Here is a 130,930-nt window from a genome sequence, read left to right on the forward strand (position 1 = left end):
CTCGAGAGCTTGCATATTTCTCTGTACATCTGGTTATTTGACCACTCCTTCACATTCCTGCCACATGAAACCTTCCTGTGCTGGACATGCAGGCTGAGTCTGTGAAAAGTTCATACAGTCAGGGTGACAGGTATACTCTAGAGAGGATTTCTCATGTTAGTCTTTAGAACCCTTCTCATCACTGCACTAGTATGAGGGAAGGGAAGAAACAGCTATAAACATAAATGAGACCATACAGATTATTTTCTAAATATTACTAAACCCGTAAAATTTATACATTTTAAGAAATCTTCACAAAAAAAAAAAAAATTAAGCATGAACAGTTCTACAACATAAACAGGTACAAGTCCCATTGCCTAGTATGCTAGGAAAAAGATCATATCTAATCAGAAGTGGAAGTTCACAGCCACTTGTTTTAAGGACAGCCTTGTGTTTTTAATACAGTCTTGGTATTAGTGTCTTTATTAAACTCTTAATACTAAAATAGTAATAATAGCAATAACAATTACATTTAGATAGCACAGACAAAGCACAAGATGATATATAAGCAAAAAAGTGCAAGTTATAGTCTAAGTCAAAGTGCCTACTGGTCAAACAGGTTCAAACTATGTTCAGAGAACAAGCATAAACTGGACTGAGAACAATCCACGCCTCTTTCTTTCCCTCTCATTTCCATCAGAAGTCATTGCAGGTAACACTGATAACAGTCTGAAGTGACATCAGTTCCAAATGGGAGTACATGAGAGGAGAGTCAGGCCCATGTCTTGATGGAAAACTGATCTTCATTTCCTCTGTGTAATGCCAATTAATCCACAGGCTTTGCTCTGAATATCCGAGCACAGAGAGAAAGAATAATAACTTGGATGCCACACTCAAGGCAGGCAGAAGCAGCACTTAAGAGCAGGGGGTACAGCAAGCCCTTGTCTGTTCCTCTGAAGTCACATCCCCCAGCTGATTTATTGACTCCAGCCATAAAAAAATGACTAGGAGGAAGTTAAGTAACACTGCTCTTCATTTGAAAAATAAAAAGACTACCCTCAGAAGTATGATTTTTCCCTTCCTGTTTGTCTTATTTTTCTACTTCAGAGATGAAATATCTTTTACAATATCAGCTCATTATTGCGTTCATTCCCTTTAAAGGCAAATAGCTTAAAAGGTCCTGTCACCAGAAAGGGGTGGGATGAGGGCAGAGGCAAACCTTTTATTAAACCTTTAAAAAGATTTCTAACTCATTTTGAAAGTGAGAACAACAAAAACCATAAAACTCCAGCAAAGGAAAGCTGTCACTGAGATTAAGCAGATCCAAACTCCGCCATCCATTTTTCATACTTCTCCAGGTCTGCAGCAGAAACAGATTTGGAGATTTTCTTCAGAGCCAGCTCAAAGTCCCCCTTGGTAACCGGCATCTGAAGCTCCTCTTTAGAAAGTGCACGAATCTCTTCTGGAGTTAGGCCATTAATACGTCTTCTCATTGCCATTAGAGATGCATCCCTGGAAATACAGGACAATGCATGGGAGCTAATTGCTAGCAGAGTGTGCTGTAAGCCTATGAATTTTGATTGCATACTCTTGCTAGAAACCACTGGCAGGAACACTTAGGAGGGCATTTATTTACCATAGAAGATGCAGTTCACATCTTCTGTAGCTTCCATGTTCCCAGATCACTACATTAATTCAACATAAAGAATGCATTGGCACCAAAACTCATTTAAGCATATGGTAAATGTGCTGAGATAATTAAAACTATAAAACTGAAAACCTTTTACAATGATTCATGGAGATGAAATTTTACAACTTTAGAGCAGAAAAGGGCAGAGTGGGAGACGAACTCAAAGACTCTTTTTTTAAGTAGTCTGCATTTTTACACTGCATTTCTTTTAGACTTCAACTTTCTTTCTGCAGCATAGCCCCAAAGGACAGTCAGCAAGGGTTAAGAGTGCAGCCCAGCTTGGCTGCCTGCTTGTCCATAGCACCTGGATGTGTGAAGGGCAGAGCAGGAGGCACCAGACACAGCAACACGTGGTCCTGCAGTGGCTCTGCCTGCTCTGTGACTCCTCCCCAGCTCAGATCCTGCCAGCCTGGCCCATCAGCTTGAACAACACTTCATTTTCTCACACTGTGGCCCACAGGCAGTCTGAAATTACATTTTCTCTCTCCCCAGGTTTTTCCCAGCAAGGGATAACACAAGCCTTAGGGAGAACAGGTAATTTCACTACTACGTGACACACACTGTGTTTCCAAATCCATGAAGTGATTTCACATTTTCAGAAAGGCAGCAGAGGGAGAAGAAAAAGATTCCCAAGCCATGCTCTTACAGGATCAGTTTCTCTTTACAGGATTCTTAAGAGATACAGACTTCTTTAAATAAGTTTCTTCAAATACCTACCCTTCACCAGAAAAAAGATTGATTTGTCAAAAATGAAACAAATCATAGGAACAGGATGGAAATAAATTAAATGCTAATATTATCATCTGTATCCTCCTTGCACCTAGAAGATCCAGGTAGACACCAAGACTCTGCTTCACTGGGGGCTGTCCAAACATATAGAAGCATTAAAAAGTCCCAAAGAAGTATACTGTGAAAGGAATTTTTTTGGATTATGGAATTCTAGCTCCTAATGAATGGGATTTAAAAAACCCAAAACAATCTGCTTTGCTCTACATTAACCAATGCAGACAACTACAGTAAATGCAGTCATTTGTACCATGAGATTTGCTCAGATTTTTTTCACTTCATAGCCAAGAAAACCACATCTCACAGAAAGACTCCATGGTATTTGGACCACTCCACATGACAACAACACACGAATACAGTAAATAGATTTGGGTTTCAAACATAGACACTGTGACTTCAGCTGTAGTGGATACTGCAATAATGCAAAAAACTTTCCATGCAGTTCTATTTGCAAATTAAGAGCAATGAGATACCTGCAAACATTAGTGATGTCAGCACCAGAATAGCCTTCAATCTTCTCAGCAATTTCTTCAAGGCTGATATCAGGATCTAGTTCTACTTCCCGAAGATTAATCTTAAGTAGTTCTGCTCTGCCTTTTGCTAGAATGTAAAAATATTTGTTTGAAGACTGGCAAGAGTTACATTAAAAAAAGGTATAAACACAAATTTTTCAGTGAAAAGTATGAACAAAATAGTTCAATATAAGAAAAGAGAGAGAACAAATCACAGTGAAGTGTGCAATCAAATACAGTAAAGTATTTTGTTAAATGCAGTATATTAAAACAACATGGTCGAGAGATATTTGTCAAAGTGATCTGTCATTAAAAATATCTGTTATGTCTCAGGTGATAAAGCATTTGGTCACAAAGTACCCAAGGGCACAAAAGCACAGTCCTAGAAATTTCTGTTTCTTCTCTCATCCCTTTGGATCCACTCCCTATTCATGGGTTTGACTGCATATTATTCATAGAGTTTCATTAGAACTACAATAAGGATTCTATTAAAAGAGCTTCAGACAGCACAAACCCCTTAACAACAGGCTGAACTTTAAGCATATGTTTAAGCAGTTCATTCAGTTGGGACCCAAGAAATCAGCTCAAGCCTGATAGAAAACAGACACATTAATACAATAAACATATATTAATATATTTTCAGTACAAATGTCTTGATATCCCACTTTCCTGCCCAGATGCAGTGTGTGCACACAGTAATAACCAGCTGTGTAAATGAGCACTTATGCAGTCAATTAACCATTTCTCTTGCAGAGGGCACGTGCATTGTGCATTTGAGTACATATGTTAAGCAGCCTAAGCTTGTAAGAGGGAATTCACATTTGGCAGCTTAGGCCTCCCTGTTACTCTGCACAAGGGTAGGAAAGAAGAGGATGACTGGTTTCCTGGCTTCCACTATACAGGAAAAATATGCCAGCTCAGCATTTTCATTCCCCAAGTGATCAATTTTTATAACCTATAAAAAAGGACAACCACAACAGAAGAAGTAGCACTAGGAAAGGCTTAAAGTCTTAAAGAAATGTCCAATAAAACACATTATGTTTTATTCATTGATGTGCCTAATTCTTATTTTTTTAACTTTTGGGGAAGGAGAAATACAAAAGAAAATAGAAAGCTTGTCTAGAGCTGCTGGTTTTGTGTGCTTTGCAGAACTGTCAAGAGCAGAGTTATCCATCACACACAACTGGCACTAGCTATAAAATGGGGATTTATTATTTAGAGAGCACAATGTACACACAGCATATCTGCAGAGAGTATCCTGCATCAGAGAACATTCTTCTAATTATTGCTGTGGGGCTAAGAAAGTCTGTGCAGCATTTTGAAAATTAAACACTACAGAATATATGCTTGCATCAAATTCCACAATATACAGGTGCATAAATGCTACCATACCGCTTTTTCAGTTAAAATGCCTGACTACATCAAATCACACAGCACAGTTATAAATGCATCAGAGCAGCACAACATTCTTACTTGCAGAATAGATACAACAGAAACTAAGACTGGAAATAAAACCAGATCACATCTCCTATGTTGTCCAGGGTGTAATACACTGTGTTCAAAAACAATCTGGTTTAATTAGAAACAAGAGGAAGAGCTGATAGGATTTTAAACTAATTGGTCATAAAGACAGGCATCCTGTTAGGAGCTGTTACTGCCTGTAAGCTGCAAAGACAAGCTGTAGAACTATAAAATATCCTTAGACCTGCTAAACTCAATCACAACCACTGTCACCTCGGACATGCATCTTGTTATCTTGAGTGCTCATGCAGGGAGATGAGGCATCCACTGTACCAAGAAGAAACAGAGCTATGCAAACTTCAAGTGATAGGAATCTCAAAATTAATAGGACAGGTGAATGACAGCTAGGAAAGACAATACAAGCTGAGATGTCTTAGGGCAGGAAAGCAATCAGCCTGCTGCATTCTGAGTGACTGGAAGCACAGTAATAAAGGCAAGCAAGCAGTGATTTGCAATGAACTAAGCCTGTAAGTGAGAATTCATGGATCCACTTCTTTCCATTTGTCTGCAAGGGCATGGAGTGCATTTGCAATATTTGCGAACATGTCCAAAGGCTGCCTTTGATGATCACTCAAGGACTGACTATTAAACATTTAAAATAATTCCAGGCTCATTAAAACTAACTCTCTTTCAAAATATAAGAACCCATCAATGGCTTGCAATGAAATGCCAGAGCTCTTTGTTTTTCAGCCCCCAAGCAAGCAGTATTACTCTTTTTCTCACTCTCTTTAAAATAAAGCCATCCAGACAAATTATTAACCCCTGAATTACACTGCTCATCACAAAACCATCAGGATTCTTCACAAACACAACAGTCCTGCAGTAATCCTAAGCTCATCTTGTAAAGAGAGGAAAGGAAAATGGTCTTATCAAACCATACCTGTGGGCAAAGGTATATAAATCCTCTTCTCCAGTCTCCGTCGGAGAGCTTCGTCAATATCCCAGGGAAAATTTGTAGCAGATAATACCATAACCATCTTGGAAGGGTCATCGTTTTCCAGAGCACCACCTACCCCTGCAAGTACAACAGTTCAGGGCCATTTTACTCCAGAGCTCTTCTTGATTGAGATGCTTGCTGAGAACCACTGCACAGACAAACATAGCCTGGACAAAGCTAAGCAACAGCTCTCTATAGTCCTATGTCCCTTTCCAAACTTCCCATAGCTTGGTGTCACAAGACCATCATTATCACAGAGAGAGGGACAGATCATAATTTTCCTTAGTCAGGGAAGGGCAATCTTTGACAGTGCTAATAACACAGCCATATGGGAGTGTAGTCTTACTAGTCCCACTGACAGTGCTATCTCTGTCAAGAAGAAATGGGAGTCACTCAGCTTACCAAATAGGACTGCAAAGAGATCAAAAGCTTTCCTATCCTGAGCTTACCACAATGAACCTGCAAATTTGAGAACATTTTGAATAGTAGTTTATATACAGCAGTTTATGATAGCTGCAATATAAAGGTGGCTATCAAACCTCTACACCATACAATATTCCTCAGATGGTCATGCTTGTTGTGTGCACCTGCACAAAACAGGTACTACATCTGACTTAAAAGGGTAATATTAGCTGCCATCATAGAACACAGCAAAAGCAGATGTCACAATGGGGTTCCACAGCTGGAGACTCTAGCAAAGGGCAGAATTTTGTTTAAACTGAATACAAATTAAATACCTGCATTAAACTGCACAAATCTCCATTATCTGCTGCTCCTGGAGTGTGTGTCTCTTTAATATGAGCTTTCAAGTCTCCCTAAAAATAGTCATTTTAGAAAAAAATAAAGCAGAACACCCTTTTCAGTTATCTGTTGTTGAACACTCCAAAAATACACTCATCTCAAGTTCTGCCTCATTTTTCTCTTATCCATAAAGCCAGGTTTTTCCAGATGGCTCAAGTTCTTACGTTCCCACCTGTAAAGAAACAGCATCCCAGCCTCAAAGCCAGATCTAAGCCCTTGTTACCATCCATTTGCACCAGCAGCTCTGACTTGACTCTGCGGCTGGCCTCGTGCTCGTCAGACGTGCCTCGGCGGCTGCAGATGGAATCTATCTCGTCAATGAAGATCGTGGTTGGCGCGTAAAACCGAGCCTTCATTCAAATGGAAACATCGCTATTAGGGCTGCTCAGCAAGCACAGGCCCTCAGCACACCACAGCCCAGCCTGCAGGACATGCTGCAGACACGTCTTCCCTGACTGTCACAAGGGAGGAGTTCAGGACCTTGATTTACAAACTGTCATATGCTGAGGTTTACACACTTTAAATTGTACTCCTTGGGTCAGTGTTGGTTGGTTTTCCCCAGAAAATGACATTGAAAAGGGGAAAAGAAACACTACCACAATGGGATAGTGTTCTCGACACAATACAGGCTATTTTCATGTCCAGGTTTTGGGCTGGTGAGGGTTAAGCACAAGGGACAGAAGGGAGATCAGCAATCTCGAGAAACTCAGGTTTTAGCTGTGAATGTTACAGGAGTGCAGTGGGGGTCCCAGAGGTATAGTCCACATGGACTTGTCCTTCACACACCCTGCAAGATGGACTATACCCACAGCTTCACTGAGAGGCTTGTGACCATCATTCAGAACAAAGACAGAACTAGAACACGTAGAATAACTGTTCCAAACCCCTTCCAATTTCAAATCTACTTCATATGCCATTGTTACCCCATAACCAATTTCTGTTGAGGTCACAACTCTATTTACTCTGGAAAACACTATCCTAAACATGGGTGATGAACAATTTCCTTCTTAATCCTCAGAAACATACCGTATGTAGAAACCCAGAAATGATGTTTTTCTAATTGGTTGAGGGGGTGTCAGTTCAGTGAACTCCATGCTTCCAACATGCTCCTGGAAGGGCAGGACTCCAAGAGTGCTGTCCTTTCTCACCTTAGTGAGCCCCAGACCACACCATCAAGGACATACCATTTCAAACAGGAGGCGGACCAGCTTCTCTGACTCGCCTCTGTACTTAGACGTCAGTGTAGAGGAAGACACGTTGAAGAATGTTGTCCCACATTCTGTAGCAACAGCTTTTGCTAGCATTGTTTTGCCAGTGCCAGGAGGACCAACCATCAGCACACCCTGAAAGGTGAGAGCAAAGGTAATGAACAACAAATTAAGAAAACTTTGCCATTGGTACTCTACACAATACCTCAGTATGAGCCGAGATCTGGATTTAAATTAATAACATAATCCTCATCAGTGGAAAACAGAAGACATGTATCCTGTTTTTGAGGATAGTGTGGAAGTGTTCTGCCATTTCTTCTTACCACTCCACTGGAGTCAGAACCACAAAAGCCAGTAACTATTGCTTCCACTTATCACCTAGGAAATGGACAAGATTTACAGTCTAGCTCAGAATCAAACAGAGTCTAGACTTGAACTTAGGCCTTTCTCAGGTCACAAGGGGCTGCACAGGCAGACGAAGATAGTAAATTCTTTTTTTGGAACAAAGGCCCTTTCATGAGAAAGTTTCACAGAAACCAAAATGCTTTCACAGTAAGTTGTGCTCCCTCAGCAGAGAAATTTTCTACAGGAAAATATTTTCCCAAAATATCCTGACAATATGTATGAATCTGGCTGATGTTTACGTTTGCATGAGAGCATTCACTGAATACATCTGTTTGTTTTTCGCTTAATCTCCCGATCTCAATGTTCCTGTGACCACACCACTGCATCACAGCAATTCCTGGCTGAAACACCATCCTCATCATGCTGTTGGATGACTGGACTGCACTGCTATTCCTGTTTTACAGATAAGCAACTGTGGCTCATGTGCACTACTGCTTAGTCCCACAAAAGCCTAATCTGAACTTCAGTGATTATTCAGAAAGCTTTAAACCAGAAACAATTGTTAAGTCCCAGGTTGGTATCTTTCCATCTGGGTCTCTGAAAGAAAGCAGCACACGTCTGCAGCTCAGCACATTTACCCATCATTACACAAACAGGTTTTTGGCTTTATACACAGTGCTCTCAGAACTCATGTTAAGATCATATCACTGAGATGGGTTAATACTACTAAATACAGCCATCTTTATGGGTAGTCTTTCCAACCCTTTCAGCATAAGGACAAAACACTCTTTCATGTTCTGCATAGTACTAGTATAGGGCCCTGTGATTTCAAGTAAATCAGTGAAAATGTAGTGCCCAAGCAGCTTGGCTTTTTTTTCCCCTCCCAATTGCAAGATCTTATTACATGCTAACAAGAGTTTCCTAAAATTGTACTGTATTGCAAGGGTAATCAAATTAGCTAGAGTTAGAATTGCACATCATAATGTGCTTTGCAATTAATAACTTACATAAAATGCCACAGCAATAAAATATCTTTTAAATGCAAGCCACACAGCAAATTAGATTTCATCTGTTCCTCAAAAAAATTTACTTCAAAAAGCACAAAGGATGACATGGAAGAGATCTATAAAAACAAATCAACCGGGAATGCAATTATTCAAAAATGTGCCATTCTAAAGCAATAGCCTCTCTGTACTCCATTTTCCATTAACTCTTAATACCTTTATTGCCATTTAATACTTAGCTAATGCAAGCTCAACATACATTCATCGGTAAATTAAGTCAGAAATGTTCACACACCATCTCTACAGCTAACAGTCCAAAGTCACTCCTCAGGCTGCTCAAGGTTTCCTAAGCCCCAGAGCAGCAAGCATAAAAACTAAATGGACTCTCTTTTCTCCCCCTGAACACTCAGACATTCCGATTTGAGATGCTGCACAGTTATACTGATATTACAACAATATTGCAAATACAACCCTGGAGTGACTGGGTGAAAATTTCCCAGGCTGTAATATGCAGGTCAGAGATGACTTACTGCTCTCTCTGAGCTTCAAATGTGTTCATTTAGTATTTTTGAAAAAGTTTCACCTCAATTCAAATCACATTCAGAGCATGTGCTTGATAAACTGTGTTTAGTGCAGGATCTGGTGACACAGGGAAGTAATGACATTTTTGGGATACTGGTTCAATTCTCCATTATTCTGGAAGGTCAAATCCTGGCTTCAGGGACACATTCTGTACACTGCCAAAACTGAAGCCCTTCACTTTGCACCTCCTGCTAAGTGTTACAGGAAGGGTTACCTTGCACGTGATACTGGTGGAATAATACATGTGCACCACACAGGTGCAAAGCAGACACACCAGGTGTAAAGCCAGGGGAAAATCAAGCTCTTTGGGGATAGAGACAATAGAAATATCAGTTAAAAAAAAAACAAAAAAAGAACTTGAGTTTGCAGCAAAACAAGACATGCATGGCTGCAAACAGAAACGCACAGGATCAAGTTGCTCTTTCTGCAAACTTACTGCCACTTACTATTTAAAATCCTTGACAAACACAAAGACTTCTTTATTCTTCCTCTAAGGCTCTGTTAATCCAAAGTATTCCAATAAGAAGCTGAAATGCACCGCAGGGAGTAAGTGTTTTGATGAAATCACTGCAGGGTTACTTCTTGTTGTTGTAACAATCACTAGCAGAGCAGTGGGAAGCACAGTGAGCAACCAGGCTTTCTTGGCACAAAACGGTTCAGAGGAACAGAAAGAGCAAAGCCATGGACACTCAGAAACCCGTGGCTGCAACTACACAGCACCTGTGTTGAATCAGGGAAGACAGCTGGCTCCTTCAGACAAGGCACAGTCCTCTGAATACAGGCACAAACTGTGAGGGCTGTCTTGGGAATTGTTCTCAGGGGAGTCTGAACATCCAAAACCAGCTTCGGCTGCCTTTTTCCCTGAATTATTGTCCTGAATTCCTAAGCTCAACAAATGCCTGCTGCTACACTGATTACTGCAAGAAACAGCCTTCCCTTCAATAGTTCTCATCCTTATAGCACAGTCAGAGGTCAACAGAAGGGAAAATACATGCTGTTCTGTGTGAAAAATAAATTCATGAGAGTTACAGCTTCACAAGTCACCAGGGAAAAGGCTAACAATGAAGACTCTTCATAACCTTGTCAGAAATCAATTTGCATTTCACACTGAATAGAGGAAATAATCTTAGAATCTTTCCCATGTCTACAACCACCTGGTTTTCAGAGGTGACACTGCTCAGTAGGAAAAGGTAGTTCCATGCAAGGAGATGGAGACTGTAACTCTTCAAAGGACCAAGCTGTTGCTCCTTTATCCACTGCTGCAACACTTGGAGACAAGGCCAGTGGCATTTTTCACATTTCCTGCAGTCTGCTGAGATACCTGCCTTAAAGACAGATGGCCACTACATCCTCTATGCATGCTAACAGGTGAAAAAAAAAAGCAGAGCAGATCTTTACTCCATTAGATTTTGAACACTAGACAGATGGGGCCCCCATAGTCTATAATAAGAGCATGGATCAACTTCCTCTAAGCCAAGAAGAAAAGAGACTCAGCTGTTCAAAATACACTAAAATCTCACCCTGCACATGTAACCCACAACATCTAGGCTCTGTCCAAGATGATAGCTCAGTTAACCCTAAGGCCACTGGTACTGACCACAAGCACTCCAAAGGCCCTATAGCCTGGGGCTAGGTTTGCATGGACTGTATGTTTGGGCTCTCTCCCTGCAATCCACTAAAACCCCTGTGAACAGCTCTCAATCAGCCATCTCCCAGCTCCTGCTGGGTCTGACCTAAGTATAAGCCAGGGAAGCACAAGGACCAATCAGGAGAAGACAGAATAAGTGTTAGTAAAGCAAGATCTGATCCATGCTGCTGAACCAGCATACTAAACAGGAAACTACTCATGTACACAGCATTCCCTACACGTGCCATTGCCTTCCACACTCAGAATAACACACCATTTGCAACAGTCTCTTTTCCCCAGTAATGCTTCTCAGTAACCAAAAAGGCCTTGTGTTGTGACTAGTTATACCCCAAGCAAGCATCAACCCCTTCCACATCAGAAGCAAGAACATTTTGTTTGCTGTTTACAAAAATACTTGCCAAACTCCTCCCTCCTCTTCCTTCTTAGCTCTTAGCAAGACCTAGATTGGACTCACTTCTGGTCAATCAGCCTAGTTCAACCCTATATCCTTCCTGTTGCCCTGCTTGCAACTCCTTCTCCTAGTCCAAATTTTCTTACTCCAGCTGCAACTATGCCCAGCTGTAAATGTAACTGCAAAGCTAAGTCACCTGACTGGTCCCCTCCTTCCTTGCTTCCATCCAGGCTGCAGTTTGCAGCCTGAGTGAGGGATAGGTGAAACATTTTGGGAAGTGCTTTCTTTTGGGAACTGGACACCATAAGCCTATGTAGAGCTATCTATTATGCATTTCTGCTTCAGTCAATATAATCTGTGTGCTCATATCTACAGGCTGGCATATAGAAAGTATTATAATATCAACAAGCTATAAGAGGGTAAATAAACAGAAATTACTGCTCACTCTGTTTCTTTCAGTGCCTTTTACATGAATCATTGTGAAAGGATTTAATAAACAAATTCAGGATCGTTCCCATTTACCTTTTTAGCCTTTGCTACAGCCATCCATACATTACATCAGGACACACACATAGCTACAGCTTACCATTTACTAAAACACCACATAAATTCTCACCTTCCAAGGTCTTCTGATCCCTTTGAAAAAATCAGGCATCCACATTGGAAGCACAACAGCTTCTCTTAATAATTTCTTGGCTTCTTCCAAATCTGCTATGTCATCCCTGTGCAAGATGAAGAAAGCTGTATAAGACTCTCATACAACTATATTTCTTCTATATTTATACAACAGAAATAGAAAAGATTTTCACTTAGTACCATTTCCTTAGCATGCAAGCATATGTCTCATGAGAGCATTCCTATCATACTGTGACCTAAAATTGAATCCACTTTTGGAAGGCAGGGAAAAAATTATTTTCAACTCAAGTTATCCAGAGCTGCTTAATTAAAAATTGTTTTGGTCAATGTGAACACCAAAGCAGTGTTTTTAAAGATCTCTGGGGTGTACACTCATTTCAGCAGTACCTGTAATGGGTGTACTGCCCATAATATCAATTAGCAACAAAAGCTTAACTTTAATCAAATTAATAAACTGTTAAAGCAGAAGATCTCATTTTTGCCTATCAGTAGAAGATTATGTTGTCTCCCTGTTTTAGGAGTTTGAAGATGGGTAATTTCTCTCCTTTCCCAGACTAGCAAAAACATTTGAATTGAGAAAATCCTCATACCAATGAATGCTTGGATTCCTTGATACAATGTCTCTTTCAAGAGCTTCGATCAGGTCTTTGTCGTAACCTGCTCCATCAAATTTTGGAATATCCCCATCACCAAATTCCTGGGGCATTTTCTTTCCCTAGAAGTGAAAATCATACAGGCTCATAAGAATATTACACAACTGACACACCTCCTAGCCACCCAAAGGCATGAATGCAGGAACAGCTCACAAAGACACAGCCATTACTAGCTGAAGACCAGAGCATTCAAAGCATATTTTGAAGATGCTACACTTGCCACCCTACCTGTCAGAAGTAAACATCTGACACTATCATCACCAAAAAGGGACAAGGAAGGTGTCACACGCACTGTCTTTGATGGAGTAAAACCAAGATTCTCTCCCCACATTTCATCAAAGCCATCCTGCCCAGCAATATCTCCTTTCCTCAAACTATCTATGTCTTGCCTCTCATTGAAGGCCAGCTTCATAAACAATTAAAATGCTTTGAAAAGGTCATATTTATTTAAGGGCTGCACCAAAAGCCTAAAGAAGCTCCAAAGACACCCAGGCTTCTTAGACTACAATAATTTCTGCAGCACACTAATGCTACATCAGCGACCAAGCCACCCTCTGCCTCTGCCCCAGATGGCCCAGAGTTTCTGTTTAATACTTCCCCAGGGCTGTTCAGCTTATGGAGTTGAAGTGACATTTTTCCTTTGAAGCATCAGGGCTCAGGCTCCTCCTCTCAGCCCTCCCAGCATTCAGGGTGTCTGAAAAGCAGCTGCTCTGCTTTAACAGAGGGGGCTGAGCAGGGAGCTACTTTAGGACTCTTAACCCAGCTTCCAAACACTATCAGCAGCGAGTTAAAGAATCCCAGCTGGCTGGACAAAAGCATCCTAGAGGAAGGCGGGTTGAGAGGCAGCTGGAAACACACAAATAACCTGGCAGTGAAAAAACAAAAAGGTAACGATTACACCCTCCCAGTTGCTGTTTGCCCACGACGACTTGAGAGGGAGTAGTTTATCTTCCCACTACTTTTATTCCTTGCTTCCAAGAGAACTCTTGTGTTGTTTAGCATTCCTAACTCAGTGTAAAAAATGTAGTGGTCTAGTATAAAAAGGAAATGGCGAAAACACTGTAGAGTTTTCAAGATTTCAGGAGAGATAAAATGGAATCCAAATGTAACCATAAAAAAAAAAGAAAAAAAAAAGAAAACAGGACAATGAAATGAAAGGTATTTGCTAATAATACTATTATTGCTGGTCTCAAATTAGTCCAACCTGCAATTCTCAGTGAGCACAGACTAGAAATAATGGTTTTTTTTTTTTAAATGCCACCTGAAACTAAGCAGAAGAGGTAAGCATAATTTTTCTAGTCATCTCTTCGGGTACTACTTTCACAAAACAGTTTTAAATAAAGTTGCTGTGATGGCTTCCCTCTAAGAAGATATGTCAACAGATAGGTATACAGGGCTGCAGAAGACTACTCCCATCCTTGGCAAACCCCTCTCATCATTTCAGGCAACCAATATCTGTCTTAAACATTTAGAAATCAGCTGTCCTTTCCATCAGGAAGAGCTATTGGACCTGCACTAACACACTGGAACAAAAAAACATTTTTTTCCAAAATTGATGTTATTTCTACTCTTGTACTAAGTTTCTGCACTAGTTTCAGCAGTTCACGCTGATATACTTGCATCAGGCTTGTGCTCTCCCTTCATTTACCAAACCAAGTAAGTCTCCTTTTGGAACATAAGCTGAACATAATTATCCACTCACTTTGTAATGCTTTTTTTTTCTTTCCCTCCTAATGTTAACATACCTTTCTTGTGCGTGGTTCTACATAAAATACTCCAGCTGTTTTCTCACCAGATCCTCCCATAATGGCACAGATATATCTTCTCTTTACTGGTAACACCTCAACAATCTGGAATTTTTTTTATTGGGATTTTGTTTACATTCACATCCATAGCATTATCATACTGCCCCCTTTAAGGCAACCTCAGCAGATTAATCATATAGAATTACCCTGAGGGCTGTAAGGGACTCTGAGGACACTTTGCTTTCCTGCAGGTTCTTCCCACTGCATACAAATGCCAAATAACAACTGCCACATGCACTCTCCAGCCCTCACCACCAAAGCCAAAGGTGGCACCTGACTGTGCCTCACCCCAGAAGCCAGCCCTTCCCATCACCACCAAGAAAAGGTAGTGTGCCAAATGGAAATTCAGCCTGATCCAGTTTCTGCTGATACATCCAAATCCATCTTCTCCTCTACCACTGAGCTCCCAGCTTCTAGCAGAAATTCTTGTTATATTTTCCAAGAACACAGCCTGCTGCTCTGCACCACTGAACATTATCCCATTTCCAACACAGTCATCCAATTCTTCCTGTCTGTGCAACAACCTCACTTGCCTCTCCTGATGATGGTGCTTCCCAACTTGCTGTCATGAGCAAATCCATTTAGTGCCTCTATTTTGTGCCAAGTTAAACTGGCACAAAAATATTATTTTAAATACAAAACAAGAGTCAAAAATGATTTGCCAGTTGCCTGCTACTTCTCCTTTCAGTAGTGCTTGTTTACTTTTCCCTTGCTGCCTAACACCACTTTGAAATTCCACTACACCACACACTAGAATAACAAATTGCTTCCCATGTGGTATCTGGGTAGATTAATTTCTTTCTATAAGAGATTAACTAGAACTCTACAGAAAATCCTGGCAGAGACAACACCTTTGCTTAAAAATCTATATTTCACTCTATTCCACTCTTCAGTTAGCTCCAAGTCTTTAAATTTGTTGTAAAACATATAAAAATTAACGACTCCAGTTGCCTGGATCACATTTCCTTTACTTTCTCAATACAAGCACTGTCAACACAACTTAGTCTGATGCTGTCACCATTCACATAAGACAGCATCAGACTACTTAAATTTTACTGTAAAAATGTGCTCCCAGGCCTGCAATTTCACCTACTAGTTCTTTCAGCATTTTCAGATGGAGATTATGCAGCCTTCCAGTCCCAATTCATGGAGGTCTGTGGTTTCACCTCAATGCTACTATCTCAACACATGTCACAGTTGGTGATGCACAGGAAGATAATCAAAAATAATTTAATTTATTAAATCATACCTTCATTGATGTTAATATTCACTTGCACAGCCATGGCTGTTTCACATCCTTCATAATATTTATTGTCCTTATCCACTGATGGTCTAAAATAATCTAAAGAGTACTCCTAAGAAAGTGTTCCAGTGCTTTGATATGGTATTATGCAATTTCTAGAAGACATACTGGTAGGATTTATGCTGCCTCTTTAAACTGAACTATTAAACAGAAGCTAAAACTCTTAGTAATGCTCCAACAGAAGGTACCCTGAGAACAAGCTTAATAATTTCCAGTGGAACTAAGAAGGAAAGCAGTATTTTAAGGATAAGCAGTATTTTAGGGGAAAAAATAAAAAACAAACAAAAAGGACACACAAGGATTTAGTGGATAGACACAATCTGGTGGGTTTAGTTCAAAATTGTTTTATATACCACTAAAAAAGGTAATTTTATTGGCATAGTCAGGTTAAAATTACTTATCCCAAGATGGTTACTGTCAGAATGACAAGATGTTATGGTCTAGAGAGGAGAAACAGTGAAAGAAGGCATTTGTTTCAAGTGAGGCAGTGCAGTTCTAAAATATATGTATTACACTTATATTTACCTTGGAAAAAAATATGTGTTACATTGTGGTATTATAGCCAGGACAGCATGCAACCTATTACACTGCAATCAACATCTTAGAAAATGGATAATTCATACATGTTCTAAGCAGTCCTATCCTAGCACCCAAACCCAAAAACTACAGAGGCTGAAACATTTAGTAGGAGAAAAGACACCTCGTTACTTAATTTAAAGCTTCAGGTTTGCCCTATTATTTTTAACTGAACATGATGAGTTACCAAATCTCTTTGATTTGACACACCAGGCTACAGAGGAAAGCTGCTTGATGGTTCAAACTCAGAAACTGAAGAACAAACACTTGTAAACTAAGAAAGGATAAAACTGAAAGGTAAGCCTATTTTCATGCCTGTGTGCAAAATATAGGAAGTTGCATTAACTTCTTCCACTTCCCAGAAACACCTGGCTGTTTCTTCTTTCATTCAAAATCCTTCTCTAAGGCAAATCATGGATCCCTTACAAGAGTCATTATACAGCACGTGAGGATTTGTATCCTGGGGTGATTTTCAGTCACATAGCCCAAACAAAGGAACTAGAATAACCACCAAGGAGCTAGACAAAGGGGAATACAAGAGCACATGTACTGGAATTTTTTGAGGAGTAGACATATTTTCCTTCTGCCACCTAGTGACCAATTTATTCAGATAAGAGCAGTGTTTAAAATGTACCATATTAAATGGAACACCTTCATGACTTTTCCTGCACCTCACAGCAGTAATATTGCTAATCACATTATTCCCAGAGACAAGTATTATACAAGTCATGTTGTTGCAGGCTCCTTATAGTAAAGCCCTATAATGCTCATCACCAGAAAGCTTGGAGAGCAGAGTTCACCCTCATTAGAGCTAAGACTTTGAAGGCTGCCTTAGACAAGCACATCTGGTGAACCTGTCACACACCATGACTCCAATTCCCCATATAGCTGGAAAAGCTTTCAATAATTTCACAGATCTTCACGAGATTTTTATAGCTTGAAGGAGGTACATTTGTTATTTTAAATCTTACTGATCCAGGGGACAGAGATTTCTAAAATGCTTGATCTGTACAGTCACTCAGTGGCACTGCTGAAAGTGTGCCTGACCCTACCTCTGATGATAATAAGGGCTAGGATTACTTAATACTTTTCCTGTGTATCAGAAAACAATTTATGATGGAAAAAGCATATTTTGAGTTTTTCCTAAGCTGTCAAGAAGTGCAATAGAAAGGTCACAAAGGAGTTAATCAGTTTTTGGAAGAAAACTGGCCTCAATATTTTCTTATTCATCTCTCAAGATCTGTACAATACTGTGTGCCCCCATAGGAAGGCATGTCTTGTATCTTGTGTCTTTGTCTGTCAGGAAAGTAATGCCACTTCAGTACAGTCTCAACTTGTATAATTAATATCACTGAGTCCTTGGGTTCCTGGCACTAACTCCACAATTAAATTTAAAAACTAAGTGTCTCAGAAACAGTGATTTGCACACTGACATTTTTTCCAGCCATGAAACAGTCCATTTTTTTTGACATCACCCCTTTATAGTGGATCAGTTTCTCCTTTTCTTTCACTTCAGTACTGCTTCTTTTTCATGGATCTTCAGAAGAAAGTATCTCCAAATTAGTCTAGTTTAATTCATTGCTTTTACATTTAAAACAAAACAGTTCCAAGAAGCTTCTTTGTAAACACTATAATAAACACAAAACCCCTTCCATAAACCAGAGAAAATTAAAGTTGTTTAGAATTTGCTTTTAATACTTCTCCCTCACATCATTTTCAAGTAGGTAACTTCAAATAATTTGGCACAGATTTACCCATCATCAATGCATTTATGGAACTGTTCTGAACTCTAACTTATACTATGGTATAGTAGAGGCAATGGTTCTGTGGAACTCTATTCACAATGCTTAAAGACTAGGGAAGGACACTGGTCTCACTTTTGCACTTTTTTGTCCTAAAAAGGAATGCAGTACAAGGCTTTTGTAAATATATTAATGTAAAAACCCCACCAAACATGGGGGAAAAGAAGAAGAAGGGACTTTATGCCTGAATGACACTCAGAGATTAGAGTCAAGCCCATGGTCTTCACTCAAATAATAAGAAACCCTCAGCAATAGGATACTATGCTTCCCTCCCTCAAAGAAACCCTACAGCAAGATAGAGCAAACATGACAGAACTTGTCTTAACTTGGTGTAATTATTAATAAATATCACCAAAATACATGTTTTGATCATGGGGAAAAAGAAAGGACTACATTTTGTGACTTTTTATTACCTGTATTAAATGACTAAGAGTGCTTCCCTTGGCCACCTGCTGCATCACAAGAGATCCCTGCCAAGCTCTTTCCCACTTACCTTGTCATCTCTTCCCCTAACCCTGGACTCCCTTTCGCGGCTGCCTGAGGATTTTTCCCCCTTGGACACCAGGTGTGCTCTGCCCACGGGCCCGCGCGGCTGAAGTCCTGGGGAGTCTTTCTTCAACGATTTTCCATCTCTGTTGGCACGTTTTATCTGAGGTGGAGCCCTAACAACAGCAAACACAACAAAAACATGCTAAAAACAGCAAAAAGAAGAGCAGCATTAAGAAGGAAGGATTCTAATTTACCTCCATACATTATTACTAAAGCTGCCAAGACCCCAAGCCTTATTTCCCTGTATCTGCAAATCCAAAACCACATTTTAGGTTCTGTCTGATAGCCAAAGAAAGAAAAAAACACACAAAAAGAAAAAATTAACAACATTATCAGATCAGTTCCTTATCAGTCTTACAACAAAACATCACCCATGTAACAAATGAGGAAACAATTTATTAAAATTCTTCAAATTGAATATTCCTCTGACTCCAAACCAGGACATTATATTAGGCTACGTTCACATGCACAAATTCTACACTAACATATGACATCTCTGGTAAAATAAAAATTTTAAAAATAGAGAAAAAAAAAAAAAGGTGGCTAAAAGCTTTGACAGGCCCCAAAACAAAGAGGAAGGATTTCAAACAATCCGCCTACCTCTGACTTCATTCTCCTGTGTAAAAATGTCAAAACATAAAAATTGCCTTGAAAGCAAAAGCAAATAGAGCTGAACTGCAACCACCTATATTTGTGTACATCACTCACAATGTCAAAGAGTACTTAGCATTAGAATGAGGAAAAAACATTTGGTTTTAAGACAAGGTGTCATTGTCATTTTTCTCTAGGGGTTGAATTTGAAATACAGAGCTAAAATAAACAGCCAGGAATGCCACCCAAATTTAATAATTGTCTACTATTGAATCTTGTACTGATTCTTGTTTTGAGTAACTCAGAATTTGTTAATCCCAAAAACATTTTCCTGCAATATGATTTAAATTGAGTACATTCTTAAACACACTACTGAACACAACAGCAACATTTTGCTTTTCATGCATTTTCTTCAAACTTAACAGCATAGAATAGTGCCCAGGTTTCCTTACTTATTTACACAAGATTTAAATTTCAGCTTAAAAGAAGCAGATGAACTATTGGGGTTTTACCACTAAGGAATATACAAGAATAAATACATCTTGAACTTAACAGAACATTACCACAGAAAATCTGAGTTATTTCTACCACTCACAAAAATAATCAGTGTTAATATAATTTTACACTTATATTCTTAGGGTTTATTTGAAAAGCAAAGATCTTTTTGACAATCATAAAGCACAGAAAGTTATAAATAAACTTGGCATTTCTTTCCATTAACCAAGATCTCTCACTTTAGTTTGCTCCTTTGCTTATGTGAGCATATACATGTTCAAATTCTCTGCTCTTATGTTAGAAAAATATTGACATGATAAATGTTATTTTTGTCTGTAAACTGAATCTGTTTCCAGCCAGCTCTGTTAGATTGCAAATACAGATTTCAGAAAATGCACAAGCATCTATTTTAAGAAAACTATTAGTTAACTGAAGTTACCTTAAATATGGTTACAGAAGAGATATACCATGTGTAACAGAACATGTTTAGCAATTAAACTAACCAACAGATTAAACACAGGTTTAATTATCTGTAGCTAGGAGTGATTTCTAACCACCAGGTTCTTCAAGACCCTGGAGTTCCAGTTCCTTACAGATTCCTCAGTCATCAATTAATTCTTTTGCTTAAATAAATGAAATGGAAAAGTTTTTTTCCTTGGACATGAGAACATCAGCTGTCACCAAAAGCCCACTTACCTCTGCAGCAAACTCTAGTTCCAGGCACTTATTTACTCCTACCAGAATAAAGAAGTGACTCTCTTTAGAATGTCAGAAATAAATCTGACTGTAGTTTACTTCTTTCTTTATCAATGAATTAGATTTACTCTTTATTACAAGTAACTGTTATTAAATGCAATAAATATGTCAATTAAATGTGATTTTCATGTTACAAAAGCATTCAAAAACAAAAATATAAAATTATGGTGACCCACCTTTATTGTACCCTTTCTGCTTGAGCCTCTCCTTACCTGTGTTCAGCTGGAACAGGAGGAGGCCAAACAGCTGGATCTCTGAAAGGCTCATCTTGACAGGATACAGAGATATCTGGAGGTCTGTCCATTTTAAAACTCTCTAAAGTGTTGACAATGCTCTTAACTTGTTCATATTCTTCAACTAATTCTTGTCTGACCTTGAGAAATACGTATGTTATTTTTAAAATGTTACAATCCAAACTTTAAAAAGACCCAAACAAACACAGAAAGTACCTCAAGAACATACACTAACCTCAAAGGCAGACACTCCCAAGTCTTCCTATTCACAAACCCCAGACCTATCAGGCTGATAACATACCTTTAACAGCAGCATAAAGAATTGAATCTCTGTTGAGTTCATTTTCCTGCTTTCCAACCAGACATGATTGCTAATGCAGTGATCACTCTTCTGTAACATGTGCTGATGGATTTATATGTGCATGTTGACATGTATGCACACATGCTATCATACTAGTAAAGGTGTTGGCAGATCTATAGTAATTTGCTACTATTCTGGCATAAAAGATCTCTGATTACAGACTCTGATGTCCTAGTTATAAAACCAGCCAAATCATTAAAATAGAATATTACAAAATGAACTCTGTGAGGAGCACAGCATTAGAGTGTGTCCAAGGGAGAGCAATGAAGATGGTGAGAGGGCAAGGGCAAGAATTAGAAGGAGCAGCTGAGCTCACTTGGCTTGTTCAGCTTGGAGAAGGCTGAGGAGTGACCTCATAGTGGCCTACAACTTCCTCAAGGTGGGCAGTGGAGAGGGAGCTGCTGATCTCCTCTCCCTGGGGACCAGGGATAGGACACAAGAGATGGAATAAAGCTGCATCAGGGCAAGTTCAGATTGGACAATAGGTTCTTCACTGGGAAGGTGAGGTTTTAGGTTTTAGGTAGGAACAAGGAACTCAATGATCCTTATGAGTTCCTTCCAGCTTGAGAGCTTCCATCATGATTTTATTAATATATGTGACTGTCATCAGCAAGATACTGGTATAGACAGAGGGAAAGAGAAGGGTAAATCCTCAAGGCCCTGTGCACATCTTGAAACACTGCATTTACTTTGCCAGAAGCTTTATGAACACCTATACAAAAAGAGCCTTAAGTACAGGAAGATCTTGAACATTTCACAGGGCAAAGCAGCCTTCTTGCTCATCCCAGATGAGGTAACTATCTTTCCAAAGACACAAGACATCCAGCTCAGGCAGGATTATTCCTGCCCTGCTTTGCTCTCTTTGCTTTCTCATCACACAATCAGTGGACACATTCCCCAGTGTGAGAGCTTCCAGCTGAGTTACAAATGTGATTGATTACTAGCTTGGTTCCTTCAAACTATCTTCACACACATCTCTCCTGTCCAAAAATAAATCCAGCCAAACAGCCGCTGTGAGGTACAAAGGAATGATACAGCAAAAATCCTCCAGGGCACCACTCCACATGAGACAGTCACTTCCTATTCCAGTGCTCCACGAGTACTGACAGGATTCCTTCTACCAGCCTTCCAAAACATGCAGAGAAATTGGTGGAAAACAACTTTCTAGCACTAACAGCCAGAGTGCTGTCATTCACCTCCCTGGATCAGCAACAGGATGGAGTCTATCTGAAAACTGAGGGAAAGTGACCATTTGATGCTTTGGAAGATGAAAACAGACTAACATCTGCCAGCCTTCTCTCAGCCAGACCTAAGTACACCAAACTCTGAAATACATATCCTATTTCTTAGTCAATACCTGGCAAATCAATCAACAAGGAATCCTCAATGTGTGGACCACAAAGGAAAACCAGCCATAAACTCCTGCAAGCCTTAAAGAAAATGACTCACGTGCAGAAACATTCCTTGCATTAAGAAACAACTCAGACATGGGCCCAAAAAGGCTGTGCCACAATTATAAGGTTGAATGAGCAGTGTCTTTCAATGATCACTGCCACTCTGAAGCAACCTAGGAAGGCTGCACATGGAAAAATCACTGGTTTAGACTCACCAGTCTCTTTGTTCCCCCATCATACACACCCTCAGAAGGCTCCAGCTCAGGTTTTAGACAGCCTGAAGAAAGCTATTAAGCTATTTATGTTTAAGCAGTTTCAAAAGATAATGTGCCAAGTTAGCAGCTCACCACTGCCGAACAGTAAAAAACTCCCTTTGCTTCTTCTCCCTAACCACACTCTGTCCCTGCTCTTGTGGATTCAATTCTGGCATTGCAATACACTAAGACAGATTAGTAAAATGGCAAAAAATGGCCTAGAAGGGTAAGAAGAAAATAAAGGACACTTCTGCTGGGTTAGCAAGCTGCATATGCACACCATCCAGTGCTTAGGTAAACCCCAGGAAAAAAAAAATTGCAGGGGGCAGAGGAGGGAGAGAAGCTGATGGAGGGAAGACAAGGTAGGGAAGAACTTGGCCTCTCTAGGCATGGCAGGATGTTAGCTGGATTCAGCTACCATGTGAAATTGCCTGGTCCCCAGAGCCAGGCTCTACCAGCCACATCACCTCCTCCACAGAAGCAGCATTGTGGGCACTGGGTGATGTTGGAAGGCCCAATAAAAACCTTTCAGCCCACAGGAGGGCCCCACAGCTTTGTTTTGACATGCCAATCCCAAAAATGTCCAGCAATCAAGCAGAAAATGCATCCTATCATATGAATATAGAGCACAGTGAACAAGAATTGAGTTCACTCGTTCTTAGTGGTAGTTACAAAACCCACTTCAGGGAGTACCTCCATATTTCATAATTTGGCAACTGTTATACTTTTTCCATCACCAGCTCTTATTTGCTATGTTAGAGCTTGTACTTCTATACCCATTGTAATAAGTGTGGGAATTTGTACCTTGGTAAATACAAATAATGGGACTTTTTTTTCTGAAGAAAAACTGATCAAACTTATCTCTAAGTGCTTTCTAAACCTGAAGTTACTACCTGCAATTACTGTTAGTTATTCAACAAGCTTGAGCTTTTAAAAAGTGAAGATAAAAAGTCCCTAAACCATATCCAAAACAGATACCTGCAACTCTGTCTGATCCTATGGAGTGTCCTATAATGACATCTATTCATGAGTTACCCACAGAATGTTTCTCAATTAATCACGATGTAATCTACTAAATGTTAAAGAAACAGGCATGAAGCAAAAAACAACAAAAGCATAGATTGACCAAATGTGTTTGAAATAATAAAAAGACGAATTCACCCTTTATTCTTTAAGCAGGATTGCAGTGCACCTAATCACCTGCACCAGTGACCACAGTCGGTCAGGGTGCCTTGCTGGCTGCTCCAGGTGCATGGGGAATCACTGAGCTCCAGCAGAGGCCCTTGTGCAACACAGAGCACAAGGCTCTAACGCAGCAGGTTGTGCCTGACAGCCGCTGGCCTTGTCGGAAGCCAGCGCTATCTCCTGGGGGCACGCTCTGCTGTCATTCCGCAGCTGCTGAACTGTCACTGAAGCAGCTCGCTCCTGCAAGCCAGCTGTCTAGTAAAAACACTGCAACAGCCAAAAAACTCTCTCAGAATAAACACAGAGAATGTCAATACAAGTAAAGTTCACAGTAGTGGTCATGAGACTAAGCCTACATTTTAGTTTTGGTAAGGATGAGTTGCTTCTGGTTTTGAATCTTTCCAGTCCCAGCCTCCATTTACATGAATTAATACGCCTACCTGTCAGCCAAACCTCGAAGCACAACAAAGTAACTTTTTATTTTATAAAAGAGCTCAAGAGGCCTAGGAGTGAAGATGCAAATGGAGCTACACTCAGCCAACCCAAGTGCAAGCTGGGAACTCCCTGGATGCAAAACAAGGATGGATCTCCAGAGCAGGTCACTCTGATATCCCAAATACAAACCAGTCAAGGGATGATCAGTGGCTGTGAATTTTCCATGAAGTCAGAGGATTTCTTCTGTTGTCATATCTCTGCTTTGGTGGATCCTCAGCATGCATCTTTTGCCCTATTTAAGTTCTCCAGAGTGTGCCAGACTAGCAACAAAATCCCTTTTCTCTGGTTAGCACTGATTTTGAATTCCCAGAATCAGGACGGCATCAACTGTAACTGAGCCAGACAGTTGTTCCCAGGAAGAAGATATTAACATGTTCATATTCCTCCTCATCCTAACCATCAGCTCCAAGCAAGAGGAATCCTTGTAATCAAGATGTTCAGTTGCAAAGCTGAAGCTGTCTCTCTGTGTGACATGAAATACAGCCCATCAAACATTTGCACAGAATATCATTCTGATCAGAAATTTGAAAACAATGACACCTTTGCAAAGAGAGGTAGATCAAGAGTATTTGGGAATCTGACCCAAAATCCCAATTGATTCTGGTTCACCTGGGCTTTGACATTGCTCAATAAACTACTGAGAAAATCCTCTTTTGTACATAATGCAACAAAACAGATCCACCAGGCACGAGGTACCTATTCAGGATGGAGCACTCACTGTTGAGAAGAGACCAAACAGGAAGAACAATGGTGCATGCAAGAGATGTAAGCTGCTCAGCTGCACAGTCACAGCTGGAACCATTCTTTGAGATGCTCCTCAAATTAACATTTTTGTTTTACAAGGGAACATGTTCACAAACACATGAAACTTAGTTCGCTGCCTCAGAAGTACCAGTAGAACAAACATCCTGTTAGTGAGCTGCACACAAACATGCAGAACGGAAGGGGATGCTTCATACTGACACAGCATCCCAGGAATCCTTCAGAAGGTTCGAGATTTTGAATGTGCCTACAGACAGTACATCCAAGAGAATAACTGGTTTAAGTAATAATCTTCTCCTTTGAGCACTTACCTACATGGACATTCAAGAGTAAAAGCTCTACCCACACAGTGCTAGTGATTGCTAAGCTCCACTTCCAAAAGGTACCAGTGGTATTATCCTCTCCAGATTCCTCAGATGATGGAGAAGCTTAAGAACCTAAAGAACAGCCTAGTTCCATATGTTTGAGGAGACAGAATTACAGGTAAAAATCAACTGCATTAATCCCCTTAACTATGACCTAAGGGTCACTTTGCTTCTCAAGCCACTTGCAAGGACTACACTGGTAGGAAAACCTTTTCCTTCTCTGCTGGTACCAAGTGGGTTGAACCTGAAATTTACTAAACTTACATAACATGTACAGCATAATTCTTTAATGAGAAAGATCTAAAATTAATATCTAGATATTGCTTTAATGCTGTGAATGAATGCTACTTGTGATCCAACTTCTCAGTTAAATTTCTTTTAGAACAGGTTGCTGGTCAAGCTCCTTGACTGTGGTTTGGATGTAGAGACTGTTGGAGCTGGAAAGTAGTGCTAACATCCACATCATCAGACTACCTCTTAGTCTGTCTCAAGGAGTGAGAAAACACAGCAATTATTTATAGAGAGTGGGTAAAGAAAGCAGGTCTATCTCTATAGGTCTCCCCAAAACCTGCAAGTTCTGGTATGGAATAGCTGGCAGTTCCAGGGGTGCATCGTTTGCTCTTGGGCTGTATCATTGTGTTCCCATAAAAGAATGAGAGGGCAAATAACCTAGTGATGAACATCCACATGTCTTTTTTCAGTCACACTTCTTACTTTTTCTTGTTTGTCTCTGAGCCTGGCAGCAGTAACAGCAAAGCAATATTCTGACAAAGCTCATCTGCCACCACTACTGTGTTGGGAAGTTTCAGAATTAACATGAGTGTACAGCATGACAGACGCTACCCCACCTGCTGCAGATCTTTATTGGGACAGATTTCTAAAGCATTTATGTGACATGCTCAGGGGCCATTCTTCTTTTGCCTAAAGGGGATAATTTCTGAGAAGGTGCCAACTTCAGATCCTCTCCTAGAGAGCCAGCTGCCTTCACCAGTAATAAATCCTGGAAACTGTGTTAATGGTCCTTTTGTATTTGAGGTTTGTCTCCAATGTGCAGCACACATTCCATAGTGCACAGGCTTCTCTGAAGCAGTTCAAACAACACACAGTAATACGAGTCTTCAGTGACCTTCACAACACATGAGTTGTTGAAAGTTTATTGGAAGAATCAGTGTCATCAGAGGAAACACTAAATACTAGATGTGAAGACAATGCAGTGGTTCAGCTGCAGAACGAGGAAATCCTCATGCTCTTCCTTCAGATCAGCTGCAAGTTTGGCAGGAACTAAGGACATGTACTGGACATGAACACCTTGTATTAGCATGTCCTGGGGTGGGAAAAAGCTTGAACACAAGTACTTGAATATGAATATCTCTTATACAACATCCAGCTTACTACATTACCAGGAAAACTATCTCTGCTGGATATACATGCACATGCTTTGCAAACAAGCAGACTTCTACACTTCTATGATAAACACCTATGAATAGTACTGTTACTGCAAAGTGATTGTTAACAGTGTTGTACTTATCAGGACACAAAATACTCTATGTTAGTGTCAGAAGTTTCAAACACAAACCCATGACTAAATCATCTGCTGCAATAAAATTTGCTTCTGCTTTTGAGGTATCATTTAAACATATGATATTTAGAAAAATTCTTCTTGAAATCATCTCTTTAGCTACCTACTGCAAAATTGTATCTTCTAGGAACTACGTTATTCTTTCAAAACATAGTCTTTATGTAACATGAATTCTTTATTCTAGTAAACATCTTTATATGATTTTTCTCCTCTTTTATGTTTATAGAATATAGTTTGTGTACCATGAAAAATTGGCCAAAAAATATAAGGAAGATTTAAATACTGAAAGTAATAAATAGATGTCCTTGGGGGTTCTTATATTTCACCCGCAAATTACTTCCATGGCTTCAACAGTACTCTGTCTAGCAGGGTGTGCAAGATTTGGGCTAAGGGTATGACTTGCAGTTTTAGAAACCTCATCCAAATTTGTACACTATTGTCATTTAGATAGCTGCTACTCAGACAACAATTCTGAGTGCTGCTCATATAGTGATGCTAACCCACCCACTCACATTTTAGTTACTGTACATTAAATGGCCAAAAGATATAAGGGGAAAAAGAAGTCCTTAACTTTTTCAAAAGTGTACAATCACAGACAGTATGCACACACAAACAGACCAGGAATTAGACAGACATCTTAAGCGAAAACAACAAAATAATTGATTCAGTCAGAACAATAGAATTCCTTTTGAACACACCATGAAAATTATTTTCCCATGAACATCAACAAAATATTATACAACAAATGTAGCCAACATCACTGAAATGTAAGTCCTTTGTATCTTATAAGGTTTGGGAGGTGTAGTGTGGTTTTCAAATATCAAGTAATAGAATATGGGCAATGTTATTTCACCCTACCTGTTGCCATTTGCCTTTAATTGCTGGATCTCTGATTGACTGGCAATGTCTCTGGATTTGCTGGATGACACCCTGGTAATATACCATAGAAGAGTCATAATTCCCAAGGAGAGCATATTCTCTTCCTTTTTTGGCATTATCACAAATCTCTGCTAAATTCATCTTCACTCAGAAATCTAAAAGAGAACATAATTACCAGAAAAATTAATTTTATGCGCTGTAGAATAATTCAGACAGTGATGCGTTATTTTTGTTATTTCTCTCATAGCTGAATTGTCTCTTTCCACCAACACCATTTCTATCTAGTCCTGCTCTGCTACAACCATTTATGTCTGGAGCATCTCTTTACTAGTCTAAGGTTTCAGATCATGAATCATAACTCTTTTATATTGATAAAAACCACAACTCCTTTGCTGCCTTTGGCCCCAGTCTTGTTAAATTAATGCAAGAAAATTAAATTCCCTGCCCACACTGAACCTAACAGACTAAACTTTAATTTGTAGATCACCGCAATGTATTAGCAGCCATCAGCCATGAATCACAAATCACACAAGGCATTAAATTGCTTTTTATCCTGTTGTATGACATACATGCCTAAATGTGCCAACCAGCATCAGGGATGTCTGCACTCCACACTTTCAAGAGCCCTCACCCTAATGAGATTATGATATGGTTGAATAACTGCTCTACTATAGACCAAGTTGAGAGCCTCATTCTGTTTAAATATTCTTTCAAAGTACTCCAACATCCACATGCTGACTCGAATTTTTTCATTAAATTTAACATGTCACTTTGGGATTTATGGCAGAGTTAGCAATCCAAATTTAACATTCCTTAGAAAAGTGACTCCTGAAGTACAACCTTCCCCTAGTCCTCAAATTGCAGCATGACTTTAAGGCAAACCTATAGCTCAGCTTTACCCAGTAACCAGTCAAGAAAGCAATAATCCAGACATTCAGAATTAAGCTGTGTTGAACAGCTAGGTTTGTATTTAAGGTTCAAGATTGAAGCAGTGTCTGCCCTTTTATCTGAATCTCATGTGACCCAAAGTTTAGGTCCTCATCAAAGGAAAACAGCATCAGTTCCTTTCCCTTGTACTCTGACTCAGTATGTGTAGGGTCCCTGACATTCATCCAGACATAAACCTCTGGAAATTAAAAATAAAAAATTGCAATTCATAGCTATGCAATGCAGGGTTGCATTGAGCAAGAGGGAGGAGGTCAGCTCTGGAGGTTGGTCCACTAGCTGCACCAAGGGTTTGGCAAGACCAAGGGGTGAAGAAGAAATCAGGAAGGAGGGGTATAAACACAGCTCAGGCTACACAGCTGAAAACAGCCCATGCTACAGGAGTGCACACAGAAGGAACAGGTGGTAGCAGACAGAAGCCAGAACAGGGAGAATCAACCTTTTGCATCCTAGCAGGTTATAAAAATGTTTGTAGGTTTTATAAACAGACAAGACAAGAGCAAGATGGCATTAAGGAGGATGTGTCTTATGCCTCTGTATTCCCTGGTGCTTAGCAAAATCCAAACCCCTGACAGTTTAAACAGACACCCACATGACATTCATTCTGCCCTGAGCAAACACATGCTCCACCTCCCAAAGGTACCACACTGATGGTCCTAACTGCTGCCTGCAGCTGCACACCAGCTCTGCTCCATCACCTCATCACTCCTGCTCCCTGAAACATAGCCATGGAAACCTGCCACCCTCACTTAAACCCACAGGTCACACAGCTTGCATGTGGCTGATGACTTTGATAGCAAGAACATGCTGCTACCCTGCAGCTGACACTCTACCAAGCACAGCAGGATATACTGGGGCTTTACGCATCTTCATGCTGTGCTGCACATTTCAGCTTGCACAGCATTCCCACTGGCTGTTGTAAACTACTGGGCAGGAGAAAATCTAAGGTGGAAAGGGTGACAACCCTTATTTTGTTCCCTGATACAGCGTTACTGAGAGCTAGATTGGTGGCAACTAAGACCATTTAATTTTTAAATGCAGAAGATTGTAAGTCATACCAAAAAAAAAAAAAAAGTGATGTCACATTGCACTGGAAATAGACAAAATGATAGAAACTGAAGATAGGTTATAACCCATTCAGATCTCATGAGCCAACTTATAAACAAACAGAACACCATCTGGGGCAGAATCCATTGACCTGTCTTCAAACACATCCAGGTTAGGATCTGCTTCAGAACCAACCTGCTGCCATTAAGAAAAACATTCCTCAAATCTCTGGAGGTTTTTTCCATATGTGGTGAAAGAGAACAAGTAAATAAAACATTTTTAAAGAACTGCTGAATTAAATTCCTAGAAATCCATTAAACAGAACACATACTTGCTTTACAACCTGTCGTGCCTCCTTATTACAGCTAGTTCCCACCCTCCGGGCATGTTTAACTCCCTTTTGCCTTAAGAGGGCTGATACTCACACCCAACTCCCCTTAATTCCAGAAGAGTTCCCTGCTCACCAGAGGAGACAACCTCCTCATCTCTGTCTGTGATGGATGCTGGGTAAACCCACAGGCAAGCCATGGGAGCCATACAAATATGTGCCCATTTCAGGACAGTGGTTAGACAAAGAAGCTGAGAGGCAGGACACAAAAAGAGTTATATGATTAAAATTGCAGGAGCAAACCAAACAAGGCTCTCCCATTTCCTCCAGCTACCAAGAGTTTGGAGGCTTCTAGCCTCATGATGGTGATGCCAAGGTTTAAGCATGAGCTTGATGCCTGGTGTGTCACACTGAAGAGCTTATAAAGCACTGACAGGCACTGAAACTTGGAACATAGAGGGAGGCTGGGGAATGTACACCTATGTACCTACTGAGTGGTCAGTACCTCCAGAGCTAAGCTGACAAAAGCCCCTGGATCTTTCTTGTGGATTCAGGCATTTCAGTTTTTACTTATCACCTACTCTAGACACCAAAGCAGGCCATATAGCTTGAAAAGGTGAATATAATGTCACCCATTTACCTGAGCCATATTTGAAACAGCAGCTGTAGGCCTCAGTCCTAAATCAGTGCTTTCCTGGAATCCCAGGCAGTTCTCTGAGATTCTACTGCTATTTAAAACTAATGCTAAAAATGGTTTAAACAAGCTACAAGCCTTCTATGCATACCAGTGAAGGTAATGTTACTTCAGAATAACCAAAGCAAATCAAAACAAATAAGTCAAAAATCAAGGAAAAATTATTTTTAGGGAAGAATTATTTCCTGTATTGTTTTCTGGACATCCTGTTCTTCAATGTCAGGGATGGGGAGGGAGGGAGAAGTAAGTAGAACTAACCTTCTTGTGTTATGTACTCACTCTTTATTATCTGTTCTACACTGTATTATAGAGTTCATACAACATCAGAGGCATCCAAGGAGCCAGAAATACAGAAATCATAAAAAGAGCATTTTGTTGTTTGCTGGAGTTTTGTTCAGATATTTGATTTTCCTACCATACCACTGCCACATCTTTTAAGTATACAGCCAGGGACAACTGTTGTCAAGTACATTTGGAACAAGTCACACACTCCTTGCGACACCAGCTTTTCATTCTATCATTGTGTGGTTCCCTCCTGCACTCGACCGTAACAGCTCCACTGCACATCAAGACATCCTTGGAGATTCCTTAGCTCACGGATCATTGACAAGAAGAGACATTACAGACATTCATGCAGGCATAGCTGCCACACATAGGGTCTTAAACCCACTTGTTAAAAACCCTGCAGCAGCCAGGCTAAAAGGTCACAGGGGATATTAATCTCTATTCTTTGGAGTATAAGCTGAGCTGATCCCTATCTAGGGTCAGAAAAGAATTTTTCTCCCAGAACTAAAGCAGTGCACAATTGAGCAAGATCCAAAAGGCAGTCTCTACTTTAACATTAAAGCATTATACACACAAAACATATCCATGGGTAGATACAGTGACTGTGTGAATGACAGGCAAAGGGGGACAGCTTGCTTAGCACACTATTCCAAGCTTGTGTGCAACACCAGTGCGAATGGATACAGGACCAGCCCCCTTCAAACCCTCTCTCTCAGCATTCCCTCACCACAGTGTTACCAGAGGCAGCAAATGCTCTCCTTTGAGAGGGGGTCTGCAGCAGGGCTTTTCCTCTTGCTTGATCCCAAACATTCACTCTGCTATCTGGAAGGCATCTGCTATCTTTACATCTCTTTTATGCGTGTGCTTTGACACAACCAGTGACATCATTGCATCCCATTTTCTCCACAAGCATTTTCTCCACTCTTGCACAGGATGGAGGACTCTCACTAAATGAGCTATTAGGCACTTTTGCTTTATTTTCATTGTTTCAACAGTCACATCAAGCCTTATTTAATGCCTACTAATAGGACTTTTCTCCAAATCAGATGTTAATTCCTCACTGAGAGGTCTATACCATATGTGGATTTTTCTGGACATATGTCTTTCTCTGCCCAAAATTTTACCCAGGCAAAACAAAAGCATTCCACAGCTCCCTGAGATGGCTGGACACATGCTCTCACGTCATGGCAGCCCTGCAGTACTGCTGACTGGACAGCTGAACATCTGGAAAGGCCTGGACATACGCTGATGAAGATTGGCTACTAATCCTGTTTCTCATTTTCTGTAAATCAGCCATGCATGATGCCGGGCATCCCAAAATGCAAAGTAAGAGGTACAACTAATGTCACAAGACAGAGAGTCACACTGTTAGGCACCATCTTCTGAATACAGTGCTTATGACTGAGGTATGACTGTATATTTTCCAGTTCTACAAGGCAGAGCCAGGATGACTCTCTGCCACGGCACAATCCCAGAACAGGTCAATGGTCACACGGAGCAAAGCAAAGTAGAGGAGTCCAGTGTTAAGAGGTTTTGATTTTTGGATTTATACCCTTTTCATTGCACCCATTTTCATTATCAGAGTCTGTCATAAACTGAAGTTGTTTTTTCCTCAAATTCCTCTTCCTGCTTGGAAGCTTTTTGTTACAGTTAATTGAAACCTGCCCTTGTTAGGTTAAGGCCATATTGGTTTTGTAAGTCAGCTTTGACCAGTTTCAAACAGCTCTCCCTCAATTATGTCTTCACTTAAAATAGCACAGTGATCCGATTTTCAGTCTTCTCTTCAAACTTAAAAGCTGTCAAAATAGAGACATGTAACAATATGACAATGCTTTACCAGAGAAAGCATAAACAGCAACACTAACAGGAACATTGTCAGAGGAACAAAAAAAGTGTTTTTCCCCGTATGACATGTGACTCCTACTAGAAGCCTACAGAATTCTATTTCTGTAGAAATATTTTTTACATGCTTGATACATTTTATTTTATTTTTAACAATAAGATATTAAAAAATGCAATATTTAAAAGAAATTAAATAAGTATTTCCTGCTTTATTACCAAGATTATCTCTTTTGTTTAGGTGTTGGGTGCAGAACAACTGATCTTCATTTCCAATAATTATCTGTCCCTGTTCAGAAGCAATTGCTGGTGCTGCAGACATTACGTTTGCATGACAAAAACAACATTTTAACCGATCATTGTCAGATAAAATACAAACAAACAAAAGGCTTGCCAAGTTCCATAACTAAATCCATCTTTCCCTGGTAACATGGCTTTGTTTGAACATGCAGCTGTGGTCCCACGGACTGATGTGAAAACTAACGATCATGACCTCACAGGCTCACAACTCCTGTTAAAAACATATTTATAAGTAAGGGTATGGCTCAGTTCCAGCAGATTTGAATTTAAACTACATGTAAATGAATCAAAGATGAGAAATGTGCTGTGCCAAGGCTGTTTTTTCCTTTTGCTGTGTGCATTAGCAGTGACAAGGCTGGCTACAAAGGCAGCAGCAGCATTGGGGTTGCAGCAGGTTATGTCATTTTTCAGAGCAGTACAGACACCAGATAAAACACACACATACCATGGTCCAGGAAACCCAGCACCAAGGGATCTTTTAATTCAGTCAACTGCTTTCTGCTAACTGGTTTTTGGCCTCTTTGCACTGAAACTCTGTTTTGCAATAGCAGACATGGAGTTAATGGGGAAATGTGTGTGGAAGTGGGAAGGAGAAGAAGCATGCATGCAGGCTTCAAACTATTTTTGTGTGCATTTTTAACTTGAAACAGAGAGTTACTTTGAGTGCAAGTGAAAAAAAAATCTTCAAATGAGGTAAAGACATTCACCACAAGTTAAAAGTAAACACATAAGAAAACATTAAATAGGAAGTCAGTCCTTTAATTAAAGATTAATTTAGAGACTTAGAGATTTCATTAGTTTGGTGAACCAAACAGAAAGCATCCTGGAGAATGAAAGAGCCCTTTGCAGAGCCTTTGAAGTACAGTTCTCTGAAGAAGTGGAAAGGAGAATCAGAGACAGCTGTGGTACTCCTCAAACTGAGTGTGAACCATGTCCTTCTCCAAGCACCTCATACACCAGTTTGAGACACATCCATATGGTCACATCACCATTGTTTGGGGTAATGAGGTGTTCATTAGCAAGGCTGGGTAACAAAAAGAGCTAAAACAAATGCTGTGGGGCACTCTGGGGAGTGTAACTCCATACACACACAGGTCAGGCAGTGACAGGCTCGCCAGCTTCTGCTCCCTCCTAGCCCTGCTGGACACAGGCTAACTCCACACATCTCTCTCCTCTCCAGCACAGCCTCCAGGGCTTCTGGAACTGGTATCAAATCAAACCCAGGCTCATGTTCAGGTGGGACCAGCCATGAGGTGGATCAGTCAACCTCTCCTCTGGCAGGATGCAGGGCCCAGATAGCTGAAGAATTCTGCAGGGCCTGTCTGGAGCCCAGCAAAGTGGGACCTGGCCCAAGTCAACAATCCTTCTGGTCCTTTGTGGAGCCACTTGCTTCTCTGCTTATCAAGTGTGTAAGCACTTCTGGTAGAGCAAACATGCCACCAAAGACTCCCGGGATGGGTCTGTGCGGAGCCAGCTCGTGTTCAGAGCGCTTCTGAGGTTGGGCTCCGTGCCAAGAAAGGCCCTGAAACTGCTCCTGCACCTGGCCCTGGACACAGCACACCCATGCTCCCAGCCTGTGAACCCTACCAGACCACAGCCAGCTCCACAAAGGCTCCGTGCTGCTGCTGCTCCATTCCCAGCTCAGCCAATCTGCATCCCAGATAAGCTTTCCATGAATAACTGCAGGTTTAATACACTCACACGAGTGTTTATAACCCTGACTCATAAGGTCAGAATTTTGGGCTGAATACTTTTCCACCTTTTGAACTTCACTCTGAATTTCAAAGAATTGGCCCTTTAGGACTAAGGACGTGTACTACTTTAATAGAATAGCATCTATTTTTTTAAATATACATTTATATGCATATTATTGTTAGTGCTACACACATCAAGTCTTCGGATTTCTCAGCTCATCCCAAGAAGAATCAGCTTTTTTTTTTTTTTTTAATTAACTACACAGGAAACCAGATAAAGCCCTATCACTGTCTTCTTGTATTCCATTTACTTCCTTGTCTTTTAACTGGGATTAGGTCAGGGCAGGATCTATTTCTCCCCATTACCTGCTCAAAAGCCCAAATCTCCAAGAGCCAAGCACTGTGGAAGCACTCTGCAGCTTCAGTGTTCACTTCTGCAATGTGGCAAGTACCAGGAGCTGAAAGAAGCTGAAGCCTCTCTAGGCTATAGCTGACATAGGGGTAGGGGGAAAGGAAGAAAAAAATAAACTGCTCAACAATCTGCAACTGCAATCAGGCATTCATTGAAAAGAAACCCATCTCTGTGAAACGTGAAAGTGTAGTAGGAATAGACATTCAATATTCATGTATTCATATTCAAGTATGATATGTAGGGAAACTGTAATTTTATTCCTCCTCATGGCTGTTAGAGAACGCAAGAAAAAGAATAACCCTAGAAGTGTCAGGAGAGGAAATGGAGAGAGAAAAGGGACAAATGCCAACACTGACATCATAAGTTTTTGGGGAAAAATAGAAACGTAGCACAATAATTTTTAAAAACTAACACTCTGTCAAGACCACCTAGGGCCACAAGCTCAATGGAGCCTCAGCGTGGTCGGAGATGTGAAACTAGAAACCATAAACGCAAAGTGGTTGGGGAAACTTTGCAGTGCTCCCTCTGATCATATCACTTCGTACCCATTCCCAGCCTCCAGTCTGCTCTGCCTTCTGCACAGTTCCCTCCGTCATCTGCTGCACCACTCCTTCTCCAGCACATCTCCATCCATCCATCCATCCATCCATCCATCCATCCATCCATCCATCCATCCATCCATCCATCCACCTGTGTTTCCATGCGCCCATTTCCTTGTATTATTTCTCTCCCCACTGCCATCCAGACGTCTCCCAGCCCATCCTGCCCTCACCCACCCATGTTCCTCCCGCACCTCCTCATTCATCCTCGGCCCGCACGTCCCCTCCGCAGCCGCGCCGCCCTGCGCCCACCCTCCCAGCCAGGCCTGCCGCACCGCCCCTCCCCAGCCCCTCCCGCCGGCAGTGGCACAGGGGCTTCTCCCCCTCGCTGCTCCGGAGGGAAGAGCCGCCTCGGTGCCCTCGTTCAGAGCGAGCCTCCCAACCCCGCAGGGGTCCCCTCCGCAGCACCCATGTCCCACACCCCCCACCTTCCGCCGAGAGCGCTGGGGGCTGTAGTTCCCTCCCGCCGCCTCTCCCGGCAGCCCCCAGCGCCCGGCGGGGGGGCGCAGACTACACTTCCCGGCAGGCTCCGCGGGAGATGGGGGCGCCCCCGCCCTCCTCCAGCCTCTACCGCTGGTTTCCCCCCCATCCCCGCCGCCTCCCTCAGCGCGGCGGGGTCCGAGCCGCCGCCCGCCGCGGGCAGCGGCGCCGTGAGGGGCTGCCCCGTTCCCGGGCGCTGCCGTTACCTGGGAGAGCCGGGGGTGCGTGTCCGCGGGCGGGAGCGGCGCGGGGAGGGGGCGCAGCGCTGCGGCTCTGTCAGAGCGGGGCCGGGGGGGGAGAGGCGCGGGGGGGCGGGCGGGGAAGGGGGTGCGCGCGCGCGGCGACGGGCGGTTGCCATGGCGGCGGCGGCGGGCGCGGGGAGGGGACGGCACCGCCGCTCCGGCCTCCGGGGCGCCTCCGCCTCGTCCAGGCGGCGGGGGAAAAGGGATTTTCCTAAAGGAAAATCGGCAGGGCTCCGCGCTGAGCATCCCGCGGAGCGGGCGGAGCTCCCGGGAGCCGGGGCGGCGCGGGGCCCGGCCGGGCAGGAGGGAGGGAGAGCGGAGCCAGGCGGGCGGGATGGCTGCTGAGGGCCGGCCGTGCTGTGCGCTCTGCGGCGCCAGCGCTCGGCTCGGGGAGGCTGAAAACACTGAGTCACAGGATGCGTCAGGCTGGAAGGGACCACAGGGGGTCATCTGCACCAAACTCCCTCCTCAAGCAGGCCCATCCCAGATCACATGGCACAGGATTGCGTCCAGACCCTTCTCTAATAGTTGCACGGTCATTGCATAGTAAAGAAATCCTTCCTCGCGTTCAGCTGGAACTTCCTGTGCATCGCTTCAGTTCTGCCCTTGCGTCGTGTCCTTGTAGCTGGAACCACCGAGAAGAGCGCTGAATGCATATGAGAGCTTATTCACACTCTGAATGCAAACCTCATGTGCTTCCACCTCGTCTGTGGGAGTGTCTAGGAAATGCAGAGCCTGCGTTTGTCCTGCGTGGGCACAGAGAAGGGCACTGGACCATCTTTGCTATAGCGGTTTAATATGCTTTTATGGTATTGTAAAGGAACAAATTTAGGGATTTGCCCTGTTTCTGGACCAAAGTGGTATTTGGCGATAGAGGCAGCCTCACAGGGTGGCACCACCCGAGGGTGAATGTTACCTAGCGTTTCTGAAGCGCGCAGCTCACAGTTAATACGAGCAGCCTGGCGTCCTGCAAGGGGAGCCATGCAGTTATAAACCTTTCTAAGGATGTAATTTCACAGTTAATGCAAGACAGCCTGTGTCTGTATTGCCACCAAAAGGGGCAGTCCTGCATTCCTCTCTGATCGTGGCTATGCCTTCCTGTTTGTTATTTACACCGCAGTAACACTAACGATGCCATCTGGCAAGGCAAGCCTCGGATCTGGTCTGGTGCAGAGCCAGTTCTGCTCCTCCAAAAAATTAACCGAGTTCAGCTGGACAAAGTTCCCGAAATAGCTGAGTCTGTAGAGCTGCTGCAGGCACAAGGAAGGCAGAGGAGATGTGGAGGCAGGAGCAGCCCATTCAATTCCCAGTGGATCCGACTGTGTTTCTGTGTGCAGCTGCACCACTGCAGTGAGCCCTTACTGCTGAATCTGCCGTGTGACAGCTCTGAGAGTGTCCCAGTGACAATCATCTTGTGATCACACCTGATAGTAGTACATGATTTCTCCGGAAAATTTCTATTGTAGTTACTTTAAGGCAGCATCATGAGGTTGTATCTCACAATAAGGTTCTCAGAAATTCTAACTGACACGGGTGAAAGAGCAGGCATTGAAACTAAAAGCTCAGTATGCCTCTTAAACAATACAGCATGTGTGTATGTGTCAGTCATATATCTACAGATCTTGCTTCCCTCAAAATCATGTGGAGATTCTTATGTCTTTGTGAGAATTTTGGAACCGGAGCCAAAATCGTGATGAATTCATAACAGCTGCAACTCTGGCTTCCCCTTTTTCAGATTTTTTCGAACTTGCCTGCCCATGACATCAATTCCTGCTGTTTTTTACATAGGCAAAAGCATAGATGTTGTGCAGACCTTACAGAGTTCAGCGTTTCTGGGGGAGAGCAGATGATAAGCAGCCTTGTCCCAGCACTTCCATAATATCCCTTCCCACGAGACTATGTACCTCTTACCACATTAGGCAACACATTAAGTGCTTTATCTGAGGACTGTATCCCTCAGCTAGGAAATTGTGACCCAGAGAATGTTGGGGTTTTTTGGGCATAATCTCTGCTTGTCTGGTTGGTTTTTTTTTCCCCCATCCCTAATTTCTAGTACAATTGAGCGGGGCTGTTTCCTAGTGGCAGAGGGTCCCCATGCTACAGCTGACCTCCCTTTTGAAAAGCAGTCGTTCAACACCAGAACAATACCAGTGTCAACCTACTTTGCCCACTCAGAGGGAAAGTCTGGTAAGCATGGGTCTCCACAGTTTGCCAAGCTACGTTGTGACTGTATCAGCAGGAAGATCTGTTCAGGTTCCTGGCCATGCACACTGTGGTATATGGGGTAATTCATGTTGGAAGGGACCTCTAGTCCAGCCAGACAATCAGAAGTTCATAAACCTGTTAGTAAGCCATAAGAATGATAACTGTAAGTGTGAAATTTCTTAGTCTTTCCTACTGCTGGGTCAAATTTGAGAAAATCTGGCTGGACTGCTGCAAAAAAAATACTGATTCCCTGACCTCCTTACTGAAGGTTCTTGCCTCCACAGCAGTCCCTGGGTTGGAAAACAGTAAGATTTCTAAGCCATTTTAATGCAAAATATGATGCTAAAGTCATCTTATGAGCAGTTTAGGCTGATTTGCTAGACCTTGCGTTGAGGCAGCTGGAACTTGTACCTGTGTCTCATTCCACCGATTCTGCTGTGAAACAGTAATTTCAGGCAAAGAGAAGGTAGGAAATTGCTGTGAGGGGAGGTGACACCTTAAGCCACTGAAGCTTCTTCTACTCTGAGCATATTTTTATGTCTTACAGTTTCTTTATTTTTTGATGGAGGCTATAAACCTAGCAGTTCTGGATAAGACATGATGTTGGTGGGTGTCAGCGAGTGTGGTTAGGCAGGATCCAGCTGTGTTGGTGGAGGAGAGCATTACTCACAGCCAGACCCCAGAGACTTATCATGGCCCTTTCCAGCAATCTGCAAATCTGCCAGCAGAGCTGATTGTGTGCCTGTTCACTCTGATTTATTCTAGTAAGTTCAATCAGAAGCTGATATAAATTAATGTAACTCTTTTGCCATGAACATTAGATTTGGTTCAGAAGTGTCTCTTCAGCTAGAGTAATTGCAGACACTGTCAGAGAAGTTTAAAGCTGTGCACTCCTAGGGTCTCTGACAAATTAACAGAACTGGATTCTGAATTGATTTGGTTATCATTACATAAATTCCACTGACTAGAGGGCTGGCACAGCCTTTTAGCACAATGTAGCAGAAAGCTTCATTTGTAACCTCCTCCCACCCACAAAGTTCTGCGAGGAGAAGGTTGAACTCATGTGAGAAGTCTATGAATTATGAACTGCCCTCTGCTTCTGTCTTCCCTTCCCCTTGCAATTACATTTAACTAGACTACAGGAATTATTGTACCTTCATAATAAGCTTTATAACTCTTTTCCAGAGGTCTTACAGGCTGTATGGAGAAATGCTGTAATAATGAAAAGGGAAAAACAATAGGGAAGCAGTAGGGAGAAGAAGGTGCATGTTACATATTCAAGCACATTAACCTTCCAAGGGAAGTTATGCACAAGTCAGTAAAGACATCAGTAGACTGTTAATTTTCATACACACGTAGTAATTGTTCTTCTGTGTAGATATTTTTATGGAATTATATTTATCAGTATGACACATCTACCAATTTTTCTCCTAGGAAAGAATCTCAGAGTCCGAACCCTGAGAAAGATTTAGTCAACATCCTTCCCACAAGGCACATCTCGAAGTGCTGTGAATTGTTAATAGAGAACAGTGTAAGGGAAAGCAGTTGGTTTTCAAACAGGATTTCAATTAAGGCAGAAGGTGAGAGGTGGAATAGACAAGGATATTTTTATTTATCTGGTCAATGTAGACATCTGTCTTTTAGACTTTTGCCTCTGATTCAAGACTTTGGGGATACAATTCCTGCTTAAACCAAGGTGGATTGTGCCCTGAATGTACTTAATTTTTTTCCAGTGCTTATAGCAGACTCATCTGATGCTTATAGAAGGCTCATCTGATCAACATAAATATGAGTATTTGCACTGTAGATTTCTAAAGGTAGATGACAGGAGTCCCACCCAATGTGTAGCATTGTTAGAGCACTAGAAAGGGAAAACTGTCATGGCACTTTTGAGTAGGTTGATTAAAAGATGAAGAATAAGCCAGTGTCACATTAATGGAAAGCACAGGTGGAAGAGAAGACAGATCTTTGAGATGAGTTGAAACAAACCCACAGTACACTGGAAAAAAATCCCACCTGTTCTGCTTTGAGTCTGTGGATAGAATTTAGAAAAATAAACAGTAACTAGGATATTGTGTTTCTTTTATGTGTGTACTTAACATGCAGAAGCATTTTGCGTATATTGGAGTATTACTTTTTGGAGAAGGAACGAGAAAGGAGCTTACAGCAATCAAAACAAAGAGAGAGGAAACTTGGACAGAAGTAGAGTCATGCCCAAGGTGCTGGATGTCAGCAGCTGTTAAGTGAAAACCTGGACCAGGAAAGAAAGTTTATTCACACCATCTTGACTTTGTGGCATACCACTAGACAGTATCAAGTGGGAAAGTTCCCTTAATCTGTCTGCTGGGGTTGACACTGAGAGAAAATTTCTCGTGATGTGCTTTTGTTTGGTAGTACTACTCTTTCATGGTAAAGTGTGAACTTTAAGCTGTTTTTTAAAGATGTGACATTCTGGAGTTGCACTCTCTGTCCCACTGCAATAAATTTGAGCCTCACTGCTCAGTTTCTACCACATTTGCAGAAAGACAGAGGTCTAACCAAGTTCCTTTTAGATTTGTAGTAAGTAGCACAGTAGAAAAGATACCCTTAGCTGGTGCTTCTGCTGAGCACAGGGCAGGCAGAACTTGGCTGTTTTAGATTTCATCGGGCAGGCAGCTGCCCGGTGTGCTCATGTTAAATGACTGGCTGCTCCCCACTTAACGAAACCTGCAGCACCTGCTTCTGCGTGCAAGTTGCAATACCGTGTATGATCCATTGGCAAGTTTCTTGAAGGGAGGAGGGCTAAGTGGGAATGGATACAACACCATACCATAGTAGGCTTTGATAGTTTGAAGCAGTTACATCAGTTGAGCCCATTAACTCAGGCACAGCCATTTTAAGTCATGCTGACAATACATATTATTGTCATTCCCCTGTAGATGTTTTTCTGACTTAGCAGTGGTGATTTCAAATCAGGGAGCTGCTGGGCAGCTTTTTGCACACACTGTATAGATGCTCAAACCACTAGAATAAACAAAGCACAGTCTAATACATATTAATGGCTTGCCCAGCATGTTTGATTTCTTAGGCGTGTTAGTTGCAGCTCCGCAGTGTGAGACACTAGAAAATGAATTGGTTTTAACAATCCACTCCTGTAAACATATTCATCCAGGAGAGAAGACATTTAAAGAGCATTCTTTTCACAACTGTCTCAAATAGTCCTTTGAATAGTGCTGTGATCAATGGCAATGAGGGTGTTTACACTGGAGAAAGACACAGTGAAAATTGGTGTTCTGTTGTGTGCCTTAGTATCAAGATTTTGCATCTGCATTGAAAGAACAACTTCACAACTTCTGTCGTTTATTGATAACTTCTGAAACCCCCATCACTACATAAAAAGTTCTGAGTTGATAAGAGCAATGTAGACAAGATGTAATTACAGAACAAATTCCTAACTGAATTTTTTTTTTTAAATGTTTGAGGAGAACAATAAAGTTAAATACACACTGGTGATCATTGTGAAGAATCTCTTTTCCCTTTCTGGTCCCCTAAAATGATTACTACTGGGAATTTACAGTGGTTTCCATGTGAACAACTTAATCTGGTTCATATTTTGAGAATAAAATTGGGAATCTTTTTTTAACTTCAGAATTTGAAGCCATCACTGAACATTGTGCATTCTGTTAATGTTGTTCATTTATCTAATAAATGAGAAACATGGTTGTAGAGGATTGGTGGCACAAAGAACAGTATCTCATAAAAGAACAGACATTGGCATCACAGCTTCAGTGAAACATGTTTTAAACTATTACAACATCCCATTCACATTCTCGGGGGGAATATTCACTGCCTACGTTTAAATATATAACTTAGATGCCTAAATTAGGAGGCTGGTCTCCCTAGATGCCTTGCATAGTTGAAGGAGTGAGAGAGGCTCCTCCAGAGAGCAGTTCAGACTGTTAGTTAGGTTTCTGCTCTGAATTATCATCTAGAGGAGCCTCTTCAACTCTGAATGCCTTTCTGTGCTATTCTTTGCATCTTTTCCTTGGCAACTAAACTGATTTACCTGGTCTCCACCCCTCAGCTCTTGTTCTTGCCTTCTGCTTTACATACCACTCTGTCTCTTGGGCTAGTACAGGGGTTAATGTGGTGGTACTGCCAGCCAGGTTGCTGAAATCATCTGAGTTGAAAAGAGCCCTGCAAAAGAAGGTGTAGCTTTTAACCTAGGTCATGTCTCTGATTTTCTTAATTGCATAACCTTGTAAACTGGTGTGAGGAAGGGATGAACTTTAGCAAGGAACAGAAATGTTGACCTATTTTTCATATGTGCAATCAAGAAAAAGATATGTTTAACTTTAAGATGTAAGTAAAGGAGACTGAGTCTTGTATCTAAACATTGTTCTGTTCAAGCATATTATTTTTATACCATTACAGTTTCAACAATGTCATGGAAATTTATTATGGCTTGCATCACTGTAAGAAAGATATAATGTAGCCGTGTACCTCTGTTATCAGTGTAAAAAGTGGCCATAATTTAAACATAATTATTTACAGTATTTACAAATGTGCCATGAAAAGATGTGCCAAACTTAATAAATGAGCCTACAAGTGTGGCATTGCCACTAGCATAGAGCAGCTGCAGTCAGGTTGGTTTAAGAAGTTTCCCACCCATCAGCCAAGGGCTTGTTTCATCAGACATGCTGGATGCAATGTACCTACCTTTAATGGATTACAGTGCAGGCATCAGCTTGTAAGCTAGTTGTCTTAAATTCTTTTCAAAATCAATGGAAAACCCAGCCTTTTAGATGATGCTTTATATGACCTGTAAGAGATGCTCAGATATTAAATACCTATATTTGGGCAGCTGAATCCTACCTCCAGGCTGAGCAGCTGCTCCTTGTACATGGAGCACTGCTGACTACAACAAGTGAGGTTCAGCTGCCCTGTGTGCTGACCTCTAAAACCACCCAGACTCAGCTGCTAGTACATCACTAAAGCTTCATTTTTTGATTATTAAAACTCATCCCAGTTCAGACAGACTTGATGCTACTGGTGTTCACCACCAGGACACTTTTGCAGTCTCTGGCAGTTAAGGTGTTTCGTGTTGTTACAGAATTAACCATCCTGTTATAAAACAGTATTCTTTTAAAACAAGCATGTATTAGGAATGCAAGCCACAAACCCAATGAGGTGAGAGAATTGTTAGTAGTTTTTAATAGTTTTGCATGGCATCTTTTTCTTCTTTTTAAAGTTCAGTAGTCATCATGTAGACATCTTAATAACCTATGAAGAGATTGTTTAATTACACTTATCTGTGACCTTCTATAGCTTGACCTACCTAATTGCTTCTTTTAGCTGAAGTATTCAGCTCTTTCTGGTCCTTCTCCATGCCAGTAAGAATAAGAACATTCCTAAAGATTTAAATAAGGAAGAAGCTAAAATCCACAAGGAAGCACAGCTGAAGGTAAATTTCTATATGCTAAGCTGGAGTTAAATCTATATATGCTGTTGCCTTTCTGTATGCATTTCCTCATTTAAATATATCTTCATTTCACCTTAAAAGAAAAAAAATATGAGGGGAAATGTTGCATTTAATTTTCATATTTGATGCATTTTGAAATGTAATGAAGTTACAAAATGAGCCTGTTGTGGCTTAGCCCCAGTAGACAGCTCAGCCCCACACAGCTGCTCACTCACTCACTCTCCAGCCAGTGGGATGGGAGAATCAGAAGGGTAAAAGTGAGAAAAACCCATGGGCTGAGATAAAGACAGTTTAATACGTAATGCACAAGCCCCACAAGTGATCAAAGAAAATTAAGGAATTCATTTACAACTTCCCAGAGCCAGGCAGGTGTTTATCCATCTCCCAGGAAAGCCAGGCTCCATCATGCCTAATGATTACTTGGGACGAGCAGCATCATCACTCTGAACTCTCCCCTTCTTCCTTCTTCTTCCAGCTCTATATGCTGAGCATGGCACCACACGGTCTGGGATCTCAGCTGGGATCAGCTGTCCCCACTGTGTCCCCTCCCAACTCCACGTGCACCCCCAGCCCACTCGCTGGTGGGGTGGGATGAGAGGCAGAAAAGGCCTTGACCCTGTGTAAGCCCTGCTCAGCAGTAACCAAAACATCCCCATGTTATCACTGTTTCCTGCACAAATCCAAAACACAGCCCTGCACCAGCTACTGTGGAGAAAATTAACTTTATCCTAGCCAAAATCAATATGAGAGCCTTAAGTCTTCACATCCTTTTACAGTGTAGAAATACATGTATGATGAGGGTACTCGTGCATAAGAAGATATGAGACTGACGTTTCTATTATTACAGGTTACAAAACATAAAGATTATTAAAAGAAGTTGTTCCAAGTGTACAGGAGAATAATATTCTGTGGTTTTCTCAGGATGGGGAAGGTGATCCTGTGCTCTTTCTCCTTGTCACCTTTCATCATTTTTATTCTGGGTTTCTGTTTTGCTCAGATACAAAAAAATTCCCCTCCTATTGAGACAGTCCTTGGGACTTTTCTACCTGAAAGCAGTCTCCAGCACCACAGTTCAGTGCAGTGCTGGCTGATACAGCAGTGGTGCAAAGTCTGTATCCACACAAGAGAGGGAGCAGTTTTCCATCCCAAGGCTCAGTAGCACGTGCTGATGCACATCCAGACTGCTCTGTCCATACCACACAGCCCTGTACCCAGGATTCATATGTATGTACCCTGTGGTGTCCATCTCTGCCCAGTGTGGAACCTGCAGGAATAGTGCTGGAAGACAACATGGGTCTGGGAGAGCCAAATATAATGTTCTTGGCCTTACTGCCATTTGGAGGGAATCTCAAGAGTGAATGCATGGGATGTACCTGCAAAGGTCCCCAAGGAGAAAGCTGCAATTCAGCAGAGGGGACAGTTGGGTGCTCAGGCTTCCTCCCATGACCTCAGTGGGACATAGTGGTGACTTTGCTAAGTACCCAGTTTTAGTCCTGTGGTGGGATGAGTCCAGTATAAACACACACATTCATATAGATTAGCTGAGCATCTGTGTTACTGTATGCAGAAATACAAGTGGTTAATACCATATATCAGAGACACCTTATTCTTTCATACATACTGAAATAAAACCACTTGCATTCCTAGTTAGTAGCTCTACCTGCAACTCAGCAGATCTTTGGCTGTGTCTTTGATCTAAACATAACATCTTCCTTCCTGAGATAGCCTACACTTCAGTGATATTCTTAGTAGAAATGCAGTGGAAAAGTGAAATACATTTTATTAATTATTGTCTAGGAGCTTTCTATCCACTGCATAAGAAGCCCTTACTACATTTTTCATCAGGCCATATGGCATCTAAATATAATGTGCTAAATTACTAATTCAGGACAATAAATAACATTATGATTATGTGTTATGGGTGCCACCTCATACGTGCACAACAAGTAATTATAGTTGGAATGAGTAATGGAGATTTGACTGTTATATTTAGGAATATATCAGAAAGGACACAATTTGTCATTAAGGATGGTAATTGTCTCATCTCACTTTGCAGATTCAATAAGTAGGTGTCCATACTAAGCCAGTCATCTGTGACTGCATCTGTGATCAGTGGAGAGGAGCAGGGACTTCAAAAGATAAATGGTCCCTCCTCTCTTAGATAAATATTTTCAGAGGACTGCATCTCAACATCTCACACAGACAGAAAATCTTCAACAATATCTCTCTGGGGAAAAAAAGAACATTCAGGAAGACCTGGTCACACATTGTAACCTTTCTCAGATGAATCTCCAAGTTCCCTCTGCTTCAGTGAACAATCATCCATAGTGAAACTTTTGATGGTGTTTATTTAAGCCTTTTTTTTATGTCCCAGTGATGGAAGTTTCACCATTTCTCTAGGAAGTCTATACCAATGCCTAATTTTTCTTAATCCTGGACTGTTGTCTAGTGGTTTAATGTAAATATCCTTTACTGCAATTTATCCCTATTGCTTCTTGTTCTAATAGACATAAACAAGTTGATTTCATCCTTTTTCACAAGTACTTTTCACCTGTTTAAAGATTCCCCTGCCCCCAGTTTTCTTTCTTCTTGACCTCATTTGTGTCTTGACACTGAACTAAAGTACTAGTAAAGTGATATTAGTAGGATTTATGTAGAGTTAAACCCTCCCTCCCCTACCCCTTCAGGGCCCCCAGTGACCCCAGTGTTGCACAGACTCCATGATAGCACTGCTGCTGTTGGTCTCTCAGCCCTGACTAATTTCAAGTGAGCACTCCCAGCTTCTTTCTGGTAAATGAGGGAGAGCAGAGGGTTAACTGTTTGGTTGTTTGACACTTTTTATGGACCCTAGCTGGTTCACAGCTTTCCAAGGGCATGATGTCCACACTCAAAAGCCACAGTTTGGGCACTTGTTAGCCAGTATTTACAAGCATAATGTAGTATTTGATCATATCTGCCTTTTTTTTATTTTCATGTGCCATCTTCACTGACCTTCCACGCTTTCTAATTTCTTTACAGTGATACCTTCATCATTTCCACAAACTGTTCAACAGGAATCCAGCCATTTTGTTTGAGTGTACTGAAATATGCTTAAGGATCTTGTGAGTTATGCTTCACACAGAACATTTCACAGAACTACACATTATACCACAAAATCGTTCTTAACATGCTAATTTAAAACATATTTTTCTTTAGATTAGTTCATAAAGAGAGAGGAAGGAAGATATTTAGCTCCAGACAGCAGTTGCAATAGAAATCAGTTATTTCTGTACAGCATCTTTCCTTTGAAATATCACTAAATGATTTCCAGAGAGAGGAAGAATGTAATTTAATGATCCCTTGCACAGCTCAAACACCTTTCATCAGAGCATCTCAAAGCATTTCAGACAAGCCTCAAAGCTTGTCTGTTTTCCCCCAACTATTTCAGTAGCCTAATAAAAGATACTGTCTTCCTACACACATTGTATTGTTTAGCACTCAAAGCATTATCATACTTGTTTTACAGATAACTAAAAGCGGCACAAAGAATCCACGTAGTTTTATTTGAGACAGTGAATCTAAGGTGAACTCTGTGGGGTCTGGTTTTCACTGAGTCTCCAGGATGTGCACAATACATGTTCTCAGATTACAGGCAGACATGTAGAGCAGAGTCCTCATTCCACTTACATCAGTGGCAAAGTTCCCATTGATCTGAATAAGGCTGAAATTGTGTCCTAGCTTTTCTAGCTGTTGCCTGCCAATGTCAGCTTCAGACCTGTGCATCCTTCCCATCTTCTGCGTCACTGTTAGTAAGGGAGGTTCTGTCACACCATGCTTGGCATTTCCTTCCCCCCCCCCAACAAAGTGATCAAGACAAGTCTAAATAAGGAATGAGAGACCCCCAGCAACAGGAGGGGATGAGTGTGTGATGTGTGGTTAACAGTCTCCCCACAGTCACTGCAGATCCCTCATCCGTGCTGACAAAAGGAGCCCTACAAAGAGCCCTTTGGACAGGCTTGCCCTGACCTGGATGTGTGCTGTCCTTGCTCATGAGTGTCCCAGGCTGCAAATATGCTGCTGACACCATCACAAAAACCATGTCAGGTCTCTGTTATCATGTCTGACCTTTTTAATTAAAGGACAGTCTAACCATTTTGAGAAAATCTAGCAATCTCTTTCAGCTTCATTTTCACTTAATTAAGACTGAGAATTTGGGCATGCAGCACCAAATGCATCCAAAGAAACTATTGTCTTAAGGAATTAGAGTCTCAAAACAATGATCATTAAGTTTTTTTTATATACTCTTTGTGGAGTATGCACTTTCGTCAGAAGCCATGTTGTACAAAAGAAATACAAACACTTTAAAATGGAGATTACAAAAAGGAGCAGAAACTGCCATATACTGATGTCTCTGTTGTTGAGGATATATGAATATGGTCCTGATGAGAAAGAGAGCATGTGTTCATTCTCACTCCCTGTACTGTCCATTTGTCCCTTGCTACAGGGGTCTTCTCAAGCTTGATGGAGTGCAGCCTGGGTGGCTGGTCTTGGTATATTCTTGTTTATTTTCAAACAAAATGATCACTAAATCCTCTTGCTATGGTGCTAGACTGAGAACAGAAAGCTCTTGCCCATCTGGCATTTGTTATCTTCAGCTGCCTTTCCTCTTTCCTAGGTATTTCAGGTTATAGAAAATCTAGAGGAAAAAAGAAAGTTTTTCATAGCACCAGTTTCAATTTGAAGGTAAAGAACACCAAACAGATGAGGTCTGAGAGTAACTTCTAGGCTCACAGAAACATATTCATGTCTTTTTGGCAAAATTAAATGCTGGTGTTTCTATACACATCTTCTATTACATGCCACTTGCAAATCTTTATATCTGATCATTCTCTCATTGTGTTGGAAAACAATATGTGGGAGTTTCTTTCCATACTAGATCTTAGTGGGTAACTTGCTAGTAAACTAATTTTACATGACTCAGATTTAAATAATAAAAAGGCTTAACTCCAGTCTGAGAAGAGTTTATTGTCCACAACTGTAGCCTGGAGACAAACTCCAGCACCTTTGGGACTCGGCTGAGGCAGCAATTAGGCAGCATTTTATTGTGATGCAGTGAGTGCGCAAAAGATGAAGCTGGACTACTCTCAAGAGCTTAGAAACAAAATTGGCTTCCTGGAGAGAGAACATAAGAAATCTGGCAACCTAAAAATATTTAAAGAGCTTAGGGCTCCCAGGGGAGAATTTCAAGCTATTGAAGTGGAAAAGACTGAGCATTTGCTAAGGTTGGAAAAAAAAAAAAAAAAAAAAAAAAAAAAAAGAGGGGGGGGTTACATGAAAAACGACAAAGTGGGTTTTTTTTACTGTAGCATTTTTCAAAGGGGAAAATATAATAAACCTGAAATCAATCAGTAACAGACTTCAATGCAGTGTTCCAAATCAAACAGCCCTGGCTTGAAAACAGGAGTCAAAAGAGATTTTTTTTTTTCATTTCAGAATTATAAGGGATTGAGGCCAAGAAACCATTAAATGAGGTGAAAGGTCTAGGGTAGAGGGCATCTTGAGCAAGTCTAATGAAGTCATGGTTGCTTCAGCAGCCACGTTCCCGAAGGGTTTAGCTGTGTCTGTCACTGTGTCTGTTCCTCTGAATCTGGCTGCCTGGCCTCTGTGGTTACGTGCCAGAACGTGCTCTACCAGGCACCCTCCAAAGCCCCTTTCTGCAGCCCCAGAACGTGCAGCATCCCCGTGTCCAAACACAGCTGGAAAATGGGATTGATCTCGCCCGTCGTTTGGTGTGTGTCGTGCAGGCATGCACCTGGGAGCTGGCTGTGCCTGACTCCATGTACTATCAGCGGGGAGCAGCAGGAGCTCACGAGGCACAGTTGAGCTCAGTGGAGTGTGAATTTCTATCTTATGCCAAAAGTGTCTGTTTCTCTCTGACTTAAACTGGCATCCTAAGGTGACTGACTCCCGAATGGACACCCACTGCTTAAACACCTACATTTGTTCAATGAGCTCTACCCACATAACTGGCATCATCCCCATGCAGACTGTGTATTAGAGGTTCATCTGCTGTTTTCAGGCCCTGCCTTCATGCAACAGGTATCTAAGACTAAGATGAATTAACTGGAACAGTTTCATTTATGTTCCAACAGGAACTAGAGGGTGCAGAGTGTTTACCCTGTTGTAGGGTCTTCTCTTACTTGCCACTGTTCCTCCACATTATGCTGACATCTCTGTCTTATATCACCCCTCCAGCCAGGTTTGGGGGCTGAGAAATGGCTATCAGCAAGGAAGGAGGGATGGGGGTCACCACAGAATGGAAATGAAGAAGGCTGGTGGAGGGAAGGAAGTAATGCAGTGTGAGGAAGGGCCAGGATGCTTTACACGCAGAGTAACAGCAGCCCAGTCTGTCTCCTGGGCATCCGCAGGGCAGTGCAGTTCACAGTCCTGAGCTCTGCATGTGTAAGGCTGCTGAGGAGCACATCACTCAAGTTCTCCACCTGGGTCCTGGGCTGCACCACAGGTAGAGGGATGCATGCTGTGTGTTATGTCTCTAACATGAAAGAAACCCTACCACACACATCCTACCTGCATCTGGTATTACCACCCTGCCTCAGCCATACAGCTCAGCTCATGATTTCATATGTCAGAGGCAAATCCATCAAACGACAAAAGAAACCCCAAGACATGTCTGAAGGATTTCTGCCCCAAGGGCAGAGCCAAGCAACTGATCAAAAAGGAAAATCTTGCTCTGCTCTTCTGTAGCTGAGTAAACTTCACCTGCACAAACTTTTGACGTCTCTGTGACTGACAAAGCTATGCGTAGGCATAACGAGTCAATGAGTTTTAAATAGTCTCCTGAGGATTACTCATTCTGTGCTGAAGCTACTCAATTTCTTCTCGTAGTCCCAAGGCATCTCTATCATGTATTTAATGTCATAGGCTTCCCATGCTGTTGTTGTGTTGTTAGTTTTGAAATTTTATTATCTCTGGCTGCAATTTGCAAGGCAGAAAATGTTTGCTGCTGTTATCATTACTCATCAGTCTAAGGGCCTGGTGAAAGTGTGATACCCAGTATCAGAGGTCGTTGTTGAGCCCTACTCACAGGCTATATATATTGTAAAGCCATCTTGCTCACCCTGTGCTTGATTATTGGTAAATTGCCCAGAATTCATCTCTTTTGTTTGTCAGAAATTAGGGTTAGATAAACAGCAGGGAAAAGGACAGCATTATCTTCTCTGAAGATCAGTGTAGCAGCCAATTTCTGGACACACCGTTCATAAACCAGGAAGCAAAGTGCTGGCTGGTGTGCAAATGTAACAGCAAACACAGCTTTCCCTGGAGAGGCTGAGCTGTAATTTGCAGAGACAATATGGGGCAGTTCTGGAAGAGCAGAGGACATGTGGACCTCAGTGTGCTGCAGACAGCTGTGGCTCTGCTATGGTATGGTGCAAGGCCAGATGTATATTTAAGGCATTTCCTGCCTCACCATTGTCTGCTCGGAGCGTGATACACACTTTCTATATTTCCAGGGAACCTGGGATAAATGCAGTCACATCTGCAGGAGAGGGGCAATTGGACCCTATACCCAGGACTCCTTGTTCAGGATCTGTGTGGATGGGCTCCATGGTCACTGCCATATCAGTGATAAGGATCAGGGCACACTGTATGGCTCCCCAGGATGCTGAAGAGGAGCCAGTGCTGAGGATCTGTGCAAATACACCTGTGCCAGGCCTGACCTGCTTTGTGCTGGAAATCCTGTCCCTTTGCTGAAGTGGTGCAGAGGACAAGGAGCATGATGGAGGTCAGGTTCAGCTAAACATGGGAAGGCACAGCCTGGGCTATGAAGGGAGGTGAGGACACCTTAAATGAGTTTGTTGCTGACAGGACAAACTGCAGCCCCAGAGTCAGGGCTCTGTGGTAGGAATCCAGAGCCATGTGCCCTTCTGCAGTACACCCTTTGTTGCTGGATGAGCATCCACAGACAAAGCACATATTGCAGCAAGGCTTGCAAGAAGCAGGTATAAGCTGTTGTCATATTGCTAGGTGACAAGAAAATAAATGCTTTTATGCCTACCAAGACGTGACTAGCTTTGGCTGTTATGTAACCCACTTATTCATGCTGTTGTCAGGATCAAAAGACGTTACACAGCTTCTTGGCCTTCAGAAACCCTAAAGATCTGGACTACATTGCATTAACATGATGCATACCTATAGAAGGGTTGCAGCATCTTCAATGAACTCTTCTTGTGGCCATATATTTGCTTTTCTCAGGTTAGCTCAAATCTGCAATATGCAGTGATTTAAAAAAAAAAAAAAAAGCAGACTCTTAAAAGTCTTTTAGAGTTACTTATTTAATAAACAATTTACTCAAATCATAGCTTGTTTTATAGTGGAGATGTGGAAGGGGATCAGATGTGTCAAGTGTAAGATCAAGGTTAGTTTAAGGCACACATCAGACACCTAAGAAACACCAGTAGCATGTTTCACTCTTGTTGAGATCTCACCAAGCTGCACCATCTCAAAGTGTTTTACACAACAAGCCGTTGTGTGTCTGTCCAAAGAGATATCAGTATGACTCCCATTACAAATAGGAAAAGTTAAGACAAAAGGGGCATAGATTTGTCTCTTGTCAGTGGCAGAGCTGGGACTGGATTTACTTGTCCTGATTTTTTGCTCTGAGCACCAGCATTGTTTCTCAGGTGTTATCTCAGCCAACCCTTCACTGATGAACAGTGGGGCAGGAAGCAGAGTTAAGCCTAATGAGGCCAGTGTTCATCTCAAATTAGATCAATACTAGTGGAACCTGTGTAGCTACTTGGAAATTAGTACGGCTTGAAAACTCGATGATGTGAGGAAGATAAAGACCTGTGCATTTTGGTGAGGAAAGAGGTCCTTGGGGAAAAACTCACACAAGCTAAAACCAGACTAATCAGTGAAGGACTAACTTATGATTTTGGTATCTGTTTGTTTATCTGTTCTTTGTGGTATAGCGGAGTTTGACAAATGTCATTACTTTCCTGGGTTTATAGTTATTTTATTTTGTACAATGAAATCCCAGCTAATCACAGTGAACTGTTGTTCACTAGGTGCTGTGAACACACAGTTCATGGCCCTGGGACCTTCCTGAGCAACAGATGCATTAAACCTAGGCAAGGACATGGCAGAGACAAGGGGACTTGCCTCCAGGTGCAGAATTGAGACAGCACTGCATGACACACAGCCATCGATGTCTCTGTAGACATTGACTCACTTTCAGAATTATAGGTTCCAGAGTATGGAGTAGAGGGGGAAGAAACCAAGTGAGAGCCCTTCCCAGACAGAGAAGAGCCCAGATGAAGTCCTTTGAGTGTCATTTGGTGAGGAATGCTTTTTTAGCTTCTGTCGTGTGCATGAGCAACTTCCTTGGAGCATCCCTCTCTGCTGTTATTCTCATCCTCTACTATCCCCACTCCTGGGCAGATGCCAATGCTGTCTGGACATGCCTTGTGGAAATGAGCTTCTCTATGGGATGGAGGACTGCATGCTGCCTTTGGAGAAAGAGAGGGCCAGGATTACTGCTCCCAGAAGATCTGAAATAGCTATTTACCCACAGCAAGAAAATGTTATTTTTGGGGCAAAAGGGAGCTGTAATGTTTTCCTGTTACAGTAGTTGGCAGCATTTCTCTATAGCCCAAATAGTTCCTTCTTACGGGGATCTTTACTCTTTGCTGTATATGAGAGGGAGAGACTTATATGAACAATTCTGTAATTCAAACACAATATACTGACAGTAAGACAGATTTAAACCCTGGGAGACTATCAGGATGGAGTGAAGGAATGGCAAAGTGGGACCCTGAACCAAGAGCCAGAGGATACTGGTGGCTATGTGCAGAAAAATGTTGCATGTACAGTGATTTTTCAAAGCATAGGCTACTTGGAATAATGTAAGGACATCTCTTGTAGTTTTTTCTGGGTTCATCCAGATGTTTCAACTTACTAGATTTGAGTGATGGGATGGGGAAATTTGAACCAAATGACTTAGCTAAGACAACTGCACTTTGAGGCCGAGGTAGCTAAATGAGCTGATCTAAGACAGGAGGAGCATTTAATGGAAATACAGAAGAAAGTTGCGTAGTGACTTGCCTCTCGTACAGAACTGATTAAAAGCCATCCAGTGACCCTGGTTTTCCTCTCCCATTAACATCTTAAACCTCTTTTACTTCAGGGGAAGGTTAGTGGAGAGACTACAGTGGCTTAACTCTGGCAGAACTTGTCTTACTCTGTAGCTTCATCTCACAGGAGCCACAAAAACCTGAGTTACAAGGGAAGAATGAGTTCCCTCTTCAGGGAATGCCAAGGGGCCTCTTGTTCAGCTGGTTGCCAGCATTTGCCCCTGTTTTGCCTAGTCAGTGTGAGCACTAGCTCCTTTTCTGCACAGTTCCCCACACAGCTGCAGCACTGGCACTTCACCAGACACTCTCCCTGAAGCCAAACACCTATTAAATACACTCTCCCATCAGCAACAAGCCTAAACAACAAAGAAAGACACTTGATTTTGGAGATAATTTGGAGTGTTGACCGTGATGTGGCACTGGTGGCTGATTCAGCCAGGGTATAAGCTGCTGTTGTAGCTGTAGCCATGGTGCAGCAGGTGTTAAATCTAGTGCATGGGTTGCACTGAACACATTTGCAGCTTGGGTGCATAGCTGGATGGTAAAACCATAAACACCTCAGGCCTAAATACCACAGGAAAACCCCACACTTGCATGTATATCAGATGTGTTTTCCTCATGGCACCATTCTTTAACAGATGGTTTTTAAACCCCTTTTCTGTGTGTTCAAAGGAGCAGAGGAACATTTGCATCCCATCCTAAGGCAGTGGCCTGCCCTGCCCTCCTCCCACTGCATTTGGGGTGGTTTGTGGGCACTGCAGAAGAACAGCCCTCTGACTCCTCAGCCCACACCCATGGCAGAAAGGCCAAGCTTGCACCTTCCAGCTCCTCATCCCTGGCCATCTCCTTGTGCCAGCTCCAGTGTCCACCCAAGCAGTCAGCCAGTTCAGCAAACTGAGCCAGCTGAAAATTAACCCTACCAAAAGGGAAAAAGAATGGGAGGGGAGGGTTGCACAGAGACCAATCAGCCCCTGGCTGGCACCACAGGCCCCACAGCCAAAGGAGAACAAGAGTCAGCAGAGAGGGAGAGCTGCCTTTTGGCTGGAGCCCAGCTGTAGGTCAGCCTAGGCCAGTTGTGAAACCACACAGCCCCTGTGCAGCCGAGAGCGGGCGTGTTCACCCACAAACCTCTCTGTGCAGAGCTCCACTGTCAGTGTTTGTGTTAGGGAGCCTGCAACATCCCTAATGCATCCAGCCACTTCTGTGATTCATGTCTGAGGCCCTGAAGATTTAATGCCTATTTTCCCAAGCTAGAAGAGAGCAGATTCTCACTGCACATGCACTGTGAGTGCCCTTCGAGGATGATTTTGTGTCATCCCACTAGAGGAAGTGCCTCAGGGCAGAGCTGGGTCTTGTTCTTTTGCCAAGTGGAAGGCATAAATAGTTAATAGAAGAACAAAAGAGGACAGCTATGCCAGGGTATACACCAGGGAAAGTGAGAGCACAAATTAACCTTATGGCTTGCCTTTTGAATACCCACACAAAGTTTTGGACATTTTTACAGTAGTGTAGCAGCAGTGATGGTGTGAGGCTATGAGCATGACAGAATTTATAGAAAGAGATTAGGTCTACCAGCTGACTATGTTGTAGTAAGCAGACACATATGCTCTTCTTCAGGCCTGCTTTAGATTTGAGGAACTTATGTCTCTGAAAGCATGTTTTGCCTAGGAAAGAGGTTGGTCTTATAAACCCCTTTTCTACCAGTCCTGCCCCACTGCTGATTTAAGGGTACTCTTCAGGCAAAAGTTTCACAGGAAATTCAGTTCTCACCCTTGAAGCATTAACTTGTAGACCCACATTGTTAAAGGCACAGGAGTGCAGTGCAGCTGGTTACACACTGAATTAATTCTTCTCCCTTCCCTCTCCCCTGCCAGGCACCACCACACGCCATCTAGTGAAGTAACAAAGAACGCTGCCAGACATATCCTGCACATGTAGGCTACATTTATCGTATTAAACCATGAAACAATGCCTACTGGAGAGAGCAGGCTCTTTTTTGCAAACTCCAGTTATTTGTTTTAAGGTAGCTACCCTAAGGAAAGGGCCTTTCCCAGCCTTTGCTGTTACATAAACTGGGGCACTTATCAACCACTACTGTGATGGGATTGATACGAGCAGAAGACAAAATTCACACAAAAAATTGCTTAATACATACTGAGTAAGTTTGAAGAGGCCTGTAAGGTATCTGTTGCCTAAAATGCTTCCTGGTTTAAAGGTAGATGCTGCTTCAAAACGAGCTTTATCACCGAGTGAACTGAACTCCTTGGCCCTTGCGAGCCACATTCCTCCCCTTGGCGTGGCTGCAGCCTCACTGCCGAGCTGAGGAATGAATCCCTGTGTCCTTCCTGCTCCGGGCTGGCGGGCTGTAGCGGCAGCCAGAGCTACAGGAAGCAATGCCGAGCACACACCCTCCCTTTGTGCTTTAGGAACCTCACAAAGGCAGCAAACACTTGTCCTTTGTCAGCGAATAAAGCACGGAGCGTAAGACACAGAAGATTTATAGGTGTGCTGTCCCAGCACTGCGGGCTTGGATTTACCCTCACTCAGATCCCACTTACTTTAATAGGGATGTTGCTGCTAAACCCCGGCACGATGTTTAAAATATTTACCCCATAGAGAGCAGATAATCTGGGAAGTAACAAGGTGTCATTTCCTACCAAATGTGCTCTCTGACTACAACCACATGTTAATGGTACTATTTAGGGGCATGCTAGAGCAAAGAGCCAATTCTCCACTTACCAGCACAGTTAAGCTGTGCTGCCATGTGAACTAGGAGAGCTCTGTTTGCTGTCATGCTGATATTTGTCAGATAGGAAAAAGAAAAAAAAATTATAATACCAAAGCTGGAACATCAGGCTTCCTTGTGTGTGGCTTGCTTTTCTTATTTTTCTTTTAATCCTCAGGACAAAATAATTTTTTTCTTGCAGTCTAACCCTGAAGTTTATTAGATTTCTATGAGTGCTTCAGTGCTCCTCACACGTGACCACCACAGATGACATGGTGGTTCTAGAGATCATGTTAAGCATGACAGAAGGATTTTTCATGTCAGGAATTCTGCCTTCCTTTTAAAGAATGCCAAAATGCCACCTGGCCTTTCATTTTGCCAGGATTTTGCCCATTCTGGTGTTGACGTCAGCAGATTTTACTAGACAGGAGCTGAGTTCTCCCATTACATCACCTACCTTGCTTGCTTGCTCAGTTCTGAATGAAAGCACAGCAGCACAGCACAGCACAGCTTAAAACCTCTGAAGAAGCCATAAAACCCAGCAGCCTCCATGAAACTGTAGCTTTCTCCTGCCCAGACTGAAGTGGTGCTTGGTTGACTCTCCTTGTCAGTGGACAAGGAGACTTGTTATGAGATGTATTAATGAGTGTGTTGGGAGGGATTAGCCACAGTCCCTCACCTTGAAATTGCTTCAGCTTGATTTCTTATGGAAATGAGGGCAGCTGCAGACATATATCTCAGTCTTTGCTTTTCTGCACATCTGCCCTTCCCCCAGTAAGTTCTGAATTCTCTGACCAATGTCAGCAATCTGTAACAGAGGAGTAGCAGTCTTAAAGATAATTAAGTTGCTAAATGTTCATTAAAGTTGGCCATGAACTACAGGAGAAAGAACCTATTGTCATTTAAAATAACAATGTGGCTCGACACTAACTTGCCCCAAAGAATCCCTTCCAGGGAGGATATTATGCAAACCCTTTTTTTCCTCCCTACACATGTGTTCAGTAGAACAGGATCCAGCCCTAAAAACTAGTTTCCTTCTAGATTATTTCTAAGGTGGAGTCCCAGATATGTTATTGCATTATTAATTATGGTTATTAATTATGGTTATTAATTAACCATCAAACACTAATGAATTCCTTCAAATATGGTACAAGGCATCAGAGAGAGTGTGCTGTAACATCCTGCCAAATGAAGCAGTCTATTCAAAACTGTAATGGGATCACTAGTAGGGTTGCCCAAAACACTAACCTAGTGGGATTAGAAGAGTTCACTTTGATGTGGGGTACGTGGTAGCATCCAAATGGTCTTCATCAGGTCCTTGCATGAAGCTTGCTGGGCTTGTTGAGCTTGTGCACATGTTGCTGCTCACCCCATCCACTTTGTGTGTGCTGGAGTGGAAGCAGCAGCAGCCTCTGTCTCAGGCAGTTTGCAGGGAGGAATCACCTTTGCAGCCCTGCCCCACAAATACAAGACAGCAGAGTCTCAAAGCACAGATTGAACAAGGAGCTGAAATTGCTTCATCAGGAGCCCAAACCCCCTTGTGCTGTGACACAGGGAAGGGGTGGGGGTGTCAGGCATTCCCTGCTCATCCCCAAGCCCAGAGCTACCACTTGAAACAGATGTCTGTGTGAAAAAGGCCTCACACCTGCCAAACCACCAGCCTCAAGCTTCCTTCCTTGTTTCTTCAGGCCTCAGAATAATAACAGCATTTGTGCAATATGTACTGTGGCCTGTGGTTTTCTCTTGTCCCTGTGCACATGCTATTGAACCTCCTCAGAGCAAAAATCAGACAGCAAAGCCTTTACAAGATGGGAGAAAAGAGGTGAACAGTGAAGCAATGTGAACTCTGCTCAGCTGGGTTCACTTTTCAACACCAGTAAAAAAGGAGGAGAGGCGTGGGTCAATGTTGCAAACCTTGCTGGAGAGGCATTTGAATCAGCTAAATACTGCAAGCACCTCATTTGCACATATACTGCAGAGCACTAAACTAGAAAAATCATCCGTTAACAGAAAAGTCATCTTGAATCGGAAACTTTCAAGATTTCATTTTTAACTGCAGTGAGAATTTAGCATTTTATTGCTGCTTTGCTTTTGGTTCCTGTTTTTGCTAGCATTGAGAAATGAGGTGCCTTAAGAAGCTGCATGGTATGTAACAGGCAGGAGCAGCCTGTATACAAAGGAAGGAAGATGATGTGGCAGAACATTGTTGAGGAAGGATCCTGTTTGTACAGGGAGCTGGAGAATAGTGAACCAGAACAGAGCAGGGATGCAGAATTGAAAGGAAATCAACCCAAAATTATCCTGGATCCTCTTTGTGCACAAGAGCCCACTAGAGTCAACAAAAAAAAATTTAAAATCAGGCTTGTCTTTTCTCTGATTTCTTATTCTGTAGCTAAGCAGAGAAGGCAGACATGCAAGCTTGAATTCCCTGCCAATCTTTCCTCCCAGTACAGTCCTGCAGCAGTGACTCCAGCAGCAGTCAGGTTTGCATCAAAACTGCCAGAGCTGACTAAAAGTTTCTCAACAGTCATTCTTAGCTGTGTTTTATCCCAGGGACACTTATTTCAGGAACAGCTTCTAAAAAGGTCCTGACTACCTTTCTGATTTTTTTAGATATATTAAAAAAGCATCTCTTAGGGGTTTGTTTTTTTTTAACAATTAACTGATTCAATGAGCTCCAGCTCCTGATAAATATTTGCCTGTACTGCAGATGCTGTATGTGTAGCAGAGGGAAGTGACTTCCCTGCAATATATGCTCATTTCAGGTCACATACTCTTTTGGTAGCCCTTTTGAGGCACAGCCACTTAAGGTCAATACATTCTCTAAATAAGTCTCTAATACGGTTTTCAATAAACCCATCTTCTCAAAGTCATTTCAAACATCTTGATAACATCTTGTTATCCCTGCAACAGTAGGATTAGCCTGTGAGTAATCTGGGTGGTGCTGCAGCAAGTGTTTGGGGTTCTTTTAATTGCTTCAAGTGGTTTATGGTCCAATTCAGAGACCAATACGTGCAAATCCTGCATCTAAACCCGAGCATTTGTAGTTACTTTTTGCTTGTATGTAGCCTTCTTGCATTGGTGTGAGCAACTTTGATCTTTGATACACTGACCAGCTTCCTGCAGCAGACGGAAGAGACATTCAACTGTGTTTGCAAGCTGCGTCAAGAGTTTATCTGAGTTGCTGACTCCTAAAATTCAGGCGAGCAGTGCCACAGCACATACCATAAATTACCTTTTTCTCATGGCCTGCTGGCTGCAAACAAGCTTTATACAAACACAGGCAAGGAAAGCAGCATGCTAAGGTGTTTTTTTATTTATTTGTGTTGTTGAGCTGGTGGTTTGGGTGGACACTGCTGAAGTCTCCGATAAAAAAGACAGTGCACGAAAATGCCTCTCCCATGAAATTTGGAATTATCTTAATTGTAACAGAGATATTTCAGCATATATCAGAGGTGACCTGGACCCAAGCAAGGAATAACATGATTCTTAGCCCAAAGCACACAAAATGCAGCTAGCCAGTGCTGAGTGGGGAGTGAATCACTGATTCAATAAGATTCAGTTCCTGATAAAATGTCTGGGAGAGCAGTAACTGGTCAGGGAGTTTTTCGAGGCTTTGAGAGCCTAGAAAGCCTGTTTCCTCAGGAGATTTCCATGGGGAATTTGTGTGGTTTGTGCTTTTCTGTGGGTGATGAATGAAGACTCTGCATAATTTTGGTCATTCTAATGGCAGGTGGAATATGGGTGGGAGAAAGAGAAAGCAAAGGGGATTAAAATTCCTCCCTTGCTTTAGATACATAATCTCCCACTCCTCACAATGTGGCTGGCACCACTCACTCTCTGTGCAGATGGGGTGAGGCAAAGAGACACTGGAGACAACCAAAGCTCTTGTGCATAGCTGCAGCAAGGTGGGACAGTGCTCTCCCTGCCAGGCATGGTGAGGTGCTGTATGGCTAGGAGATCCCCAGATACAGTAAGGTGCCATGTGGGGATCTCAGGTGGGCTTGTGGGCAGGTGTGGGCTCCAGGCAGCAAGTCCTGCCTTCCCATGTGGCCTACACATGAAATCAGGGATGTGTCTGGTATATATATATCTCCAAGTGATCCATCCTAAAGGTCCCATTCCATGCTGGGGACATGTGGGATTTATGCTGCCCCAGCACGTACACTGTCCCTTTTACAACTAGCAGTGAATGACCCAACTCTACAGAAGGCAGCAGCAGTGCTGCAAGTTTTAAATAAAAAAAAAAACAACCAAAAAAAAACCCAAACACCAGTATACTTCTCAGCCCCTAGGCTCTGATGTCTGACTATGCCAGGTGGCATCCTAGGTGGGATGGGAGCTGCAGACATGGACTTCAGGTAGCCATCAGCAGCACCAAGGTACGTATCTGCAGCATGTGGCTATGGGAAGTGCCTGCCCAGGTCTGTTTCTGCTTCAGTGTTGACTAGGCACACTAAAAGCTTCATTGTGGTAAGGAATGTCCTGTCTTCTCACCATTTTGGTACACTTGTGCAGCCTCTCTGAGTTTGTATGATGCATGTTCTGAAAAGGAAACAGGAAGAAGCTGCAAATGGAAATTTCAAGCTGTCAGCAACAGAGCAAACCCCAACCAATTTTCCACAGCCTGGGTGTAAAACCAGTGAAAAACTTCAGCTTTAAGTGACAGAAGACGCTGAATTTTACAATTTTCAGAGTCTTCTGAAATCAGCAAGTGCAGGAGGTGAAAGAGATGGCTTTGTCTTAGTTGTATCTGTCCCAGGAGGGGGCCCAGGTTCCAGCATCCCTTGGCACAGCTCTGCCTGTTGCTTCTGAGCCCTCTCTGAGATGCTGTTCCTTAGACTGGCCACCCTATTTTGTATGGAGGTGGCTGTGGGAGAGGAGCTTGCTGTGGCTCTGCTGTGCCACTTGCTGATGGAGGAGAGAACATGCCCTGGTCTATTTTGTTACAACATAAATCACGTTGTCACATTTGTCTTTGGCTTCACTAGAAATGTACCACAGAAAGTTTTAGCCCATAGCTGCATAATGCATGTCCCACTGCCATGAAAATGCATGTGAATAGAACAGGAGAAAAGTTCTATGTTATCAGAGCCTAATATCTGTATTGTCAAATCCAGAACTGGTCACCAGAAACAGTGCATGGAAAAATACAGAATTTATGCTGATCTCCAGTTAATCAGTTTCTCACAAAAGGACTGATGAGTGTGTGACCTTTTTCTAGAAAAGAGCCACTCCCACCAGCTATATAATTTCACAAATCCACAAAACAAATAAGTTGCCTTTCTGCAAACCCTCATAGCTATGGAATTCTAATTTCGTGCGAGGTGTGGATTTCAGGTGAGCAGTGCTGGATTCCTGGATTACTTTTCTAGGCTGAAGGAGCATACACAACATATGTGTGTCTGTAAGTTAATATAAATCCAACTAGGACTAAAAAAATTAGCAGTGAAATTGTGCAAGTTTTGCAGACTTACAGTATCCCACATAGGTGGTTGTTGTGCTGGTCTGCATTCATACAGGTAAGGGCTTCCTTCTATGTATGTGTGAGGATGAATGAAAATGTGATTGTCCCATAGTACTCACAGGTTAAAAGTATAATTTTCTAAAGCTGTGAACTCCAGACTTGGTAGAATGGACAGAGAGAGGATAATTTTCCTTGAAAAGACTGGGTAGCTGAATAGGGGCTCTTTTAAATAGGATGAAAGTAAGAGGGCAAGGGGTGTGGATCATCAGAGTGCTTCACAGTTGGAAAGAAGAGTGTGAGCATTTTCAGTCCATGGGGAGATGAATGGAGACAGAAAGCAAGTCTGGAATATGTGAAGGTGGAATCTTCTTATTGCCTTGCTGCAGGGCTTGTTTTCTGTGCTAGTGGTTTGGGGAACTGGTAAAACTGGACTGGGACATTAAAGGCTGTAATCCCAATTCATCATTTATAGCCTGCTCGTGTCCAGGCAGACACGTCCATCCCAGCCTTCTCAGATACAGTGAACTGCTGCATTTCACAATCATGGGAAGGGCTTCCCAGCTGCACGATCCAAACGTTTTGAAGTGACACATGGTGCATTATATTAACTTGGTTCAGACAATCAGCTTTAAACATCTGAATCTGATTTCTTGATGCTAATTCCTCTTGCTCAACCTTATTTCAGCTGTGTGGAATTCTCAGACCTTTCTAACCCTGTCTTATCATTTCCTGATGCTTTATTGCTAAGTCATTGAGGTTTCAGGGAGGCTGATGTTTCTAAAATGTGCACACCTTTGATTGTATGCATGGCTGGCATGTCAGACCGAACTTTTCATATGCTCTGTATATATCACTGTCTGCAGTGCCGTGTGCTCTGCAGTTGCACCATTTGGTGTGCTTATCTGCATGCCCCATTAGTGCAGTCCTCCTTAAAATGTGGTTGTTATTTAAGGCTTTTCAAAAGCTCAGCCTCTGCACAGTACAAAACTTGATCTGAGCCTACGTCCGCTCTTGTCACTCATGTACAGGTTCCATCTGTTCCCCTTTTCCTCTCCCGTTGCTGCTTGCCACATCCAGACCACATGCTGCTTATACATTGTACAATAGACATTTCTGCACACACACTTTTGAAAATGTGGCTCTTAGTGCTTTATTGTTCACATGTGTCTTGTTGCTTAAGGCAAGTTTTATCAGAAACAATTTTGTTGTTTGCCCACACGTAGGATAAAATGCGTACTGTTAAAATGTGACTGGAGGAGTGTAAAAAGACCTTTGATACACCAATTATAAAATTTCTGCCAGCTTTCTGATCATTCTCCCCTGCCACCACTTCCCCAAACTCTGTAGTTACCCAAGAATAAAGCAAGATCCTAACATCACTCGCAGCAATATAAGGGTCACTCTGCTCTATGTGAGGCTGTTCCATGTTGGTAAAGATTCACCAGCACCTCCCCTGCTCCTGGGTCTGGTGAGGAGAGAGGATAAGACCTTCTAGCACTCCCTTCCAGCAAAGCAGCCCTGGCTTCTGCTTTAGATCTCCTTTACAGGTCCCCCATGGCACCTTGCAAAATGGCTACATTCTTCCATTTGGGGAAAGAAAATTCCGTACAGGAACTAGTTCCAGAAATGGGATCAGTGTTAGGAAAGCCTATGAAGATGCTTCTCTTGCAGGAGCTGAGCTGAGCTCTAGCAGCTCCCCCAGTGTGCAGACTGGAACAGACCCAGAGGTATGCAATGACAAGGGAATTAATGCAGGCAGATTCCCTGGGAGCCTTCTCAGGCCTTTCCCATCACACCTCTCTCCATACCTGTGGTGAGACTGGAGTATCTGCAAACAGATCACACTGGGTGCAACTCCCAGTAATGTTCTTGGGTGTCTGCAGCAGGGATGGCACACAGCCCAATACACTGGATTATTGCCACCCAAGGATTTCCCACACCAGGAAAATCCCCAACTGCCCAAAACCTCTGTTTTCCCACCTGGAGAAAGCCAAGACCTGCCTATGGCGATGATAATTTCTCTTACTGGGAAAGACCACAAATGGTAGGAATAGACCCTGTTTCTATCAGATGAAAGCTCTCCTGCCAAAGACAGTGTGTGCTTCCAACACAGGCACAGTCCACTACGAGTCCACTTGCATCCTGCATGTGCCACCAGACACTGAAGAAACACCTCAGAACAGGAACACAGAGACCTCTTTCTGACCATGGGCTACAGCCACGGCTCATAGGGTGTCTCATGGCTACTGTTCCACCCTGTGGCTTCCATCCCACCCAGTCCTCTCTGCAGATCAGCAAAAACAGTGAGGAGACCCAAGGTCTCTTTTCCCTCAGAAGGGGTGGGCAGGAAGAGCCAGGTTTTGTTTGCAACCAAAATACTCACCATTTTCAGATACAATTCACTGCATATTTTGTGTACTGCCCTGTACCAAATTCGAGGCCATTCACTGGTCAGAGGGGAGGCATGAAGGATACAAAAGAAGAGAATGGAGCAGAGCAGCTCTTGGCAAGGTGTAGATTGGAAAGGAGGCAGGTAGGAACAGAGATGAAGCAAGTTCTTAAAGGAGTTATTCAGGAGAAACAAGGGCTTTAAGTGACATTTGAGTACAGGAAAGAAATCAGTATCCGTGGTTTCCACTCTTGTTCACAGTGCTAAAAGCAGAAGTGGTTGCTGAAGTCTAAACAGGAATGTGAAGCTGAGCTCTCAACTTCCTACCAAATTGTATGATTTACAGGTTCACTTGATTTACAGGCTCATGTGCAGAAGAGGTCTTATTTTATAGATTTTGAGGCCTTTTTGAAGCAAATTGCTTTGTGAGCAGTGTAACTAATGGCTCTTGGTTTTCTGAGGGTCTCTGACCACTGCTTCATAGTCACCTCCCTTCCCTCCTCTCCTAAAATAAAATGGCTGCAATGAGCCCCACTCTTCCCTCATGATATGCTCTAAGACCCTTTCCTGGGCTGCAGTCAGGTCCATATATGTTGGCTGATCAGTGAATGCATACATGGCCAGCCATCATGCACATACTCATTAGCCAGGTGACTGCTGGCTGCATTTCTTTAGTTAATATCCCTACTCCTCACACAGCAATCAGTTGCACAAAATTTAGAGAGGAATTAATCCTATGTGAAATCAGGTGCAAATTATTGATGGAGCTGGACAGACAGATGGAAACTGAGCTAAAAAGGTTTGTATCAGCTTTGGATTTACATGTAGGATATTAGTCCAGGTTCTGGAATTCATTTCTCTCTCTCTCACTCTTTTCCAGCTATTTTTAACCTGGATGTGTTCTGTGATTTGTTTCCCACACAGCACAGAAACTGGCACAGCTGAGGGGTGAGTGAGTGGTGGGAGAGGGGAAGGGGAAATCAGGGGATGCTTATGTTGGTGCTGCTGCTGAAGGAAGTGCTCATCAAATGATAGCCTGTCAGATCTGAACAATGTGGAGTCCCACACCTCCCCACATAAAAATTGTGACTCTAAATATATTCACAGTCTTAAAGTGCTCAGATACTGGGCAGAAAGAGCTAGAGAAGTTAAGGGAAAATGTAAAAATAACTAGCAGAAACAGCAGCCAGTTCTGAAATGTACTGTTTTCTGTCATGGCTCAACATCTTGGTACTGCCCACATTCTTGTGTGTACATCTCAAGATATCCCTCTGCACAGGATCTCATGAGGAAAATCCTGTTTGTGGCAGCTCAGTCTCTGCACAGAGTGCACATCAACTCAGAAACCCTTTATCTGACTTACTATACATACAAACCTCGAGCTTGAAAGAACAGAGGTTTTATATGGAAAAGCATAGGAAAAAGCTTCTTGAGCATTAATTTACAAAATGAGACCTCTAATTGTGAAGCATTTTTTCAGTTAACTATGGATAATTACAATGTGTGAGATCTGCTTTTTCCCCTGTGTTCTGTTTAACACTGTTTGTTAGACATGAAAGGAAAAGAGGATTAAAAGGGAGAGATGGTATTGTAAACAACCCTTCAGGGGAGGTGGGAAAACAACAGTAACTCTCTCAAACAGAACACAAAGATGTCCTTAGGAAAAGGTTTTCAGTGTCCTGCATTTGAAAGTTAATGAGTAAATTGATGTCAAATATTGCTTTAAGGACTGACAGTGCCATCTTTAAGATCTCAAGCATGCACCACAACTGAGAAGAGACAAAGGGAATTTTTAATGTGCAATAAATGGACTAATATTTTTTGATGCAAAGCTACAAGCAGGTTAGTTCTCATGGGATGTGGGTTTGGTCTGTACTTCCTGGCACTATGACTTTATTTTTTTCATTTGCTTTACACTGTCTTTTGATGAAGCACTGATTTGTGTTTTAAGAAGGAAAAAAAGACGGCGGTCTTAGTAAATAATCCTCCCCTGAGTTACAGTAAGTCCCTTGAGGAATATAGAGCTGGCTGGTTTAGGGGTTGTGTAGGCACATGCCAGATCATCTGCCCATCATCCTGTTATGCCTCGCCTCATACCAAGCTCAGGCTGCTTGGTCATCTCTGCCCTTGCAGTGTTGCAAGACCACCTTGTACAGATGCCTCCTTCACCTAGAGCTATCTGCCAATAATCTTTCAAGACTGATGTCCTCTCAACCATTTACCAGGGATCCCAAAACTGTAACAATTGTTGCCAGCTGCCTCTTATTTATCCTCACACCTCAGAAATGTACCGGCCACTTCACAAACCTTTCCTACTGCCCATTTCTCAAAAAACTCCTTTGCCATCACCACAACATTGAGACAGATATGCTTATACTACCAGAGTTGCCACCCTTAAAAAAAAAAGAAGAATCAGCTCCCCAAGTTTAGACACACAGACACAAAGGAGCACATGCCGAGCCTTGAGGGAGTGCATCAATAACACCTCCACCCTCTTATCACTGCTGCTCTCAGGCTCACTTAACCTATTCCCAGTCATCCACTACCTTCCAGTACTTTCTCAGTGGATAAAAACACTTAGTTTAACTTTCCTGCTCAGCTGCTATGTTCTAGCTCTTCCAGAGCAACTAAAACCCCAGTCTGCTCACACTTTCATGCCAGACCCTGCCTCTTAGAGCTACGGGTTGTACTGCTCCTTGAAAACCTCTCATCCTTCTCTCAGCACTCAGCTTCTCTCCATGAGACATCCTGACCTAGTGCAGCATCTGCCCTCTCTACAGGAGAGATGCCTGTGCTCCAGCACAGATCACAAGACTCCTTGTCTTTGCAAGCATGAGTACTTCAGTACTTGGACAGAGAGACAGGTTTGGCTCCCCTGTGTCATCTGCCTCTCTTCTCAGGGCATGTTTCAATACCTTCCTGGCCTCCTCCCTTTCATTAGCTTCTGAGTTAGTCTCGAGCTTATCCTTATCTAAATGATAGGCTGCAAAACAAGCACATAACCTTTCACTTGGCTTCCACCAGGGAATGCAGATATAAGAATATAACTGAGGCCACTTCTCCTGCACCATCAGTGATGACACCATGTGGGATCAGCTCTGCTGTGCCTTCTCTTTACCCTCTGCAAGTTACCACCAGCAAGGATGCTAGCTTTACACTATCCAAAAGCAAGAACTGTGTTTATCCCACCTTTCATACACAGGTGCAGATGCTGACATATATACACTGGCTCTACTGCATCCTGTCCTGTTCTGAGCAACTGGAGCATGAAAGCTTCCATGAAAGCATGGAAGCAAGAGGATACTGAAGTGCTCTATCTGTTTATGAGAGATAGACTGCTTGAACCATGTGGCTGTGTTGTGTGTAGTCCCAGTTAACTGGCACAAGGCTCTAGCCAAGCTTGTTGTGACCCTCTTTGGAAAAACTGGAGCTCAGCTTTCACCTGGCTGATAAAGTTGGTATTGTGAAGAAACCAGAAATACAAGTCCTGCTCAAGAGCTATACTGTGCCCCAGGCAAGAATACAACACGGGCTTCTCCCTCCAAATTACAATGAAACAATCAGGTATTCTCGGAGCAGCCCCCGGTGGCAAAGCCCTGCTTGCCGAGGTACACAAAGTGTGTACCTCTAAGGGCAACTGGGGACAGCTGGAGCAGGGAAACACAAACCCATTTGGATAAAGGGTTTCCCCATGGTGCAGAGCCAAAGAAGAATTTCAGCACCATGCTTTCCCTAGGCATAAGTCAAATCATCTCAATGCCTCATTGGATTTGACTCACCAAAACAGCATCCCGTCCAGCACAAGGTGATGCACAGAAAAACTGCATAGGCAGGTGTTCACAGAGAAGCAGATGGAAAAGGTGTGTACTCCAATACTATCATGGCAAGCATGGAAGAAAGAGGAAGAGTTTGAAGAGGGCTAGGAAAAAAACTCAAAATTCTCCTTACTATGCATGAGATCAATTGTACAGCAAGGTTAAGCCTGGGTCTTTTCAGTGAGAGGAGGAAACCTCCCAAGCTGAAAACTCTGCTCCCGTTCCCTGTCTTCATCCAATGCCCATAGACTCATGGCAAGCATCAATATTGTATAAAACACCAGCCCTAGTACATATCAATGTAAAAATCCTTAAATTCTAGCAAATGACAAATTCCATCACAGTCCAGGGAATGTCCAGTTTCCCAGTTTCCAGTTTTCTGCTCCTTCTGTGCCTTGATTCATGCTAGATATGGATTTATTATTAAAAAAAAAAAAAACACAAACAGAACAAAACAGTCCTGTTACCACTCCTGAAAACCACACTCCAACATCCCTTCCCTCCCACTCCCTTACTGCGAGTGCAGTACTGGGCATAAGTTATCTCTCCAAATGCAGGTGCCAAACTCAGAATAAGAAAATCAAACTCCCAGGACTCCAGTTAGTGAATTGACTGAATCTGCACTGACTGTAAAGGGCAAGCTACACTCCAGAACTCACTGACACCTCCCCAAAACCATGAGAATGCACAGTTGGAGACCCAAAGCCAGACCTATAATGTGCTGCAGAAAAGTAACAGCTGCTGTGAGGTCTCAAGTCTTGCCATAGCAGGGACTCTTTGGCAGGTATTTCAGAGTGAACACATCTAGACCCCAACCCTATTCCCATCCAGTACTGGTGTGTATTTTAACTTGGACAGTGCCCAATCTGCACAGTTAGTGTTTTCCACACAAAAATGCCTAGTTGGTAAACTTCCAAGAAGTTCTATTTTAGATTCAATGAAGAACAGCAGCTTTCCATGGAACTTACCTTTCTTCTTTCCTCCTCTCTTTCCCCTCACCCCGAAATAAGATACCTAAAAGACCCATAAATTTTCATTTGGAAATGCTACCTGGCATGCCTCATGGATGTCAGACTTAATCTGTTCTGTCCTTCAGGCAGTGGGATAGTTTCATTAGAAGTCCTTTTGTACCTTGAAAAAATACTTGGGGGGAGCTAGAAAGGTTATGGAGTGTCCTGTTTGTACCTTTTCACTGAACTGCTTTTCCCTCCTCTTGAAGAGAGCGCAGCAGAGGCTCTGCTGGTGACCTCTGAAAATTCACAGTTTTTAACACTGTGCTGCTGCTCCTAAGGCTGTATGGTCACTCAAAACCATTAAGAATGGGGAGCAGAATCACAGCTGTGGACAAGCCACCCCTCCACGGTCAGAATACAGATCTCCTGATGTGCGATTGCCTCAGAGTGGGAGATGCACACAGATCTTACTGGAAACCTCTTATTCTCCTGCATCCAGGTTCCCCTACTTCTGCATAAGGGTTTTCCCACAGCCTGCAAACCATGTCCTAAATAGCTGAAATTTGCAGGAGCGTGCCATCTCGTTATCAGCTCCCACTTTGTGGTACATTTCTATACTTGTTTTGTCCCATTCTATGTCTCCAGAGTTCTCATCGAGCAAGAACTGAGCTCCTTCCAAGTTGTAATGATCCTCACTTGTTCACTCCCTCACAAACAGAAATCACTTTGGACAAAAGCCAGGACTGCAATAAGGGCCAGGCACATACATGGGCAGCTTAAAAGCACCTCAGCTTTGGGAAATCCTGCTGGGCTATAAAAGCTGCCACAAACCCAAATCATATCAAGCAAGGCCTGTCTGATAATTCTTTGGCTCAATCCCCAAACTGGCTGAACTGCTTTTCCATACAAAGTATTTCCAGGTGGGTTATTAGGTCCTGTATCCCTTCTGTGTTGTATTCTCTCATGGTTGAAAAAGACATTCCTTAGAACAAGCTATTTTTAAAAGAAAAGCAAATATTATCCTTTATATTTCTGGCTTCTCTGAACCAGAAGGATACTCTGCAAGACACAAACTGTTCCCACTGTGTAGCACATGGGTCTTATCTGCCCACAGTGTCTGTGCAGGACTTTCTGGGAGTACAATTTTCATTTTCACAAGGAGACATGCTGGTAGAAGTACAGTGTGAACAGTCATGCAAGTATGAAGGGTCATGCTCTGTTAAATCTGGTTTCCCTTCCTGTATTTTTATAGCAGCATCACTGTAGCCACATTTGAGTCTATGCTGCTTTAATTGTAGCAGAGGAGTCAAAAGGAAGGAACTGAGCCAAGCGTGCCCCACAGCTGGCTGTTGGCTGAGCTGTGTGAGGAGGCAGAAGTCTGGCTCCATGGCCATGCTCAGCTTCAGGTATGCACACTTGGGCTGTTTTACACATGTGCACAAGAGATTCATCAGTAAAGCTCTGCAGAAATAGCTGCACCTATATGAAGCCCTCATGGTGTAAGACAGCAAAGCATTTGGAAGGCTGGTTTGCTGAACTCCCTGAGGGCTGGGGCTGGGGCTGGGACAGCACTGCTCGACCTGCTGCAAAAATCTGTAGTGAACAGGATTGCTGGAAATGGGCCACCAGTGTGAGACCTGGACATTTGTAACTAGATACTGCATGACAGAAGTAGGTACAGAAAAGGCAGGGTTTTCATCTGAAAACTGAAAAGAAAAAAAAAAAAAAAGTTGTTTGTTGGTTGATTTGAGTCTCTGGGGTCTCTGGAGAGTTGGAGACAGAACAGTTTGAAACCCAGAGGTTTCTGTGAGTTAAAACAAACTGTTTCAGTTTGAGACGCTTGCAGACAAGACGACTGGGACGTGCACCCGCCGGTGACAGCCAGACCTGCCCGCTGGGCCGGGCAGAGCTGCGGCCAGAGGCCTGTCCCGGGGAGCTGCCTGCGTGCCAGCACCATTCCTTCTGGGCGCTGCGGGAAGGGGCAGGTGCTGCAGGAGCCGTGGCAGCTGCGGGCCGCCCCCCGAACCCGGGCCGCCCCCCGAACCCGGGCCGCCCCCCGAACCCGGGCCGCCCCCCCGAACCCGGGCCGCCCCCCGAGCCCGGGCCGCCCCCCGGGCCTGCGCTGCGGCCGCGGCTGCGGCTGAGGCCGGTCCGCGGGCAGGCCCCGCACAGGCGCGCTGCACCGCCGTGACTCAGGCTGCGGGCGCGCAGCTGCCCTCACGGCCTTCCCCGCCCCGGGCCCTGATCCTGACATCGCCCGCTCTGCACACCGTCATCTTTTAACAAAGACAGCGCTGCCAAGCGCTGCTGCCAGCCGCTCACGGCTGCGCCAGGCGCTCGGCCAAAGCTCCTGGCCTGAGCCCACGCCAGCTCGATGAGTCCTAGTGAGACAGCGTGAGGGCTCCTCTGGGCTGCAGAACAACCCGGGGGCTGGAAAAGCCTCGGTATTACCAGCCTGGAGACAGCCCCGTGCTCTTGAGGGAGAGCAAAACAAGGCAGGAGCTGTTGCAAACACGTCCTGTTTCCTCCCAGTGAATAACAGAAAGCCCCACCCAAATTTCACTCCTCACTCCCACTCAAACACACTCCCAGAAAAAAAAAAAAAAAAAAAAAAAAAAAAAAAAAAAAAAAAAAAAAAGAAAAGTCAACTTTTGCTACTGCGTGTTGTCCTTGCTTCCACGTGATCCAGGCATGTGATTAAGTTGTTGATACTTGTTTTTTATAGGATCAAATTCATAGCTGCTGTAGAAGCTTGTGTAACTTGTCAGAGCAATTCCTTACCCTGCCAAGTTCCACAGGCTGAGGAGCTTCTCTGTGCCACAGGGTCTCCTGCCTGTCTCAGCCTTCTCCCTGCACCTGTGGCTCCTTCTCTCCATCCCTTTTCAAAGCCACCAGTTGTATACATTTTTAGGAAAACAGGCGAAATCCCTCTTAGCTGCACTGCAGATCTTGCTGAGAGGCCCCCACTCCGTGGTAAGTCAGTAGTTTCTTCCAGCCTTTCTTTCTCTTGGAAGTGTTGCTTAAACAGAAGAGAAGGATAAGGCTCCACCAAAAAAACAAAAAGAGAGGAAAAAAAAAAAAAAAAAAAAAGAAAAAAAAAAAAAGGCCTAGTTTGCCAGCCTGCTGCGTGCTGTGTTTGGTTTCTGCTCACAGCCTGCACAGCCCTGCCTGTGTGGATCTGTTGAGTCATGTTGCATGGCTGGATGGGATGGGGCTGTTTGCTTCTAGCCTGTTTTTTGTTCCCAGCTCTCCTGAGCCATCAAATGTTACCTATGCTAGGGAGGCACAGTGTTGTCATCAGGCCCCTTTCCCTCCTTGGCAGGCAGGAGCTCTGGGGGATCAAGGGGGCCATGCAGAGCCTGTGTAAGGAAAGCATGGGGACAGCCTTTTCCTGAGGGGGTACAAATAACTGTGGCCCTGCTTGTGGTGTCTCCCTGTGGCCAGTGTGTGATGCTCTGGGCCACGTCCCAGCCACTTCTCAGGTCTCAGTAGTTCTTGTGAATCATGGGGGGAGCCTGTGCATCAGTGACTGGCTTTGAGCAAGCCTCTGAGATACCTGCCCAGGGCTCTGCTGCTGGAGTTGGCCAGGAACCAGGCCAGCACCTGATCCCAGGCGTCATATTTACGAACCTGGAGTCCAGCCACAGGTCCGTGGTTACACAGAGGCACGAGGAGGAACCAGTGCTGCACTGCTGGTCCTCAGCACCTTGTCAAGGAAGAACTGTGAAATGCCTGTGTCTTACCTCAGTGGTAATTCCTGAGCTCCACAGAATCATGGTATGTGTCTGGCTAGAGGGGACCACAGTGGGGCATCTGGTCCAGCTCCCTGCTCAAGCATCCTAGAGCACATGGATTATGTTTAGACACCTCTCTGGGCATATTGAGGCAGAAGACACAAGCATCAACCTTAGACATCTCCCCAGTTTGCCCCAAATCCGTGTGTGCTTGCAACACAGTCTTCTTGGTATTTGCTTTTAATTACAAATGAGTTTTTGTTCACAGTGGTAGGTACTAACTTTCCTTCTGGCCTGTTCACGAAGTTGTTCCAGCAGCAGTGGTGTTCCCCTCCACTCTTACTGTAGGGCTCACTGATGTTAAATTGCTGTAGATGCTTCTACCTACAGCCATCACCAAGCAATGGAGACACTGCATGGTTTTTGAAGCAGGAGTCAGGTGTAACAGTCATATAATCTTATATAATATATATAATCATTATAATCTCCCCCATACAGAAAAATATTCTATATTTCTATGGGTGTCTTGTTTTGTTTCTGTCAAACTTAAAGCCCGAAGGCAACACTGGACACATGCTTGCTTTTCCCCTTTCCCAGTGTTTCTCCTCTTCTGTACTTTGCCACTCTCGTGTTGGAAAGGTGAACTTAGAACATAAAAATTTATCATCCCGTCTTTTCATATTGCCTGGATTTGAACAAGAAAGTCACAATCCCTAAAACTCATTGAAAACTCCATGGGTTGCCCCATTCTTTGGGGAAAAAATCGTGGTGTTGATGCTCTTCTGTTTGAAAAAAATTATATTTGGAAAAGCCACATTGCTTTTATTGGCAGTTCAAACTGTCAGAACCAGGAAATTTAAGGCTTTCTGTGCTGAAGTAAGAAATCATAAAATTATTACCTTTGTTTGGGTTGGAAGAGACTTTCAGAAATCATCTGGTCCAACCCCACTGCTGTGGGGACATCTTTCACTGGGTCATCCAACCTGACTTTTAACATTTCCAGTGATGAACATCCACTTCTCTGGGCAAGGGGTTCCAGTGTTTGGATGTCAGTCAACATACACCATCCCCTCAAAATATGTTTATTTCTAACTTGTTTAGTGTTTTGGTGTTTGATCTCTTTGATCATGGCTTGTGTGAGCACCTAGTTGCTTCTCTGGGCTCTAGGACTCTCTCTTGTGGCACACTAGTCTGAAATTCCTTCTTCTCTCTCAAGGAACTCAGGCAGCTCATGCCTGGTTTGCATCAGACCTCTGACATAGGCTGAGGTCTCTGTGCACTACTGGTTTCTTTTTGCTGAACAAGAGCCTGTATCTGTCTTTATTTTATTCCCATGGTTGGGGAGGGTTCTCTTTTCCCAGATCACCAAACTGTCAGCATGGAAATGCCAATTATCCATAGGTCCCTGAGCAATTGGTTGGATAGGCTTCAGTGTGTGGTATTCAGGAGCAGTTTTTAGGTTTTTTTCAGATCAGTATAGCTTGTTGTTTCTTGTTGAAAATTACTTTCTGATATTAACAACCCCCTCTCTTCTCAAAACTCTTTTTTTCTTTCATGATGCCAGCAGGAAACACATTTCTGATGGCAGATATTTATAGGAATAATAGACCTTCAGTTTTCCAGATCTCAACTGAAATGTCTATTTCACATTTCAAAAAAACAAAGTCTGAAATACTTTGAGAAGGTCTGCCATTTTTTGAGAAACCCTATTAAAAATTAATTTTCAGTTCCTTCCCTTTCTCCCTGCCAATATTCTCTGGCAGGTGGGTGTTTTTTCTGGCCAGGAGGGGGGCTAATCCACATCTGTTTTCTTCTTATCCTGGCAAGGCCTGTAGGTCAGAGATTGCCCCTGTGCTTGTACTGCTGCTGAGGGCAATAGGCTGAAGCTCTTCACAAAAAACAGTTCAGCTGATTTCATTCTCCCAAATCAACAGCTACTTGCAAAAACAGAGAGAATTTTATTTTTGCCAGTCTCAGGTCTCTCTTATTTCCCCGTGAAGAGCTACACAGACTTCTGTGCCAGCTAGGGGAGACGCATCAACTCTCCTCAGTGGTCATCACAATTAACCTGAAGCTGTGAGCCAGAGCTGCATTTCATGAGCCCAGAGCTTTCACAGAGCTTTAGCTCTAGTGAGGGGTGCCACATTAGCAACGAGCTTCCAGACTCTCAACAGCAAGTCTGTTGCAATAACTCTGTTGATCAAATAAAGTTTCTGTTCACAGTACGGAGCCAAAAACTGTTTTTGATTGCAGCCTTGAGGGGTATTTCTTGGCTCACAGTCAATGTTTTAAGCAATGTGCTGCTCTCCAAGTCATTACCAAAGTTTGAAATCTCTTCCTTCTTACTATTATCCTCAGAGATGTGGAATGAAGACTATTTACTTTCCCTCATAGTTCATAATGATTATTAAGCCAGGTATGAGGACTTGTGTATGAGAGTTGAATATAGCAGGCCTGTTCTGGCTGTGATACTATTTTCAGAAGAAATGAGTATATTCAGAAATATGGCCAAGTTTTCCTTTTTTTCGTCTCCCAACTGTATTTGTGTACAAAGATTTCAAGATTTCACAATACCATGTTGTATAGGCACTCTGTGCTGAAAGCAGTAATAACAAGGTTTCTCACTGCCACATTACAGAGACACTTAAACAAGCCTCTTCATTAATAATCTGCTGCCTATACCTTCAGATTCTAGTGTCTGGTTTCACTGGCACTCATTCTCTCAGCTGCCTTTCCACCCCCCACCAAATTTAAAGCTATTTTGGGTGTCCCACCTGCCCCCTTGGGTCCTACAGCTCCTATGAAAAGATCCTGAGGCCATCTCAGAGAATTGAGGAGTGACCGAGGTCCCAGCATAGATGGGGGATGTGAGCACTTGCAGATGTGTCCACACCACAGCCACAGCAGCTGTTTGCAGCTGGTACCACCACGTGCTGCTATCCTGTGCCATGCAGGGGTGCTGAGGGTAGAAAGGGGGGTGTGTCTGCATTGGCACTGGGTTACATGACAGCAAAAGGGCAAAGCTTGTTCAGCCAGGCTTTGACCAACCTGGCTATGCTGATTCTAATCCTGGGGGCACCATGGGCTCTGCAGACCACCTTCACTTGGTGCAGTGGAGGTATATCTTAAAGTCCTTCCTGTCTTTCTAGCTACACAGTTGAGCTCTGTTTTCAAAACAGGCTCATTTACATGAGACTTCCACACATTAACAATTACATTCAGGCTCCTCCATGCCAAAATCTCTTTGGAAAATGCAAGTTGCTGTTATAAGTCACTGCAGACAGTGGGTGGATTTGTTGTTTATTTGAAGTCTGCAAGTAGTAGTTCTCTTAGCCCCTTTTTCCAAGGATGGGAGATGGCAGTGGTGAAGATCCTGCTGTTGATGGAAGTGGGAACACAGAGAGCCAGCTGCGATGGGTACAGAGCCTGAACTGTCCTTTTCTTCCCAGATCCTTTTAAATTTAAATTGGCAGGTCACTGTGGAACAACCTGATGTATTTGTTCTCTACATGGAGAGAATTGAAATTTCTTAGGCTTTTTGTTTGTCTCCTTTCATAAGCATTACACCCACCCTTAAATAAAAATGAGATGTCTGCATAGCCTATGTGGACTTTCACACTGTACAGTTTTCTCGTGAGAAGCAAATTTTTTCCTGCTCCAAAGAATGTGTTTTTTTGCTGGGTACATCAATTTGCACATTCTCCCCATTGGCAAGGTCCTTTATCCTCTGCTTCCAGGTCACTGTGGCACTACATTGGAGTCTGCAGGAACAGGGACTCTTTCAGGACTTGTTCATGTAGCACCTACAAAAATGAGTTTTTAATCTAGACATGAATCCCCAGTCCATAAATACAATAAATTGGCATAATGCAAATGGATAGACTGGGAGTGTATTTCATTGTGGAAATAGTACCTAATATGGGAATAATTCCTAAAACTCCTCAGGGTTTCAGTACTCCTTTCTGCTTAGCTTTGAGCACTCAAAAGCATGCTCACTGCAAGATGGTTTGTGTTAGGAATGATGACATTTGCTTAATTAAATTTCAAAAATATCTAAGTGGCAGCCCTACTGGGCCAGAACTTTTCCATGTTTTCTGGTGCTCAGGCAATCTTGTTGGTTGGTGATTTTCAGTTTATATTGTCAACAACACATTGCTGATGGCAAATACAATCTAGCCTTTTGGTCTGGAAGCCGTATCAATGCAAATCTGTCTTTATAACTTAGCTATGCTGTGCTAGCCAAAGAGAGAGCAGCATTAACTAATAATTCTATAGATATGTAGATGGCTTTTATTAATTACATAACCAGGTATTTTGTTGATGTTACAGTCCCTGAGAGCAAATGCTCATAACCAGGATCGTGCTGCATTTGACTGTCAGCAAGGAACAAGACAGACATGCTCAAAAGAAAAAATTGATGGATACAGGTAGGATCATGTAGGGCCAGGAGCAGGTACGGGTAGAAGATTCTGCTAGCAGAACTGAGCAGTGGGGACAGTGTCCCATCTTGCATGAGGCTGGCACCAAGGTTAAGTCAACCTGTGTCAAAATTGTGTCCATGAAGAAAAAGAGATAAGTCGTTGCCATTGAAGACTCCTTTCTGAAGGGAGAAGGCCCAATATGCTGGCTGGAACCACTTCTGAGGGAGGTCTGCTGCCTCTCTCTCTGGGACATGGGATAAAGAAAAGAAGAGAAAGCTTCTTACCCTCACACAGCCCTCAGATTGTTCTCCACTATTAATTTTCAGGTAGGCAGCACTGAAGATGCAGCAGGAAGTCCAAGGGCAATCAGGAGACATTTCAGGGCTTTGGGACAATGGGTTAAGGGATGTGGACCACAGGTAGGACCATTCCTTTATCCTACCAATTGCAGGGAATGATAAGGAAAGAAAGAGGAAGAGACAACAGATCAATACCTGACTCTGAGCCTGGTGTCACCTGCAAAATTTGGTGGATTTGATCATGGGTCAGTTTACATGATGGCAGGGCCACTGGTGGCAGGTAGGGCACACCTGTTTCAGAAGGGGAAAAGGATCCTTGCACTCAATACTCTGAAAAATTTATTCACCGGAGGGACTGTCAAACACTGGAACAGGCTGCCTTGGGAGGTGGTGGAGTCACCGTCCCTGGAGGTATTTAAAAGATGTGTAGCTGTGGCACTGAGGGACATGGTGTAGTAGTGCACTTGGAACTGCTGGGTTAATAGTTGGACTCAATGCTGTTATAACTCTTTTCCAACATAAATGATTCTATGATTCTATGACTGCATTCTGGCCTATCCACGTGCCTTTAAAATCAATACTTTAGACCTTCTCTGTAGTTAGGTCAGAACAGGGTTGTCTTTTAAGCTGTAGCAAATGTTCAGATAACAAAAAGACCATATAAAGCTGTGTGTACGTATAAAATGTTAGTTCCTTGTAGTTACCAGGTACTCCTCCATCTCCAGAGCATGCATACAGACCCACACATGTAGCAGCTCCCCCCAGACCTTTTGCCAGTCTCCCTGAAACTTGAATATGTGGTACATGCAGGTGGACTTTCTAACAGCACCACATTTCAGCAAGGTGCAGTGTTTGGTGCTAGTGCAGCTCTGAGGGAACTGTAGCTGCTCTGTGTCATCTTTCAGTGATGCTGTCTTTGCTTCTGTCTCCGTTCAGCCTGTTTAATTAGGTTCATCAAAGCCACCACAATACTGCTGCTGCAGAGCTCCTCAGAATGTCTGGCCCTGGCAGTACCTGGCACAGTGAGCAGAGGTGGTAGGGCTGCTGTCTGCCAGGTGAGAAGAGCTAATGGAGCTGCAGGGAGCAAGTCATCATGGGTTGAATACAGTTTGGGGGTGAAAAGGCTAGCACAGGCACTTGGCTGCCAGAACACTCAGGGGTGGAGAGGAGCCCTGAGGCAGCACTTTGGTGCCATGTCTTCACTTTGAGGTTTGGATCTGGCCTTGAGGGCATCTCAGGGCCCTGGCAGGCTTTGAGGGTGGTACTGGGCCTGTGTGTGTGTGTGTGTGTGTGTGTGTTGTGTGTGTGTGTGTGTGTATGTGTGTGTGTGTGTGTGTGTGTGTGTGTGCTGCTTGGTCAAAGAAACAGCAATTAGTGAGGAGGTGCCTAAAACTGAAGAGAACAGGCAGTACAAGTAACCCAGATGTATCCAACTGGACAAAACAAGTTGTATATAAACAGTCTCAAACTGTTTACAAAGTCCAAAAGAAAGAGGAATACAAAAGATTATTTTTCTGTCTGAGAGCAGAGGACGCATGCTGGTTCTTTGTCCCTTCCACCAGTGTTGGACAGCTTGCTGCTGGTGATGACACAGTCTGTGCCTGGGGTGTTTTGGGGTGTGGGGCTCCCCATGTTACACAAGCGCTTCCATTGGTCACCCCACCATTCCTGCAGATACATCAGGAGAAGCATAACAGCTACAGGCACTGCTCATTTGACTTCTTTCTATTCTGCCCTTCTCCCTGTATCAGAGTATCAAATCATCCCCTGCCCTGGAGCAATCAGTCATTAACAAGACCTTGCTACTGCCAGGGCACTTCTCAAGGCACTGCAGTCAAGGTTACTTCTGGGAAAGAGAAAGTGAGTTAGATTTTCATCTGCTGCAAAAAGGAAAGAATGACCATTTTAAAACTCTGTGGTTTTATTTTTACCCCATACTCATGCAGGACAGCAGTGTAGGGCTGCAGCACTGCACAGAGATGACTTGTCAGAAGCTAGTCTGTCATGATGAGTAAATAAAAACTCAGCAAATAGATCCCCTTTTCCCAAGAGAGGGGGAACTTGGCAGAGGACATCCAGAGGATGCAAAGGACAAGCAAACATTGCTAAGATTGGGGCATAGAGTTGCAGATCTCTGGCTAGAGAGAGGAATTGCTTCAGGCGGCCAGAGGATACTTCATGATCCCTCTGTTAGCAGAAGAGGAGCCTGCTGAAGTGTCTGTGGTGTGCAAGAGCAGAGGTAGCAATAAAATAACTGTGCCAGGATCCTCAAGTGCACAGAACCTGCTGCAAGGAGATGTGCTCTGGGTTAGTTGATGACAAGCAGAATTCCCAGCAGCAATTGCCACCTGCCCTGGGATATCTCTTCTACCATTTAGTTCTGAATGAAGCAATTGGACTGTCAACACTCACGGCTAGACCATGCTCACAGGATCACAAGCCATGTTTCTGCAGCAAAGGAGAGCCTGGAGGTGGGCACAACACACTGCTGTCTGTGGGAGAAGGAGGGGTGGAGAGGGACTAGGATTACTTAACCTTTAGTGCTAGCTTCTTGGAAGGAGGTCTGCAGCTCCTTAGTTAGCATAAAAAGACATATACCCATGGAGCTGAAGAGTGTTCATTTCCTTCACTAGGAAAAGGACAGAAACACAAAAATATTGGTTGGAAGAGTCCTCTGAAGGCCCAAGGTCACCCAGGCTCCTGCTTAGCACAGGACTATCACATTGCATCAAGTTATCCTTGGCATTGTCTAGCCAAGTCTTGAGAGCCTCCAAGGATGGAGAATGCAGAGTCTCCCTCTTGGGACATATTTTCCTCCAATGTCCATTCTCTTCTCCCATGCTCCAGCTTGGTTTTGTTGCCTCTCATTCATCCATCTGTTGCTTGCGGGATGGACTGGGGTCTGTCAGTCTCCCCCTGAAGGAGGTGTGATTTGCAATAAGATCCTGTTGGATCACCTCTCCATCTCCTGGCTCTGGACTAAACCCACCCAGCTCCCTTGGCCTCTGCTCCTAGCTCATACGCTCTGCCCCAGCTGTCTCAGTATCCCCCTGCCTGGGTCTGCTCACACTGAGGGGTCCAAAGCAATGCAGAACATCACCGTGGTTCAGTGAGGATGTTCCCTCTGCCAGCTACAAGCCTGCTCCTGCAATCTGCCAGGCACTTTGCCCTGCTGGCAATGCCAGCACATGCTGGGCTCAAACAAGGTCTGACCTGTAATTATAGCAACATGAAAAGCAGCAGAGGTCTCGTTCACTACACTGGAGATAGTACAGTAAGCAAACTGTTTCAAAATCCAATTTCACAGACACAGAGATTACATTAATCTCTTTTAATAGCTAAACAATTCAGTTTTCAAGATAGGACAAAGCATGGGATATTCATGACAAAACTGATGCTTCAAAGGTGCCTACATCAGATTTAGAATCCTGACTCCTAAGCTCCTAATGGTAGAACCGATTGTATCTTTTCGTACAGTAGTGCTACAAAACTTGCATTTAATCTCTTTATATAACATGCTGTAGCTGCCTGGGCTTGCCTGTGGGAAGCAAATGTAGATTGTCTTTGCCTTCAAATACCTTATGAGGAAACCTACCCAACTCTCACTAACTGATCTTGGGGGCCTATGGAATGATAAAAGCTCAAGTTATCAAAGTATCTGTAAACTGGCTTCTGATTTCTAGCTGGAGCACCTCCCTGAATCTGGACCCTTTGATTTAAGGTAGCTTCTTTCTTTCACCATGTCCCAACAGGCAGGAAATGGCATAGCTTTAATTCCTGTTGGCTCAGTCATATTAGCTCAACATGACTGAAAATCCCTCTTCACCTCTAGAAAAGCAAAAGTGAATGTGGATCTACGTTGGAATCTTTTGCCCTTGTAGTAAGTACTGTGTAATATATGAGGATGTTTATGTACTGCCAAAAATATTGGTGGAAAATGCTTTTCTTGTTGACACTGTTTTGCCTGGAGAACCCAAATTATCTGTCCTGGGGAAGGCCTATTTATTGAACTAGATTGCACATTTTTAGAGAATTTTCAGGTCTTGTGGTCTAGCCATACCCATTTTGGGTTGATTTCTAGTGTTTGTATTGTGATTTAGGGCTCTGACAAATGAGCTCTACCAAGTGATGGTGAGATGACTGAAGAGGTGACCCATCCAGCTGCTTTTACTTCTCTGCTGACAAAGATTATGGTCCCCACAGTGGAGCTGGCAGAAGAGAACCTATGTCCAGGGCAGAGCTGCTCCAAATGGCATTTGAGTTGAATCTCCAAAATTCAGGTGGGATTAGGCTAAATAGAAGACTGTGAACTAGAGATACTGAGATGTTGTCCATAATGGTTTAATCTCACCTGGAACAGTTCTGTTTCTGTGCCTCAAGTCCTAACAGATCCTGCCCCATGTTTCTGTCCTCTCCTTTACACCAGAACTGGCAGTCATCTGATGCTAATACAAAATTATATAGAGACTTCAAGCCAGCCAAATTTTCTTCACATTCACCCAGAAGGTGTGGAGGAGACTGAAACACCACCAACTTCTATCAGCTTAATCATGGTACCTATCTCTCAGGTAGTGGTAAAAACGTCCCTATGTCTCTGTGCCACTCTACCCTGTGGTCGCAGGGTGATGTCAAGCAAAAGCAGGTGACAGTGTCTTCATCTGCTTGGTCTTTTTCCACCCAAACAAAAATCTGGGTCCAGAGCCTTTTGCTGATGCTCCTGTATCAGTCTGAGATAGCCAGGCTCTGCTGCCGGGGAAGTCCCTTACCCTTCAGTGTGACTCTGTTTTCCTGCAGGGATAATGTGCCCTAGTGGTGGCCTGGCTGTCAGGAATGGAGCTGGCATGAGCAGTTGTCTCTTTCCCCTCCTGACTCAGAGGGTGTCTGGCCTGGGACTGCACTTGCACCGTGGTGCAGCAGCAAGCAGGAACCACAGCAGGAGAGAGTCAGGACTGACTGACCTGAGCAGTATTCCTGGGTAAATTACATGAGAGTCTTCCTCTCCCTGGCCCATTACTAACATAGCAAAAATCAGTGGGAAAATGTCTGGGCCTTAAATATACAATGAGCCTTTCCCCACCCATTACCACCTAACTGATAAGCTGCTCCAGGCTATCTTGTTTATGTTTATGAGTGTTTAATACCTCGTAGCATTTGCGTTTTCCTTGAAGCTCCAGGCAGCTATGTGCTGTAGTGTGCTGAATTTTTGTGCTGTAAGTACAAACAGATGTTTGAAGATCTGCTTTGAAGCAAATCTATGCCCTCTACATTCTCTCCCAAGACTCCTCAGGAACAGTATGCATCACTGTATTCAGAGCAAAGCCTTGAAGGGCAGTGAGAGAGGAGACACAGAGGAATACTTAGCAGTGGAACAGGAACACATAGTCACATATCTGCTGCATAAATCCTTCACAGCAACGCTTCGGACATCAGCATGCATAAAAAAATTTGCAGGGCCTCATTCCTGCAAAGCAGCTGCTGCTGTATGCACATTTTTTAGGCTTGCCTATCCTAAGGACAGACTCACTAGCCAGATCCTTGTTGCCCTCAAGAGCAATTTCCTTCAGACTAAATAATTTCCCTAATACCAAAAATCTCAGGGTGAGCAGAAATAGTAAAACCTGAGCAATGTGCACAGATGGCCCTTGCTCACTTCCACTGCTTCTGCCAGCTACTCCTAGGTGGGGAAAAGCTTCAGAAGGCAGACTCAAGTGACATTAAGTAATTTGACTCTCTTTCAAAAGCTCAATTTAGAGTCAAAACCTGTGAGATATTCCATGATACTTCATGTTACATGCAAAATAATGGGGAAGCTTTAACAGCTTCTGCCTCAGGCAGCTCCCAGCTTATGTCAGAACACACAGAAAGGCTGAGAGGGAAAGGTAAGATGGCAATGGTGAAAGCAGCCAAGATTATGTGGTGATTACTGTGTGGGAGGTTGTAGCCAGGACTCTCAAATCATTCAAACCACTGTGGTATGGTTTCAGTTTTATTTCTTCTTTTCTCACATTTTGAGGGAGAAGAGGATGTGTCTGGAAGTTCAGATGCTAGCTTGGAACTTGGGGGATCTCCATCCTGGTTTCTGCTTTGCCAGTGACTCCCTTGTGTAAGCTGCTCCCATCCTGCCTTTTGCCCCTCATTCTCCAAGGAAAACGTGCTTCCATACCTCTGAGGTGTGTGAGATGAGCACCTGTGAGGAATTCAGCTACACTATGATAGAGAGTCATATCAGACCCTGAAGTTTGGTCTGCATTACCTTTTTACAGTAGGCAATGGACAGCAAAGGGGATCCTCCAGAGCACTCCAGAGTAACTAACTTTCAAATGCAAACCAATATTTGACCTGAACTGCACAGGGAACTGATACTGTGCTGTAAATCTCTCTAATTCACTCTGCAGAATGCTTTTTCTTAATTCTGCTTCATTTAATACTGCTCGCATTTCTTGCTTAAACATGAAAACTATTCATATCTTTATTTATAGAATTCTTTTTTATTTGCTAGTAACCACTCTTTTTGCTTGCCTAGTTCCATTTCATTTGATACAGTTCTTCCTCCCTTCCTCCTCCTCCTCATCCATGAGTTCAGGGGATGACAAAAGCATCAATCTGGGAGCCTGGAAGCTGCTTGCTGTACCCCTGTTTACCCAGTACCCCTAAAGTGACCTGAGTGGAGAAAAGAGGCCATTCTGGGGGGACAGCTGACTTCTGGGCCTTCCCCTGAGGATCACCCTGTGTACATCAGTACTGTAGTTAACAAATCTTGTTAGAGGTAGTGGTTTCTGCAAGTAATGTACATCAGATCTTTGAGCAGCAGTGAAATTTGTGATTTTTTTTTTGACATCTACAACCTCAGTGGAAAGAAAGTGTGATTCTTGCCTTGTGTTTGCAGCTGAAACCGTATCAGGGACAGAAAAGAAGATGCACCTCTATTTTTTTAATCTTCTGCACTGCACAAACAGTGTTTTTCCAGTGTAAATTGAGAGGTGTAAGGCTCTGTGGGAGTGGTCTCCTTCTAGGAATTTATTTCATGTGGCTGTGAGTGGCTCAGCAAAATAGGATGGGAAAAAAAGAAAGAGGCCCAAATAACTGAAAGAGTGAAAGCACCCAGTGAACGAATCCCCACATTAAATCTCCTGTTTCTCCAAAAGAAAGGAAACCTTTCCCAAGGAGCTGACACCTACTTAGAGTGTTTTGTGTTTTGTTTTCTTGAGAACAGCCAAATTACACTAGGAAGTATGACCTGCCCAATCATAAGTCAAAACAAATAACTATTCTTGGGGTTTGCCTTTTGCCTGCTCAGTGCCAGTTTTTCTGTGCCCAGCAGGAGTCTATTAATAAATTCTCTGCAAACATGGAGGCCAGGGAGGCAGCTCCATGGCCCTGTTACCTCCACAGTGGCTGACAAAACGCAGAAGAGCTCAGCCAGCCAATGACCCCACATCCCAACAGGCTGGCACTCCATTTTCAGCCTTGCTAGCTGTTCTCAGTGCAGGGTTTCCTGCTTGATCTTGCCTTTCAAGGAGGAACTATGTCCAGTTCTCTTGTAGAAAGGGTGATTTTTAAAATTGTCCTTACTTGAAACAAAATAACTGTGTTGGGCAGCAGTGAAAACAGAGAGCTGAATGCAGTCTGGTGTGTGCTGTGCTGATGTGATGAGGCTGGGCCATGAGTCCAGCAAATTTTGCTCATTTCTGTTTGGTGGTAAGCTGCTCTGTAGAGTATTTTTCCTTTACCCTGGAGCTTCCTCCCAGGACCCTGCCAGTAACTTGATCTTGCTTTGATAAACCATCATGCAGACATGACATGAAACTGTAGTCCTAATGACCTGTGTGATTTAAAAATCAAATGACACTTTCTCAAGAGAAAGTTCTTTAGTTCCAGTGTTTTCCTAAGATAATTATACCAAGGCAGCGTATTACCCTCCCCTGTAGTTTCATTTATTGCTCACTTTGTCTAAACTCCTGCATGCCATTGCACTGCATTATTTTGTCATGTTCCACCCCATCATTTCAAAACAGCTTCCCTGTTTGTTTAAAAGTACAGCAAAAGCTTTAAAGACTTGAGGAAAGTGATGCCACATACTTTGTGTAATGATGTACAGCCTGCTGGTTCAATTTCACTGCCTTGTAGCACCAAATTATGAAACTCTTTACCTCTTCATCTCGCCTGTCTTCTGAGCTAGCAAGAGATAAACAGGAAAAAGGGGAGACACCTTCTGTTTGATATTGTCTGACTCTCAAGTCAGTTCAGGCTCTGATATTAATAACTTCCTGTTTTGCTGTAAGTCTTCTGATAAGTGAAAAGGCTCCGTGTGCTTTGACTTTTCATCCTGAACTTAGGCAACTGCCTGACTAGTGTGTTCTCTGGGCTGCAAATTCCAGTTTGATGCTTACCTCCAGGCCAGAATTTTTGAGCTGGAATTCAAATCACTGAAAATTTAGATGCCTAAATGCACAGTTAGTTGCCGATATACAAATGAACTGACAGCCAAACACTTGCTGATCCTGTAAGTGACTTGGGACTTGAGAGGGTAGAAGCTATACAAATCAGAATAATTTTATTTAGGAACTCAAATAAGCATCCCAATTTGAAATGTTGGGCTGTTGTTCATTGCTCAGGATGTGCTCAGAGCTAGAAACAGAAAAGAGGATCTGCAAAATAATGTGGAGAAAGGTGCATTTGTGTAATATCACTTGTGCAAGATGCTTGTGAAATGTAGTTTCTGTTGCATTGCATGTTTTTTCACACAGGCTTAAAATAGTAAGACCTTTTCTTTTCCAGCTATCTGTAGCAGGTTTACCCTGGTGGGTGCCAGGTGCCCACTAAGCCACCCTATCGTTTGCTTTGCCAATGGGACAGGGGAGATAATGAGATGGAGAACAACCAGAGGGTGAGATCAGGCAGTTTTATTACAGTGAAAGAAAAGAAATAAGTGAGAATCTGCACGTGCATAAGTGAAGGGAAAAGCCAGTCTCTGCTTCCCATCAGCAAGCCATGCTCAGACACTTCCAGGAAGCAGGACTTCAGTAATGGTTCCCTTCTATCAGTCCACAGGCCAGTTTGTTAGGGCTGTTTACCTGTTCAGGGGTAAAGTCCCAGGCAATGGAACATGATAACCTAGGAACCCACCCAAATCCCTCCACACACCCTTCCATCCAGGAACTGGGTGCCTCAGGGCACGTTTTAATAGCTCCTCACTTAAAGGTTGTTTTCTCTTGCACCAGGATGATGGCAAATTCCATGAATTCCACAGAATAACAACGGTGTTCGCTAATAATATTAACAGTATCAGACAGCTTATATAAGGATTGGCAGTGACCATGGGAGTCTGCATTAAAAAAATCATCACATTCAACATACAATAAAGGAAAGGAAAGGAAAGGAAAGGAAAGGAAAGGAAAGGAAAGGAAAGGAAAGGAAAGGAAAGGAAAGGAAAGGAAAGGAAAGGAAAGGAAAGGAAAGGAAAGGAAAGGAAAGGAAAGGAAAGGAAAGGAAAGGAAAGGAAAGGAAAGGAAAGGAAAGGAAAGGAAAGGAAAGGAAAGGAAAGGAAAGGAAAGGAAAGGAAAGGAAAGGAAAAGGGAAAGGGAAAGGGAAAGGGAAAGGGAAAGGAAAGATGTTCCCCACACCAGATCCAAAAATAACATCATCACAATACACAACAAAAATGGACAAACTACACAAAATCCACCCCTAGACCCTTCACTACAATTACAGTTCAAATTCCCCACTATCATTCTACTTGATAACACTGTTTAATACTTGTTTTGCCCAATATTTCTCCCAATAAATATCCCTATTGCAAAGTCCTTGTGACTGTCCACATTCTCCACCAAAAACTGTTGTGGTTTGACAGTGACCAGGCACCCACAAAAGCTGCTCACTCATCCTCCCCTGCCACAGGTCAGCAGAAGAGAGAAAAGTTTAATGAAGGCTTCATGAGTTGAGATAAGGACCGAGAGAAAAAAATTCCAAGGGCAAAACAGACTCAACTTGGAAGTACAAAGTGAATTTATTACTAACAAAGTCAGAGGAGGATAATGAGAAGTAAAATAAGTTGTTAACACACCTTTCCACCCCCAGCCCTTCCCTCCTTCCCACCCCCAGGGAACAGGGCAGGGGACAGGGTGTGGGGGTTTGGGTCAGTTCATCACCTGAGATTTTCTTCCACTCCTCAGGGAGAGGAGTCCTTCCCCTGAGAGGCCGTGGGGTCCCTCCCACGGGAGAGAGTTCTCTATGAATTTTTCCAGTGTGTTTCCAATCTCACGAGCAGCAGTCCTCCCAAAACTGCAGTTTTGCTATCTGCTTCCACGGGGTGCAGTCCCCCAGGGACAGGCTGCTCCAGCCTGGAAGCAGGGACCCCCTCTCTCCCCCAGGTCTCCCACTGGAGCGCAGCATCCTCCAGGCATCCACCTGCTCTGGCATGGGCACCTCCCCCAAGGGCTGTGGGTAGATCTGTGCATCCCCCATGGATCCCATGGGCTGCAGGGGCACAGCTGCTTCACCATGGTCTCACCATAGCCTGCAGAAGAATCAGCTCAAGCACCTGGAGCACCTCCTCCCCTCCTTCTGCACTGACCTTGGTCTCTCCATGTTGTTTCCTTCACATGTTCTCACCTCCTCCTCTTCTCTAGCTGGAATTAACACTGTGCACGCACCTCACTTTGTTTTGATTTTCTTCCTAAATCTGTAATCACAGAGGCGTTACCAACCTTTCTAATTGGCCAGCCCTGGCCAGCAACATGTCCATCCTCAGAGCCATCAGGGACTGGCTGTGCTGGACATGCTGGAAGCTTTCAGCAGCTTCTCACAGAAACCACCTCTGTGACCCATCCCCCAACTACCAAAAATCAGGCCATGCAAAACCGACACACTACAAGTTATTCAAATAACTTTCCTTGTGAATTGAACTACTTCCTGTGGATAATACACTGTTTTGCTACCTGCTGCAGAGGTAGAGTCCCCCTGAATGCCTAATGCCTGTGTGCTGCTGCTCTGCATGACTGGGAACAGTCTCCTGATCACAGTGTGAGACAGGAAAGCTTAGACTTAGCAGTTCTATGAGATTTACAAATCATAACAGCTAATCAAGATTTAAAGCAGCTCTGGACTGAAAAGGCTAGCAAGTGGTCCAGCTGTGAGTTAATTCATTAGTTGCAGTAAATATCCCTGGAAGAGCTTGTCAAAAGGAAATGTGAAGCAGCTGAAAAGAATCATCCTTAAAGTGAATGTCAGAGGCTTTTGCAGCTGTCATCCTGTGGACTGGAGACTCTGGGCATTGGAGAGAAAATGAGGGTGAAAGACATAAAAATTTGAGTACAGAGGATAAAGTACCAGTTCCCACTGAGTGATTATAAAGGAAGCAATCTCACCACTACAGGGACCTAATTAGAGGCTGAATCTCACAACCATCTAGCATCTCCTCCAGGACTCTGAGAAACCCAAACCAGCGAACGCAGCCCGCTCAGAGCAGCAGCAGGAGGAGGCTCTGCTGCTTCAGCAGCATGATGGAGTACCACATTTGTGTAGCTGGGGGCATTTCCAGTGTTCTTGTGTCCTGCTCAGTGCTCACTTAGGTCCAGAGGAGCCACATCGTTTTCTTGCCTGCCAGCACAGCATTGTCCTGGTCCTACAGAAGGCAACAGTAGGCTTCCACTGCCACATACCTGAGCATCACAGAGGAAAGGCACCAGGACCCCTTCCCCCAGACAGATAGATGTAAGAGTTAATTGTCAACATTAACAGGACAGGATTTTCACATTTTTATGACTGATCTGATAAATCACTATTTTTCTTGTTCTCCTAGACGTGCAGAACAATGTGAGTCCTCAGGCCCCCCTGGAGACACCAGTGCTGTCTGTCAGAGGTTCCATTTATGATTCACTCATGCCTTGGTGCAGGGCTCAGCTCCACCTCACTCCAGGAATTGCCCATCTGAGACACTGTCACCCTTCTCTCCATCTTTGTGGAAATGTGGAAACAGTGGTTTTAGTTTGACACTAAGCTTTAGCAGCAATGCCCACTCCTGCTCTAGCTGCTCCATCCTATCTCTGAGTTGCAGTCCATCACCTCATCATTGGTATGCCAAGCAGGGAATTCTCTGAGTTGGGTCTTTTCTTTGTCTGGTGATTATTTCTAAGCAGCAACAAGTTTTCACTGGATTTTGTTTATGACTGGCTCATTCTGGGTGCTGGTCCTTGGCACTTCCTTCCTGATGCCAGGAAGGGCTGTTCCAGCAGGAGCCATGCTGTAGGATGGGTGAGCAGCAGGGTCAGCAAGGAGGAATTCTTGTACCAGGTATTGCCATGACAGGCACTTCTAACCCTGTGAGGTTCACGGGCTGCAGGAATGTCTTCCATCATCGCTACTGCTAGCAGTGATATTTTTCTCTAGCAGGATTTTCCAGGCATAGGGAAGGTCTGTCTCTTCTGAGACAACTCAGACAGCTCAGGGAAGAGAAGGGATGACTGCTCAAGATGCACAGATGTATTGTGTTTGGGGGCCATTGTTTTATGGGTCTCCTCTGAAGCTGGGAGGAGATAGGTGACCTGCCCAGAGAGAGCTCAGCTGACATCTGACAAGGACATTTTCACAGCCAGGATAAACGGAGGCCTTTTGTTTTGTTCTAGGGAAAGCAAATTACTATTGTGAGACCAGGCTAGCCTGTATTTTACCATATGATACAAGCTAAACCACTTCATTTGAGGTTGTTATTTATTTGGGTCAATATGAAACATTTCTAGCATTTATTTTCCATTTTTGGCTGTCACATGCTGCCTGTGTATATGTTTTCTTCTCTAACATTCCAGATCTCCTCTCATGCAATATTTTAAATCCTTATTAAACTGATGCTGAAGATGGAGAGTATTAGTTACCTTCCATGACCACTCTGGCCATAATGACTTCCTTTGCTTGACAAGCTGATTACTTTGTCAAGGTGAATGTTAAGTCTATCTGGAGTATCTCTCTGTGTCTGTGCAAGACTGCATTTGCAAGCTGGTTTTTTATTGAACATGCAGTTTCTCTAGACACAGAATATATCTTTGAGGGGATATGTTTTCCCCCACTTTCCTTTTGAGAGTGATGTTGCTGCAGTTTATACCAATAAAATTTAGATGGCTGTATCTCTGAATTTGACAAGCTAGTGGATGGCAAGCAAACCCAACTAATGAAATTCCATTGATAAAGAAAATTCTCATCCGAGCAACTACCCAGAAAAGTAGAGATTAGGAGTTAATAAGAACTGCACCAAGTCTGCCAAAGCTGCTGGGGATGTGACCAAGACACTTCTGTGGAGCCAAAGAATCACTGCAGTGCCTGCTCCCTGCTGCCCTTCATCAGCAGGTTTGGAAGAGCAGCATCTCAAGGGAGTGATGAGGCTGATGGGCTCCCCAAAGTACCAGTTACAGGCAGTAGGGATCAGTCAGGAGCCTTTGTGACAGCTTTGCAAAAAATGCCTTAACAGTGCATAGACTCATTAAAGTAGGAAAGAAACTTCCAGTCAATTGTTACTGGGTTTGGTGTCTCAGATTGCCACTGGCATGGGCAGTCCCTAACCCCATTCACAGGGCTGGTGCTCAGCACAGGATCCAAGTGTGTCTCTGCTTGCCAAAGTGGCTGTAGGCAGAACCAAACTTTGCCATGCACAAGCCACCCAGGCCTCCAGTGAGCTTCAAATGTTCATATCCTGTATGATCCCTAAAAGAGGCCAGACAGCAAATGCACCAGGGAAGCTGTAGCATAAGTAGTGCCTTCAGATTGTCCATTGGATATAGTTGAGACCCAATAGCAAAACTCAAGTAAATAAAATCCATTTCTTAGCAGTTCCTGAGAGTGAACAAGTTGTGTTTTTTGTGAGCTGCAAGCCATGTCAAGTGGGGTGGATCTTCCACAGAGAGATTGCTGCCTCTGGCCCCAAAATATCCTTGTAAGAAGGTAAGAAAAACATTTCTCTTAATTCTTTCTAGATGGTACATTATGAACAACTATAGATATTAAGAATTCAGGAAACATTACTAAGCAACACAAAGAACAGAAAACAGTGTGTATTTTCTGAGAAGATTGGGGGAAAAGTCCTGTGCCACTGAATGCTTTGGGAGAATAAGTCCTAATAGCTACAGTAGCCAAATGTCACCAGGGACCAGCGTGTGAACAATTCTTTTGTAATATTATTTGGCAAATGTCTTAACATCTTGAGCTCATTGCAGCAAAGAAAGAAAAAGTTGGCCAGTGTTGCTTTCTGGTGGTACAGGTACATTAATTTCTCTAACCCTGTGTGGTGGTGTCTGACCATCTTGGATACCTGAGGGGCAGGTCAAAGGAAAGCAATGTGTAGATGTGATTTTCAAAGGCACCTATTTCCAGTGAGTGTGAATCTCATTCACTGTTAGGAATAAATCTTTTCCTGGCATATTGTAACAGAAACAGTAAAATAAACAAAAGCAGGGTATACTTTGTAAGATGAGGCAAGCCTTTGTAAGAGGTACCTTTGTAAGATGAATCTCAGGGTTACACTGCCCACAGGCAAACCAGCTCTGGGTGCCATGTGAGCACTGAGGGCAAATGCTGGGCTGCTCTTTTCCCAAGCAGATGCTGTCCTGTGGTTTCTCTCCTCACAGGAGGAAGGAGCAAAAGCAGCTTTTACCATCCAAGCACATGACATTCCTGCTGCTCCCGGGTGGAAAAGAAAGGGAGCTCTTCTCCACTCTGCCTCCAAGGGAAGGAAGCACTCAGGCTTCAGGAGAACCTTGTTCTCCACAGGGAGCTGCCCCAGCCATTCCCAGAGAATGGGAGGCTCCCCCTCTACTCTGCAGCTCCGAGCTCTGCCACTTTCTGTCCCTGGAAAGGCAGAGGTGGGGAGCAGGCTCCCAGCAGCTCCAGAGGAGCAGAGGGTCTCCGTCGCAGATGCAGGAGATGAAGGAAGCATCTCTGCGGTAAGGGCTGCAGGCAGGAGCAGCCACCAGCCTCCCCCGCAGCCGGCAGCACTCTGCTTTCCCCGCTGTTCATTATGTGAGGCCTGTTTTCCCGTCTCCCTGCAGGAGGCTGGCTCGGGACACTCCTGGTGGCTGCCACGGACGGTGGCACCCGGCACCGCCCGCTGCCGCAGGGACCTACTTCTGGGAGAGCCAAGGTAACCTCTCCGCTGGAAAGGGCTGGGACGGCGGCCAGCCCAGATTAATGGCATCATTAACGTCCCCAGTTTATTTATAGGCTTAAAAATGCCTGGGACCTGCGAACTGAGCACAGTTGCTCCGTGTAAGGCAGGGACTCACAGGTCTCCCGCTTCTGCCTTTCCCCTTCCTGCTATTTCCTTGTGATTGCTGCGGCTGTGAAACCTCCGGAGCAGGCACTGTTTCTCCTTGTGAAGCTACTTTGTAAACCTTCCGAACTGAAGGGATACATACAGATACTTTTTTTTTTTTTTTTTTTTTTTTTTTTTTTTTTTTTTTTTTTTTTTTTTTCTCCCCAAGAATGCTGTATTTGTCTGCTCTCCTTCCTCCACCAACTTTTTCTGTGCTCACTGTGTACTGTGGACCTTTTGGAGAAAATTCTCTTTTTGATGAATTCCTGAGGCAAAGGCTAAGCAGCCATCACAGGAATTAGTGTGAGCTTTGTGGGAGGGAGACTGAGATTCTCATAGCTGTGGAGAGCATGGAGAGCACTGAGGACATATAGGGCCCTAGTGAGAAATGCAGATGCAATTAGTGATCATGGAGCTCTTCCAACAAAAGCCAGCACAGCTAGCCCTGCTCCCAGGGCTAGCCCAGTCCTTCAGGAGCCTCATGGGACTGGTGAGAAAAGAAAAAACCACCCCAAGTGTGTTGGCCCCAGAAAAGGAGATTTTGGCTCGTGACCTGTGGCCATACTGCCTGGCCTGTTTCCCAGCAGTCAGTGAAAGGTAAGTGAGAAAGGAGACTTGTTGTCAGCAAGCACAAATCCAAGGGACAGGCTGTGTGACTGGGAGATAGATGGCTCCATGAGTCGGAGAAAAAAGTAAAAATGCCTGTCCTCACACCCATAAGCATGGATCACCAGTGTGGAAGCTGAGGTTGTTTCAGAGGACAGCCACCCTTCACTTCACTTGCTTTTTTGTTGTATTAATCTGAGATAAACTCCTGTGTCAGTCTCTGCTTGGCCCTTATATTCTAGGGATGAAATAAAGAAGCAGCAGAGAACCACTCAAACCTCTGTTGTCTTTTTTTTTCCCTCTGGGCAGTGAGGTAGGTACTTCAGGGCAGAGTGAAGGAGCCCAGCATGGTGGAAGGAGGGTTTCTCTGCCACTACAGGTGAAGCCACAACCCTGAGGTGTCCTCACCCTGCCAGCAACTGGTGGTTTTGAGGCATCTTCGGGCCTTGCTTTCCCCTTCCTCTCCTTCCCAGTTGGGTTCTTGGCTCCAGATCTCCTCCATCCCATCTTGGCCAGGCCCCAGCTCTCCTGGGATGGGGCTGTGATGAGGATGGGAATGCCTGTTCACATCTCACTTTCCACATCTGTTAAATGGGACCATGGCACTCCATTAACTTTATATGGAAGTGTTCCAGACCAGGTTGGATGGGTCTTTGAGCAATCTGGTCTGGTGGAAGGTGTCCCTGCTCATGGCAGGAGAGCTGGAACTGAATGATCTTTAAGGCCCCTCCCAAGCCAAACCATTCTCTGATTTTCTACAGTCCTTTGAAAGGCAAAATCAGAGATGCAACTCTTCAGCCATCCAATGATCTTAACTGGGAGAGTATTTCCATGCCTGATATACATGGGATCCTGTGTAATTTTAAAGGCTTTGAGGAAAAGGCAAGTCACGTGCAGCACCTGAGACAAAGGGGGGAAGGGGGAAAGGAATCATGTTTAACTGTACTCTATTTATTCCAGGAAAGAGACACATTTTATATGGTTGTGTCTCATCTAAATTCCTGAACATCTGACCAGAAAAGTCAGTACAACTTTCTCACTAGACAGATGTCAGACTAGGGGAGTGTCTTGTGACAAAAGAGACCATCTGCATCTCAAACTGATTACCTGCTTTGAAAAGTGAATACAAAAAGTAGAAGTTGCTTTTCTTAACAGGATGTCTAAACTTCATTTCAGGTCTGGGACAACTATCCCTGAATGCTGGTGCTACACAGCTTCTGTGGCATTACTCACCCCTGATACAGAAAGCAAGTGCTGGGCTTTTTTTCCTGTTTCACTGGGCTACACCCAGTTGTAACCATATTTAACCTTCCTTTTTCTAGCTGCCAACACTGGGTGGCACTAAGTAACTCCTTCTGACATTTTACAAAATTGACTAAAATCTTGAATCACATTGATTTGGCTCCACTATGTCCTGACAGCAAATGGTTTTGTTTGAGAAACTTTGGATCATATGGCTGCTACATAGAAACATCTGACTTGCATGGCATGTTTTGTACTTCCCTGGTTTGTTTGGTTGTTAAAACTTTCATGGAACTCTGGCCTTACAGCCTAGCAAAGGTTCAATGTGCTGTTGCACTTGAAAGCCAAATTTCCTGTATTGAGTTGAGAGCTTATGAAAGTCTTGAATATATGCACCTGAATATTCAATCTGTATTTTATGCCAGAGTTTTAAATAAGTCTGACTGAAAGACTGAGGTTGGAAGGCACCTCTGGAGATCACCTAAGCCAAGTCTTCTACTTGAGCCAGGTCAGCCAAAGCAGGGTTAACCAGGTGGTCCCCAGAGGGTTCCAGGATCCTGTTGCCAGCCCCAGAGTTTCCTTGTCAGTCTCTAAGCAGAGCCTGGACACTGCCATGTCTGCTGGCCAGCACTGCCAGCTGTGCTCTGTAAAAGTCCTGCTAAAATAAATCAGCTTTAGAAGAAGCACCCCCACAAACCCATGGCTGTCACCCCCACTGGCTGTGCTCTCCCTACAAGTGTCCCAGCCACCCTTTAACCAGCCTGTGATGGCTCCACTGAGCTCTGGGAGATGCTGGTGGGTATGGTGATGGAGGTGGCAGAAAATCAGGGCAAAGTGGGCTGTCCTCAGAGGACACCCCAGGTCTGTGAGGAGCCTGGTCTAGTGGGTGGCATCCATGCCCATGATGGGGAGTTGGAACTAAATGATCTTTAAGGACCCTTCCAACTCAAGCCATTCTATGATGCTGTGACTTGTGGCCATTCTCAGCTACATCACCTTGGAGCCCCACTGCCATGTCCTGATAACAAACATTACCATTGTTGTGCGTGTACCTGTCCCTAAGAAGGTGTTTACATTCTAACAGACAGCAGATGGCATAACCTGTTGGGATTATAAAGATTTGTGTCCTGAAAGGAGGACATAGAAACACCAGTGAGGGTAGCTAAAAATCCTCAGTACAGAAGTTAAGGGAGCAAGTCTTGACAGACTTGTCATGGCCATTCTGACAGCAGTGGGAGAGGTGCAGCTGAGGAAAAAGCTGCCCAGAGTGAGAGATGGTGACTGCTGAAGGTCCTTAATGTCTCCAAGCAGAGGAGCTGGCAGAGGGTGGGACCATCTGGTGGTTGCATTAGAGCCAGGGCAGCAATGGTCATACATGAAGCAGTATCTGCAGTATCCCTTCCCTCTCCTGTGGCAGTGGGAAGTAGAGCCATTGATGTCTGAAGAACAGCTTACTCACCGAAAAGTGCAGCTTCTGGTTGACCAAAGCTATCTGCCAATTGGTGTGCAATCATTCATCAGAATTAGCCCTGAAAATTAGAAACACAAAAATGGCTTGCTTTGTTGGTTTGGTTTTTTTTTTTTTTGGTTGGTTGTTTTGGGGTTTTTTTAGCTGATCTCAGAAGGAAACCTCAGCTGGAGCAAGGATTTACCTGACATTCTGTATCTTCAGAGTGTGGCCAAACCACAGGACAGTCTGCAAACAGGGGTCTCCTAACCCTCTTGCTCGGGGTATAATTATTTACACTGTTTATTGGGCCAGACAGAACAGGAATACCTGCAGGACTAAACTGCCTGCCCCAAGGAGTGGGCCTGGCATCTGATAGGCAGTGGACAAGAGCAGTTGTTTCAGAGCAGTGTTGGCTGTTCAGGGCCAGCCAACAAAACAAGGCTGATATCAGAGCATGGCACTTGACTCCAGCTTAGCTTGGCCCTCTGTGTTGTGCCTATGGACCTAAGAGCAAACCAGTGCTTTTGTAATTCCAGAGGACAGGATAGGTGTGTGTTGACCAACACCATGGGAACAATCAAGGACAAGGACCCAGAGTCAGCTGGGGAACTGTTTCTGACATTGTAGGCACATCTGACAGGCATAGCTACATCACCAACAAAGAGATGAACTCCAGCCCTGGATCTGTGCTCATTGTCTGCTGGGCTCTGTGCTAACTCTGAGGCTCTGGTTTGGATCACTCGAAGCAGCTGTTTCCAAGGTAAATGTTCTCCTTGGGAAGCAAGCTCTAGGCACAGTGCCTGCGAGCCCAGGGTGCCACTCTGCCCTGGCCTTCGTGAGCAGTGTAGGCACAGCCAGGCACAGCCAGACTCCTGCCTCTCTGTGTTCCATCTCAACATGCCTCTGGTGCTGCCTGGCACACTGGCTGTGATATTGCTTCCAGGAAAGCTTTTTAAAAATATTTTCCATATGAAAAACCAGAGAGGTTTGAACTTGCATCCTGTGTGCTCTGAGGCTGTGCTGTAGGCAGTGGATTGTAGTGGGTGATAGCTCCTCTTCAATGGCCTTGTGCCTGAGGACAAAGTTTCCTTGGGAATCTCCCTTTCCATTCCCATGAGGGTTTTGAGGTTGACCTGTATCATGCTTTTTTAGCCTTTAGTTTGAGTGCCAAACAGAAAATCAACTATTGGAAGATCTGCCGTATAAAATAGACAAAGGCCCTGAGAGGCAGAAGTTCTTTGGAAAGAAGCTTTGGCTTTGCAGGGATCATGAGGATTTGGGCAGAATTCAGACAGAGGATAAACCCCACTATCCAAGAGGACAGCTTGAGGAAAGGGAGTTGCACAGGATTTTTCCACTGCTGAAGGAGCCTTTGCTGTAATTCAGCTCGTGTTGATTATCCCTGGATGCTGGATTCTTAAAAAGTGATTGGTGAGATCACCCTGGAAATACAAACAGATGTGCCATCTGTTATGCAGTGTGGGAGTCTTAGAGGGAGGTTTTGCTGAAGCACAGTTGATCCCAACACTGAAATGAGACTTCACTCCTGTCACCTTCCCATTTACCTCCCCAGAAGCTAAACACCCCTGTGAACATATGAAGTGAACTGGTTGGATTCGCTGCCAGTGGACTGGAGCTGTAGTTCTGGCCAGTGGCTGGGTTGAGGGATGAGCTATGGTGGCATCTCAACCTTCAGGGGAAGACATGGTGCAGGATTTGCAAAACACTCTCCAAACACCTGAAATCCCAGAGTAGGAAGTCTGGGCTTCAGTCTGAACTTGTGCTGGGAGCATCTTTCCCCTCAGTGAAATGTAAACTAGAGGTGGTTTTCTTTCAGTCCTTCTGCAGAGTTGTTTCTTTGCTGTACCCCTGCCCCAAAATGCTCTCCCTTCATCCTGCAGTGACTCCCTGCAGGTCTCAAGGATTATCAGAAGCACTAAGCAGCTCTGAGACAGCAATTGCAATTATGCTTCTACAGCTGTGATTGTCCACAGCCGTGCTCTCTGTCTTCCTTCGGAGCAATGGAGGATTTTGAGGAGTGGTGCAAGAAGGCAACACATCCATATGCTTTCCTAGATGTAATCTGGCATCCTTGTGGCTGCCATGACCTCTGGAGAGCAAAGTGCCCGTTAGTGCAGCTTGTAGCAGTGCTGCCTGATAACCAGTATCTGCTCCCACGGGGGAGGCATCGCGGCGCTGGGGAGAGCGGGAGCGGCTTCCCTTTGATCTGCAGGGCACCTCTCTCAGCACAGCTGCACAGCCAGCTCTAAACTGTCACGAGTCCTGTTTCTGCTTCCTTTTTCTCAGAGTAAATCTTGAGTCTCAAATGCAAAAAGAGCCCCTGGCAGGCCTCCATGTAAAAATATAACGATATAACTACTATTTGTTATTCATATAGGAGCAGAGGAGGGCCATTGCTTTATGACCATGCAATAAAACAGCACTGCTCCCCATGTGCTTTGAAGCCCAGGACATGATCCAGTGGAGGTAGAAAATGGGACTCCAGGCACATAAAAGGGATTGCTGCAGTGGATCCCTTTGCAAATACCAGACCTAAATACACAACACACCTACAAAGCACAGGTACAGCTCCACAGTGGAAAAGGAGCCCAGCATCCAGCTGCCTCCCTCAAGCAGAAGTGTTGCAGGTGAGGCTGAGCACTGCTTCACAATACCTCTGGGGATCTGCTGAATGTGGAGCCTGCTGGCATTGCACTGGTTTTAACTGGGTAAAGCCAGCTGCCCCTTGAAATAAATTACTTAACTGCCCTCCTGTTGCTCTTCTTGCCCCACCTCTACCCACTATTATCTGCCCTTGTCCCTGGAGTCTCCAGTGGGACCAAGGTGGGGCAGGTGATATGCCACAAGGAGGAGGGTGACCAGATGGATTCAGCACACAGTTGTTCTTTACATTTCCTGAATGTCATCTCAACCCCCAACAATACCCCCAGCTCCAGCATTTCATGGCCATCCCCACAGCTTGTTCCCCAGGACGCTGGGAGGAGCTCAGTTTGGAGTTCAGGAGGGTAGAGGGGACAGCCTGGAGAAGATAACTCACCTTCTGGAGGCCAGGGCACATCTAGGGGCAGGTAGAAACCTCAAGAGCTGAGCCACCATCTCCTCCCAACACCACCCATATGGTGAGGAACCCGAGCAGCCCCCACCAGCTCCATTCACTCCAACAGGGATTTGGGGACACAGAAATGTGTGGTGAGCAAGAAGGGCTCAGGTTTGCTCTCTGGTTCCCTACAGAGGCATTTTGGCACCTCAAAGAGGAGTTAGGGGACAGGCAAGCACAGCACAGGGGGAAAGCAGGATGCTGTTGAAGCCTGTGGAATCAGCAACCCCACCATCTCTTTTCCCCCCCAGCAGAGGCAGCAGCACTCTGCCTCCCATCCCAAATGGAGCTGCCCCCCAGCAAGCCCAGCTGTCCTCAAGGATGACACGGCTCTTCCAGGCTCTCACTTGCTCACACAGGGCTGATCCAAAAAAGATGTTGGCAGAAGATGTTACAGACCTTTCAAAATCTCTCTTCATACTCTGGCACTTCCTCCTCTCCATCCTCAGACAGGAATTGCACAGGTCTGGACCTCATTCCCCAGCTCTGGAGCCTAGCAGCAAGTCCTCCCAGTTACTCCTTCTAAAAACACTTACACCAAAGAATTAATTAACACTACAAAGTGAAAGTTGATTAACACTACAAACTCTGAGCACCGTGTGCCATGCACAAGGGTCACACACCCACTGCCCAGGCAGAGGATGGGGTCCAGACTCCTCCTGGAAGCCCTAGTGGGTGAGGGGACAAGGCATGTTATCAGGAAAAGTAATGGTTGTCTTTGGCAAAAAAGTCACATAATATAAATTTCTGTCCCTCTAAATTCCTGATATGCAAGTCATGGAAACAAAAAGACATCGTTACTCTCCACTTCCATGGAACTTTCATCAGAAAAATGGAAAGCACATTTAAAAAATAGGAATAAGGACGTGGAGAGTCTTACTAAAGGTGTCTGAAATCTCTGAGCACACCTGCCTGGCTGTGTTAGCACTGCTGGACCCATGCTCTGGAGCTCAGCGATGCTCAGGGACAAGGCAGTGCACCCACGGGGGGTTTTCTCCAGTCAGCATTCACACAGCTGGAGCAAGGACACAGGAGGAAGTGCTGGTGGTCCTGAATGCTTTGTTTGAGCAGCTGAGAGATTTTTCTCCCATGGTTTATTGGAAAAGCAGAGTAGTGTGGCTGCTAACACACCACAAGGTCCCCACTGGGTGCTGAAGGTCTGCACCCAAGGGCGTGCCGGGGCAACTCTGACACGGCAGCCCGGCCTCTCTGGGACAGAAACCACCCTGTGCTGGACCTACAAGCACCCACAGCAATCCTGACACTGCCCCCCGGGCCTGCCTGCCCAAACAACTCAGTAAGAACTCCCCCCTCCACACACCCAAGCAGAACCACACATTTTTCCCAAGTGTTGAGCAAATGTAACCTCTGTGTTTTATACCTTTCACTCATTGATCAACGTGGTGTGTTTCTCTTTTGGACAAATAGTCATTACATCTGAAAGTTTATGGCTTGGCTTTGAAGTTAATGTTCTCTGAGATGAAGGAGAAAGTTCACACTTCTTCTATTGCTTCCAGCCCTTCTGGCTGCACACCAGATAAGAGAGTGATGCCTTCAATTTACAAGTGATGACTATTTTTGCAGGCAGAAAAGCTGAAAGACTTCTTAATGTAATAATGGTTTGAATATTGCTATAGTGCTCAGCAAAATGCTGGAAAAGGAGGGAAGTGAGTTCCAGAAAACGTATGGATGCCTCAGACTGGCTATTTCTCTATTTACTGTCTCATTTTCATCTGAGGTTGCATTTCCCTTCCTCCACTTTTTTGCTTTTGCAGCCACTCTGACCCAAGTTTGTCCACAAGCTGTCATTTTCTGCAGGCAACCTTCCCGTGTGGAAGAAGAGCCTTCACAGCCAGGAAGTTTTCTTCTGCTTAACATTAAGAGGTCTCTCCCTCTAATTCTCCTTGAATAGGTAAAGAAAAGGCAGCTTTATGGCACACTCCATTAACAGTATAAGTTGGAGGGTGTTAAGGCATCCAGTTCCTTCACACTTATTTGGAAATTGCAGCCTTGGTGTGACCTTTCAAGCCTCCTCCTTCCTACTGCAGCATCAGCTCCTCCAGCCATCACTGGGAGAAGGATTTCAGGAGCTTTTAAGAGCAACCTGCATAGAATGCTTGGAGCCTGACTGTCACTGCCTGCAAGCCCCAGGGAGAGTAAATAAGGCTGAAAGGGCTTTGGAGAGGGATTGGGTCTTCCAGAGCTCCATCAAGCCAGCTCTAGGAAGTCTCCAAAGATGGCAGAGCCACCACCTGAGTAAAGGTGCCTGTGCTTGCTCACATCCTGCTCTCCTGCCCACCATGTCCCTCTAGACCTCTTCACTCAGAAGTGGCTTTTCCATTTGACCCCACCCATCACTGGACTGGACAAAAAAAGAGGTGCAAGGCAGACCTGTGTGTACCCCTCAGCAGGGGCTATCTGAGCCCATGCTAGTGAGATGTGAAATGTAGCTCTGACAAGAACTCCTGCAGAGTATGCTCAGTATTGCCAGCATTTTGACACTGCTAATGACTAGATGCTTATATAAATAAATAAATACCTTCTAATATGTGATTTTCAGGATTTTCAGTATTTTAGGATTGAATTACACCCTGTTGTAGCACATAAGGGGAAGGGTGAGGACACTGCAGCTCACATCTGGGCAGCTAAACCCACTTCTGTTCAATCGTTTGCCTTTGATCTGTTTCTCTTAAATATTCAGCTGAAATTCAATTGAAAGGCATCAGCCATGTTCAGATCAGTAAGGTACCACTGGATTAATGCTTTGTAAAGTGAAATTTGGCACCTGACTGGAGGGACCACGAGCCCCCCAGCAAATCCCAGATCCCTCCCTGTTGCTGGGTCAGGTGCTGCTGAGGGCTGGCAGCCTCCCTGGCACAACCACAAGGACCAGTCAGAAAATCCCTCCCAGGAGGTGAGGAAAAACCCCAGGGTGCCACCAGCATCCCCCACACCCAAAAGAGTCCCTCCCCCACTACAAACCTGCAGCATCCTCTGCCAAGGGCTGTAGTTCCCTTTCACTGACACCTGTGCTGCTTATTTTCCTGTCAGAACGACCAAGTGACGGGATGGGCTCTGCAGGATTTCTGTTGATCCTCCTCCATGTCTTGGCACTGGGATCTGGCTCACTGACCACTCAAGAAACTTCCCTTTCCTTTATTTCACTCCATTTCATCCTTTGATGTAATGCTAAATAAAATCTACTTATTGTTAACCACACCTCACAACAGCAGTGGTTATGTTTGCTGCTGGTTTCGTTTCCAAGTAATTTAAATAAACAACTGAGCCACGAGGAGAAACTGCTAAACATCCTTTTCCCCTGGACATCTTGACATGCCAGGCCATTAATATTTCTTTAGCACAGCAAGCTTTGAGGCTTGAAATCCATATCTTGGTTTGTCAAATGGGATAATTATTAACATTTTCAACTACCCAGCTAATGAGTTCCTGTGTTGCAGTGAATGTGATGTTGTGTGGTGTTTCTTGCACTAATTTCTTGGGAAATCTGGGCCTGTAATTTGGTGCAGTCCTCACAGCAGGAGTGTATTTCATCTTCTAAGGTGACGTCAGCCACTCTTGTCCTGGCATTAAAAGTCAGCCAATGTCCCTTCCAGCTTTCCCAGGCAGTCAGCAGCCAGAAAATCAGTGTTGTGCTTGAGAGCACCAGCATCAGGAGGTGTGAAGGTGTTTGTCCCGCCTCTGGAGTTGGGGCTATCCTCTGGGAACCAGCCCCAGTGCTACACCCCTCTATTCAGTGAATGGCCAGTCTGTCCTTCAGGAGCACCTACGAGTGCTTGCCAGTGCCTCACTGGGGACACCATGGATAGACCTCCCCCCAGGAGAACCCAGGGGCTGGAAGTGACTTTAGGGGCTGTGATGCTTTCCTCTCCTTCCCCTGGGGAAGGCACTGGGGCATCCCAGGGCTACCGGGGCACCAGCACACCCTGTGCTGTGGCTCTGCTTTGTTCTTTGGTGCTGCCCACTCACTTCCATTTTCAGAGGGTGGCACAGCTGAAAGTGAAGCTGTGCACCCCTCTGGGGAGACATTCTGGAGAGCACCAGCCGCTTCCCCAACTCCACCACAGAGCAATATTGTTTCACCACAAAAAAATCTCACTGGCCAACACACAGCAGGTCTGGAGCAGCCCCTGAGAAGTGCCAGGCTCTGCATCCCATTAGGGCTGCCCAGAGGAAGCTGGACAGGATTTTTATTAAATCAAGCTCAGTCAATGCTTGAAGAAGGGCCTTTTTGAATTACGAGCTGAACCTCATGTTTGGTGCCCTGCCAAGCTCAGGGTAGCGCGAGGAAGAAAAGGAGATGTATTTTTGGACTGCATGTCTGCTAACAGGCTGTTAGATAAAATTAAAGAGGCTGTTTATAAAGAATCCACTGGTGCTGAAGCAGATGTGGAGGCCCGAGTTTATGACAAGATATATTTCTGGTGTTGGCACGAACAATCAATTTCATTCAGTACTTTCCTCGCGCTGTAATGATTTGTTGGTTCGGGGCTGATTTCTCTTTCATTTATTTAATTATTTTAACTGAAACTGGCACAATGCCCTCATTACTTGTGATAAACTTGTTTGTTTACTTATGTCGTGGTAACCAGAGAGCTGGGCTCAGGCTCTGCTTCCTTGGATGCTGCTTGTTTCCTACCAGAGCACTTGGAGCTGCCTGACACCAGCACTGTGTTTTAAAAACACACTGCTTTCCTCAGCCTTGCAGGCAGAAAGGGCAAAGAAAAATCAGGAGCACAAGTGAAGGCACATTGCCATTACATTATATATGGTTTGGGTTTTCCCTGCCTTGCTGCTCCTCCTTGGACCCTACACCAAGTCCTGACTTCCTTATGGCACAGATAAAAACTTGAAAGAGAGAAGGCCAACACGATTGCTGTGATCTGTATCTGCAGCAGGGCATTGCATATGGAAGGCATAATAGTTGATGGTAAATTTTTGTTTGACATTATAGTAGAACTTCAGGGAAAAGGTGTCATCCTTGGCCTAGGGTTTCATAAGTGCCAAAGGCAGATGGGCTCTTTTAAACCTCCTCTTCCAAAAGGAGAAACTCACAATCTGGACTCAGGCAAACCTTAAAGTCATAAAATTCCAGGTTCCAATAAATCTTCATTTTACAGAAACGCATCCAGCATATATCAAAACAGAAACTGTAAAAGAAATCAAACATGTGTGGGTCACATACCCTGCTGGATGCTCTTTAGTAGCTTTGCAGAATCAGTGGAATAACGAGGTGCAGTTTTGCTCTGTGAAGTTTTGGCACCTCCCTGCAGTGCTGGGAACATGAGCAAGCACAAGGGGAAGGGATAGCAGCTCCACTCCACGTTCTCTCCCTTCTTTCCCAGTGCAGAAAGCTGGGCTGTAGCTGCATCCCACAGGCCTGGGCATCCCAGCATCTTCCCTTTGGGAGCCCAGCAAAGTGGGGACTTGCTCCTCCTGCCCCAGTCAGTGGCAAGGCTGTGGCTGTAAGTGAAAGGAGGGAAAAGCAAAATGATATCTGGGAGGAGGATTTGCCTGCCTGTTCCCATAAAGTGGAAGGGCAGAGCAAAACAGAAAGGAGCTGGGATCACACTGCAGAGACACAGACTTTAACAAGCTCCTTTTCAGGGCTTTTAAAGATTATGCATGTGACGTAATCTTGACATTTCCTGGCTGCCTGGTGATTTCCTCGGATCAAATACCCGGAATGCTGGGGACTTGTCACCACCTCGTGCAGCTCCTACTACTTGCAGCACCCCAGGGGACACAGGAGTGAGGCACAGGGCTCTGGGTCAGAGGGCAGGACCTGCACAGCCTGTGCTCCTCCTTGTTCTGGCTGGATGAGACATGGAGCACACACCTTCCCTTCCAGAAATTCCCCTTAATTTTGAGGGTTGAGGTTTAAGGCTCCTGGTACGGGTCCTACATCCAGAGAAACTAAAGCCTGTGAGAGTTCTGGCAGGGACAGACCCTCAGACCTCAGAACAATATATAACCTACTTCTTTCAATCTGTTGTAGAATTACAATTTTATACAATTCCAGGTCACTTGCTGGAATAGTCAAAACCAAGACCAAAAGCAAGCAAAGCTCTATAAATTTTGGGAATCTTATCACGAAGATTCATCAAGTTTCTGCTAGTAGTGTGCTGAAACTTGAAATTTATGGGGGAAGAGAAAAAAAATGCAGCAAAACACTTATTAGCATTTTGTCAAGCATTGGGACAGGCTTCCCAAACCAAAGCCAAACCTGGAGGATGCAACCAGAGCAGGGACCAAGCAGGGCTCAGTGGCAATCCCCCATCCTAACTTGAGATCCTCCAACCTCTGCTGTATTGGGTAGAAGGAATAAAACCACAAACTTCCCAGAATTTTTTGTCTGGATTTCCAAAGACTGTCTATATTTGGGTTGCTCAGGAGCTGTCTATTATTAATTACCCTAAAATAGGTACAGCCAAAGGCTGGCAAAGAAGCACCTGTCTGGGAAGCACTCATACTATGACCAAAGACCCCAGGCAGCTCTTCCTCACCTCCTCTTCCCCACCAGGGAACCACTGGCAAATTAAGGCAGCTGGAGGCTGCAGGTGCAGGAGATCAGGGTGGAGGGAGCTGCAGGGGTCACCCTTCTGCTCCTGACCAGGCAGCTTCAGGCTGGCAGTGCCTTTGCTGTGTGCAAACAGGGAAGCTGCAGCTGACAGGTTAATGCAATTCCCCTCTTAAAAAACATTTAGGGCATGTAAAAGAATAGCACCAATTAGTTTAATGCAGCACCAGCATGGCTTTAGTAGCATTTAAAAAAAATTAATCCTAATATTGAAAAGAATATATATTTTGTTATGATTTCCATGTGTTATTTACAGAAGTATAAATAATTGAGAGGATGTTGCAACCCTTGCAGCACAGCCCTGCACAGCAGAAAGAGAAAGTGAAACAAAGTGCAAGCTGGAAAGCCCCCGGGAGGGCAGGGAGACAAGGCCAGGAGGAGCCTTTGGCAGGGCTCCTGCTGCTCAGTGCCTGCCCCAGGCTCCCAGGCCCAGGGAGAGTCTGGGCAGAAGGTTACAGCTAGGATCAGTTCAGTAGCACCACCTCTCTGGTCACCTAGACTTGTATTCACATAATCCTCCAAGCCTTGTGTTAACACACATGGGCTGGGTTTGGACTTTAGCTTAAATATATCCCAGGCTCTGGCTTTTTATACTCACTTGGAGACATATGGTGTTATTTTCAGACTTGGGTCACTTCAATTTTATTATTGCAGGTGGCCCAAATAAACTTTCCTGAAGTTTTTCATGTATGTTTTCTAAAGAGAACTGTAAAATGAACAGTTAGGAGGTTTGTTGGAGCTTTTGTGTAAGGATGGGGAGCAGCATCCCTTTCACTTTTACACTTATGTACTCCACCTCAACCATGACAATAAATTTACCTTCCCAATGCCAAAAAATCAACAGTACTTACCTGACAGACACAGATATTCAAATACATAAAACAACTATTTATTACAGGCATTTCAGGCAATTTGAATTGTTATGCATCCCTGTTTCCACCTTTCTTTCCCATGTTTTGCTTCACTAAAAACCTTCACAAAGCTGCATGCACATAATCTGCCTCACACAAACAACCTCCCAAGGTTAATTTATTACCAATTAACTTGAGCTCAACACCTCTGCAAAGGCTGGGGTGAATGCCTAAAATCTATAGCTGGAAATCAAATACACTAAACTCTCTGATTAAAAAAATAAATAAGGAACATGATTAGTAATCCTTTGTTGTTTGGATACCAACCCAAAAGCAAGTGAAAAAGAGAGCAAGGCTAATGACCACACCCCCCTTTTAGGAGCAGAGCTACACACTGTGCAGCACAGTGGGTTCTCTGTAAAGCATTTTTAAAAGTTTTCTGTGGGACAAAGGAGTTGTCCTGAACTTTTATTGTTTTAAAATTAATGCATAAAATTAGGAAAACAGGGAGTTTCCTCTGCAAAAGTCATGGACCAACGATTAAGCACAGGGGATATCAACTTGAACCCAAGTTTTGCGAGCACTGAACGGAGAAAAGTCCATGGAAAATACTGTTTGCAAGTTCACCTTTGAAAACCCCCCTGTGCAGCCTCCTCTGCCTTTTGGCCTTTTTGATGGATGCAGAGTCCCAGTGATGAGATTCGTGCTCGCTGCGGGCACGAGCCACGGCTGCAGCAGCTCTGGGACGCGCACTCTCCCTGTTTGTATTCCTGCGCTACGCGTGATTAATCCTCCATTTCATTCATTGTCCTTTGCTGCTCTGCTACTGGGAACAGTAAATAAGAGGGAAGTTGTAACAAGAGCCTCCCTTTTATTCAGAGACCTTCTGTTTCCTGCAGGCTGGCGGCTTCGAAAAAAATCACAGCTCCATTGTGCTCCAAAGTCATAGTGGATGATTCAGATGAAAAGAACAACCCACGTCAGAAGGAACAGGGGACTCAGAGACCAGTGTCGAGGCCAGCAGAGCAGGGACATCGAGCCCAGGCAGAGGCACATCCTGGGAATGTTGCAGCAGCCCTGTGCTGTGGGTCTGTGGAACACCAGTATTTGGGGTCCCGGTATTGGGGTGTGCCTGACCTGCCCCACGGGACTGGCATCGAGTGCCTGGGGGTGCTGGCAGCAGGACCAGCCTCCCGTGCAGCAGGGGTCACAGATCCCCATCCAGCTGGGGGAGGTGAACTGCTCCTTCCTCCCAGAGCAGGGCTGGAGGTCACGCAGGGCAGGAGCAAGGGGCAGGGAGGCAGAGCCTGCAGTGACAGAGACAGCGTGGCCATCACCGAACATCTGGTGCGAGTGCTCCCCAAAAATAGATCGCTTCCTTCTTCCACCTCAGAGGAAGCAGCGCTGGCAGGAGTCTCAGACGCAGCAGGGCTGGTGCAAGGAGGGGTCTCGTCCATGGCAGCCTCCCACCGGGAGCCACTCACACACCCCGGGGTGTGACTCTGGGACCAGACATCCTCTCAGGCAGCTTCCAAGGGATTAGTCCTGTGAAACCCACGTGGGTGCCGAGCCTCTGGAGCAGAAACCCACCAGCACTTTCCATCCGCGGCTGGTATTGCAAAACCAACCCCTCTGCTCCCAAAAGCTGCGCCGGTGCCCGGGGGCTCAGGCTGCGATCACTGCATTTTCCAGTTCCATTTTTACCTTACAGTGCTGCTTCACAGCATTTTCCTTATTGGCAGGCGTCAGGAGAAATGTGTGTCAACAAATCTGAAGCGAGCGTAAGCGCCGCCACAGTCAAGTCTGATAATAAAACATGAGTCACTGTTATTCAATCATTTACCAGCGCACGTCTTGCAAGAAAGTTCTCTCTTCTAGGAATCACCACCATACAAATTTGAGAGCTGTTTTAAAGAGCACCCTCATTTCCCTTTTAACCACGTGGCTGTTTTCAGAGGGCTGGCTCCTGCTCCCTCTGCATTTCAAAGCCAGGTGAGGTCCCAGCCCTGGCATGACCTGATGATCCTCCCAGCAGTTTTCACACTCAGTGTCTGCCAACACCAGGAGTGAACAGGCAGTAAGGAGGGGGCTGCTGGGACTGACCCCCCAGTTGCCATCAATGCCCTCCACACCACCTGTAGTGCTGCTGGCCAGTGTTTAGGGGATGCACATTTTTCCCCTGGGCTGGGATGAGGAAGAGTGTGGTCAACACCAGCATTTTGGCAAGGGAGACTTTTTCCCATAAAGGTATTATTTTCATTGTTTTCTTACATTTCAGTGTGGGAAGGAGCAGGAGGGGTCAGGGATGTCTTCCCAGACATTTCTTCAAAACTGTTTTTATCCCTGGTAACAAATGCCCCTGCCAAAGACAGCAGCACACGTCCTCGGTTTCCCCTCCGTAAGCCTGGTTTTTTGAATGGCTTCTTGGAAAAAGCATTTACATGGTGACCTCTTGCTGCTGTAAGATGTGCAGGGAGATGGGTCTTTTCCAGGCATTCAAGCTGTAGTGCTTGGTCTTTCCTGTTTTTACTGAGGAACTTTTGGGAGGTCAGAAATACATGAATTGAGCTTTTGCTGCCTTAATAGGTGAAAGGCTGCTGGAAGCACGTGGATAAACTTCCTCTGTGCCAAACGACCATCATTTAAGGCAAACACTTGTTAACAATAGAAGCAAAATTTTAAAAGGTGTAGTTAGAAAACCCCCCACATTTGCCTGTCTGTCCTCCTTGCTCTGTGCTGCTCTGCCTCTTGCTGCTTAGCTTGATCTCCAGCATTCCTGCTGCAGGGAAGGTTTGAGCTTCTGATGTGGCAAACAGGTAGACTAAGCTAATTTATCGCTCCAGTCTTTTATTCCATCACAGAGTGGCAAAAGGGAAGGCTTGTCTCTCTTGTGGGTCACCTCTAATAGCAATTGCTTCAGCAAGATGGATTTCAAAATTAGGTGCTCTCGAAGCAGAAGCCACACTGTATTTTTCAACAGCACAAAGCAGCTGTAAGAGGAATCTGACCTTCATTCTTCATAATAAATTCACTGGGGAAAAGAAAAATCCATCTTTGTTTTTCAGCTTGAAGTACTGTCAAAAGAAAAGCCAGGGCACACACAACATACACAAAATAAAAATACAAGACAACTTCAGCAAAATGATAAAAAAACCCAGAGATTTACTTTTCCTGCTTTTTTCTTACTCAAACATTGGAATAGAGTCTGACAGCTTGTCTGCAAGTACATTGTTTTGGAATAAAGGCTGCTGTTAATTTGCAGTGGATCTATACTAGGCTAAATTAAGACCACCTCAAAGCAGTTTTCAGATGTAGAGTGCAATCCAATAGCTAAGTCTGGGGAAAACTTTATCAATACACACCCACATTTCAGCACTCCACTGGACTCAGTGTGTTTGTAAAACATCCCTGAATGTATTTCAGGTGCTAAAACAGTGTCTGCTGCAGCCTGCCAAAGGAAAATATCATCGTTATCTTCTGCTGAAGCGCCCCAAAAATATGTGATCTGCAGTAAAGTACAGACTTGTAAGCTAAAGAATATAATGGAGGAATGCCTGAAAATATTTGGCATTTTACTGTTATTAATAAGCTGGTCAGCTGCCACTGGCACAACCTGGAAAGGGTGAAAATCATCTCTTGTATTAAACACTATCTTTGTATTTTGCCATGTCTCCGTTACAGACTCTGTATTGAATAACTCATAACCCAACGCAGCACATTGCCTTTATTCCTTTAATCTCCTGTCAGCCATAGCTGGGAAGGCAGAATGGGAATGTTTATTCTAACTAGCAGGTCTAACCCTTAGGCTAGCAAGAATTAGGAGAGGTTTTTTCCAAGCTCGGCTCTTCTCCCATCCAGAGAACCCAACGCTGTGGCTGCAGCCTGCCTGGCTGTTCTTCTGGAGGAGTCACTCAAATCCATCTTCCCACTTTTCAGCAAGCCTAGACCCAGCTCTTACTCAGCCTTTTCTCCTTCAGGATGGGCTGGTTACACTGATAAAGGCAGCTGTAAAGAGGCTCCGTGTCAGCAGTGCCCTAATTAAACTACAGAAATCAGCCACTTCACACCCCTTAGTTCAGGTTTCCAGGGGCCCGTTTGCCTGGATAGCAACATTTTGTTAAATAAGCTCAGCTTTTTGCTAGAGCTGGTGTGATGACTGAAAGCTCAGCAGAAGGGATGAACACTGTCCATACATTTAGTGAAAACAGCTTAAAATTATAGAGCATATCTAGGTGCAACTGCAGCTCCTTTCAGGACTAGCTTGAGAAAAAAAAATCGGTCTGGCTCCATTTGCATTCAAGGCATCGTAACTCCCACATATTAACATTCAAGTTCTCTCCAGACCGATCAATTTTTTGTTGTTTAGAACAGGAAAAGTCTTTTCTTCACCTCTACAGCAAGCATTTTTGTGAAGGTTAAAGCCCTAGGAGATGCTTTTTGATAGTGATGTCAATGCTGTCAGTTCCCCTGTATGGAACCACTACATGAACAGTCCCAATTTCACCGCTCATTATCCCTCTTCTACAGCAAGCACCACTTTTAAAGATCAAGGGGAGGCAGATTCACGCTGAAGTGTCAGCAGTAGCTGACCTGGACCAAGTAATCTTGGATCAGCCAAGTCTGACCTATCAGTGAGAGACTCACAGTTTTGACCAAGAGGATTATTTAAACCCTGCAGCTAGCAGGGGAGCACAGCTGCAGAACAAGGAGCTCCTTTCCAGCAACAACCCTCAGCAGCTCTTCCTTAGAAAAGGGAATTAATCTACCTATGGCACTCCTCTTCACCAGGAACACTTCCACTGTTTCAGAAAAGTTTTATGGCAGACACAAGTGAAGGCTTTGGTCCTGATATCCATGTCCCAGCTCAGCTGGATTACAGGCACGAAAACCACAGCTGCTCTGGGGAGCTTTGGAGCATCTCCCACCCAACACTGGCCTCTGCAGTGAGACACAGGGGCTTCTTTTCCTCAGTAATCAGCACTGATAATTACATTACCTACCCTCTCCAGCCTTGAGCCTCTGTTACCAATGTGCTAAAGTCAAAGGCAGGGCTAAGGCCGTGCCAGGGAAGCACTCACTACTCATCTTTTAAGTTCAGCTGAATCCTCTAGGTTACTTCTGTCAACATCAAGCACCAAGAACAAAGGCACAAGATTATGGGGATCTTATTAAGTATGCTTGTTCCAAGAATAAGAAATATGTCTACTTTCCTCTGATGACCTGGGAAAACAAAAAAACCCTTCAGCACACAAAATTTATTTGTCATCAGTTATGAGCATTTGAATGTCCAATACCCAGTTTAAGGAGACAAAAAAGTCTGTCTGTCCTACCCTTTCTATATGGAGACCTTGCAAACAGCATCACTCTTCTGCTTGGAACAGAAAGCAGGGATGTATGTATCTGAGAACACCAACACACACAAAAACCCCCAAATCCTTAGGGTATTAAGTGAGCCATTTAACTAAGTATTTAAAACCTCTGCAATTATTAGTTTATTAGTATCATCCAGGATTTCAGATGTTCAATATTTCTCCTGAAGTTATACATAAATGCAAATTGAAATAAGAATCTGAAAGTCAAAATTGTATAACAAAACAATACTCCATCACAAAAGCGTGTAAAATTACAAGAATGCTTTTTTTTTTTGTTTGTTTTTAAACACTGGCACTTAAGAGAACCATAATTTTGTAACCACAAAATTGCCGAATTGTCCCCCAAACTGGTAAGCAGGTATATGTGAAAATAGTTACAGCTGCCAGCACTTGAAGTTTTACTAAATATGCAAAAAACCCCTTAGCTTTGGTTTTGGAAGAGAACTGCATTTGACCAAATTAGACATTGTTGGTAATACCATAAACATTTAACTTTTTAATGCAAAATTTAATAAAATGTACTTTTCCATACAACTATATTTAACTTAAAAATGGGCAAACATCAAGAGTGCGGTATAAAACCTAACAGGAAAAATACATCTTATCTCATTTTCAATTTGAGACAATATACAACTTTGTTTAAAGGGCTAAAACTAGAATTTCAAGAATACAAATATGAATTTACATAGATTTAACAAATAATAATGGTACCATTTATAGAAATCTTAGAAAGAAAAATCATTTCTTGTGGGCCCTTTGCTACCAGGAGTCTCATGGTATAAAGCCCGTGGCCATCACCAGACCTGTCACCAAAAAATAATATGGTCATTCCATGCTTTTAACTTTACACATTTTAGGTACGCTCATCACTCCCAGGTGTTCAGAGATTTACAAATATAACTTCCATTACATGGTAACAGAGTCACACGTGTAAATTTCTCTACACCAGATGGACATACACTCTTCCTATGGGTCCTTCTAGGACAAAATTTAACATTCCCTCCCTCCCCACCCCCCAAAGTATTTAGTTTCTGTAAAATTGAACTCTATACTTCTCAACTCTCCAAGACTGGTAAACTCATGCAACGCAATAGAATATTACATTTCACAAAAATCTGAACAAGTATCCGTTTGCTGAGATTGAATTTTTGTTGTTTCCAGTTATGGAAGAATATTTTCATCATATGCCTATATATTTCTTTTCTTACCCTATCATGATAATGCAGGGTATGCAGATCAAAGCTTTGTTTATCAGCTGGTTATATGAAAGATGAAAACTGTAATATTCCCGTGATCCCATACGGGCATTCAATAAAGCAAAAGATGAGTTCCCCTCAAAAGAAAAAAAAAAAAAAAAAAAAAAAGAGAAAAGAAAATGTATGATTCTCAAGGGCACCTATTAAAAGGACAACAATACTAATAAAAAAAAATTGTATTTACTTAGAAGCATTCAGAATGTCAACAAAACAGCTGCAACTTTTTTTTTCTTCCTTTTTGCAATTACAGAGTGGTATTCAGTTAACAGAACAACAATTATTTTTTGATGCATCAGAGACAACTGAAGATGAGAAATTAACTACATCCCCAAATATAACTAAATTTGTGCTGTGCACCAACAAGAACCTGCTTTATAACTCCCATGCCAATTTACAACCCCCACACTGTACCAGGCAAGGTTAGTGGCCATTGAAATACCACTAAGGACAGGGCTATCTAAAGACACATTCGGTAGTGTGTTAACTATACAAAAAAAGAGACACTGTACAGTTTAAAAACAAATCTTACACAGCCTTACATTTCAATTTTTTTTTTCTTTAAAAGGAGTGAGTTGTGTACAGGGGGGTTAAATGCTTTATAGACAAGAAAGAAATTGCTCTAAAAGAGACTTATTCATCATCATCATCATCTTCATCCTCCTCTTCTTCCTCCTCTTCATCATCTTCATCCTCTTCATCTTCGTCCTCATCCTCCTCCTCTTCCTTCTTCTTCTTGCTCTTCTCAGCCTTGGCAACTACTTTCTTGCCTCCATCAACCTTCCCTTTGGCCCGGTACGCAGCAATATCCTTGGAGGAGAAAAGCAGGAAAAATCTCTCAAAGATCTAACCAGCAAGAGGTCTGAGCAACCTCCAGAGAGCCCCTGTGAAAGCAGCCACCCAGGCACCTGCCCTGTCTGCACATCTGCTGGGGACCAGGAGCTGTGGCTGCAGCTCCAAGGTGAACTGAAGCCAAAGAAATGGGAACCCTCTAACACAGAAATCACACTGCCATGCTGCTGCACACTGCTGTGGCTGCTAAGGAATCTCCATTGCTGGGCTTCTGGGAACAGGCTGCAAAAGCTGCTGCCTCTGATGGTAAAGATACAGCTGAGCCCACTATCCCATAAGGAAATGAAGTAGGGAGACCTCTTAAGGTCCCTTCCTAGCCCTACTTTTGACAATGCCTATACAACTGCACAGGAAAACCCTTGTTTGAGGCACAAAACTGGGATTAGCCACCCAGAACACATCAGAATGACCCAGCCTAACAGCTGCAATGTTATGCCTCAGCAAAAGGCAGTTAGACTGAACCCTGCCCAACATAAGTTTACAAAATAAAAGGTATAAGAACTTGATTAAAGGGTAGACAGTGCCACCTTCTGCATGCAATAAATTTACTCTAGTCGTTTGAAACGCACAGAACTGAGTTCCTGTTACAGGGAAGTCAAAACTGAACCTGGGAGGCAAAGCCATAAAAGCAGTTAAGACTTCCCAACTTTGTGCCAAAACAGTAAAACAATTAGGTAGGAGAATTGATCTACAAAGCTTAGACACACCAGCTACAGAAAAAAAATCAACACATTTACACAGATGGTCCAAATTTTCAAATATTACCCACCTAAATAAACACAACACCACTGATCTTACTGTTCTCTTGGACTCCCTGAAAGCTTAGCAGGAAATTTTGAGAAGGTATGATGCCCACTAAGTCAAAGGCCAAGCAGTGAAATAGCAAAGATTACTACACCTTAAAACCCCACATGTAAGAAATAGACATTGCTACTAAAAATTAAAATAATATCTGCAAATAAGGATAAATAATTCTATCATTTAAAAAACATCTGAGTTGCCTTGGCTGTGTGTACAAGCAATTACCATGAAGATGTACAGAAAGCACCATGTGGGAAAGCTCCTGGACCTGCAACTCCTCTCTGGCACATCAACAGGGCTCCAAGGTTTCACCTTGCAAGCGGCAGTGCTAGAATTTTGAACCTGGATGTGTTTACTGGCAGGAGAAATACCCAGAGGAAGGTGACAGCACACAATGGACACTGGTGCTGTGTGCCAGCTATAGGTGGTGGCTGATCCCTTGTGAAGCATCATCATGGGATGCCAACATGCATCCCTCCTGTTCCCTTGGCTTCCACATACTGGGATGGCAACCTGCCTCTAGAAATAAAACCACGCACAGCACAATCCTGTGTGCACAACAGAATTCTACAACTCCAATTATGACGGCAAGGTTCAGCCTTAATAATTAAAAAAACTGTATGACAAGCTGCTTCATATGCATAATTAACCAAATTCATTACTAGAGATGACATGGACACAAAGTAGGTCCAGGAAAAACACTTTCCTAAAATGAACATTTCCTTTGCGTTTTGTCATTTTCCCAGGAATAAATTTTGAAAATCATCTCTGTGTATCAATTATCCTAACATTCAAGGATGCTCACCAGTATGAGCAAAATTAGGGAGAACCAATTATTCCTTACCAGCATTACTTACAGCTACCAACTCAATTCAAATTCTGCTGTGACCTAGGGATTTAGTAATGATACAGAACCCATGGTATTTATTAATGTACCAGTGACAGCTCAAAATTACAGACAAATGCAAATAGTTCAAGGTAAAGGACTCCAATGAACCATTTGTCCCTGCATACAACCTTTTTCAACAAATCTAATGAATTCTGTCATTAGCATTTGCAGCATCAGGTATCAGGGTACACAATAAGGAAATAACAGTCTGAACTGAGGCTTGACCTCCCCAAAGCATCTCCCTGAATATCAGTGTTACCTTTTCATACTTCTCCTTCAGCTTAGCAGCCTTCTTTTCGTAAGGCTGTTTATCATCTGCAGCGGTGTTGTTCCACATCTCTCCCAGTTTCTTCGCCACATCTCCAATGGACAGACCGGGATGTTCTCCTTTGATTTTTGGACGAAACTCAGAGCAAAACAAGAAAAAAGCCGAACTACAGAGGAAAAATAAGAGAAAATTATAGAAATTTTAGACTTCCCTACAGCAGCAACTTTTGGGACCTTTGCTACTGTTCTTTAAGAGCACTTTGGAAAAAGCACCTAAAAGTGAGACAGATGTAGATTACAGTGGAAGGTATCAGAACTGAACGAGCCACTTGGCAAACTCAATACACCCTTTTCTCTTAAGTAATGCTGCACATCTGGTCCCTTTTTTGGCAGGATCCCCAGATAGGCAGATTTTATATACCAGACACTGAGAAAAGCTTTACAAATTAGTTAAGTAAGTGATACTAGAGCAGCAACTGTTATGTCAGAACTGTTAGAGGTGGGAGGCTGCAATATTTGTTAGAAAAGTAGAATTTCCAGACCACAGAATCAGCCCAAGTAAGAACATTAGCTTGTAAAGGAATCCTAAAGCCCCTTCCAGGATTAGCTCAGTTTAAAACACATACATACACACACAATAAAGTACTGGTGTCCAGGAGGAGATTAATTTGAAGCCAGTTATATTTATGTTGTGGTTAAAGTTTTAATTTTCCAAGCTGGTTTTGAGGAAGAACAGCCCTCAAACCTGTTTTGTGCAAAAGACTCCAATTTTAAAGTGACTGCCAATCAAAAATTCTGCTCAAGCCAAGGGGTGATAAGAGCAGGGCCTGCAGTACTTTACTGCCACATTACACTGGAACTACCCTCTTAACAGAAATTAGAAAAACCAGCCAAAATCACACATTCTATTTTTGCATCTACTTTTAAAGGCTGCCATTACTCCAACTTTGATAGCGGGACAGCCAACCTGAAAATAAAAGCCTAGCACTCATAACTAAAATTTCAACCTATCTTTACACCACTGGTGAGGAAGATCATATAGCCTTGTATTTCTGAAGCTCCTGGATAAAATTACCATTTTATAGACACACACCAGTGTGATGGTCCCAAAGAAGACAACCTACAGCTAGGAATCTACTTACGGAGGCCTCTTAGGTGCATTTGGATCCTTGAACTTCTTTTTTGTTTCACCCTTGGGTGGTACATAGTTTTTCATTTCTTTTTCATAACGAAGCTTGTCAGCCTTTGCCATATCTTCAAACTTCCCTTTCTCCTTAGAAGACATAGTCTGGAAGGCAATTAAAATCACAAAATATCTCAGAAGGGACACATAAGGGTCAAAACAGTATCTTAAGATTAATAAATATACCGAAGTCCATCCCAAAATTTCAGCTGGGGGAGCTAAAGGTAAGACAAGGACAATATAGAGTTACTGCTCATCTTACAACTGCACTTCATACTTACCCAAAACCCAAGTTTCTAAAGACATCATTTACAATCTCGGATGGTATTCAGAAAAAGCAGTCATTTAAGGTTTTGTGGGTTTTTTCCTAAGCACCTATTCCTACCTTCCATCGTTCTGAGCATTTTTTTGAGAACTCTGAGAAGTTCACTGATGCATCTGGATGTTTCTTCTTGTGCTCCTCCCGACAGGTTTGCACAAAGAAGGCGTATGAAGACATTTTACCTCTCGGCTTCTTAGGATCACCTTTACCCATTTTTGCTGATTTTCTGTAATGAAGCAAATGAGACACCTTTAAGACTTGTACTTTCAAAACACCAAGGCAGGAAGTAAGTCACAACCAAGGATCGTGCAGTATTCTGAAATCATACAGTGGGAAAAATTCCCTTCTGGAAAATCTGCTGAAGATTTCTGTCATCCTTGTCTGAGGTGACCTGGATGCAAGCAACCTGAAATCTCAAAGGGCCTCCAAAACGTGCAGTTATGGTCTCCTGCAAACAAGAACTATCCTTCCAAGCAATCTGAAGGCAAGTACTGCAGTGGAGACTGCACACCACAATTACTACTGGTGTATTATTCATATGCTTGGGAAGAATAAATTCTGTTGAAAGGAGGAAAAAAGTACCCAAGTATCCTGTCTCAGTGGATTGCTGATTTTCTTTGAACGCTCCATGTTTCTACCTCTTCCCTGTAGGCCCTGGTTGCTTATTCACAAAATACATTTTTTATTCTTTTCCATGCCATATGTTATGACCCATCTTTATGTGTACTAGAAAAGCCTTGACTTTGCATGTATACCTTAAAATACAGGAATGAAACAGCTCACTTGGCCAAATATGTTATAACCTACACAGTGAGAAGCACAACATTTACAAACAGCCAGCAGAGCTGTGCTCAGCACGAGCACTATCTGACACTTTCAGGGACTGAAGAATACCTTCCTAAAACTTTCACACCCAAGTTAGATATTTGGAGTGTTTCTTCACGGCTCCCTGGAAAAAGTCAATCATTTCCTGACAAGCTCTTAAAAAAGAGGAGGAAAAAAGCGTGAAAGGACAAAAAAAAAAAAATAAAAAAGGGCAGGCGGTGCCTGCTTGTATTGCCACAGAAGCTGCATTTCCTATCGGTTTGGCGGATAGACAGCAGCAGATTTCTGCTCTGTGACTAAACACGTCCGGTTGAAGTTTCTCTCAAGTAAACAAGCGGGCTCAGGCAGGAGCGGCGGGGCGCTCCGGGCCGGGCCGGCACCGCGACCCCGCCGTTTAAAAGCCTCCTCCTTCCCGCCATTTTGGACGCTCCCCCTAGGAGGGGGGCAGAGGGAAACTTCTAAAGTCCCTCAAGAGACCTGCTGGGGGTGCGAGGGGAGAAAGCGGAAAAGGGAAAAAAAAAGGAAAAAAAAAAAAAGAAAAATCTAGTCCGTTATTAGGGAGAACATGTGCAAGTTTTATTCCGCGTTCAGGCGAGGGCTCGCAGCGGCGAGCACATGCCCAGGAGGCGGACACCCACCCGGGTGCGGCCGCCCGCAGGCGGCGACCCCCGGCCCCGGCGGGACAAAGCGCTCCGCCGCCGCCGCCCCCGTGCCCCGCGGCGGGGGGGCCGCCCCGCGCCCAGCCCTGCCCGCTCCGGCCGCCATGAGGCGAGGCAGCCCCGGCCTGCGCTCCCTCCCTCCCTGCCGGCCGCGCCGCCGCAGCGGCGGTGGCGGCGGGAGCGGCCGCCATGGCGCAGGCTCCTGGCGGAGGAGGTCACCCGCCGCCGAGCCTCCTTCCATTTTGTGCGCCGAGGAGCAGAGCCGGCCGCCCCCCGCCCCCCCGCCACCACCACACCCCCCGCGGCCGGGCGGGGCGGCGAGCCCGGGCGGCGGGACCCCCAACGAGAGGGGCCGCGGCGGGGCCGGGCGGAGACCCCCGCCCGCGGGGGCGGCGGTGGCTGCGCAGCCCGGGCGGCGCGGAATGGCCGCTGTGGCGTCGCCCGCCGCCGCCGCCGCGCACAGAACATGGCTCCTTCCTCCCTTCCCTTCCCTTTGTGTGAGCGCGCCGCTACCCTGGCGCACACGCTCAGCCATTGCAGCCGGGGGAGGGCGGGCGGGAGACGGGGGGAGGTGGGTGGGAGTGGGGGGGAAAAAGATGGGGGGACCAGCGCGCTCTCAGCGCCTGCCCGAGCCCCGGCGGCGCGACAGAAGCCCATGCGGAGCCCCCCGCTCATTCCCTCGCCCCGGCGAGCTGCGCGGCCCCGGGGCTGCCGGCCCCGCGCCCGGGCGAGCGGCGGCTGCCGGAGAAAAAAGTTCCCCCGAACTGCGCCCCCGCCCGCCCGAGCGCCTCCTCTGCTGCTCCGCGCCGCTCGCCTTGTTTTCTCGCTCGCGGCTGCCGTCAGCCATGTTACAGCCGGGCGGCCGCGGGGCCAGCGGCGCCCCAGCCCGCGCCCCGCTTCCCCGCGCTCCCCACCGCCCCGGCGGCGCGCCGCGGGCCGCGCCGAGCCCCCGCCGCCCCTCCGCCTGCCCCGCCGATGGCTCCGCCGAGGCGCCGTGTAAGCGGCTTACGACGGGGCACGGCGCGGCCCTCGCCCCCCGCGGCGGGCGACCCCCGGCCGCTCGCCCGGCTCCCCTCGCCCGCCTCTCTCTCTCCCCACCTCGCTCCTCGCCTCCCGGCGCCCCGCTCTCCCGAAGTCGCCCGCCGCCCCCGCCCCGCCCCGGCCGGGGGGCTCGCCGCCCGGGAAAGGGTCTCCCGGGCACAGCCCCGTTCGCCTTTGTGTACGGGCGTCCGAGCCGGGGCTGCCCCGCGCTCCGCGGTCACGCAGCGGCGGCGGCACGACGGCCACCGCCGGCTCACCGCCGGGCTGCGAGCGGGCGAGCGGGCGGGCGGGCGGGCGAGCGCGCCCGGCCGGCCCAGCGGCCCCCGGCGCGTACTCACCCGTGTCAGACACAGTCGGCACGCAGCCCTCGCTCGGCCCCGAGCCCCAGAGACGCTCCCGCGGCCGCCCGCCCGGCCCCAGCGCTGGCTGGGTCGCTGTGCAGCCCGGTGCACCGCAATGGCTGAGCGCGGGATCGATACGCAGCCTCCTCACACTCGCGGCGCTGGTAACATTACTCTCTGCACAGCCCCGCGCCCATTGGCCGCCGCCAAGCCGAGCGCCGCGCCGATTGGCCCAGGCGCTCCCATTGTCCTGACCAGAGCGCGCCGCGGGTTGGGCGCGCCGCGGGACACGTCACGGAGCAGGGAAAGGGCGCGCAAATATAAAAGTGAGCGCAGGGAGCCGGGCGCGGCGGGGCCCGCAGAGCGGCGGTGCCTGCCCGGCGCTGCGCCGCCGCCTGCGAGGGGCGCGGGCCCCGCCGCGCTGCTCCGCCGCCCCCGCCGCCCCGGGGGCACCGCCGCGGCTGCCCCAGGGGAGGAGCGGGCCGCTGCCGCCCCCAGCCCCTGCGGCCGTGCCGCCCCGCCGCCCCGGCGCGGAAGCCGGAGCTCAGCGGGGAGCCCGGCCGAGCCCGCGTCTCGCCTCCTCTTGCCCCGTTCCAGCCGGCGCACGGGACTCCCCTCCGCTGCCGCGGCGGCGTGCGCGGCTCTGCCCCCTCCCCGAGGTTCAGGGACGCTTGCTTTGTTCTGTTGTTTCGTGGTATTTTTGGTTTTTTTCTTTCTTTTTCCAGAAATGGCTTTATCACCTGTGCGAACATCAGTCGGAAGATGCTGGCTTTCTCTGTAACCTGGGTGACAAGGAGCAGTGCGCAGTGCTCAGGCAGCTCCCCCAAGTTCTCAGCAGCGGTGCAGCGATGTCCCGCCGCCGTCCCGGGCATCCCGGTGCAGGGGCGCGCTGTGCCACACCTCACCTGGCCGCCGCTGCTGCTCCTCTTCTGCTTTTTTACTGTCACTTGCACCGCACCAGGCTGCTGTACAGGACTCGCGAACAGGAGAAATACCCCTTAAGAGCAGCTCCGCTGCTTACACCACTTTATTGGTGCGAACAACGCTGGTAGGAACACTGCTGTGAAAAATCCAAAACTATTTCTCTGCCCCAGTGCATTTGCTGTAGTAATACAAACTTGAGTGAAGAGAGTCGCAAATATTCGAGAATAAATAATGGATTTCAATAACTGCTTAATTATCATGATCTCTCCGAATCTATCCACGGAGTTTTGGAAGGGTCTCTGGTCTGACAGACAAGGAATAGCGATTTTGGCAAGGCCTGGTGCTTCATGGAAGGCAAAGATCCTTCTAAAGAATGACCCTAATTATAAAACTGACTCATTTGTGAAGAAGTACTGGTGGACAGATGAAGACAGTGATTCCACTACCTGAAATCATAACTAGTGTTTCTGAGTCAGGGAAAGTTTTTGTTCGCGGTTGGAGTTTTTTGGGTTTTTTTCTGAGTTGCATGTAAAGTTTAAACCTTTAAATGGAACAGAAGTAAAGTGTAAAAAGCACTAGTATTTATGTGGTCTAGTGTGGAGAAGCTGATAGCTTTACACATACTGAACTTTAAGGTTTCTTCTGTGAAAACCAGACCTAAAAGGAAAGCAAAGTAATGCTTTTATTTCTTGCTCTTGTCTAGAGCTGAATCTTCAGTAAAAGGCAAGTGAGGAGAATTTGATTTTGTGACATACTCCTGTACGGGTTTTTCTTCATCTCTGTCAGTTATATGCTCAGGCCTGTACAGGTTTGCATATTCCAGTGGGTTTCTTCTGCAACCCTTGATGACAGAAATACAAAAGAATTTACTCATCAGTTGCAGACAGTAGCGTTTTTTACGGAAGCAATAGATGTTTCTTCTCTTGTTCATGCTGTGCCACATCCCTTCTGATACTTCACAAACATGCCTTCTTCTGCAAACCTCACTGAAGTTCAAATCTGTTTTAAATTAAACTCCACTAGACAGGTGCAGTCACTGAGATCACTTGGATAACACAAAACACCTTTGATTTCTTGCACATAAGCTCTGCCCACAGAACGTTCGGGTCACAACAGCCCAGTATGACTGCTCCAGGAAAAAAACTATGCGGTGCAGAGGAAGTTTCAAAACCCCTGTTTAGTAATTTTGGTGTTTTGCAAGCTAGGGTATACTTTGGGAAAAGACACACAGATTGGCTGTCATATTGCAAAGCAAGAGAAAAATTAGGATTTGTGTTAGATATGTGTTCTTCAAGTACTTCAGTTTTTAGGATACCTGTTGTAGCTACTTACTTGGAAGCCAGTAGAAATGCTTGTAAGAAGCCTTTTGGTTCAACTCCTTTTCCATGTAAGGCAAGCTGAACTTGAATGGAAACATCAGCTATACATTATCAACCTTTTTTTACAAAATCCTTTTGTTCTCCAGTTTTCTTTAGGGGTAACAGAGGAAGGCCTTTCCAAAGACAGAACTGTTCTTAACAATGTATTGCTAAGTAGGAACAGAAAAGTTTTAATTGAGTGACGAAAAATGTTGTATTAAAATTTTCCTCTCACTTCCTATCATCCCCCGTGTAGCTCACAACCAAAGACTTTTAGCAGATATGAACAATGATGGAGAATTTCAGTAAGTACACACTACCTGCTTGGCAGGGGAGCCTGATTGAGAGAAGATGCAGAGATCTCATTCTCCCCCATTCCCAAAATAACTGTTAAACACATTGGCGACACTACTCCAGCAGAATTTTTGATGAAGTCACAATATATAAAGAACCTTAGAAAGCTTCTGCCCACTTTAGTGCTGTGGTTGCTGACGGAGGTGTGAAAACACACTTCAATTTCAGAAGTCACAGGTGTGGGGCAGCACACCTCCTGTGAGGCAGGAACGTGGTTCTTCCATGTCCCCATCTTCTGCAAAGTGTGTGTTTGTGGAGGACACTGCTTACTCCCCAGCGGGATTTGGCAGGAAAGCAGATGATTTCATAGCTTGCTTTGACAACAAACAGATTCAGTGTCGTCACAGGACCTCCAGATTTTGTCACTCTGTCCTCCCTCCCAAGGAATGAGATCATTGTTTCTTTGGGTCAAAATTACTAGACTATTATAGTGAAAATGGCATAGTAACAACTAGCTTGACAGTCAAATCCAAAGCTACTATGAGGCTATTTTTAACAAGATCTGAAAACCTTTTTCAACTAAAAAAGTTACATTTTCAGCTCAAAGTGAGAGCAAAACATCTGTGGAGACAGGGCACCTGGGCACATGTACTTCTGATGGAGCTGCTGGTAGTGTAGATTGTCACTGTAGCTTTTGAACACTTCCATCCCTACAGCAGGCAGGGCTTTTGCAGCGTATTTGAAAAAAGCCCTGGCCGTGTTTGCCCTTTTCCTGAGGCTGCAGTGCCAGCCTGTGCACAGCCCAGATGAACACAATTCTCAGTTATTAGATGCAGACTTGCAGCCAATCTTCTTCTCTGGTGTCTTACTTGAAATCTTCAGAAGATACACTTTAAATATTTCCTTAAAATCAATTCTGGAAGAAAAAGACTTGGTTCAAAGGAATGAGGATCAGCATGTCTGCAAACAGTACCAATGCACGGAACCTGACTTGCTTTACCTCTCTGGATTTGCTCACACTGTGTCAAATAATCTGTGTAGGCTGCTGTCCCTTTTCTATCAGTGAGCAGGGTTTCAAGTGGCTTTTTGTCCACTCCCCACGGATGAGTGGCTGGCTGACCCAGGTGTGCAAGTGGTAACTGTGGAGCAGTGGCAGACAGGCAAGGCACCCTCAGCTGACTAAAGGCAGCAGTCTGGGAGAGGCAGGAAGGGAGCAAGGATGGGAGGGAGCAGGGATGGCACCGGTGTCGCTGCAGCGCTTTCCTCGCCAAGCTTCACGTGTGAACCAGCTGATTTCTGTTGACATGTGAGCCCTGAAGTCAATTCCATCGTTTCTAGAGCTGATACATTCTTAAATCAGGGTCAGTACTTACACAGTGCTTTTATCCACAAAATGGGTAATACGAAAATTTGTACACTTTTGTGGAATTAGCAGATGTATGGCAAAGTATCCAAGTAAACAAATTTTCATAGCAGAAACATATACCCACACTGTTCAGCTCAAAAAGATAGTGAAGATACATCAGTATGGACTTTTCCTCTGATGATCATGTACACCACGAACATTTTTTTAAAGTTAATATGTGTACAGAAAGTAACCATTTTATGGTAAGATTAATAGATTTACTCTTATGAAATATGATTCCTTCAGCATCTTATTCCTTATGCATAAGTACATAACTTCTTTAAGTGCCTCTGTGAAGCTCTCAATGTGCAGTTTCAGACAGATGGAACTGTGTACAGCTTCAACAGCAAAAAGGAGTTAAAAAAATGTTCTTTCAGGACTGCACTATTTCTGAAATCGCTGACCTGCTGAGATGTTTGCTTTGCAGAGAACACAACATGCAGTGCAACATCCACTTATCTCTTCAACTTTCTGGCATCAAATATTCAGTCCCCTTCAAAAATCTCCAGATCATTTATGTATTGTACAAACAAGCATACTACTGAGATAAGAGTTGTCAGCTGCTTCTAATAAAGCCAAAATGCTACTGTCCATCTTCACACACACTAGTGTGAAGGTGTTAGTACTCTGTGTCCCTCACTCCAGTCTAGAGGCAGGTCAACTTCTGGCTGACACCACTGTTAGACTTCTACACCTGAACAGACAGAATCCAACAAGCTTTAAGTGATGAAAAGTACCTGAGATGCTCTTCCTTCCTATTTTATCCAGCCCAGAAGATTCAACAGGATATGCTCTCTCACAGACAGGACTCCTTTAGACAGACCTCAATGCTCCATGTCAAACTGGAAAGATTCCTAGAGTATAGTATAGGACAGAGCTACTGTTTCCTTATCTACATGTTTTCTGAAAATACACAATATATAAACATCACCTGACCTGTCTCTGATCCTTTATATGGGACTGCAACACAGACCAAACCATCTGCTTCTGGATATAAAGATGACACCTTAATGCCAACACAGTCCCTGATATTAGAAATCAGACTTACTTTCACAAATTAAGAAAATAATGTGAATTTATGGGATGCTGATATCCAAAGAAACAGGATGCAGCACATGTCATTCTATCTAGTAACTACCCAGACCTACGGTGAATATAGACTGCATACAAGCAGTTACAGGAACTGCTGAAGGAACAACCATTTGCTCACAGCTTCAAAAGGGGAACTTGCATAGTTTGACAGGACAGTCTTACCCTTTTGCTGAACACAGCCAGAGTACATGGGTGTCACTGTGTTGGCCTCATCCCTTACAATGCAATGGAGTGTTTCTCATTCATTTGAGGAGTTGTCCATGTACTCAGGAACCTCATAAACCTGCTAACTTCCCATGGAGATGTGGTGCTCAAGCAAGATTTTAAGTACTACAAGCTATCAGTGTACACCACTCACTGGGGAGGGCAAAGAACATATCCTGGAAGAGCAGAAGCAGCCTCTAAAAACTCAACCTTTCTCCATCTCTCTCCTTTCTGTCCCTTTTTCCTTCTCTTCTTTTGTCCATACTCCTATGCAAAGATAAGCTGAAAAATGCATTCTGGCAGCTGTACCAAATAGTCATCAGTAGCATTATGTAATTGGAAAGTAATTTTCTAGTAGGACCCCCCCTCCTCCCAATTCCAAAACAGTTTTCCAGTATGTACTGCACTGCACTGGGTGCTGCATTGGTCAAACACCTACCATTACATGCAGCCCTAGCAATTTACTGGTTGAGAAGGAGGATCACCTCTTAATTAGCTGAGAGTAAAGAAGTCATGCTAGCATTCTCATGGAGACTGTCTCCAGCTTCTATCATAATCATCTTGTTTCTTCCGTCATCTTCTTTCCCAGTGATGTAATTTCCTTTTGTTTAATGTTTCTATTCCAAGATGTCTGAGACTCAGGAGAAGAAACTGAGGCAACCTAGGATGTAAGAAATCACATTACACTGACTAAGCCTGTGATACCAAAAAGCATTCAAGGGAATGCCCACTTCTCTTGCCTTTTCCAACAGCAGATGGCTGTTTTGAAAAGAGCTCTGTGAGCTCATCATTGCAGGGGGACAACTTCTACACCAAGTCACCTAGTGTTACCAGAATCTTAGTAATAACTTTTTCATTAACACACACACATTTCTAGTCTAAATCTACTTATTTTAGTACCTTCTTAACTAGAGGCCATTTGGCCTTCTATTCAGTTCTTGTTCACCTTTACTTATTTTCCACGAGTTTTAGAGGATTCTAAGTATTTTGCTTTACTACAAATCTCATTTCTTCCTCATTTACCATATTCCCATGAACTTTAATTTACTGAAACAAATGAAGACCCTTGTGGAATATGCCCCGAATTTCACAGAGGAATGCTGTCACAATGGAAAGACACATTCTTTTCCAAGTCAAAATTCAAGTTAGTTTGGACTGATAGTCAATGCGGTGACCTCAAAGTTTTGTCAGACACAACGTTAGACAAACTTGCATTAAACTAATGCCCAGCATCAAGAGTTTAAACAGTCTGAAGTTGAATGTAATGAAAATCTGATGGCTTCCAGGAGGGATAAGTGTGGGGCTGGGAGCACAGATTCAATTCAGATGCTTATATGCATGATATGCATGAAAGTCATTGGGTAGGCTGAGATGTTTTGACTAGACAGGCATCTGATTAGTCTCCTTCGTGTAAATTTAACTTAACCTTGTCCTGAAGTATGGATGCAAATCAAAATAAATAGCCACCTCTTTGGAAAGAAATAGCAAAGCAGTAAAACTTTCAAGAGCCTCTTTGAAGCTCTGAATTTTGATTGTTTGAACTTTTATATTACTTAATAGTGATAACTTTTATAACAAAAGGAATTCTAACTACTGTTATTTCTTCTATTTCAGCATAACAGATCACATAACTGTTCTTGGGTTTCCAAATATAAGCAAGTGGCTACTTATAGGATTAAATGGATATAAGGGATATGTATATTCACATCCACTTACAGTCTATTTCCAGTGACCCACAACAGTGTGTTAATAACAAACATTCTTCATTCAATCCTACAAAATTTCTGCATGTATTACTATGCTTAACACAGCACTTAAGGTTTGATGTATTATTGTTGCTTTAAAATTAAAATTATTATTTTTATTTTTACTTCTAGCTCCTTAAAAACCTCAACATAAATACTTTTGTCATCCCTCCTGCACACCCACTCTTGCTGATTTGTGGATCACTTAAAAATATTTAAATGTTCTTTAAATCATCCACCCTTTTCTGTCCTCTAATAACTACACTCAGATGTGTAGAAGCCACATTAGGTAGGGTTTTTAACCTGACCTTGAAATAACATCAATTTCTAACCATACTAACACAAGAGGAACTAGAGAAGTAATTTTACTTCTGTGTATGTGACTAGTAGCACACAGTTTTATGCATAGAAAAGAGCAAAAATCATCCAGGAATGTGAAAAAATAATGAGAACCCTAAAAAGCTCAACCTGTTTCACTTTTTCTTAAAACAAACAACCAACCAAAAAATATTGAGAAGTAACTTGATTACAGGGAAAAAGCACCTTCCTGGGGAGAAAATAGTGAGTCCTAAAGAGCTCTTTAATCCATCAGAGAAGGCATAACAAGAATCAATGACTAGAAGCTGAAGGCAAACAAATGCAAATGAAATAAGGTAGAAAATTTTTAGCAGCAGGCATGATTACTACTTGTATTATCCTAGTACCTGGAAGCCAAATAGTGGATTGGTGCTCTGTTAGGTGCTGGTAAAAAATCTCAACCACAAACCAAAAGAAGACACCCAAAACAGAGAAAAAAAAAATCCGTGATCTCTGCCAAAAGGTTACAAAAAGCACAAAAGATGAAGTAACATAATAAATCAGTGATAATAATATCTTATATGACAGGCAGCAGTTTCAGGCCATGGTTTCACAATACAAAGTGTTGAACTGAGATACACACTTGAGGTGATTCTGCCTATCTAGACTGTTTTGTCCCATTCCCACCATTTCTCTACAGCTATGAAATGTTGAAGACTGATCCTTATTTAAAAAAAACAATACTAAAAAAATACTAAAAAATACTAAATCAGGGTTTTCATTTTTATTTTGCAACAAAATGCCAGTGAATACTTTTGCAAGTATTTTGATTTTTATGAATTTCAGTGAATGGGTTGACCAAATTTTCCCTAACAGTATCCCCACCAGTTCTTTTTATAGGAACCTGCTGCATTACTTGTGAGAAAAGACTGCATATCCCAGAGGAAAACATGCAAAAGCAAAGTATGAGATTGTTTTGTTTTCCTCATTGCAAGTCACTAGGCTTGGTGACCAAATCTCAGGCACCATCCATAGATAAAGCAGACACCAACATAAACTGAAACTCAGACCATGGTCTGGCAAGATTTCTCTGGAAAAAACTTAATGTGCTACCAAATTCTAACATAAAAGATAACAAGACAAGCTTATGTTCCCAACACAATTGTTCTGGCACTGAAGCCTACACACCATCCTTGGTAGCTCACAAACACAGCAGGCCACTACAGTTTAAATGGGAAGAAGATTAAAAGGGTAAGCCAAGAGCAGCATTTTCAATTATTAAAGTTTTTTGGGAGATCAAGGATCAGAAGGATAGCCCCTGAAATTCATTGTGGAGAGAACTGGGAGCACCTCCTCTTATTTTTCAACAGGAAAACATAGGGGAAAAGCCCACCTTTGATTTCTGTTTCTTCACTTAAATTATTGACAGACTACAGCAACACCTGCATTGTTTACTGCACTGAGAAGCTCTGGAGGAGCTAATTTTTCAGAATGAGAATGCTGAAGAGAAAACAAAAGCTAAAGAGCTGGGGTCAACACTCCACAAATAGTCCCTGAGACTTGGAAGCAAATTGGATATATCCATGGTGTTAAGCACCCATCCTTTTTCCTTCCCTCCCTCCCTGGAGGTGGCTGATGTTCCAAGTTTCACTGAACTGAATATTCACATATTCACATGCTAGACAGAGAATCGGTTAGAACCAGTTCTAAAAGCTTTCATTTTTCTCTTGTTCCTTGTTAAAAATACTTCAAGCTATAGCTATAGTAAGTGACTTTAAAAGAACACTGCTTCATTGCAAAGTTTAAACACTTAACAGCCTTACTCTTTGGCCTTGTGCACTGTGCTGAATTCTTCCACGGGGCTGCAGCCACTCTGTGTGTGCAGGACACGGCTCAGGAAGTGAATCAGGCTGTGCATCAAATTAGATTATTTATTGGTTGGTATACGTGTTGCCTTCAGGAGTTATCCTGAGAACAAGACAGACAACTACAGGAAGAGAGCAATGGGCATGTGGTTAAGGCAGTTGAATGCCACACAGAACACTCAGTTCTGCCTCTGCCTTCACTGCAGCCCCAGTGAGCAAGGACCAAGTCAGACCTCA

The 130,930-nt window shown here is 44.1% G+C and overlaps 2 protein-coding genes and 2 long non-coding RNA genes across 5 annotated transcripts; 2 read left to right on the plus strand and 2 right to left on the minus strand.

Annotated features, from left to right (window-relative positions):
- Positions 1 to 446: 446 nt before the first annotated feature.
- On the minus strand, positions 447 to 37,449 carry KATNAL1 (katanin catalytic subunit A1 like 1). 2 transcript variants are annotated; one of them, XM_056500605.1, is made up of 11 exons: positions 36,907 to 37,449; positions 28,057 to 28,232; positions 20,783 to 20,943; positions 18,673 to 18,841; positions 12,631 to 12,755; positions 12,021 to 12,126; positions 7,411 to 7,569; positions 6,450 to 6,576; positions 5,369 to 5,503; positions 2,929 to 3,055; positions 447 to 1,491 (listed from the first exon to the last, which is right to left on the minus strand). In XM_056500605.1, the coding sequence occupies exons 2-11, from the start codon at positions 28,216 to 28,218 to the stop codon at positions 1,293 to 1,295; spliced, it is 1,470 nt and encodes a 489-aa protein (XP_056356580.1). In that variant the 5' UTR covers positions 28,219 to 28,232; positions 36,907 to 37,449; the 3' UTR covers positions 447 to 1,292. The 2 variants fall into 2 exon arrangements, with proteins under 2 accessions (XP_056356580.1, XP_056356589.1); XM_056500614.1 differs by lacking the exon at positions 36,907 to 37,449 and adding an exon at positions 35,576 to 36,102.
- LOC130257775 (uncharacterized) lies at positions 36,831 to 93,967 on the plus strand. Its single transcript, XR_008841381.1, has 4 exons — positions 36,831 to 36,921; positions 66,203 to 66,270; positions 92,363 to 92,473; positions 93,577 to 93,967. It is a non-coding gene; the product is annotated as an uncharacterized LOC130257775 (long non-coding RNA).
- Positions 93,968 to 99,380: 5,413 nt separating this feature from the next.
- Positions 99,381 to 102,808, plus strand: LOC130257782 (uncharacterized). The gene is made up of 2 exons (XR_008841382.1): positions 99,381 to 99,785; positions 100,507 to 102,808. It is a non-coding gene; the product is annotated as an uncharacterized LOC130257782 (long non-coding RNA).
- Positions 102,809 to 112,940: 10,132 nt separating this feature from the next.
- On the minus strand, positions 112,941 to 121,727 carry HMGB1 (high mobility group box 1). Its single transcript, XM_056500641.1, has 5 exons — positions 121,507 to 121,727; positions 118,707 to 118,869; positions 118,281 to 118,426; positions 117,131 to 117,305; positions 112,941 to 115,139 (listed from the first exon to the last, which is right to left on the minus strand). Exons 2-5 carry the CDS (start codon positions 118,854 to 118,856, stop codon positions 114,963 to 114,965), a joined length of 648 nt encoding a protein of 215 aa, XP_056356616.1. The 5' UTR covers positions 118,857 to 118,869; positions 121,507 to 121,727; the 3' UTR covers positions 112,941 to 114,962.
- Positions 121,728 to 130,930: the final 9,203 nt, after the last annotated feature.

The sequence above is a fragment of the Oenanthe melanoleuca genome, chromosome 1 (genome assembly GCF_029582105.1).
Source record: "Oenanthe melanoleuca isolate GR-GAL-2019-014 chromosome 1, OMel1.0, whole genome shotgun sequence".
Taxonomy (NCBI): Eukaryota; Metazoa; Chordata; class Aves; order Passeriformes; family Muscicapidae; genus Oenanthe; species Oenanthe melanoleuca.

What these genes read in the sequence shown, in the direction of transcription:
- HMGB1 (XM_056500641.1), bottom strand. Translation starts at nt 118,856, where the DNA reads ATGGGTAAAGGTGATCCTAAGAAGCCGAGAGGTAAAATGTCTTCATAC. An exon ending in AATGCTCAGAACGATGGAAG is followed by an intron (nt 118,427 to 118,706) that starts GTAGGAATAGGT and finishes ATTGCCTTCCAG; the next exon opens with ACTATGTCTTCTAAGGAGAA. An exon ending in TGAAGGAGAAGTATGAAAAG is followed by an intron (nt 115,140 to 117,130) that starts GTAACACTGATA and finishes TTCTCCTCCAAG; the next exon opens with GATATTGCTGCGTACCGGGC.
- KATNAL1 (XM_056500605.1), bottom strand. Translation starts at nt 28,218, where the DNA reads ATGAATTTAGCAGAGATTTGTGATAATGCCAAAAAAGGAAGAGAATAT. An exon ending in TCCGCCTCCTGTTTGAAATG is followed by an intron (nt 6,577 to 7,410) that starts GTATGTCCTTGA and finishes ATTTGAATGAAG; the next exon opens with GCTCGGTTTTACGCGCCAAC. An exon ending in GACATCACTAATGTTTGCAG is followed by an intron (nt 1,492 to 2,928) that starts GTATCTCATTGC and finishes CTGTATTTCCAG; the next exon opens with GGATGCATCTCTAATGGCAA.